The sequence below is a fragment of the Centropristis striata genome, chromosome 1 (genome assembly GCF_030273125.1).
Source record: "Centropristis striata isolate RG_2023a ecotype Rhode Island chromosome 1, C.striata_1.0, whole genome shotgun sequence".
Classification (NCBI taxonomy): Eukaryota; Metazoa; Chordata; class Actinopteri; order Perciformes; family Serranidae; genus Centropristis; species Centropristis striata.
In genome coordinates this window covers 3,232,124-3,354,623 of record NC_081517.1, presented here as the reverse complement: position 1 = coordinate 3,354,623, position 122,500 = coordinate 3,232,124, and the positions used below count along the sequence as shown (strand labels likewise).

Here is a 122,500-nt window from a genome sequence, read left to right as displayed (position 1 = left end):
GTGCTCCTTATTGCCCCTAAGGGGATGAGCAGAAGGCTGGAGGCGCTGATTGAACTTTACATTTTCACAGCAAAATGCATACTATTCCTTTTTTTTTTAACTCCCTTCTTTATTATCTACTCTCTATAGGCACAGTGAGTGCATGTAAAATATAGAAGCCTCTTATTCTAACACTGTGCTGTGTTTTGTTTGTTTGTTTTATGCCCCTGATGTCTCTCCCTAACTGTACATGTCCCACCACTGTTACCCTCACTGTGTGGTCTGGTGATTAATGACACAATAAAGACGGACATTTCCGACACGTGCGGCAGTAACGATGCTATGTAAATTTGCGGCAATCAATCTTGGCACAGAAGTGGTTAAGTTTCAGAGGGAGGTGGAACAAAAAGCCAGCCATATTGGCGGTGCTGTGTGCCAAGTGGTAGTCATGGCCCCTGCCCAGCCCTCCTATTACGAGGCTGGCAATAAGTTGGCCTGCCCGCTGGGGAAAACAGGGAGCTGACACCAGGAACATATGCAGCAACACCTGATTGCCGTGCCACCGCCACGGACCCGGCTGCCAGAGAGCACAAACATGTAGCCTCAACACACACACACATACACACACACACAAACAATGCTGGAGGAGGGAAGCATGCATTAAAATGACAAATCCATATAATCTGCATGAATACCTGCAAAAATATAAATAAAAAAACATGTGGACCAAAAACATTTTCACTCATCATTGCTCATGCTCCACAAATATTACACCCAATAGAGCGCACGCATGCACAAACACACACACACACACACACACACGCTCTGACTTACAGAGCAAACCCACTGGGGATTAATTTCCTTATTCAGGCAGTGTGTATGCCAGGCTTGGCTGGTGTGCCAGTCGCCCGCGGTGCACCACACGCTGCCATGCTGTGCCAGCAAACAGCACTGATGCCCTCCATTTGCAGTGTCACATATATCAAATGCATGCTGCTATCACTTAGCCCTCAGTAGTCTGAACCCTGCCCCGCCTGCCTGCCCGCCTCGCTGGGCAAATGTGTGTGTGTGTTTAGCATCTGGCTTCACCCACCGCTATGCACTCTGGATGGATATTTGATTGACGACGGAGCGGTATAATGCCATGATTGATTGTGTGAAAATCAGACTGAATGAAAGAGTTTTCGGGATTATCTGTGACCAGACAGTCACCCCGCTCTGCCTCAACACAAACTGACACTTCTTGGGATTTTATTTCCCGCCGTTTTTATAGAACTTTATACCAATTCGCCAACCCGTGACCCTCTTAATAATCTCACATGCATGCAAACACACGCAAACTTGCACATAAATGGATATTTAAAATTGCATACAGATTTTTCTGCCTCTCCGGCCCGGTAAAACCGCAGTCAGTGCATCATTATAAAGCCATGTGTGGTAGAAGGAGGAAAGCTTGAGGAGGAGGAGGAGGAGGAGGAGGAGGAGGGGGAGTTGTTAGAACCAGGCCTGCATTGTCTGCTCCCTCTCAAAAGGTTTTACTGTTGTTCATGGTCACGTTCTGAACTGGATGCAACCCTACAGGTGTCCCTGCTCTCTAAATGTGTTCCCCAGACCCTTCACAAGGCCCCCTCAAGCCGCCCGTCTGTGACCCCCTGACCCCACAGACCCCGGGAAGTATGGGTAATGGCAGGCTTGTCAATAAAGTTCAGGGTCACTAATAGACTAGCTTTGTTCTGCGATGTCAGCAACCCAAAAAGGAAAAGACGACAGGGAAAGAAAAAAAAAAAACCTCCCTCTAACCCACGTCCTTATAACGTATCTGGGTCTATTCAAATTAAAAATGGGTGCTTTTGATTGTAAGCCCACAACCCACCACCTTTCTCTCCCCCACTCTCCTCTCCTGCCTGCCTGCCCGCCTCTCCTCGTCTTCTTCCATCTTCTTGCCCGGCTTGTCTCGTCTTTAACTCCAAAGAGGTGCTTGTGCGCTGGGCTAAAAGGTCTTAATGTGTCTGCATTCATGGAGCCAGACCATAGAAGGCTGTTTTTAACCCTGTTTACGGCCTTGCATCCATTTGGCCAGGAGTCCTTCACTCGGCGTCCCTCCCCCCCTCTCCATATCTCTCTCCATTTTTCAACCTCCTTCACTCTCTCTTGCTCTCTTTCTCTCTTCCACCCACATCCCAATCCTTTTGTGATAGGATATGAATGCACTTTGCTAGTTGATAATTACACTCTCCTTCTCTGCCCTTCTCTCTCTTTCTGACAGTGGGATCCACAGGCAGTCCTTATTCAGCCAGTAATTTGCCTGTCCTCCTCATTCATTGAGAAGGTACAAATTATCCCTCACACGGGCACTGGCTATTCTCCCTCTCAGCCAGTGTGATGAGGACTGAACTAAAGAGAAAATAGCCAAGAATATGCACTTTGTATCTGCTCTAAGTGTAATTTAAAAGAAGAGATTTGTGTTTCATTCAGAAAGTACAGATTTCTAGTTAATATGGTAGGCACATGGACAGAAGTAATAATGAACACCTCTAATTGTGCAGTGCTTTACAGTCAGAAATAGATTATGATGATCATGGAATGGATTTCAAACAATTAGTTGTAATGTTTTGACTGTAACAAGTACAAAATGTTTAGCTTAAGAACAATAATTACAGCACAACACTGCAATCAGTCATCTGGCAGCATAGGAAAAAAAATGTTGGCATTGTTCTGCAAACCGCAGATACGTTGATATGAAACGTTTCCGTTAGCTCCAGCACAGAGCTGGTGACATAAAATAACCAGCGTGTTGGGTTTTTTTGGACGGGTCAAACAAACACTGGACTTTCCCTCAGGAGAGCAGGGTTCAAGTCCTGCTTGTTTCCTGCTTTAAGTCAAGTACTTAAGAAACTTACCCTTTTTTTTCTCTTTTTTTTAAAGAAAAAGCTTGATTCACCTTTTACAAAGTTTATAGAATTAAAATGTGCATATAGAATACAATTTTACAGATTACATATGGGGGGAAAATACACAAGATAGTGGTTTTGGTTCCTAACCTCAAAGAAGTGGTTTTGGTGCCTAAACTTTACACATTAAAGCATTAACAATGTGTTTAAAATGGAGGGTACAGTAATGTGTTGCAGTCAGGTGCTTGTAACACACTGTAAAAAAAAAAGTAGTTTTTACGGTAAAAAACCGGCAGCTGTGGTTGCCAGAACTTTACCGTAATATATACGGTGCAACTTGTTCTAATATTACGGTAAAATTATATTAGCACTGTTGATTTCACGTTTAAGATTGCCATTTTATTCCATATTTTACCGTATAAATAAAACGTTTTTCCATTAAAAGAAACGCTATATTGCCATACAATTGACAAGAAAATACTTTATTAATGCCGCATAAATTAAAGATTTATGGCTTATATATTAGCCTACAGTATATTGCCAGTGTATTTTACAGTGGAGTAATGTATTTATTTATTTATTTTAACTGTAAAAATACTGTTTGGGCTGATATATACATTTACAATGTTTCATTGTTACTGAAACTGAATTAAACTATTTATCATTTTACGGTCTTTTACTGTCATGGTTTAGCAGTTTTTCACCGTAAAATCTACAGACATTTTTTACAGTGCATGTCACATTTCGTAGGATATTATACAAATGCTGTCACAAAGGTTTTCGAAGGAAATACAAACCCCTTCATGAGAATTAGTATTAGCATTGAATACAACACATGAAAGCTACCAAAAAAATTGTTATTTTTACTTTGTTTTTCTCCAGAACCATCTGGCCACCCCGAGAAATTATGTAATGACCCCTTTGGAGGCCCTGACCAGGTTCAGAACCACTGCTATAATGAAGAAGAAGTAGATTTGTTAATTTTTCATGAATTCACAGCCATGTGTTTAAAATGTAGGGTACAGTAATGTTTTACAGTCAGGTGTCAGGTGCTTGTAACATGTCACATTTCATAGGATATTATATAAATCGTGCCACAAAGGTTTTCGTCGGAAATAGTACAAACCCCTTTATGAATTAGTTTGCTGACTCACAAATTAAGCATTGAATACAACACATGAAAGCCAAAAAATTAAAAAATATATTTTTACTGTGTGATTTGTCTCCACAACCATCTGGCGACCCCGAGAAATTATCTAATGACGGGGTTTAGAACCACTGCTTTGTTGAAGAAGTAGTTTTGCTCATTTTTATGAATTTACAACCACGTGTTTAAAACAACCTGGTCTCACAGGAATCTGTGAAATAGCCACGGATTTGCTTAAATAAAAATCCGTGGAATAGCCACGGAATAACTCAAATTTCCGTGAAGCTGACACGGATTTCGCTACAATGCAAGTTAATGACAGTCATATCCCGTGGCTATTCCAACATACAAAGTGATTATGTACATTCACTGAGTGAATATTTAGAAAATAAAACATATATTTCTCGCTAGAAATGTGATCAAAATCCATTTTTATGCAGAAACTAAGTCAAAATATAGATTTTTTTCACTAAAAATGAGAGAACTGTCCGCCATGTTTTTTGTTCTGACCGCCGGGACCTTGAAAGTCACGTGACTTGGAACAAACCAATAGGAAAAAATATCCATCCAATACAATGCGAGTCATTAACTCGCATTGTAGCGAAATCCGTGTCAGTTTCACGCAAATTTGAGTGATTCCGTGGCTATTTCACGGATTCCTGTGAGACCAGGTTCGTTTAAAACAGCGACCCAGTGCGTCTGTATGCTTTTTTGTTTTCGTTTCTAAGTGTTACAGCAGTTCAAAAACATGGAGATTCCATGTTCCTGTGGTTCAGAAACATCAAAATTCAATGTATCTGTCGCAGAAACGTATAATGCCAACATTTATTCTGGCGACTGGGTTGCATCTTGAGATAATTCACGGAGCTTCTTCCTGGTTATTACAGTGTCCAGGCTTGGGGCACATTTGGACATTTGCTCCCTTATTGCCTTCTCATCAACACCCATAGCTGAGGTCTCACCGCCGACCCAACAGCATTTAAGCCTCGTCCAAAATAGTCCGAGCGACAAACAGATAGTTAGCAAATGAAAGGATTCCACGACAAATTACTTACAGGACTCTGGCTCCTTGTGAGCATATGTGTCTGCAGCCATTTATATCGCCTTTATGAGTGTATAGTTTTGTCAGGATTTATGGCTGGATATGAAATGCGTACAGTATAACACCCTTCAAGGCTGGAGTGTTTTGAATCCTTAGACGGGGTTGGTTTATTTCGGCATATCTGTGTGAATTTAATTACAAGTGCTTTGCTCAGTTAAGAAGTATGACAGCACCACGGGCCATTTTGGTCATTTATTTATGGGCTGCGTTGGCAGGGGAGAGGAACCTCATTGGCTGAGAGCGGGGTTCAAGCAGCCGGTGGCGATTACAGGGCAAACGTGACCACTGGACAGACAAAAAACTGGCCTGGGAAGTCAACAGGAAATGCTTTTTTAAAGACCATAATCATGTTTTGTCAAGTAATTACAGAACGAGGGAAAAAATACGACAACACATGGTGATAATGGGACAAAGCATTGATCATAACTGTACAGAAGAACGCCTGATGGTCATGGAGGGACAATGGAGTACAGAGGCACCCATTGTTCCTTGACTCAATGAACTATGTAGCTCATTAGGTGGAGCTTCCCAAGATTAAAGAGATGGATATGAGCGGAGGAGTCAAGGCCCGGGGTTAGGACTGGGGGGCGAAAATCGACACTCTGCCACAGCAGAGATGATCCAGCTCCCGAGCCCCTGACCCCACAGCGGGCTGCAGCCTTTGATTCCTCTCCTCCTTTTTTCATCCCCACATCAAGAACACACATCGTTTCATCTCTTTGCATATTATCAGACTCCACCGTTCTCCTCATCTCTAATAAGGAGGATCTGTCTCTTCTTCCTCTTTGCTTTCCTTCTCTTGCTCTCTTACAACTGTTGTCATCTGTCTCCCTGTAAGGGGTCCGTAATTGATGGATTTTCATTGAAGGGTGTAGGTGTTGTATGTATATCTGCCAAAAGCACCACGGCATTGATATTCTCCCCCAGGCAAAGGAAGAGAGAGGGAGAGAGACAGAGAGGGAGAGAGAGGTGACCCTGCTGGCTGAGTGGCAGTGGCCGTCATGCATAGCATCTCTAAAATGGAGGGAGAGGAGGGTGGGGGTGGGTGGAGGGAGGGTGAATGTCACTTTCAAGTGTCTCCTCGGCACTCTCCCTTAATGAGAGATGGGTTCTGCTCCACAGACAGCCAAGGGGACCAAGGAAGGGCCCTCCCCGCCTCCTCCTCATTCCTCCCCTCCACCCCTCAGATCTCCAATCCTCCAAGGAGCTGACAGCTCCGAAGATCCGCAAGCCTGCGTCTCCTCCACCTGCACAACCTCATTTCCCCATCATAACAACAACAACAAAGGTAGGAGGTTTTTGTTGTTTACCGGTCGCCACAACATCGTGCGTACAGTACATCACTCTTAATCAAAATGACCCCCACTTATATTTCCCCCCGTATCGGCTCACATCTCCGGCTCACTCTTTTCTTAAGTGAGGGACGCTCACTAATGCTATTTAGCTAGCCGCGGCTAGTGATTCATCCATTCCAGCTGAAGGGAAAGGTGAGAGGAGAGATCTCCCAGGACTCCTTGCAGCCCCCATCTGTCAGACGCACCCGGCCCACTGATTTACATTTACCGCAAGGATTTATGGGATGCCCGCCACAAAACGAGTCGAAGCAGCAAGAATCATGGGGCGAGAGACAGAGCGGGGAAATTATTCAAAGCAGTGATTATTTTGGGACGGCCATTACGCATGCACACCTGATCAGGGGGTGTCACCCGTGACTCCCCCCATCCACCATGATGGAGAGGGGCTTCATCCGTGCTGCGCTCTCATTTTACCTGGCTTGCATAAAGGAGAATTCTCTTAGGCACCAGGAGAGCCTACTAAGGCTAAATTAGGCCCCCGGACAGGCAGAGGAGAAGGGAGAGAAGAGCAGATGAGGCAGTTATGTATGCACAGGGGATTGAGATGAGGGATACTGGTCAAATTCACGATCAATCTTAAACCCAACGTATCGTGGCTATATATTCACAAATGAATATTCCATGCATTCTGTGTAGTTATTCTTGTATGCGGACATTTCAACATACTAGGCCACATATTCAAAATGCATTACATTTGAACTTCAAATCCGCTGCAAATCAGTGGAAACTATTTGCAGCAAATGAGCTTAAATGTGTGAATTTTCTGTATGTTTAACAGATGACATTTGATAGTCCACCTGCTCTCTGTAATTCAGAAGCCCAGAAAATGTCACAATGACAGCCCTCCTTTCAACATGGCTCTTAAAGCTCTGTTCGCCCGCCACCGTCAGCGAGGATCATCACTTATAGTCATTACTTACAGCACTTTGCCGTCGGTAGCTGAAAAAAGGTTAGCGTAGCCAAGTTTGAGCACATGCTCCTCTGCTGTGGCGTTACAACTGAGGTCAGCTCAACTGCAACTCTCTGCCCTCCTCCCCGCTCCTCCTCCTCCTCCCCGCCAAGTTCATTACCAGTGGCCCCCAGGAACGACCTGATTTCAATTCAGACGCACTTTGTTCAATTGCCCTACATGGGAGAACTTGCCGGAATGGGGCCAGTTGATTATGCTCTACCACCACTATGCTTACTTTATTTAATGCCCAAAACAGCAGATAATTTTAAAAATCTAGGGCAACTAATCATGAGCCTTTTTTTCTCCTTCTTCTTCTTCTTCTTCTTCTTCTTCTTTTTCTTCTTTCATTTGCTGCCTTATGTATCCATTTCTTCCACATGTTATTTTAAACACTCTGAGGCAACATGCTGGAAATATTTCACGGTACACTTAGCAAGTGTCTGAGTGGTGTCAAAGAGCAGTGGAGAATTGGTGATTAGCCGTTAGCAATTAGCTGACCTTAAGATGAAGGGAGCAAGGATAAGATCTTAGCTGCAGTGATGAGGTCAACACAGGTGACCTCCAGTGTATGCTTTGACCTCACAATGACAAAGAGATGACTTCAAATCTACACTGAATGATAAGCAGCGGGGCTAAACTGTAAGTGCCAAGTAAGCAGACGTGGTGTTTTAGAGCGTGGTTGTTATTGAGGCGGCCACAGGCATTTTCCTTCTGCTTTCATGTTCTCTCAGTGTAGCAACGCGGTCTCATGAAACTTTGTGAGCCTGATGTCTTTAATGACAGCTTGATTCATGTTTTTGCACAGTTTTTTTCCATCCCTTTAATGTCCCTTTAATGTACTGTAAACATTTTCAACACTTTACATTAGTTTGCTATGACATTTTTATATTTTCCACTGCTCCCAATCTCATTTACACCCATGCAAGTAAAAAAAAGACATAAAAACACACCAAAGTATTGTCAGACTTAGTTCATAAAAGGGTTTTGTGTCTACAACTGCATTTATAAATTCCACTGTCAATATTAGATTCAGTATTCTTTTAAGAATATCTATTTGTCAACATATTAAAGGTGCAGTCTTTAAGATTTTCAAAAAAATCAAATCACATTTTTAATGCTGCTCGTGGTCTGCACTTTTTCATCAAAAGCAACTCATTATATATTTACTAGTGCAGTGCCCGTAGGAAGTATGTATTTGTATATTACTTGCCACACACCGCAACTCCATAAAACACTACTTAGTACTTTACAGCACATACACATTGAACATTGATATTCGCTGGAAACTATTAGAATATTATTAGAAAATCGAACCTTGTAGCACACTTTAAAACTCTGAAAGATAGGTATGTTATCAAACAAATTTAAAGGGGAAAAAACAAAAATCTCAATTCGACAAAAGAGCATTTTCAATATGATATATTCATTTTTATCCACCCCAATAGCATTAAATAGTCAATCATAGAAAGCATAACTGCTGTTTATCATTGATATACAGTGACATCCACATAATTATTGTTTTTTTAATCATGCTCCACTTTTACCCTAACATACAGTATATCACAATTACTTTAATACCACTACTGCAGTGCCCTTAGGAAGTTTGTATTTGTCTGCAACTCCATAAAACATTTACTTTTCATGAGGTATGCGCACCATCCAGCACATACACATTAAACATTGATATTCGCTGGAATATTATCAAATATTATTGGAAAATCGAACCTTGTAGCGCACTTTAAAACTCCTAAAGATAGGTAGGCTAAATAGACTTACAGATGAGATGAGTCAGGGTGGAAATCCAGAGTGAATTGTGTCTCTGACCAGGTGTAGGCCTATCACACAATGGGGCGGAGCTCCCCTAAAAGGGGGCGGAGCTCCTCTAAAGGCGTCTGATCGGAAACAGTGCAATGCTGCAACACGTCCTACGTAAATAATGATATTTTGAAAAATGAATTGAAAAATCTTCAAAATCAAGGATGCACACCTTCGTGCCATGTGCAAGCCACATACGAAATCTGAGGTCAGTCTGACTAACGGTCAGCGAGATATGAACTACACACACACACACACACATTCTTGTACTTCTATCTTTGTGAGGTCCCTCATTGGAACAGTGAATTCCTTTGCAAGGTTATAATAGTTTTGGATTTTTCATTAGTTTTAGTTTTAATTTTGTTGTGATTTTTTGTTTTTTGAAATTCAAGTTTTAATGAGTTTTTAGAGTGAGTTTGCTAGTTTTAGGTTAGTATTTATTTTTTTGAAATGCTTACTTTTAGTTTAGTTTTTATTAGTTTTAGTTTTTTGTAATGGGGTATTTGTCGGGTGGGAGATTAAAAGAGGTCACAGTAAATTTTGCCTTTATTTCCTTTGTCTGATGCATCTTCATTATGTATGAAAAAAGTTGATAAAGATGAAAACAAAGGACATTTTCACTATAATTTTAGTTAGTTTTAGTAACCTTAACCCTCGAAACAAAGTCTGAAATCTCAAAAAAGCCTTTAAAGAAGTGAGGACCGGCCGAAATGTCCTCACTTTGCAAAAATGTCCTCACTCTGTTGGTTAAAAACCAACCTGGTCTCACAGAAATCCGTGAAATAGCCACGGATTTCGCTTAACTCAAAATCTGTGGAATAGCCACGGAATCGCTCAAATTTCCGTGAAACTGACACGGATTTCGCTACAATGCAAGTTAATGACAGTCATATCCCGTGGCTATTGGTTTGTTCCAAGTCACGTGACTTTCAAGGTCCCAGCGGTCAGAACAAAAAACATGGCGGACAGTTCTCTAATTTTTAGTGAAAAATCAATATTTTGACTTAGTTTCTGCATAAAAATGGATTTTGATCACATTTCTAGCGAGAAATATATGTTTTATTTTCTAAATATTCACTCAGTGAATGTACATAATCACTTTGTATGTTGGAATAGCCACGGGATATGACTGTCATTAACTTGCATTGTAGCGAAATCCGTGTCAGTTTCACGGAAATTTGAGCGATTCCGTGGCTATTCCACGGATTTTTATTTAAGCAAATCCGTGGCTATTTCACAGATTCCTGTGAGACCAGGTTGTTTTAAACGTGTTCCGGTCCTCACAATGTAGGAAGAACAAGAACACACACACACACACACACACATATTTATAGATAAGGCTAAAAAAAAAACACATTTTATTTTCACCTTTACCAAAATTGCCCTAGCCTTTTATTGGAAAAACACACCTCTTAGCTCTATTTCTCCACTGTATTGATGGAGCAACAGCATTTTTCTCCAACATTTTGGGTAAGAAGTGAACAGTCCTCGCTGCAGAGAGTCTGTGTGTCAGAGGAACTGGGGTGTTTTATTATGCTGCCTCTCTGGCCAAGGCTGTGATCCCCTTACCTCTGAGACACATTTACAGGCATTACAGAACTGGATAAAGTTCAACAGAGAGCAGGGCAATATCTCTGTTTTACTACGCACTCTTTTCCCTCCTCATCTACTGCCTGACTGCTATATAAGGGTCTTTATTGAGATGAAAAGCAGACCGAGAGTCACTATTTGAATCCGATTCAAATAGAGTCTTATTCGTTCTATGATAGTCTTTTTCCTGGCAGTGAATGATCGGCTCGCTGGAAATGGCCTGCTCTTTGTGCCAGCTGATCCCGAGATGATGAGTCGTTTCAGCGGGTTCAAAGGAAAGTTGATTTGCCCCCAAAACACGGAATCCTTATTTTGTCTGTTTGAAAGTAGAACACAGAGCGGGAATTGACTGTAGTCCATTTGTGCCACGCTAAGTCTCACAGAGAAAGAGGTGTGAGCAAAGCCTACTGTAGGGCTTAAAGAGGCGAGAGGGAGAGAAAAGCAGCTTGGACAGGAGAAGCGCTGGACTAGGTGGGCAGATTAGTATCACAAGGATTCCTCAGAGGGATGAAGTGATGAAGGAAAGTCTGCTTTGCATTATATCCTTAAATGTTGCTGCTGATTTAGACTGAAAATCATCACACTGACGGATTAAAGCAACATAACGAATTAACCCCTAGCACAGTGAGTTGAAGAAAGCAAGGTTAAAATCGCTAAGGACACTTTACTGGCACCATCCGACCAACGCACATATTTGATATACAAATTAGAAGGTCAAAAACTCAAAATTTCGCTTGGGAACCATTTTTTTGGTCTGACTGACGGTCAGTGAGATATGAACTAGACACACACACACATTCTTGTACTTCTATCTTTGTGAGGTCCCTCATTGGAACAGTGAATTCCTTTGCAAGGTTATAATAGTTTTGGATTTTTCATTAGTTTTAGTTTTAATTTCGTTGTGATTTTTTGTTTTTTGAAATTCAAGTTTTAATGAGTTTTTAGAGTGAGTTTGCTAGTTTTAGGTTAGTATTTCTTTTTTTGAAATGCTTAGTTTTAGTTTAGTTTTTATTAGTTTTAGTTTTTTGTAATGGGGTATTTGTTGGGTGGGAGATTAAAAGAGGTCACAGTAAATTTTGCCTTTATTTCCTTTGTCTGATGCATCTTCATTATGTATGAAAAAAGTTGATAAAGATGAAAACAAAGGACATTTTCACTATAATTTTAGTTAGTTTTAGTAACCTTAACCCTCGAAACAAAGCCTCAAAAAAGCCTTTAAAGAAGTGAGGACCGGCCGAAATGTCCTCACTTTGCAAACATGTCCTCACTCTGTTGGTTAAAAACGTGCTCCGGTCCTCACAATGTAGGAAGAACAAGAACACACACACACACACACACACACACACACACACACATATTTATAGATAAGGCCAAAAAAACCACATTTTATTTTCACCTTTACCAAAATTGCTTTAGCCTTTTATTGGAAAAACATACCTCTTAGCGGCCTACCTTGAGATCTGTAAGGTAGGCCGGTTCCTGACTTGTACCCATAAATGCTCCTCACTTCTTATAGGAGGCCTTTATTCTGAAATCCGTCTAGACTAATAGATTTACAGATGAGATGAGTCAGGGTGGAAATCCAGAGTGAATTGTGTCTCTGACCAGGTGTAGGCCTATCACACAATGGGGCGGAGCTCCCCTAAAAGGGGGCGGAGCTCCCCTAAAGGAGTCCGATCGGAAACAGTGCAACACGTCCTACGTAAATAATGATATTTTGAAAAATTAATTGAAAAATCTTCAAAATCAAGGATGCACACCTTCATGCCATGTGTAAGCCACATACGAAATCTGAGGTCAATCTGACTAACGGTCAGAGAGATATGAACTAGACACACACACACACACACACATTATTATATCCTTAAATGTTGCTGCTGATTTAGACTGAAAATCATCACACTGACGGATTAAAGCAACATAACGAATTAACCCCTAGCACAGTGAGTTGAAGAAAGCAAGGTTAAAATCGCTAAGGACACTTTACTGGCACCATCCGACCAACGCACAATAACGAATGTAATGGCTATTAATCATGATTAGCATATTCCCCAGCGCCCAGACCCCTCGTGCTATTGTCTTTGCCATGCATTCATACAAAACAGTGGACATGGTGATGGTGGAAATGTGGCATAACATATGTGGGAAATATTCTAAAGCTTTTGTGGGCCGACAGAGGAACCAACCTAATCTGTGGGATAGCTCTCCCTCAGATCGCAGGTCTGAAAGCGGGGAAAGAGAAATAGGACAAAGAGACTCTTAATTTCCAATACGGCTTCATCGGTTGCCATCCCAATTAACATATCAGGAGGGATCAGTCTGTGACAACTGTCAGAGCACAACCTCGGCACAAAACCACCATTGTGCCCTGAAGGAAACCTACATGCCCTGGTCAGAGAGGGGAATAGGTAAGAGCCCACATAAGGCTGAGGGCCCGGACTCAGTTTTTCATACCAGTCTGTTCAAAATATGTCTGCAGTCATGTAAACACATGTGTGAATGTGTCTTTTTATGTCATCATGTACAAATTCATCTCAGCAGCAAGTGAGCCAGCAGCACCATGGGCGGATTATGAGACAATGGGCCCCTGGGCACAGCCATGAAAAAAGGCCCCACCACCTCTACATAGGACTTTTTTGGTAGTTTTGCCTCTTTTTTGAGTCTTTTTTGAGTCTGTGTTGTTGTTATTATACATCTTTTTGTGTTTTTGTATCTTTTATTGGTCATTTTGTGTCTTTTTATGGTCATTTTGCGTTATTTTGTGGCTTTTTATGATCATTTTGCATCTCTTTTTGTGTCTTTTTGTTTGTTATTTTAGTCGTTTTGTATCTCTTCATAGTCATTTTATGTCTTTTGGTCATTATTTTGTTTATTTTTTATTTTTTAACATTTTGTGTATTTTTGTAGTTATTTTGTGGGTTCTTTTGGTAATTTCTGTTGTCATTTTGAATATTTTTTGGTCTTTTTGTGTCTTTTTTGGTCATTTTGTGTCTTTTTATGGTCATTTTGCATCTCTTTTTGTGTCTTTTTTGTTTATTTTAGTCATTTTGTATCTCTTCATAGTCATTTTATGTCTTTTGGTCATTATTTAGTTTTTTTTGACATTTTGAGTATTTTTGTAGTTATTTTGTGGGTTCTTTTGGTAATTTCTGTTGTAATTTGAAATCATTTTTTGGCGTTTTGTGTCTTTTATTGGTCATTTTGTGTGCTTTGGTTATTATTTTGGTCATTTTGTGTCTTTTTATTGTCATTTTACATCTCTTTTTGTGTCTTTTTTGGCCATTATTTAGTTGGGGTTTTTATTACATTTTAGTATATTTTAGTAGTTATTTTGTTGGTTCTTTTGGTATTTCTGTTGTCATTTTGAATCATTTTTTGCTCATTATTTTGGTGGTTTTGTGTCTCTTCATAGTTGTTTTGTGTCTTTTTTGGGTTATTTTGTGTCTTTTGGTCATTATTTTGGTCATTTTGTGTTTTTTTATGGTCATTTTGCATCTCTATTTGTGTCTTTTTTGGTCATTACTGTAGTCATGTTGTGTCTCTTCATAATAATGTCTTTTGGTCATTATTTAGTTTTTTAACCCTTTTGTATATATCTGTAGTTATTTTGTGGGTTCTTTTGGTCATTATTTTGGTCATTTTGTGTCTTTTGGTCATTATTTTGGTCATTTTGTCTTTTTATGGTCATTTTACATCTGTTTTTGTGTCTTTTTTGGTCATTACTGTAGTCGTTTTGTGTCCCTTCATAATCATTTTATGTCTTTTGGTCATTATTTAGGTTTTTCTTATATTTTGTATATATCTGTAGTTATTTTGTGGGTTCTTTTGGTCATTTCTGTTGTCATTTTGAATCATTTTTTGCTCGTTATTTTGGTTGTTTTCTGTCTCTTCCTAGTTGTTTGTGTCTTTTTTTGGTAATTTTGTGTCTTTTGGTCATTATTTTGGTCATTCTGTGTCTTTTGGTCCTTATTTTTGGTCATTTTGTGTCTTTTTATGGTCATTTTACATCTCTTTTTGTGTTTTTTTTGTCATTATTGGATTCACTTTATATCTCTTCATAATCATTTTATGTCTTTTGGTCATTATTTAGTTTTTTTTCACATTTTGTATATTTCTGTAGTTATTTTGTGGGTTCTTTTGGTCATTTCTGTTGTCATTTTGAATCATTTTTGCTCGTTATTTTGGTTATTTCTGTCTCTTCCTAGTTGTTTGTGTCTTTTTTTTTGGTAATTTTGCATTAATTGTGTTGCATGTGGTGGTACACATCTCTTCCAGTGACATTTTACAGGTAAGTACCAGGGGGGGCCCTTGTCCCTTTTGGCCCCTGAAGCCTGAGCCCGGTAGGCCCGTTCAGTAATCCATCCATGAGCTGCACTGACGGTATTTGCGGCGGGTTCGTGGCAGTGTTGAGGCTAAGTGCTGGTGACAAAGAGAGATGCCTGGAGGACTCTTCAAACGTCCATCCTCACACGACATGAAGCGGACAAGACCCACAGCGGCTCGGAGACGAGACGGACGCCAGTCTGAGCATATGTTACGCACGGACAAAGCACCAGGGAGACACAAACGGGCGAGAGGGGCAAAAGGGAAGCAAAGGGGTTAATGTAAGGCATGATAAGAGAGACAGACAGACAGACAGACAGACAGACAGACAGAGAAGTGTGGGTGAGAGAATAAGAAACAGAGAGGTGGAGGAGGGAGAGGACGTTGAAAGGGACAGAGTGCGTGAAAGGGAGGAGGTTATTTTAGTCGTTTTGTATCTCTTCATAGTCTTTTTATGTCTTTTGGTCATTATTTCGTTTTTTTGACATTTTGTGTATTTTTGTAGTTATTTTATGGGTTCTTTTGGTAATTTCTGTTGTCATTTTGAATCATTTTGGTCGTTTTGTGTCTTTTATTGGTCATTTTGTGTGTTTTGTGTCTTTTATTGGTCATTTTATGAGTTTTGGTTATTATTTTGGTCATTTTGTGTCTTTTTTATGGTCATTTTACATCTCTTTTTGTGTCTTTTTTGGTCATTACTGTAGTCATTTTGTGTCTCTTCATAATCATTTTATGTCTTTTGGTCATCATTTAGTTTTTTTGACATTTTGTATATATCTGTAGTTATTTTGTGGGTTCTTTTGGTCATTTCTGTTGTCATTTTGAATCATTTTTTGCTCGTTATTTTGATGGTTTTGTGTCTCTTCCTAGTTGTTTGTGTCTTTTTTTGGTAATTTTGTGTCTTTTGGTCATTATTTTTGGTCATTTTGTGTCTTTTTATGGTCATTTTACATCTCTTTTTGTGTCTTTTTTGTCATTATTGGATTCATTTTGTGTCTCTTCGTAATCATTTGATGTCTTTTGGTCATTTTTTTGTCTTTTGTAAGGCATGATAAGAGAGACAGACAGACAGACAGACAGACAGAGAAGTGTGGGTGAGAGAATAAGAAACAGAGAGGTGGAGGGGGGAGAGGACGTTGAAAGGGACAGAGTGCGTGAAAGGGAGGAGGGAACGAGGGGGGTAAAGAGGAAAGGAGGGGAGGAAGTTTGAAGTAAAACTGTTGGGACGTGTGTGACATTAGGACATTGGGGCCCTGGCAGGAGTTGTGTCATTGGTCCATATGACTTGTGTGTAGCCTTGGTGAAGTAACGCGTTGTAACAGTGGTGGAATGGTCACTGTATGTCACTGCCCTTTCCATCACAGGCCCTGTAATGGCATGTCAAAACATTTAGAGGGACGGCGCGCTAAAATGTTGCTGATGACTAAATGTCCCTCGGCTGACAGACACTGCTGTCTCCGTCAAGAATTAATCATTTAAATAGTAATACATTTATCAGGGGAAAAGTGTCCAATAGCAGTAAAAACAACAACAGCCTTGTCTCTGCGGGCCTTTGTGATGGAGGCATATGTGTTTAGTTGCTGTGGGCTGATGAGACTGAGCAGAGTCCTTCGGCCATATAAACAAAAGCCCTCAGAAGAGAAAATGCCAGGGTATCCCAGACCCCCCTACCAAGAAATCTGCCTTGACAAGAAACAGACACAGGTTCAAGCCTTGGCCTCAAGGCCTCACTGCATTCTTCACAAAACATAAAGTGGTGCGGAAATGTTGACATTTTTCCTGTATTGCGTTGAAAATTAGTCACACAAATAAAAAAAAAAAACGAGGTCATCTTCAATTAAAGTGTTCACATCATAAACCAGGAAATGGCATAAACACGGATGTTTATTCAGCTCTATCTCTGACAAATTTCTTTTCATATGCAAATGATTTGCAATAGCTATTCAGTGTTGTATAGGAGACATGCAGGTTGTTGGTTTATTATTGTTTGCAGTCTATTATAAATGTCCTTTTCAGGAGCCTGAGCTGGTTTATTCAATGCCACTATAAACACTTTGGTACCTGATAACACTTTAGTGCGTTTAAAGGGGCACTTCATACATTTCACACATGAAGTTCAGTCACTCATGGTGGAGAGTGCTACTCAGCCTGTGAAAACACATGTTTAATTTGTAATGTGGCTCTGGAAAGAGCTCTCTAAAGTCATCCTGCCAGCAGGGTTATCTCAGGTTCAGCTCTGCGATTAGAAATGTTAAACATGAAGCTTGTTTTATTAACTAAGGGTATGGAGTTTAAAATTTATATTATCCAGGTAGGTAAACAGGAGATGCTCTTAATGTGTGTCCTGGGAGTGTTTTTTGAAGCTAAATCAATACTGGGTTAAAAGTCAGAATATAATATTGCAGCAGGCGAGACTCCAGAATGATTTTAGATCCGGTTGAACGCAGGAGGGTAAGAAGCACTCGAGGGTGGCGGTAAAACGTTTGGTTCTTGTGCTGTGTCCTTTTACCAAATACAGGTGGTATTATGTGAAAAGTGGCACTGCACAGGACCTGGAAACAGGAATCTTCTTGAGGCTCTGTGGGCCTTGGCATCACCCTTTCAAGGTTTATTTCACAAAGATGATACATAATAATAATAATAATAATAATAATAATAATAACAATAATACATAATAAACTTTTGTTTTATTTTATATTATTATATTTTTGCTATTTTTCTATTTCATAGTTACTTGTTTTTCATTTAACTTGTACATTTTAATATAGGTAGAGGCCCTGTATAACAGTAATTCTCAACCTTTTTGAGTCGCGACCCCCAATTTAACATGCATGTTGTCCGCGACCCCCACTCACTGAACAGAATCTCACACGCACAGTTCAGATCACCCAAAAAGGAAACAAAATGACCAAAAGACACAAAATGACTAAAAAAGGACACAAAATGACTTTAAAAAGACACAAAATGACCAAAAAAAGACACAAAATGACTTAAAAAAGACACAAAATGACAAAAAAAATACACAAAATGACTTAAAAAAAGACGCAAATTAAAAAAAAAAGACACAAAATGACCAAAAAAACACAAAATGACAAAAAACGTTGTGTTCAAAATGATTTGGCGACCCCCAGAAATCATCTAGCGACCCCAATTGGGGTCCCGACCCCAAGGTTGAGAACAGCTGCTGTATAAGACCTTTTGGGTTTCTTGACTCTATCTTGCACCTTCCTTTTGTTGTTATTTCTTTATCCTTTTCTTTCTTATATATGTTTTCATATGTGTGTGTATGTGTGTGTGTGTGTGTGTGTGTGTGTGTGTGTGTGTTTATTCTGTTTATTGTTATTTTCAAAATAATGTACAACACATTCTTAATACAATCAATGACAACCAGTGCAAACAACAAAGGCATGAGTCATAGCGGCGGTCAGCTATTCATAAATAATAAACTGGAGACTGCAATAACTGACCAATCAGAATTGAGTATTCACAAAGCTGTGTCATAAGCAATGATGCCAGAGTGGAAGAAATATTCAGATCTCTTATCTAAATAAAAGTACTACTCCACTACAAATAAAGCTCCTGCATTCAAAACTTACTTGATAAAAGTACAAAAGCATCAACATCAAAATGTACTTAAAGTAAAAGTACTCATCACCTGAAAAGTAACTAAAGCTGTTGGCTAATTATAGTAAAAAGTAGAGTAAAAAGTACAATATTTGCCTCAAAATGAAGTAGAAGTATAAAGTTACATAAAATGGAAATACTCAAGTAATGTATATTGTACAAGTACCTCAAAATTGTACTTAAGTACAGTACTTGAGTAAATGTACTTAGTTACATTCCACCACTGCATTTATACAATATGTACCTCTTTAACCAAGTGTTTCTTATTGCCTAATCTAACCATAATGTAGTTGCTACTCACAGATAATAAAATAATAATTATGTCATTAATATGAAGTATGAAGTGGAATAATTTGTAGTTGTGAGCATGTTGTGTCTATTACAGAGCTGACAGGAAACGAGGGAGACAGATATGAAGCAAAGGTCCCTGGCTGGACTCACACTGGGGAACCCATATGAATATTTTAAAGATGAATAATCTTTCTAATCCTTTGAAATATCAACAGTAATCAGTCAGTGAAATGTAAAAAGGTGTTACTTTAATCTGCTGTAATAGTTTTACACCAAAATGACCACATTGATAAATTAATCACAGACATACAGTCAGTTTCCTGCTGAAAGCTTCTTCTACTACACTGCAAAAAAAAAGAAAAGTTGGGTGAATTCAAAATTTCAAGGCAACAAACTTCGATAAAATTGGACAATTAAACTAAATATTTTAAGTTTTGTTTTTGAGTTTGCTCAACTCTGAATTTCTCTGGCACGATGTAAAGCCGATATGAATGTCAGCTAATGTTGCGACCACAATTTTGAGTTAGCATTGATACGCTAATGGCTACTCTTGTAGCTGTAACTAGCAGCGCCGCTAGCATCAGTTAGCCGCTAGCTTTAGTTAGCCGCTAGCTTTCGCTAATGACCGAATTTCACAACAAAGAGATAAGAGTTATCAGAACTATTGTCCCTTGTTGTGAACCCCAACTTAAAGATATAAGTAACAACAACTCACCAACTTGTTTTTGAGCAGACGACTGGCTTCCTTTGTTGTGCTAACTTACATTATTGCCCTAAATGTCAGTAATTTATATTTCCAAGTTTTACCAAATTAAATCACTGTTTCAGGCCAAAAAATACAAGTTGGCTTTTTTGCAGTGTAATGCTTTTGTCATTTATCTTTTTATATCTGCTGTAATGGATGGGAATATTGAAAAATGTTCTGGGAAATGTAGGAAACTACCCACTCCTGTAGACAGGACAGGTTGGGGTAAAGGAACATAGAAAATGTACATTTGGATAAAATAAAATAAAAATGTTATTTTTTGTTGATTTTGTTGATTTTAGTGATTTTATTGGTTTTATGAATACTTTTAGGACACACAGAGTGTGGAGAGCACAGGGTTTTGAAGTTCACTTCTCTTGCTGTTATTTGTAGAATATCTATGGAAGAAATATCCTATATTTTTTCAATAGCGTACATTTTCAGTTTGAGAGCATGATTTTACAAACAGACGATATACTACCCGCCCCTACAGAGCGCTAAAAATGGGCAAAGGAACGCACCCAAGACGTGGTATCCGTCATTTGATTGGTCCACACTCTAGCTGTCTCCCTATTGGCCGGTGAAACACACTATTATAAGGTCAGGGACGTCTTCAGTCTGAGCAGTTACCTCAACCTGAGAGGACGAGCTTGTTCTGAGTGTGAGCAGAAAAGTTTTGAGAGCGCAGACTTTAGATTTGAGCGCATGGATTTTAGATATTTTAGACATGTTTCAGTGCGAGCGAAATGTTCGTGTCCAAGAAGAAGCAATGTGAGCACAAGCATGTCATTTTTTATATCAAGCAAACATTTTGAAAGAAAAATCTGAGTGCAAGAACAAAATGTGAGCATGAGGAGAATAAATCTGAGCATGAGAAGGAGCTGTTTCACTGAAAAGGAATAAAATCATGCTCTCAAACTGAAAATCTACGCTCTTGAATAAAGATAGGATATGTCTTCCATAGATATTCTGTTGCTTATTGTTTGAGCGATTCTGTTCATGTTAAAAAAAGACCCCTGGATTGTTTGTCCTTCTATATTCATAAATGTCACCACAGATCAACCAAAGCATATTTTACATGTTACATCTTTTCCATAGTTGAAGTGAAAGTAATTTTATCATGAATTTTTTTAAACATATTCCATTGAAACTTCAAGGAAAACGGAGCAAAAATAAAAAGAGGATAAGTTGACTGTAACACTGCGGGGTTGTGAAAAGCAGTAATGGAAAAATAACTGAATTTCCTAAGAAATCTACTTGCTGGTGGACGTTGCAGTTGTAGAAAAGAAAAAGAAAAAAAGACAGGATTAAATGCTTTCTTGAATAGATTTCCCTGAAAAATCCTTCCTGCCAGTATCAAAGCCCGAGCGTCCTTCGCCGTGCTCCAACCAATAGTAGCTAATAATAGAGAGTGACCATCCCAATGTCAGATAAACAGGACTCCGCTTGTGAATTGCAAATCGGCCTTGGGTCACACAGTCAGCTAAACTGGGTATTCATCCTCCAGGGTTAAATATGAAGAGAAAAATGAGCTGAGAGTTAGTGAGGGAAACACACATAAAAGAAGACATTTCAAACTTTAATAACTTAAGAGAGCACTCAATGCGGGCCTTCATGAGGATTAACTCTTTGTTCCCAAATACTCGCTGATCAATAACCAACAGGCCCAGACATCTTTATTCGCAGAATGCTGCTCAAAAGGAGGGAAAAGAAGCGAGCCCCCTATTCTGCTCTCTCTGCGTGTTTCAAGGCGCAGAGATATTCCTGTCTTCCTTTCCCTTAATCTGGCCTTCATTCAAGCTGGCCTTCTTTATGTGCACCACTTGTGTTTGTGTTTTTATGAACATATGCCGCATCCAGTGACCACAGATCATGACACAGAATGGATTAAAAGCAATAACAATTGTAATGTCTGTTAAAGGAAGCAAAATATATGCATGCAAACTGAATATATATTCAGAGAAATGACTCTTTTTATTAGGAATGAGACAAAATAATTAAATCAGGAGCATTTGGAAATTGCTGATAAGGGATGAGAATAACAATAGCGGTGTGCACTAAACATGTGTTTGCCTGCATAATCCCAGGGCCTCACTCCCACATCCTTCAGGCTAATCCAACTGTAAACAAACAACAATCTTAGCAACACATCTAATTATTAGAAATATGACAGAATAAGAGAAACGGTACGAGAGGAGGGAGGGGGGAATTTAAAAAAAACAAAACAGTTTTCCTCTTAAAATGTGTGCCCTCATTCCTCCCTCCCCGGTGGTGGACTCCCACAGTCCTTGGGCCTTTGTGTCTGTCTCCTCTTTATGAATAGAGGCTTAACCATGGCCTGAAGCAATGCGTCTTCTGCTCCCTCATTGATAGCCAATGCATTATTCATTTATTTTCATCATATCATCAGATGTGCATAAGCTTCACCCAGTTATTTTTGGGGAGCGGCGTTTATTATTATTTTTCGCCTCCGTTACTTCTCAGGATCTCACCAAACACATTCACGCTATTCAATCATTCATGGCCTCTCAACTTTATCAAGACCCCAGCTGAGATGAAAGCTAGTCTATGTTATTGATTATCAGAGGGATTAGCTCCCAGTGAAAGTTTAGGTTAGCCCCCTGATGCTGGTGGTCAATGGAAGGCAGCCAGGCCTTTTTGTCAGGAGAGTGTCACTGCACGCTACCCTCTTATGTGCGGACTAGACGCTTTGGGCCAATCCCAATGCTGTCGTTGTCCCGACCACTTAGTCCGACCCCTCCGTTTTGCATGTTCATGCGTACGGGTAGGCTGTCCCAATCCTTGTTGGGATAGAGGGCTAGAGCCATGTGGTACGGCTTTGTGACCCTCCAAACTAAGGTTTCAGAGAGGTTTATGAGAAATCATCCATAAGTCCAAACCACAAGACCCACAGGAGAATTTCCAAAATAAGAGCCCTCAGCGTTGGCAAGTAATCAACACGTCCTCATACTTAGACGTGGTCGTTTTTTTTAACAAGGCATTAATGTTGTGATGTGGTTGCAGGTTGGTTAAATGGGGAAAATTGGTAAATAGACTGCACTTTTTATCCAAAGCACTTTACACTACAGACTGTGTTTATTCACCCATTCATACACACATTTATAGTACTTGGAATTCATTCATAAACTGGTGAACGCAGCATTAGAAGCCATTAGGGTTCAGTATCTTGCCTAAGGACACTTCGACATGTAGGCTGCCATGGTCAGGGATTGAACCACCAACCTTCCAATCAATGGTCGACCACTCTACCAACTGAGCCACAGCAACCCCATCCTGGTTAGGCAACAAAACTATTTCCCTATGGTTAGGGGGGAAAGTGGTTAGGTGTTAGAAAAGATAGTTAAAAGCACAAAATACATCCATTTAACTACTGGAAGTGAGGTAGTTATGGAGGCCTGTTTGCATCCAGTTGTTGGAAGTTTTTCTGGAAGTTCAAATTAAACCCTATTCTTTTGATCTAACCTTATCCATGTGCTTTTGGTGCCTAACCTTACCCATTAAAGTGTTTTTAAACTGTTTAAAACAGAGCTCTTCATGCATGTTTTGCTTATGTTTAAAGGAGCATTTATCACATATCACAATGAGAATGAGTCGCAGTGGTTCAGAAATGTTCACATTTAACAGAACAGAACAAAAAAACCTTTATTTTGGTGACTGGGTTGCCGAGTCAGACAAGCTTTCAGTCATGTGATACCACTGCTGATACCCAGCAACAAACTAATCGCGTCTGTTTACCTTAATGACATCAATGACTTTTAATGACATGTCAGGAAGGGTTCTCCAATTTCATTAAGGAAGATTTCAACCACCACTCCTTTTAACTCTGAAAGTCAAAAGAAGCGTGGGTCATTTGAATATGACAGGTTAAAAAAATTAAAATAGGATCTTAGTGTTTATGCAAAAACAGGAGAAATGTTGAAATGATACATGCAATATTAATGGTCTTGTTTTTTCCTGGAGTGAATTTGAACTTCATGCAGCAAAGGCAAGCGATGAAAAAGCTTTTTTCCATCTTCAGCAGACAAAACACGAGCGGGCCAATAGGTAAGATGAGGAACAAAGAGTTTGAAACTCTATATCCTTCGTCCACAGCCCTGTGTGTAAGTCAGCGCCCTGGACCAATTATCCATAGCTCTTTCCCCTACCTTTCTTTACTTAGAATGAAAGACAAACAAAAACCCAATAGCAGCTGGTTTGCTTGGTGCTTCTGTATGAAAGCACTGCTTCTCTCTCGACCCTCTCTTCATCCAGTGCCCGCAAGTCTCTAGCCTTGACCATACATTATCTTCCAGGCTCAATGCTCCTCTTCCTCCTCTCCTTTTCTCCTCTTCTCTTCTTTTCTCTACCTCTACAAGAATAAAGCGCTCCTAATGACCGTGGGCTCTCAAGGGCCTGCTGGTGCCCGGGCACTCGAAAGTGCGTGTGCAGTGGAAAAGGGGGGGGGACGGACCTCCTCCTTCTCTTCCTCCTCTTTTATCACAGGTGAGAATAGAGGGTCAAGAGGGGTTAATGTGCTGCTGTTGCACAGAGGTTTGGGCTATCACCATGGCAGCGAGCATGTCGAATACCAAGGTGAATTTCTTTCTTCCTAAAAGAGAGGTTTGTTTGTGACTTGTTTTTTTGCCCTTTGGGTTCAACTTCATTTTCAAATTGTAGGTTGAAAAGGCTCAGCTTTGACACTTTCAAGTAAGTTGAAGGTGAAAAGATGATGTTTTACTTCTGTTGAGCCAGTATTAAGGAAATCTTGTCAAATAGACCAGCAGAGAGCACTAAATTACAACAAAGATCAGAAAGCTCCAGAAAATTTGTTTGGCCTAGTTGTATGAGGCCTGCAGGAAATGAACCAAAGGTCACGGGGTCAAGGGCTGAGGTCACCGGATGGGTTCAAAGGAAGATAACTGGCTGGTTGTCATCATGTGCAGCAGTTTGCATACACTGTACAGGAAGAAAAACTACTTTTACCTTGACACATGAGGCACAAAGACACTTGGCTTTAATTGTAGGAAGCAGAGAAATTGTTTTGCATGGTGCAGACCTGAGAAAATTAATCATTAAAGCCCTGCAAGGCTCTATGTGCTAATTTAAATTCTACTTCTACAATAAATTAGCGTGCTCCTTTATTCTTTTCCCCTCAAACTTGAAACAAATGCAGGCAAATCTAAAATAATTAATTTCAAAGGGTGTGAATTAAAGAACATTTCCATCTAACCATTCCGATGCAATTTGCATTTTGATTTCTGCGATTTCTGCACTTTTTTTTATTATTTTGCTCCCTCATACACTCTCTCAAGGTTCTCGCTTTAATATCAGCATGGATCAAAAGCCTTTCATTAAGGTTTTCTGCACTCCTTCCAGCATTGTTTGGCTCCTAGGATAACAACAAAGTGCTTTCCCCTACTCCAGGGCCAGGTTAGCGAGAGAAGAAAGGAACGGTTATTCCTGGGCTAAGTTCACATCAAACACAAGGGACTCCAAGTGAGAGAAGATGAAAGCGCCAGGCCTGACCCGGAAGATTAGACCAACACTGCTGCCAGCTCTGTAGCACCCAGGGGCCATTCTCACTCTGGGATCCTACCCCTCCTCTTCATACTGCACAATGGACTTTAGCACAGAACAAGCCTAGAAGAAGAAGAGAGTAAAATATGAGGAGAGAAGGAGATGAGGAAGAAGCAGACGGAGGAAGAACAAAGATACAAAGGAGCAGAGCGAGGCAGACAAAGAAAGAGAGGGGAAAAAAAGAAGAAAGAAAAATGTAATATAATTTCAAGAGTGTAGAACTGCAGACTATCCCAACCTACTTTTCTCGCCTCTGCTGCCGCCTCCTCTGACAGATAGTGGTGAGGCAAGGAATAATGCCAATTATCATAATTGCTTAAAGTGTGTGTGAATATTCATGATTTCTCCAGCCTTATTATAGCAACAAATCCACACCACAATGAATGTAAATGCATTGTGATTATTTTACATAGCGCAATGCCCCCAATCCTTCTCCCCCTCCGTGTGTGTGTGTGTGTGTGTGTGAGTGTGTGTGTGTGTGTGTGTGTGTGTGTGGACTGCAGCTGCGGGTGTCAAGGTTGGGTGCTATCTCTAACTGGCCCTCATCAGCTGGCCGAGCTGTTGCCATGCATCACATAAAGAGAAAGGAAAAAGTGTGTTGTGAAAGAAAGGCGGTAAGAAATGAGGAGAGTATACATGGACAACAAGAACAATGTGATCAGTTAGCGAGAGAAATTAAAGACGGTGGGGAAAAGAGAGACCGTCCTCCAGCCCCGCAGCTTTAAACGCTCCATATGTAGATTTGTAGTTAGCTGCACCCTCTCATGGCTGGAGTAACTACGTAGGGCATCAAGGAGGAAGCGACGTTATTAAGGCCTCGTTCAGACTGCCAGCCAAAATCTGATTTTTAGCCCATCCAGACTGGAACTGGATGGCTCTTTTGAAGTCTGAACAGTCACAAATCACATGAAATCCGATCGAAATCCGGATCGAAACCACCTTCGGGAGGTAGTTTCAGATCGCATTTGGACAGATGCGTCTCAGTCTGAACCTCCAAACACTCGGTTGTAACTGTCTGTGACGTGTAGCGCTTATTTATAGCAACATTTTAGATTTATACACTATTTTGTTTTGTTTTCCTGTAAAATTCTCTCCTTTTTTATGTTTATAGATGTCCTCTTTTACAACATACTTAACTTATATTGTCTTAGATTGAGTCATCTATTGATCATTATTATTATTGTTGTTTATTTATCTATATATTTGTTTTCGCTTTCTGGGGTGGGGATTCTGTTCTGAGTGTTCCTGTATGTCTGTGTTTTATTGTGAAAAAACTTAATAAACAAAGTTAAAAAAAAAAAAAAAAAGATTTATACACTCATTATCTATTGCTGATTGTTATATGGAAATGTTTGTTTTATTGATGATTCTATGTACAGCACTTTGGAGACGTTTTTGTTGTTTTAATGTACAAATAAAGTGTATGTGCTGCACCTCTACTGGACAGTGATAAGGCCAATATACTGAGGTGACCTGCCGCCATCATGTTTGTTGTTGTTGTTCTTGTCGCTGTAACAATTATATGACGTCAGACGCTCTGACGCCGTTACTATAGCAACCTGTCAGATCAGTCGATAATGTGGCCCAGTCTGAACAGAGCCATATCCGATTTGGACACTTGCTAAAAACAGTGTGGACAGTCAGCCCTAAAAATCGGATTTGAGTAGGAATCTGATTTGAATCAGATGTAAAGAGCGACAAGGTCCACTCAGGGTAATAAATGGGTAAAAAAAACAACCCACAGGACTTTGACCCAGGAGCTGTATCTACCTTGACACAAAACTGGTGGTCAAATGCAAAACTCACAGGCAGTAGAAGGTATAATGAAAGTCTCTAATTGGTGAAAATGCAAACAAACAAAAACTCACTTGGAGGATCAATAAACTAACACAAAACTGAAATCAAGACCTGATAACATGAAATAACCTGGCTGGGACGTTGACAAGACAAAGTGAACATGAAGAAGACAAACTGGCAACAAGACAAAGGGAGACAAGGACGATTTATACATGAGGTAGAGGAAGACAGGTGAAACCAATCAGGGGCGGGGTAGACAATCACAATGGCGGGAAATTCACACAAAGGGAGGAAGTTAGGGTCTGAAACGAGAGGGAGAAGGTAAATACAAAATAAAACAGGAAGTGCATGACGAGACTAGGTATGCGTGACTTAAACTAAACATAAAGTGCTCATGACAACAAAGGACTAAATATGAAGCTAAACTAAGGCATGACAAAACATGAAACACTAAACATGAACATGAACAAAATGAACATACTTGACGAGACACAACAGGAGCCTGGTGTTTGTTTCCTGGGTGAAAATGTTAACTTGGTTAATTGAAGTAAGTTGATGGAGCCAATCCTAGCTGACATTGGGCGAGAAGCGGGGTTCACCCCGGACAGGTCGCCAGACTATCACAAGACAGACAACCATGCACGCTCTCATTCACTCCTACGCACAATTTAGAGTCCCCAAATAAACCGAAGCATCTTTTTGGACTGTGGGGGGGAAACCGCAGTCCAAACTACCATCATTTTAGATTTAGTCTTCATTTTTAGAGGAAAATGCCTTTTAGTTTTAGTCACATTTTAGTCATTGTTATGCTTTGTAGGTTTAGTCGACAAGAATTTGCATTGTTTTAGTCCAGTTTTAGTTGATTACCTTTCAGTCAACTTTTAAAACGCTTTCTTTCTTTCAACCAGCGTTCATTTTTCTAATTTAACAGTTTAGTCTTGATCTCAGTCCTGTGTCATATGTCCTTGGTCTTTTTTTATTGTTTATGTATTTGTTAATTTGAAAAAAAAACAACATTTTTAACCCTAATTAGAGGAATTGTTATAATTGCCCTCAGTCTCCCTGAGGTAACCTCCTCTGAGATTTATAGTTTATACTGATGATTTCAGTCAATCAAGTTGAGCCCAAACCAGTAATTTGGAAATTTAAGTCAAACTTATTTCACATATATTTTTATTTTATCATTATACAGGGATTGAATGCAGCGTTGCAGTAACTCAGAGTCCTTCTGGCTCATCATTAGTGATGCAGCTGGCCCTTGATGAGAGCCAATCCACACTGACCAACATGCAATGTAATTATAAACCACCCTAACCCGAGCTGCAACTTTAAGCACAATTGTTCGGCCTGAGAGTGCATGCACTGTGAGGACACAGAGACAGACTGAGAGTAGTGGTGCCAGCTGTGTGTGACTTCCATGCATAGCCTGTGTAGAGCTTCATGTTATGCTTTAGATAACTACTTCACTTCTGATAGTTAGTCCATTAATCTAACTTATTTAACATCTTTTATCACGCCTTATCATTTAATTTTTCCCCCTCATGTTAAGCAAGTTTTGTTGCCTAAACCAAATTGTTGTTACCACATATTTTAAATGACAACTGTGACTGTACATTCAGGACACTGATCTCCTGCCAACAGTAGGGGCAAAAATGTAAAACACTCCACTGGAGTAGGAACAAACAACATATGTGGTCGTTGTATGGTTTGGAGGTCTTGTTGGGAAAAGAATATGTGAGAAAGTCATTGGAAAGAATAAAAAAGCAGGAAAGGAGAGCAGGGGTTGTCCACGCCCAAAAGTATAATTTTAACATCATGGAGAGGAGTTTGCAGAAAGAAGAGAAGAGAGGGGGCGAGGAAAGAAGACAAAGAAGAAAAAGAAGGTGAATGAAAAACAACACGAGTATGAGATGTTAAGGTGTGGAAATTAGGGGTGCGAAGGAGTGCGGTTGGGGCACATGGGACATACAAGGCACATTGCGTTGTAATATAAAGCCCCCCCCCCCCGCGCAACCACACACACACACACACACAGGCCCCCTCCTGCTCTGTGCCCATGCCTCTGAGCTGCCAGATGGCACAGGACAAACCCTCCTTAGGGGAAACAGCGTGCTGACCCCTCCCTCTCTCACCCATACTTTCTCACACATTGAAGACACATGGAAACAAAGATGGGGGGGGGGGGGGGGGGGGGGGGGGTGAGGTTATCAGTGATGCCCATCAAAGCATACACACACATAAGCTATGCACGGACTAACTCCCGAGATGCAGCGATATCAAGGCATGCCATGACAGGCACACACTGCATAGCCCCTCAAATATGTAGCTAGCCTGTGGGTCCGCCTCACGGACAGTGCCCTACATCAAACATTAGCTGCCTTCACTTTGTCTGCCATCCATGCCCTGCTACCTGGAGATGCTATCTCACCTCCGCCTGCATAGTATGCAATGACATGCCCTCAGACCTCTGCAGCAACAGGACCTGTGAATCAGGTCCAAAAGCTTTCAGAAGGAGAGGCAGTGTGGTGATTATGGGTGAACGGTCCAGAGACAGAGAGAGAGATAAAGGAGATAGGAAGTTCAGGAATGAATGCGGGTGAAATTAGAAGCGGATATTGTTGTTGCTGCTGGTGGTCATATTAATCAAAGCACCTCCATGGCTTGTGTCATATAAGTGGTGGCTGGGAAACAGTTTCAAAATTTCCGAAATGTTGAACCATAGAAGTGGATGTTGTCACCATGAGGTCATCCACTGGTGTGTGGACTATGATTTTTAAGTCTTGAGTTTGGCATTTTGGCCATCTAACCCCCAATACACGGACATTATAGTCAATGTATCAACCTCCACCAGCTCCGTAGTGCTCTGTTTCACACGTCTTGACGCTCGGCCACGCGAGCATTACACGTCTGTTCTATTTTTGACGCTCGACGCGAGTAGCACGCATCCAGCTGGACAGAGAGCAGATCATTCTGACAGGAAGTCAGACAGATCAAATCCAGTCGTTTTTCAAATTAAAACACCATGAGCAGACTCCGGGTCGGATTTCACGTCACTAGATCAACAATTCATTCACGTAGCTTATAACTGTAATTTAGCCAGTAATAGAAGTATACAGGCTATAGCATAAAAGGTATGAAACAACAATAAACACAAGTTAAATCACACAAAAAACATAAATGACATTTACCTACGAAGTCTACTTACCCATGGCAAGGTAGAAGAGCAAATATAGAGGAAAACGATCGAATCAGCAAGTAAACTCTGTCAAACAAAACGTAAAAACCATCGTGTGAAAGATAAACACTGGCGCACGAAAGACGGCTGCTTTTTAAACGCTCCTGGTGGGTGTTAACGGCGTGTAGAGGACGGACCAAATACACAACGCTCACCCAACCTGCAGCGGACGGGCCCAGTGAATTTTCGATGTTAGTGTATTGGAACCAGAAATTACCATATTTGGCTGAGAGTATGGAGCTGGGGGTTAGGGTTAGGTTAGGTTACCAGCTAGCAGTAGTGCAAGCTAGCTTGCACTACAGAGTGTCTTTTTAATACAACTGAATGCTGAACAAGACATTTTTGGGTGACAAAAATTGTACAATTACGTAAACCAAAAGAACACAGTGTGCCACCAGTCAATTATAAGTTATGCATGCCCTAAAGTATACCCTGCTCTATTGTCTATTTTACTTTAAAAGGGACCGTAACTTACAAAATTACAGAACACCATGCTGTATTTAAGAAGACTTGTGATTGAGACCATAAATTCAATGGAAAAATGTTTACTCAGATAATTAATCAAGTGAAATTCGGGCCTTTTTCTCATACACTTATATACAATAAGATTCCTTTTTGCAGCTGGTGGAGTCGCCCTCTGCTGGCCATTAGAAAGAATACAGGTTTAAAGCGCTTCAGCATTTGTGGCTACAAGGTCAAAGCTGAATTAAAAGGCTGTATTATAAACATATTTAAAAATGATGAATGTTATTTGTATGATAGTTTTACTCTTTGTTTTCTTTTCCCGATAACTTGGCTGACCTGCAGGGTCTAAATTAAATCAGATTTTCTGGCTTCTTAGCAATGTCCCTGCATTCCCAGAGCTCAGCAATTTAACTTGGATGGAAAAATCTTATTATGAACATTCGAATCCTCAACCACAGTGTATTCATTAATTTATTCATTCATTACTGTGGGGTAGTTACACTTGAGGTCAGCAAACAGCCTTACCTTCTTCACCAAATTTTTCATGTTTAGGTGTAGTATGCTTCCACACAGTACTAGTGTGGTGTAGTTCAGCATAGCATGCTACATTTATAACAGCAGCCTAGTTTAATGAGGGCAACAGGACATGTACTGGGTCAGGTGAGATGGAGAGTGCATTTTACACACACCTCCTGCTAGAGTCTTGGACTTTTTTTGCTTCTATAGTTAGGATTTTCAGTTTGAATACATGATTACAGATTGAATATTTTATTTCTTCCACATTTAAAAGGTAGTTTAAATTGTGATTCTTGGATTAGAATCTCCTGCGAGCCTCTTCAGTGACATTTGGCCACAGATACATCCAAAATACCTCCATCTTTCCACGGCTGAAGAGTGACCTATTTGATTTCGTCTCACTCCTCTCTGTGCGCGCCGGCTTGGAAGGAAAGACTGCACTGGGAGGACAGGCCAAGCCGTCCCAACGGGCTCCACCACTTATCACCAGCCTTCTGAGATTCCACCAAGATTCACCCCCTTATGAATAATCTCACCCACAGGCACAATGGAGCGTTGGATGGGGGGAGAAAAAAAAGCGACAGATTATTTAGAAAGACACAGGGAGGGTGAGGGATAGTTTGGGGGGGAATGAGGAAGAAAAAAGAGAGAGAGAAGGGGGGAGACAAGAGAGAGAGAGAGATGCGAGATGGAGAGAATGAAAGGAGAGGGAAAGAGAAGGGTGGGAGGGGATGAAGGGCAGAGAGAAAGCGAGGCGAGAGGAAGTCTTTTGATGTGTTTCCCTCTCCAGAGTGGGCATCAGGGCGGATGGTGGATCCGAAGCTGGCCCTGCTGCTCGAAGGGACTGACTGGTTTATTAAACGCTCCCACCGCCCCCATGCCTCCGAGCATGATGGGATTAATGCTGGCATAACCCTTTACTTAATTCATTACAGGGGGACGCTGGCTAATTTGATTTGATATTATTTTAATAAAGTTCTGTGATGATTTGGAAGATTGTTTCAGGCTATCAGAAATAATTTTCCAGTTATTACCGCCGTTCAGGCAAGTCCTTTGATAGCGGCAGTCAGTCTTGGTGTGTGCAGAATACATTAGCCGTAAGTGCAAGTACTTTAGCTACAAAGCTACTGAAGAAATACTAATAATGAGACCACTCTGAATTGCTGAGTGTTGTGAAATGATGTTCAGATGTGCTGTGGGCAGACGACACGGAAGACAAACATGACAGAAGAAGAAGAAGAAGAAGAAAGGGAGAAAGAGAAAGAGACAGAGCAGAGGAGAGATATTCGGTATGCATTGAGCTTACACATGTCACCATTGTTAAATCTCCGAGGGATACATGGTTGCCTTTCAGAGAAGCACCAGAGCTTTGTGTTATTCATGTGGTTATTGAAGAGTCCACTGCTAGCGTGGGTGTCTCAGAACAAAAAGACAGAGCGTTTTCTTTTTTCATTGCTGGGGATTTTGTTTGTCAGTGCACAAATGATCAGATGGAGAACATGAGAAATGACATGAAACAGTGTAATGCTTCAAAAACATGTTATAGTTTCCTTCCACTGTTCGTAGGTAAACCTACAAAAATCCCTCAACCCTCCCCCCCAAAAAAGGCCCCATGTGTCGTTTGCAGCAGTTACAGCAGTTAAAAGGCCAGACATTTACGTTTGCTGTAGTAATCATAAAGCATACCAAGGTGGAAGTAACAAAAACAAAAACAAAATGGAGTAACTAAGCAAAGAAACAAAACAAAACTGAGTAACACAACAAAGTAACGAAACAAAACAGAGTAACAAAACAGAGTAACAAAACGGAGTAACAAAACGGAGTAACAAAATAAAATGGAGTAACTAAACAAAGTAACAAAACAAAATGGAGTAACTAAACGAAGTAATAAAACTAAATGAAGTAATAAAACAACAGAGTAACAAAACAAAATAGAGTAACAAAACAAAATGGAGTAACAAAACAAAACGGAGTAACTAAATGAAGTAACAAAACAAAACGGAGTAACTAAATGAAGTAACAAAACAAAACAGAGTGACAAAAGAAAACGGAGTAACAAAACGGAGTAACAAACAAAACAGAGTGACAAAACAAAACGGTGTAACAAAACGGAGTAACAAACAAAACAGAGTAACAAAACAAAGAAACAAAACAAAACGGAGTAACAAAACAAGGTAACAAATAAAACAGAGTAACAAAACGGACTAACAAAACGGAGTAACAAAACAAAACAGAGTAACAAAACAAAGTAACAAAACAAAACAGAGTCACATCAGAAACAGGTCCGTACGTGTTCTGACAAAGTCGATGATCACTTTTTTAAACACGTCTGTAAAATTGTGATATGGAATTACTTAAGTTTAGGCAACCAAAACCACCTGTTTATGGTTAGGAAAAAATAACAATGTTAAAATCACTAAAGTACTGGACACCGTTGCGACGATAACCTAAAAACATGAGCAAAGAAAGTTCTAATGGGACATGAAGGCCAGTCTCCTGGGGTTTACCTCCCCTCTCTCCCAACCTTAATTCATCTGTATGCTGAATAAATGGATACAATTTCTTGGGATGCCAATGAAACCCAGTGCATTACTTTTCACATGTTTAAAAACCGCAGCCCTGTGACCTTTTCTTGTTTTCGGTCATATTTCAAACAATATAACATGAACCGTTGTACATATATGTGATATAAGATGTCATACAAACCTGTTCCCATTTTACTCCAACCTAACGCGTAAGTTTGTACAGTAGTTTTATAGAATAATTAGGTTCCGAATGTGTCTCAGTAATATATTGGCCCCTCTGTGTTAGAATAATCCTGTTTTCCACCGAGCCTTTTGTCCACCTCATGTCATGAGCCGTTGCCAGTTGCATATAATCCCGCCACTGTCTCTTCACCTATTTACATATTCCTCAAGATAATTGGAGACACTGTAGATGTCTCACACTATTTCCTTAAGCCTGCGTCCAGACCCTGCAAACTTTGGAAGAGAAGGGAAAGAAGTGAAGGACCCGGGGTTTCGGGGAGGGGGTTGAACTGTATGGTAGTGACAATGTTTTTGTTTTTGTTTTTCCTTAAACCCCAAATGACACACATTTCCCTCTGAAAAGATAAGCCCTCAGTCAAAGGCCGCGGGAGATGTCTGGGACCCTGTGAAAGAAGTGGGAGAATTACCTACCAGGGGTCTGGCATGAAGAGCGAGGGGGGGAGGAGAGGTGGAGGGGGGCGGGGTTACCCTTATTCATTAGTCCGTCTGGGGTCCAAGGCGGGGTCACACAATGTGACGGTTGTTCTCCAGACCCCCAGACCCCAGCAGACACGTTTAATGGCCACCGTTTCCTCTCCAGACAGAGAGAGAAAGCGAGGGGGGGGGGTGGAGGTTGGAGAAGGTGATGGAGGGGGACGGACTTTAAGAGACTAATGAAGAAAAAGGTAAAGAGAACAAGTGAAAACTAACTAAAGAGAAACAGGAACCAAACAAGATATAGAAGAAGAAGAGGTGGCATTCAGGTGGATCAGCTCTCGGAGAGAAGAGACAAGTTTTTTGGGTCACTGAGGTTCTCGCTGGGAGAACGTTAGTACCTGCCGTGGGAGAGAGACGGCACAGCATTCCACCTCTGGATGCCTCCTTCTCTGTTTTTTCACGAGCTCAAAGGGTCACAGGTCACAATTTCAAACAATTATTGGGGTCAGAGTTCATGGTTATCTTGGGTAAGTGGAATCACACAAATGTGGAATTTCATGGTCCACAACAACTGTTAAAGTGGATGGTTTCCACTTTACATAAATACTTCAGCAGCACTTGACATAGCCGTCTATAAAATCCAATTAAAACTTTTATGTAATGATCGAGATCAACACCTGCAAACCCAAAAGGGATCAGCTTCTCATCGCTTATGGAAATGGCATGCAAATCATATGTATATCACGTTGTATTTTTGTTCCATATGTGCGTTTTAACCAAGGCATTTGATAATGTCAAAATGTCAGAGGTTCCGGTAATAGCTAGCTTTCTTTAAGTTCATTATATCCGCGGAGATAGGCTGCTCCAGGTTCAGTAGCGTGGCCCCAGGCAGAAATCAATGTCCGCAAAAAGGTTTTTTGATACCACAGCAAGTAATCAAGGTTACAGCAAAGGGCACGCATTAACACAATTTCGCTGAAATATGCAGAGTTCATGTGCATATGTTCCGAGATTAAATCAAAAACTCAAATGTCAAGTGTAAATGCATGCAGATCCAAGCAAATAGGGCAGAGATGCTGATATTGATACTATGACTGCAAGGCTCAGTGAGGTGTGTGCATTCAGTTAATGATCAGTCAGTGAATGCAAATCAAAAAATAAGCAATGCATGTATTTAGCTTCTAACACAAATCAATTATTGAATAATCGTCTGTTATAGATGTTAGAAAGATCATTTGCTTGTACTTTTAGTCTAAAACCACAGATAGAACAAGACTATCGAAATTATGGAAATATTTATCTATTGTACATGTATATCATATGCCATCAACATTAACATATGCTCTTAACAAAGCATAATGGATAGTGGTAAATGATTTTAATCTAATGGACTGTTCTGAACCATTTACAAAAGGCTTTAAGATGGAATTAAAAGATATAACATTAACTACCTGGGTATCCTTTCCTACATCCATCTCCAGAGGTTCCCTCTTAGTCCCCAGTGTGAAAGGTAGTAATTTGTCACTTTACGCCGGCTCCAATTAGATTAATTGCATTAGACAGGCTAGTTTAGTGAAACCCCCTCCTCTGGAGCTGAGAGACATGGGTTTTCTGTCTTCTTTTCTTCTCTCCGTCCTTTATACGCCGTTTCTATCCCCAAAGGTTTTAGCCGTGATCTTAAAAGATTTTGTGAACCACTGTTAAATCATATATGGCAAATAGAGAGGGAGCATGTTGAATTATTTTAAGAAAATACATATATTTCTGCATAAAATATGTTTTTTCCGTGTGTAGTTAAACATCCATGACACTAATTATTTCCTTGAAAATAAATAAATATTTAGTTGTTTTTTTATTATTTATTTATTTAATAATTTAAAAAAACAGCAATAAAACAGCACAGATACCTGCACTACCCAGCAGCATGTTTCAACCCTGCTGAAGACAAATAAGAACTTGTTCGGCCCTATAAAATCCTCCGTGACTGCACCTTCCTCTTAAAAGTCTGGTGGCCAAAACACATGTTGGTGCTGCCAAAGCCTTAGTTAGCGCCGCTCGCCCCCGCTGACTAGAGCAAGAAGATTAGGGGTCATGTCAGCTCCAGATTATTGGAGGATTTTACATTTATAAACCTGTGCTGGCTCTAATTTAACTGCACCTTCAGGGACCTTAAAGCGCGGCTGGAATGAGAGAAACAGATGTGGGGCCCTGTTAATGGGGAAATAGCAGCGCTGGGATGGCCCCAGCAGTCACTTGAAAAGAGCTCCAAAAAAAAAAAAAAAAAAAAGAGCTGCGGACACAAAGACAAGGCCAGACAGGCTCGCTCAGGCCCTCATCTTCTGCCTCTTTGTGTCTTTTTCCCTGCTCTCAATTTCTCTTTTCCTCTCCACCACTTCCTCTGTGTTTCTCCCTCCTTCTTGCCCTTTATCCCCCGTCTCCTCTTCTCAGGTGGAGCTTTGCTGGACCAGGCTGGGTTTCATGCCATGTCCTGCTGAGTGTGTTCCCTGCCAAGCGCTCAGCGTCCAGGGATACTCTCCTGGCACTGGAGCACTGGCTGCAGCCCAGGCCTCTGTAGCTGGTGCTCTGGTCAGCTGGCAGAGCAGTTGAAAGTTAAACACCTTGGACTGTGAAATCAAAGGCATTGCAGTGATTTGACTTGTACGATCTTTGCAGAATATTATGTCACCCAGTCCTGAGGCGGAAAAGGATGAAACGGGGAAAAGATTACGGGTTGTCAGATACCGTGTCGTGCTGCTGTTGTGTGTTTCTGAGGGAGAGACGGTTTAAGCCACAGTTGGATCGCTGCGGGGCAAATAATACTGACCGGAAAGAAAGTGAGAGCTGAGATAAGGCACAATACTCTGGCTAACTTGCTGCTTGATCTTGTTTTCTCGTCTTCTCAACCTCTGTCCATCTGAATCTCTGTCTGTCTCCCTCCTTTGGGGTTTTCAGCCTGAAGTGGGTCAGAGTTTAAAGGGATCTGCTTCCCATTTGAGGGCCTTCAGCCGTCACCATGCCTAATGACAGAGGGCACTGGATTCCTATCCCTTTCTAAGTCTGAGAAATCTCACCATAGTAGGACCAGTTACCGCAAACAGGCTGTACAACTGCAGATTGCTGGGTTACACAGCTGCCTGTACATCCACACAAACTAATGAGCAGCATGTTTTGATATGCTGGAAAAGAGACCCTGTGCAGTTTTATTGTAAAAAAAAAAAAAGTTTTGTTAACAATCAGTTTCCTTCCAAAACGTATAATGTGTATTCTTTAGGCATAACAAAGATTTATTTCCTTCCACATGTTACACTTATAGTAATGAAATATAATAAAATAGTTTTTGAATATTTTTGAAATGTGCATTGTTTACCAGGCCATCAGGGGGGAAAGAGGCTCCAGATTCAAGGACTTGGGGCTGGGGTGCGTGTGGATTGGGGCCCTCTGCTCATAATTCCTAATAGTGGACCTGTTAATTACATCCATATTAACAGTGAGGGCACACTGCTAGATTTTTTGTTGTTGTGTTGCTGCCACTAACTATCAATTAGTGGAATAGCAAAAAATCATGCATTGTCACATCTTGCACATACTACACATTTGCATTACTACAAATAAGTAGGCAATTATTCTACACTGTAAAAATGTTTGTAGAAATTACAGTAAAAAAACTGTCAAATTACATCAGAAATGAGGTGTAAAATTAAAAAATTGTGTATCACCGTAGTAGACACTTTTAATTACCGTAGATCAAAAAATAGCACAAAACTTTTACTTTTACTCTCATATACTGTAGGAAACACAGTTTAGCTGTAAAATATAAAGTTTTCATGTAAAGTTAATGGAGAAATTACAATTACACAATTACTTATTAAAAATAATGGGACTATTCAGTCTAAATGACAGTTTTTGCTGATATTTACATTTAAATTTACAGTCGAAAATCCACTCACTGTCTTTTTTACGGTGAAGTTCTGGCAACCACAGCTGCCGGTATTTTACCGTAAATTAAACAGATTCTTTTTTACAGTGTAAGTAATGAGACTCAAACCTGATTTAATTGTGAGGAAGTATTGGTGTTATCAGCATAATGGTTAAACAAGATGTTGGTTTTCTTGGATGAGGTCACCTAATCGGAGCCTATAAATTGAGAAAACAATGGGTCCAAGTATAGTACCCTGGAGAACCCCACATGAGATGGAAGCTACAGATTAATAAAATAAAGCTACACCTTATTATCAGCTGATATTAGCTTATTACAGATATATCATTATCAACCTCAGACTCCATTAGCTTTCAGTCCGACAACAATTTAGCCTCTGGAGGAAAGGGCTGATATCTCGGGGGTTTCGGATATCCAGATAACTGGTAATGGATATCTGGACGATTTCCAAGATTGCATTTTGACCGATGCGTTCTGCCAAACCCCACTCATGATACATGATTGGTCAAAATTACTCAGTCCACAGACATCTACAAACAGAAACCACAACACTTTAAATATGGTCCAGTTTCCTACATATTTTGCATTGTTATGCAGATATATGTTTATAGAGATGATTTTCAACTTAAGTCACAAGAATTTGCAGAACAGAAATACCAAAGATGTTTGATGCAAAAATTGCGTAGAAACATTTAGAAGCATGTCACTGTTGAAGACTTTGTCCAACAGAGACAGCTAAAGGGATGAGTATTTAGTATATTATTATATCTGGCATGGCAGATAACACTTCTTTTTAATAATCAAATTTAAGAGATTCTTTACAAAAAAATGCCAAGTGTGACCCTGAAATATGGTTTAAATACAAACACCTTCAGGAAGGGAACAATCAACTTACTGAAGCTGTGCTAAAGGATCGAGCCATTGTTGTTCCCCTTTTTGTCACAAATACAGAAAAGCTCCAAAGTGTAATTTTAACCATGGATTAATTTCTGTATCCATTTATGAATACGAATATGAAAACTTTATCATCCACTGAGTGGAAATTCCTCTTTGGTTTCACCATAGACATGTCTCAAAACAACAGAATAAATAGTAATACAAAAAATAAAAAACATTTCAAGGATAGAAAAAATATAAAATAGCCTATAGCAATTACTGTACTTCACACATCACCCATTCAACTACAAAATGTCATAAAAGCACACCTTCAAGTTTACAAATGTAGGTCTACGACCTGCCTCACAGTATGTCCATTATGTCTTATGAGTAATTACTAAGAAATCCTTTAGCAAAAAGCTCAAGAAATGGTGTAAATGTAGTTTTTGCTTGTGTTTTATGGTGTCGCTGGGAGCATCAGGCTGAGTGTGTGACAGACTGTACAAAGTTGATAATTATAAGCGGTCCCTTTAGATCAACTTACTCATAATGCCTCTGGCAAGTCCCCTCGTCCCAAAACTGCAAAAGTGAATCAGCCTCATCAACATGAAAATACTGCCACAATCACACACACACACACACACACACACACACACACGGGGGCATACACCCACCCCTTGTCATATAGTGGCTTGGTGTGAGAGGGGCAAAGCGGTGCCTCATCAGCGGCCAATCAGTGGTTCTGTTCCATATGGCACAGATCGGGAGGCATCACATGCTCGCCGGCTTCCCAGTCCTACTGCCAGACAGGCCTGTTAATTGGGCGACAAGATCAGAGGCAATATTACAAGCCAATTAAAGCGATCGGGACAGATTGCCAAGTGATGAGCTCCACTGCGTAATTGAGAGTGTGAAGTGCTTGTCGCCTCTCTCTCTCGCTCTCTCTATATCTGTCTCTTTCTCTCTCTGGGTTCATCTGAATAAGTGATGAGACTGCGGAGGACTGAAACTAGTTAGCGCATTAGTGATGTCATTTGAGACCCCTTCATCATTACTCTTAGAGCAGGACGCAGTGGGTTTGGGTTAGAGGGTTTGCTGCACCGCCTCACTTTAGCCGTCGCTGTAGTGAGTGGGCCCATGGTGCTGATGTACCAACATCAGAGCAGACAGCACACATTATACAGTGAAACTAAGGCTCTCTCTAGACCCATCCATTCAAGTTTGAGAGATTTGTTGTTTCATGAATCTCTGTTTGTTTGATTTCTGCCGTTCTCCTGTGGTTTGAGATCGGCTGTGTCATTAGTTTGTTTTTGGATTGTGTGTGTGTGTGTGTGTGTGCGTGTGTGTGTGTGTGTGTGCGTGCGTGTGTGTGTGTGTGTGTGTGTGTGTGTGTGTGTGTGTGTGTGTGTGTGTGTGAAAGAGAGAGAGAGATGGAGAGAGAAACAGAGAGAGACTGATCCATACGACAGCTACTTTAATTTGTTCTGGGAATATTGTTGTACTGGTGCAGTCCACTGGGTAGCACCTGCATGCCAAGTTTGCTTAATCATGCAAAAAGAACAGAAAAATGCATTACAGATGTCAGACTGCGTCCCGATAGAGACAGAGATTTGACAAACACCTTGAACCCTGAGAGAAAAGTGGTGCAAAATTCATTTTTATGGCGTTCAGGTAGATCTGCTTGTCACAAGAATATGAGTTCTGCTTGTGATGTTTAGTACATTAGCCGAGCATATCGCAATTAATCATTATCACTGTCTCACTGAGGTAAGTCTACATTTATAGAAAATATAACATCCTAAAAATTAAAATAATAAAAAACAATATTAAAAACATGTTATATTGTTAACATGGGATGTGAAACGGATTATTAATCACATTTAGACTATGAATTATATTACGTTTAATATTTAAATGAAGAACAATTTTAAATATTTATTTATTATTGTCCTTTAATCATTAAAAAAACGAATGGAGTACATTTTATTTCATCCATTTTTATTGTATATATACTATTAGACAGATTTCAGGAAGTAATTAATTAAGTTAATTTAATTTATGAGAAGCTGTTGCATCATGATCCTCATGCAAGATACCCAGTATTTTTTTTTTTTTTTGATGCAATCTGATTTTTCTAATTTACAGTTTACACGCATAGCATTTATAATTTGGCCGGTAAAATCACAGCATTAGTTAGACTTAATTACACTTTTATGCAAAAGACTTTCATAATACCCTTGCAACACTGTAAATCACATTCTGACAGCGCCGTATTATGTTTCATCAGTGTAACAATAAAACAGTGTGAAACAGCATTGTGGAGAAATGTCTGCTGCTTTTTTCCACTAGTATAAATACTGACAGTCACTCATGATAAAACCATGTTTATTTAAACTGCTGCTGTTGGTTAAAAACTGCAATAGAAGCTGTCTGGATCTGGTCCAAACCTCCCTGCCACAACAGATCAATAGACCTGCAGACAAATGACGACAGGACACTGTTCAAAATATTATCGGGAGCCATCTGGAAACCCCGAGCTGCTCGCAATAATTAAAACAAAACATATTGCTGGTAACAGGCCCGGGAGATGTTGGGTGTAACATGTAAAAAAAAAAACATTACATATAACATACCTTAGCACCTGAGGGTGGGGGGCTGCTGCAGCACCCTCAGCAGCCTCTCTTCCTGCAGCTGTCTGATGTGACATGTCTGTGTGGAATCTATCAGGACCAGCTGTGTGTGACGTGCATGCTGCATCAATCAACAGTGGTCCTCAATATTCACAATTAATTTTCACACATTGCAGTGGATCCGGTATTTGTTCATCAGTCTCATTTTTGTCTTGCTACATTTACATTTAGTCATTTAGCAGAGGCTTTTATCCAAAGCGACTTACAGGAAGAATAAAAACAAACAATCAAGGTATAGTGTAATAAGAGCTATTAGTGCATCAATAAGTGCTAGTGACAATTCTTTGAGGAGTAGAATTACACTGTAAAAAATATTTGTAGAAATTACAGTAAAACACTGTCAAATTGCATGAGAAATAGGGCGTAAAATAAAAAATTGCACATCACTGTAACAGACACTTTAAATTCCCGTAAATCAAGGAATAGTACAAAACCTTTGAAAACACAGTTTTACTGTAAAAATATAAAACAATTCATGTAAAATTAATGGAGACATACCATAATGTCACAAGGACACAATTACCCTAAAAACAACAGGAATATTCAGTCTAAATTACAGTTTTTGATCGTATTTACATTTAAATTTACAGTAGAAACACCACTCACTTTTTTTTTTACTGTAAAATTCTGGCAACCACAGCTGCCGGTATTTTACCGTAAATTAAACAAAACATTTTTTTACAGTGTATCTCGTCTTCTTTTGCTATTTGGAAAGTAATTTTGGGACTGGGTAACACTTTACAATAACCAACTAAGTGATGTTTATAGATGGTTTATAGACCAATTATGTGTGAGTAAGTAAGTGTGTATGTGGTGACTATGGCATAGCTTGTCTACCTGCACTCTTCAATTAATTCATAATTTATTTATTTTTTAATTGTTTGTTTGTTTTTCTTTTGTTTTGTTTTTTAACTGTAATTATGTATATCCATTGTGAAGCACATTGAGTCTATACACAAAATGACCAAAAAAGACACAAAATGACCAAAAAAATACACAAAATGACCAAACAAGACACAAAATGACAAAAAACACACACAAAATGATCAAAAAAAAGACATTAAATGACCAAAAAGACTAAAACACAGTGGAGACAGAGCTGACTTCCAAGATGATTTGCCGATCCCCAGAAATCATCTCGCGACCCCAATTGGGCTCCCGACCCCAAGGTTGAGAATAGCTGGTGTACATAACCTAACTTTCTCCTTTGTTCCCATTATAACTAGGTCAACACCTTACAACATAGGTCAATATTGGTTGTAATAAGCTGCCCTCGTGGGTTATACAGCAATTATTGTGCATTACTTTTTGTACTGTAAATATCTTATTTGGGGAGATAAATAAATATGAACACTTCCCAATGACACTTTTCCTCAGTTGGTTGTTAATGTCTAGTTCGTTAAGAGATTCAGCTGCTGAACATTCAATTTTTGGTAACTTTTATTGTATAAATATTCAGAAAAAGATCTGCAGAAGCAGGAACAATAGTGCAATAACCACATATGGAACAAGAAGAGATTCCACAGAACCCAAGACAAATTACAAACCTCAGCTTGGATGGAGACCAAGTGTAAAATCTCACCAACTTAAAGAAAATCCCTGCTTTTTTAATGCTAATGTATTGCGCTAGTAGACCTCCTGAGAAAACAGCTGATGAAACACAGTAGCTGTTCAGATATGTTTTCTCAAACTGACGGCAACAGAGCTCATTTACTGTAAGCTTTTCAGTGATTATGTTATTACAGTTATGACACTGAAGACTTATCTTTGGCGATAGCTCCATGTCGTGTGCGGTTTGGAGGTAGCTGCTATTTAGCGTTGCTCAAAACCAAAGTCTGTGCCCTTTGCTATCTGTCTCTCTCTCTTTCTGCCTCTCTATCTCTCTCTACCACTATCTGTGTCTCCCACAGCCTCTCCCACATCCCTCCATAATACCACGGTAGCCCTTTAATAACCCACGGCTGTGATTATCCAGTCAAGTCAGAGATTTTCTCTGATATTTTCCATCTGATTTTTCAAAACTAATGGGGTGTTGGTGCGTATTTAGCGTATGATACACTTTTTAAAGGATTGTAAGGGCTCCTTCTGAGGGCTCGGAGCCATTTCAAACAGCAGCTAATGCTAGACTCAACTGGCTTTGTTTGTTTTAAAGAGGGGAGAGTGACATTTAGTGGCTAACCGAGGGGCGAGGGAGAGAACATGAAAGTGAAAGTTTCGTTTTTAAAAAGAAAATGCCAGCCTAAGGTTTCGGTTACAGGCAGGTTGTCGTACCACACACACCCTCCCAAACCACATGCATGCACACACACACACACACACACACACACATGGCTAAAGCTCCAAACGACCATTTTCAGTCGTCGCCATCAATCTTAAATGTCCTGCAAGGTGCATCCTCGTCACGTTAAAGCACACTTCTCTTTAAATGGGCCATAACTTTAAAGGGAGTTGACACCAACTTCCCATTACAAAACAGTTACAACTTTCACAACCTTTTTTATGAGCTTTATTGACAACCCTCCCTGCAACGCAGCAGCAGCAGCAGTTCAATAGTTGAATTGTCCCTCTTTTCCCCCCCTGCTCGTTCTGCTCATGTTGTTCTAGCGCTACTCTGGGAATAAGAGACCTCACACTATGGGGACTTGTAAAACCACTGTCATGTTGATGGGGAGAGTCGGCAGCGTGGATGTTTGCGTGCATGTGTGTGTGTGTGTGTGTGTTCCAGACTGCGTGTGTGTGTGTGTCGTTGGATGTGGTGTATGAGCACACTGCAGAGACCAGTAAAATGCTGTCTGAATGAAGTCCCAGTGCAGCAGTGGTGAGTAGTGTTTGATGGCCATGTGATTTGTTTGTTCAGCCCCAATGGCCTTTTCTCCTGGCTGAGGGAGGGGGGGAGAGAGGGAGGGAGGGAGAGAGAAAGAGAAACCAGGAGAGAGGGAGGAGGGCTGACCGCTTCACACCTTCTCCCCTCCTAGCCCCGCCAATGAGCCATTTAATCCTCCTTCCTACAGCTAAATCAACACCTCTCACACACTCGGAGCTGGTTCGGACCACCGCTGCCGACTGTCTGCTGCTCTGTCTGACTGTCCACACAGAGCTGTCTTGGTGGGATTTTTGGTTGACGACAGTGTGCATGCAAAAACTTTTTATTTTTATTTTTGTGTTGGTATTGAGATAATATATGACATAATATGTCACCCTGATAAAATAATCGCCTAACTAATTTTTTCAAGTTTTGCAGGAAACAAAAAACTTCAGCAAAAGTGTAACATATGACATTTATTGATCATTTCACTCAAAAAGGATGTAACAAAGGATGGCTATTGGCATAGTAATAACACTGTGTGTAAATTATGGAACTTAAGAGAAATAAATGACTTTGGCAATTTTTTGAACATACCTTTGTGACTTAAGCAAGATATGATAACACTTTATTTTGAAGGTGTCAACATAAGAGTCACACAAGCCTGTCAGAAACATGACATGACAAGTAGATATATGCTCAAACTGAATATGTATATATTCTAAAAAAGTTGGAGAAAAAAAATGAATAAATATATATATATATATATATATATATATATATATATGTGTGTGTGTGTGTGTGTGTGTGTATTTGTACACTTATTCTGAATTATTTAAATTTTTTATTTTACAACTTTTTTAGAATTTTATTAGGTAAATAAGTAGACCCTGACAAATATGCTCAGAAAGACCATTTTGAAGTATTCCAAAAGTAATCCATAGTATTTATAATACATCACTGGATTTTTTTGTTGATGACAGTGTGCATGCAAAAACTTTTTTACATTTCTGTGTTGGTATTGAGATAATATATGACATAATAGGTCATATCGTCACCCTGTTAAAATAATCGCTTAAGTCATTTTTTCAAGTTTTGCAGGAAACACAAAAGACGTCACCAAAAGTGTAACATATGACATTTATTGATCACACTGTTAAAAATCTTTGTAGAAATAACAGTAAAACACTGTCAAATACATCAGAAATAGGGCGTAAAATAAAATGGTTTATCACCATATTAGACACTTTTAATTAATCAAAATCAAATCAAAGAATAGCACAAAACTTTTACTTTTTTCTGCCATAAAGTGGAAGAAACACACAGTTTTGCTGTAAAAACATAACATTTTCATGCAAAATTTATGGAGAAATACCATGATGTGTGAATGAATGACACAATTACCCTAAAAATAACAGGAATACTCAGTCTAAATTACAGTTTTTGCTGATATTTACATTTAAATTTAGAAAAGAAAATCCACTCACTGTCATTTTTACGGTGAAGTTCTGGCAACCATAGCTGCCGGTATTTTACCGTAAATTAAACAGATTTTTTTTACAGTGCATTTCACTCAAAAAGGATGTAACAAAGGATGGCTATTGGCATAGTAATAACACTGTGTGTAAATTATGTAACTTAAGAGAAATAAATGACTTAGGTAACTTTTTCAACATGCCTTTGTGACTTAAGCAAGATATGGTAACACTTTATTTTGAAGGTGTCTACATATGAGTCACACAAGCAGAAACATGACATGACAAGTATCATGAGCATTAATGGGTAACGCTTTATATTAAGGTCCTTGTAATAACCATTAATTAACAAGTAATAAGGCATTGTTCTCACTTTAGATCCCTTTAGCTGCAAATAGCATAGTTAACTGTTAACAAGTGCATAGTAAACTTATAATAGATGAGCAGTAAAGTATATTTTAATATCAATAAGCAAACAAAAGATGAATAAAGGCATGGCAAAGACATAATGGGTGGCTTATGGGTGTTTGTAATGCTATTATGAAGAATTATAAGATACTCATGAGGCTTTTATTAATGTTCTTATTATAAATCTCTTATAGCCTGCTATTAGCTGTATTATAATGCCTTTATTAACACTTATATAAGCTTATAAACACACAGTAATGTTAATAAGCATTTTGTAAGGACTTACAAGGGCCTTATTACGTGTTAATTAATGGTTATTACAAGGACCTTAATATAAAGCGTTACCCATTAATGTTACTTCAAAGTGTCATTAATGTAGACCTAGATTGACTTAAATACAAAACAATGACAAGATATATGCTCAAACTGAATATATATATATATATATATATATATGTATATGTACACTTATTCTGAATTATTTCTATTTTTTATTTTACAACTTTTTTAGAATTGTATTAGGTAAATAAGTAGACCCTGACAAATATGCTCAGAAAGACCATTTTGAAGTATTCCAAAAGTAATCCATAGTATTTATAATACATCACTGGATTTGAGAAATCTAATAGAATGAAATGGTGTAATTAATTACCTTTTATTTCCATTTTATTTCTGTGTTAAAAACACAATCCTGACAGTGTTCTGGCTGTGGCCTCTGTCATTTTTGTGCAGGTGCACTGTGCACACACAAAATGTTGCACGTTTTTAAAAAAAAATCTGTTTATTTAAAATGAATGCTTCATATGAATTTTAGATTAAATAAAACAAAACAAAAAAACAAGGTATTCAGAGTTGGACTTTGAGAGCGCAGACCTCTGCCAAGACCTTGACCTTGACCTGTGAACAAAAGTGAAAAATAATTTGGGTATCTGCCCTTTGATTTGGATCTGCGCCAAAATAGATTGGGTTCTTTCTTGCCCACGCTGCATCCTTTCACCGAGTTTCATAGAAATATGACCAGTCATTTTTCTATAATCCTGCTAACAAACAAAGAAACAAACCAAAGCAAACATTATCTCCTTAAGAGAGGTAATGAAGTTATTCCCTTCATTTTATCTATTTTTTAAAGATAATTGGGTAACACTTTACAATAACCATCATTTATAAATGGTAAACAGATTATTATTGATGTTTAATCATCATTTATAAACCGTATATAGGCTATTTAGAATGGTAAATACATACTTTTATTAATGTTAAACTAACTAAATAATTTATAAATGGCAAATAGATGGTATATTAATGTAAGTTTATAGTTAATTTACCATTAACAAACCAATAAATTATAATTAATAGTTTATCAATAGTTTTAGTTGCACTCATTTGAACATTTTTAACACCATGTTAAGTATGTTAATGATTTTGAAATGATTCATATACCTTTAAGAAATCAGTTGAAAATATTTAAAGATTAAATATGTATATAGCACTTTGTAAATGGCTAATAATTGGTCTATAAACCATCTATAAACATCACTTAGTTGGTTATTGCAAAGTGTTACCGATAATTATATTCAGAATGCCACCAATTGAACTGTAACAGAATACATTTACTGATATTTTCTATTCTAATGATATAATCTTGATATTTGAAGCTTCCTGATGGAGAAAGAGTGTGAGAGAAATGGAAGAAGAAGAAGCAGGCGCAGTGTGTGAATGAGATGTAGTGATAATGGAGAGAGAAAGAGCGAGAGCTTCAGAGGAAACGAGGGTTGGAGAGAGTACGGACGGAGGGCCTTTGATGGGCACGCTAGCTTGTGGGCGGCACATTTAGCCCGGTGTGGTAATTGTGTCTCTAGGGTGAGATCCTTGGACCTGATCCTGGGCGAGATCAGAGAGCGAAGCATATCACTACAAAGCAGAAGAAGAAAGAGAAAGAATTAAACAGACAGCAAGAGAGAGAGAGAAAAAGACAGAGAGCAAAGGAATGCTTTGTGCTTGTACTCTGCAACAAGTCCTGTACGACCACATGGGCTGTTAGTTCCTGCTTTATAACACGACCCACAGGAGCATTTCCTAAATTAGCTCCTGCTCATAAAGGTGCACAAGATCAACATATTCCCATCAATTTTTTTTTAAACAATTTATTTATTTATTAACATTTTTTCATACAGTTTACAGCATCAGTAATGGCAGTAGAACTTCAAATTCCACCCAAACTTTTTGGAGCATCGATACTTTTGACAACCCTACAATGTACGCTGTCACATGATTGCAACACCTTGTTGACACGTGATGAGTGCTCAGTTACAGAGCGTCACTGTTGCACCGCCACTTCGTTCAAATGATGAAGTGGTGGCCCAATGAACTTTTAAAAAGGGATCTTTCAAAAAGCCAGAAAGAAAACAGGATAAATGCAAAAATATATATATTTATTTACAAAATAAAACTCATTCAGACAAAAATCACAAAATGAAACCTGGGATTCACCGTCCAAATAATTTAAACTGAGGCAAATTAAAATAAAACAACAGAAAACTGCAACCTCAAAGCAAACCGCCACTTCCTAGCCTATAGCCCCTCATATGGAGTATGGAGCCACTTATACCTTTCAGCCTTACCTAAGTACAACCTACCACCTGGGCAGGTAAGGCAAGCACAATTTAATACTGTGAAGGCAGCCTTTTCACAGTCACTTTCTGAAGTTAAGGTACCAAAAATGATTTTTAAGGCTAGGTGAAAAGACCAAAGTTAGGCTTAAAAAATGATACTTCCGGACTTAAATTCCAGCAACGGTCAACAGTTTTTCATCCACCAGCCCTTACGGTTGTAGTTTTTAACACATTGTTAATATTGTCAAGGGATCACACAGTTGCTTGGGTTAACCCTTTATCAGGCAAAGAACCATATTTGGTAACTTGAGTCTTTAGACATCTATAACAGGTCTCCTCATAGAACCATATGGATTTCTCCATCACAGATAGTGACGCTGTGTCATCTGACCAATCAGTAAATCATACAAGATTCAAGCTTTCCCTTATTGTCAGTGTATTAAAAAAGTATACAACTAAATTTACGTGTGCTTCTCATATATAAGGTGCTTTAAAAAAGACATTCAGACATTACGCGTTTGTAATAAGTAGTCTAAAAAGATAGTAAATAGTTTAAAGGTAAAAGATAAAGTGGAGATATATGCAGATGATGTGTTATTGTCTATTTAGGTTTGCTGTGGGAAAGAGACTATAATACATATAATAATAATAAAAATAATGACTCAGTTGACCTCAGTTTGCAATATAAAAATGAAACATTTGCAAAAACTCTTGTAATATCTTCCAATAACACTTAAGGGTTGACATTTTCAATTTCCAGGAGTGCCCTATAAAGCAGTGATCATCAACTGGCGGCCCGCGGGCCGAATCCGGCGCGCCGAACTGTCCAATCCGGCCCGTGACTGGATTCCAAAAACATGGTTGGTTTTTATTTCAAAGTCTCAACAACAAGCTTCACACTTCTCAGAACAGAAAAAAAGGAAAACCAACTGAATATAACTTAAAATAGCATGGTATCAGAACAGAACAGGTCACAAATAATGATTGCACATCAAATAAAACGTGACTCATAAAGGCTAAAAATGCCTTCAGTTTTGTAATGACATGAAAAAATATGAACAATAAATAAACATTAAATAATAATGTTATGCCAAAATTTGTTTTTTATTTCATTTTATTTGAGGGTCCGGCCCCCAAGGTGACTGTCTAGTTGGTGACCCCTGCTATAAAGGGTTAAGGTTTAGGAACAGATCATGGTTTGGGTTGAAATAAGTCACATGTTTACGTTACTTCACCTCCATATGTTAGTTTTGCATGTTAGCTATAATGTGGCATAGTTACGTTAGTTATGTAGTTACGTTATGTTAAGTTAAATTAAATCAAAGTGGACTTTTGGCTTCATGGGCACTAAACAACAACCTCCCGGTTTAAAGTCGTGTGTTTGTTAAATCCATCCACCTGGCCCTCCTCCCTCTGTGGACTTTGTTGTTCTTTATACTCACCAGACTTCCTCCTTTGCTCATGTCACCTTGATTACCATTGTTCATAGTTTTACAGTAGGTGTTGCAGTAACAATGAGTCAGTCTAATTAAATATGCTGGCTAGACAGATGAGATCAGATAGCACCTCAAACACCGACTGAACCACAGGAGCAAATGATAGGCCTTTTTTCCTGGAACATATTTGGACTTGTTACTGCAGGAAAAGCTCAGGTGTAAATAAGAAAAACGAATCATTCTATTTATCTGCTTCAGGGTCCTGGTATTGTGTGTGCTTGCTCTCTGTCACACAGCCACGGCTTACCAGGACCCTTGAATACAGCGGGCCATGGTTAATGTCATTAGAAACACCTGCGCTTTTCCTACTATGACAAGTCAGAATGTCTGCTGTGAAAAAGGTCTATTAAGTGCCTATGACCTTAAAGGATAAATAATTACAATTTATTACACGTTTGGTCTTTTCAGTTCAGGTCAGGCCATCATTCGTTTTTAGTTATGGTGACATTGTACTCAAGGGCGTAATTTATGGTGGGGACAGTGGGGATATGTCCCCACTATTCATCCAACACACCAGCACCCTGGATTGAACTCACAAACTGAACTGAAAAAGAATGAGTTTAGAACAGATCAGCTTTGTCTCCACACATGCAGAATCAACAGATTAATTACCTGTGATCATAACATGTAAAATAAACAATAGTAAGTCCATTTTGGTGCACTTCCACATACTTAGCACACATGGCCCGCTCAGCTAATGTGTGAAAAGCTGTTCTGAGCTATTTTGTTGCGAGCGAGTGTACAGAGGGGCCACTACTTTGCTCCCTGCTGAAAGACCAACATACTCTCGTGTGAAACACCTCCTTATCTCCCTCTCCCAGAATGACCAGGTTTGTTTCCCTGCAGGCCCACACACACACACACACACACACACACACACACACACACACACCACCCAGGGAGTGAGCAGGACCGTTCACAGACACAAATGCTGATGCACACATAAAAACGTGTATGCAGTCGGACAAATTCAAACACACAAACGTACATATGCTCTCCTCTCCCCCTCTCTCTCCTCCTCCTCTCTCTCCTCCTCCTCTCTCTCTCCACGTCTCTCTCTATCTGGTGACAGCAAAGGAGCGAGGGGGAAACGTGAGCGTTGGCGGTCCAAGTGCTTGGTGTCGACTGACAGATATAATTACAGGAGCGGTCTCTAAAACCTCCCCCCTCCCTCACCTCTCCCTCCTTCCTCCCCCCACCCCTTTTTTTCCCTCTTGCTACCCCTCTACCCCTCTACCCCCCACCCTCCAACGCCACTCTTACCCCCTCGGCCCTAACCATTATTTATTTTAGCAGCTCCAGCCCGCTTCAGAGGGCTCAGCAGCACTCACAGGGCCCCTGCCAAAAAGTGGCTTTCTGACTGAAAGCTTTCCAAACAAGCTCCGCTGGTCCATTTGGCCGAGTTCCAACGCTGTGCGGTCTCCCTACTACCGCTCCCTCTCTCCCTCGCTCGCTAAGAAAAGAGGGAGAGAGGGAGTCTGGTTTGCATTAGCATGAATATGTGTGTGCGTAGCCACATGTGCGCCCATACTTCTACAAGTCTTGTGTGTGTGTGTGTGTGTGTGTGTTTGTGTGTGTGTGTTTCTGGCGATCTGACCCAGACCCAGAGTGATGGTCCCTGGAACCTGAAGCCACACCGCGCTGTATAAACAATGAGCGGTGTATTTACACAGAGCTAAGAGAGCAGGAGACTGCGGCTCCTCCAGTGCATCACAGCAAAGCCACGTCTCTGATACTACGCAGACAACCTGTTTATGGCCGTGTGTGTGTGTGTGTGTGTGTGTGTGTGTGTGTGTGAGACAGACCCTGCCAGGACCCTTCTCTGGTCTACCTCCCTCCCAGGTATCTTATCACTGTCGGTGGAGATAGGAGTATATGGAGAAGCTGCTATAATGGCCCCTCAGATAAGTCTGTGTACAGGAGAGTGAGGTGGGAAGATAACACACGATTAGATTAAAAAAGGTGGTCAGACACTGGGATATTATATGTTCCATACTGCTGCCAGTCAGCACATACATATGGAGAAGTGCCTGGATATTTAGTTTTTAAAGTTGTACCAATAGGTTTAGGAATTTAATTCAAGAAATGAAGCCAAAGTACTCTGATGTTAGATCTTAACCCATAAGAACCCACGGTGACACCCATGTAACAAACACTTTAAATATTCTAGATCAGGGGTTCTCAAAACTCAAATTACCTGGGGGCCGCTGGAGGCAGTATCAAAATGACCCCAAAAATCGAAATTACGTAAAAGAGACACAAAAAAGACAGACAAAATGACTTAAAAAGACACAAAATGACCAAAAAAGACACAAAATTACAAAAAAAAAGGACACAAAATGACAGAAAAAAATAAATTACTTAAAAAAGACACTAAAAAGACACAAAATTACTAAAAAAGAGACACAAAATGACCAGAAAAGACACAAAATGACTGAAAAAACACTAAATTACTTAAAAAAGACACAAAATGACCAAAAAAAGACACAAAATGACCAAAAAAGACACAAAATGACAGAAAAAAACTGAATTACTTAAAAAAGACACAAAAAACCCCACAAAATTACTAAAAAAAAGACACAGAATGACCAAAAAAACCCCACATCATAAATATGTTCTGCGTGGTTCACTTGGTCCGGGTTCTTATGGGTTAAAGGGGTAAACCAAATGAGCTAAACTTTCATTTTAATCTGGAATTACCTGATCAAAGAATAACTAGGATTACTACCAGGCAATTGATCCCAATTTACATCACTTGACAGTTGTGGATACTGGCATGGGCGCCAATAGGGAATCTGGGCCCCATAAAAAGATACCACATAGGACGACCACAGACCAGGACAACCCGCTTAATGGCTTAATAGCTGTAACCTCCAGAACCAACTCGACTCATTCAAAGATTAGTTTACCTTTGCAGGCTTACAACTCTCTTACACTATAGTCCAGTACTTTCTATATAATACTGACTGACCCTGAGATGTGAATACTGTGCAAACATCCATACAGCAATCTGTACACATAAAGATTCACTACTATATAATAAAGATCCACCTCTATATAAAATGTGCTTCAGTTTATTTTCAATGTTTAAATTGTTGAAAGAAAAGTTGTCTTCACATTAAAGCAACCTGGTCTCACAGAAATCCGTGAAATAGCCACGGATTTCGCTTAACTCTAAATCTGTGGAATAGCCACGGAATCGCTCAAATTTCCGTGAAACTGACACGGATTTCGCTACAGTGCAAGTTAATGACAGTCATATCCCGTGGCTATTGGTTTGTTCCAAGTCACGTGACTTTCAAGGTCCCAGCGGTCAGAACAAAAAACATGGCGGACAGTTCTCTCATTTTTAGTGAAAAATCAATATTTTGACTTAGTTTCTGCATAAAAATGGCTTTTGATCTCATTTCTAGTGAGAAATATATGTTTTATTTTCTAAATATTCACTCAGTGAATGTACATAATCACTTTGTATGTTGGAATACCTATGGGATATGACTATGTCATTAACTTGCATTGTAGCGAAATCCGTGTCAGTTTCACGGAAATTTGAGCGATTCCGTGGCTATTCCACGGATTTTGAGTTAAGCGAAATCCGTGGCTATTTCACGGATTCCTGTGAGACCATGTTGCATTAAAGGCATACTGTGCAGGAACTTTTACTTACTGTTTGTAACCACAACATCCCCCACGTCCCTGCTCATAAAAAGTGAAAGTCAACGTTAAATTCACTCTCATTTTAGAACGAGCTTTGTCCTCTTGGAGTTTCGTCTTGCTGTATTTGCTATTTTTGTAGTTTCATTCCCTAAGGGTGATGGCGGGAAAAGTCCCCAACACAGAAACATTAAAGGAACGAGAACAGACAGGCAGAGATACAGACACCACCACACTCTTCTTGTGTGTGCAAAGTGATAATTGAGAGGGATTGTTTTTGGAAAATCTTGCATAGTGTACCTTTAAAGGAACACTCCACCGTTTTTTCATATTAAAACATGTTATTCGGGTAAGTAAGACGAGTTGATACAGACCTCTTGCGTCTCAATGCGTGCACTCAATCGCCCTGGCGTGCGGAGCCACTTGGCTAGCACTTAGCTTAGCCCAGTTCATTCATTAGGATCCAAACAGATGGACAGTTAGAAGCGACCAAACTCCTCCACGTTTTCCCTATTTAAATACAGCTACACGAGTAGTTAAACGACCAAGTATGGCGACACAAAATAAAACGTGGCGCTTTTCGAAGCGGATAAAAAGGAGAACTACAATGTATGGCAGAATAGCACTTGGGAGCACTTCGACTCGGCGCAGTAATATCATCACTCCTGACGGAAGTGAGAGGGAGCGGAAGTGATGATATTACTGCGCCGAGTCGAAGTGCTTTTTTTTTTTTATAGTGCTTTTTATATTTAAATAGGGAAAACGTGGAGGAGTTTGGTCGCTTCTAACTGTCCATCTGTTTGGATCCTAATGAATGAACTGGGCTAAGCTAAGTGCTAGCCAAGTGGCTCCGCACGCCAGGGCGATTGAGTGCACGCATTGAGACGCAAGAGGTCTGTATCAACTCGTCTTACTTACCCGAATAACATGTTTTAATATGAAAAAACGGTGGAGTGTTCCTTTAAGGAATGCATTGAAATGCAGAACTCTCAACACCCACACAGGATAAATTAAGTAAAAGGTGCAATACAATTGATATGTGCAAAACACTCAATTTACCTCATGTATAAATTATAGCATTTTAAGTAGCCATTTATTTATTTTTATACTTATTTATTACATCACATGTCCTTGTTCTTGTTTTTGTCCTTGTTTAGCTCGGAATTTTTTCAATGTTTTTACTCATGTTGTTTTGTGTTATGATTGTCATAACTATGCACCTTATGCAGCGGCACTTTCAATTTCGTTGTATAGTGAACTATATAATGACAATAAAGACTATTTGATTTGATTTGATTTTGATTTGAAATAGATGAAACTTAAATATACTTTAAAATCTTCATTTAAATTAACCGATTTAGTATGAATAACTTTCCACTGAATAAATGTCTGCTTAAACAGGAGCAAAATGTCTTTCTTATTCTTCATTCTTTCTTTCTTTCTCTTATCACACAGAGCCTCTCTGGATGTCTAAGTTTTGCAAACGAAAGTAGAGGAAAATAAACTGTTTTATTCATACATTTTAAATAAATTATCCTATTAAGGATGATCATTTTTTATCATCTTCAAATATTTTAAATATTTTTATAGAAACTAACTATTCAATACACTTCTTTTCTGTGTATTTGTTGCACCGCGTGTACACTTTTCAAAAGGCATTATTTGACAATAACTATACAATTTCTCAAGACTTTTGTGATTTTGTGTGTTCTTTCTTTCTTTCTTTCTCTTATCACACAGAGCCTCTCTGGATGTTAAAGTTTTGCAAACAAAAGCAGAGGAAATTAAACTGTTTTATTCATACATTTTAAATAAATTATCCTATTGAGGATGATCATTTTTTTATCATCTTCAAATATTTTAAATATTTTTATAGGGCTCTCTCTCATTTACAGGCCCTTAGAATCATCCTAAACATGCCGACCCCGTATGGCGATACTGGGTGACACACACCAGTTTGTACCATGAAAATATTGAGGTCCGACACTCCACTCCAGCGACGGGTGGAGTCTTACAAAAGCGAAAGAGACAGAGGGGAAAGAAGATAATGAGGATGTGTTTGTGTGTCTTGTGTCACGGCATTTGTGTGAGATGTTGCAGCTGTCCACTCTTCCAGGAATCAGGAACCAGACCCAATCTCACCTGACCTCCTGTGAGTGGCGGAGTGTGACCGAAAAAAAACCTGCACGTATACACATGTATACACACACACACACACACACACACACACAGAGTGAAGTATACACACACACATGCATGCATGCACAAGCCCCAGAGGAACAGAGCAACAGGACACACTCTTCCCCAGGCCAGCAGAGAGGAAGGAAGTAAGGGCTGGTGGTCACACAGCACGCTAACGGTAAACCTGTCTATCAACAAGTTGCTGTCTCCTTTCACCAGCATAACCTCCAAAATGAATAGACGTCGTAATGAAAAACGTGGAGTTATTCATTTTTAGTTCTTTCTTTAATCAAACATGAACTAGTTCTATTCATGGTGATGAAAGACATTCACATCAACAATGCAGCTTGGCTTTGTAACTTTGACACTTGATGTGGAAACGTCAAATCTCTTAGAAACTAACTATTCAATACACTTCTTTTCTGTGTATTTGTTGCACCGCGTGTACACTTTTCAAAAGGCATTATTTGACAATAACTATACAATTTCTCAAGACTTTTGTGATTTTGTGTGTGAGTTCTGAAAGTGGATAGAACAAACTTTTTAGTGTTTCTGGGTTTTGGGTAAAAGGTGACAAGGTGACAAGGTTATATTTCTTATTCCAGGCCTTGATAAACACTGTCCATTATTAAGAAGCAAGTGTGCTTAAAGCAAACAGTCTAAACATTATCACAGAAAATGTTCCCCATAAAAAAATATTAATAAAAAATATGACCATTGACTGCTATTGTAAGGAGTATTCAAACTCAAAAGAAGTCAGCAACAAAAGTAAATAACTATTTTATATTCATCCGTGTGAGAAATATCAACCTGAAATGCATAAAAGCCTGCAGACACTAATTTCTGAGATTCAACAGTCAGAGCTGCACTTTCAAATACTGAACATAATATTAATATAAAATTGAAGTGGCTAGAAATGAGAACTCTGATATAAAAGTGAGATGACCCAGTGAATGAATTGAAATAGTCGCTCACTAAAAACATCTTTGACAGGGACATGTTGCATGGACATCTCTTGATAAGAAATGTAAAATCTTTATTTTTATGAGATGAATTTAGGGCAAGTTATTCCTTATTTAACCCTAAATCTCCATTTTTCTAATTACCAGCAGGGGGCGACTCCACTGGTTGCCCCGACTTCTCACTTGCTTTTATTACCTCAGTAAACATTTCCCTAATGTGTTTATGATCTCAATCGCTAGTTTCAAGTCTTCTTCAATACTGCAGGATGTTCATTTTGTAAACGATGGTGTGATTTAGAGAGAAATAGATGATCGAGCAGGGTTATTCTGACAAAAAGTAATGCTCTGTATTTCATAGCTGTCTCACTTAATTTTGTCTGATTAAATATTATGAGCCCCTTATGTCCACAATGTCTTTACCAATCATCAACATTATGTTTAAAACAGCAATTCTTAAGATGTTGTGATCGTTATGTTTCGAAAGCGCTGATCCTCATGTGCTGTATTTTGTAGGCAAATGTAAGGTTCAGAAGTTAATATAATTTATATTTGAGTTAATTTACTAAAAGATGCTTTTACAATGTTATAATTTTCATCAATTGGCTGTTTGTGTATTTATGTTGCACATTTATTATTTACATATTTACATGTTGAATGTTTGCAGCTGCGTCTTTAAGAGAGTTTAGGACTGGCTTCTGATTGGTTGATTCAGTCTGGTGGGATGTGAGAAACCAGGAAGTGAAGTTGTATTGAAGTTTGGTGACTGAGTAAAAAGGCTGTTTGAGAAAGTCATCTGTCTCCATCTTGCTGTCTCTCCTTATAAAGTGAGATCCAACCACCACACATCCAACCCTCATGTTACACTAACATATCAATTGTGCTGCAAAAGTTTTCGGAAGAAATCATGCATGGGAGTATTAACTTCTCCACTGTTTTTATTGGTATAAATTCTATTAAAAATTCTATTAAAAAAATGATGCAAACCCATTCATGAGTTTTGCACAGCATTGAAGAAGCCGTTAACTTGTTTTTCGGTGCTGTCAGTGTTTTCATCTTAGATCTTTGACCCTTTCAGAATAGGGCTGTTCTTTGCAATTTTGACAACACAAAACACTCAAACTTTAATTATCAGCAACTGCTTTGCTACTTACGTTTATTTTTGGATGAAATCCACCGAGGATGTAAGCGATGTCCACGATGTCAAGAGTGTGCTCTGACTGTGCAGTGCTCAGTGCTTTTAACTCAAAGTAAAAATATTACCTGCAGGTCATGAAGAAGAACAAAAAAAACTTGAGATAAATCAAAAACTTTGCTTGGTTCCTTAGGACGTATATTTAGTTCAGTATAAATCAAACTTGATGTCTCTAAATGCAAAAAGAATGAGTTTTACAATCAAATCAATAATTTTATCCTCTTTTAAATGGCAGTTATTAGTTTGAATGGACAACTGCATGTTACACTTTTTTCAGTGCAGCGTTTCAAGCTAATGGTAACTTTTTGTCTTGTTCAGACACTGTACACTGTAAGACACTGTAAAGCCTAATTTTCACCAGTTTTTTCACCATCAATCCGTAGCATTTCTATTTTTACGCAGCCGTTGCTAAACCGCGTCAAGCTCAACAGAGCAAATTGCACCAGATAGGAATTCCAATACATAATCAATGTAATACACTTCTCCCCCCTTTCAAAATAAAACACAATACGCAGTTCATGCAGCCTAAAACAACTTCACATCAACATTACGTCTTATTATTTCGTGAATACGGCTGGCTCGCTACGCTACCCGTTACACGCCTGTTTTTAAGGCTTTAAACCGGTAGGCCACAAACCACTGGGGGACATCATGGTGGCTATGTCCACTTCTTTTATACCAGGGGGTCTCAAACTCAAATTACCTGGGGGCCGCTGGAGGCAGTATCAAAATGACTAAAAAAAGACAAAAAATGACCAAAAAAAGACACTAAATTACTGAAAAAGACACAAAATGACCAAAAAATACACCGAATTACCAAAAAAGACACAAAACTATTTAAAAAAGACACAAAATTATTAAAAAAGACAAAAATATTTTTAAAAAACACACTTTTTTTTTTTTAAATACAAAATTACCAAAAAAAGACACAAAATTACCCCCCAAAAAAGTAATTAAAGGGACCTGCCACACACAACACGGTGAAGTGTCATTCATATAAAACTCACATTAAACTTTCATATCAAGGTGGGGGCCACAAAATATCATCACGAGGGCCTCAATTGGCCCATGGGCCGCCAGTTTGAGACCCATGTTTTATACAGTCTATAATTTGGCACTCATATATAAAATAACAATTATGAAAAAACAATGTTGACAATGTGTAGTTAAACAAAATATTTATCTATTTATATTTAGTTATTTATCAGGACAACTGCATGTGTTATGCTCGGCTGTTGTGTTAACCTGTTTATGCATTCTACAGTTCAAGCTGTTTTTCCTCCTTTTTTTTCTTTTTACATTTTTTCCCAAGTTCTTCCATGAAACACTAAAATTGCACAGCTGGATGAAATATGGTGAACGTGTCTGTTTACTCAGCTGAATGACAGCAAACAATAACAGCCATTTGAATGACTTACTGGTTTTATGACACCAACAACAATGTTAGAGAACTGGGACAGCTGGTTTTATGTGTGCGAACACAATGTCCATGTTAACGACCGGCGTTTACAGGAGCACTGACTGACTGAGCCGTGTGGCAGAACAGAGAAGTGATTGTTCAGCTAGTTAGTTTGCAGTGGCTGTTTATCAGAAGGGTCAAGGCTGGCAGTTATTGTGTGAGTGCAGCCACTGGTTCCTCCGCCGCACGTACAAGACTGTAATGAGCAAAAGGTTGGCCGTGCTGATAACTGTCAGCGAACCCAAGTGTCACCGCTTACATCAATCATTTCTCTGGCTGATCAATTCACCCCTTTGTGTCCATTCTTTCTTCCTCTCTTCCTCCGTTTTCTTTCTCTTTTTTTTCTCCAATCTTTTTATTACCCTGCAATTACAGCTTATCTTCAGTGGTAAACTTGGCCCCTCCACTTCCTTATCTCTCCGGCTGGGCAGAGCAAGGGTCTCTTGAGTAAGAAGACAGGGAGGACAGAAAAAAAGGAGGAAGAGAGAGAGAGAGTTGAAATAAGAAGAGAAAAAAAATGTGCAGAGAAGGAGACCTCAAGCAAATGAATGGGCAGGTCGCTGAAAGGAAGCAGGCTTTACTTATGACTTCCTACCCTCCCTTCTCCTCTATAACAGCCGGCACCATACATTTTCTTTTTATTTTCACCCTTTCACACTGTCAGGCTGATAAAAGAAAATAGCTGGATTATATGGATTAATTCACATTTACTGAACACTGATAGTTCAAGGTTGAGGAGCTCCTTTTGCTCTAAAATGATAGAAAAGTTGCTCTTTATTAACTAATCTGTCAAGTTAATACACATTTGCATATTCAAATATTAACCCCTGTTTTACTATCAATGCTTGTATTCAACGCATTCCTTTTTTTCCTTGAACCATCCCCCATCATTCTCTTCTTTCAGCCCGCCTCAGTGTCCCCCCTCTCTGTTGTCCCGGCTGGTCAGTGTGTGTGTGTGTGTGTGTGTGTGTGTGTGTGTGTCTGAAGGGCCATTGGGGTTAGGGAGTAGACCTTGGCCTTGTGGTCTGACCCCAGAGAAGAGACTGGTGTCTGGGTCTGAATGCCCTGTCTGACCTCGCTGTCACAGCCTATGTGTGTGCATGTGTGTGTGCATGTGTGTGTGTGTGTGTGTGTGTGTGTGTGTCTGGTGTGTGCGCTCGTCCATCTGACAAGACGCTTTGTGTTTACGCCTGTGAGTTCTGTATGTTTGCACATATGTCTTCCTGTGCATGTTTGCATGCACTCTTACACCCATGTGTGCATGCGTGTGAGGCACCTATTTATATTTAAGTATTTGCATGTGTGCATGAGCATATCAGAGCATGTGTGTGTGTCTTCGTGTGTGTGTATGTGTGTGTGTGCATCATCAAGCTCTCCCACTGTGTGTTGGGGGGGTGCAGGGGAGCAGGGCTCAGGCCAGACGAGACAGAAGTGACAGGTATTGATCATCGTTGTTCCAGTCAAGCAAAGACCCTCTCAAGCCTGTGTGCTTTGGGGAGAGTCCTGTCTGCATCCAGGGGGAGAGAGGGAGAGAGGGAGAGAGGGAGAGAGGGAGAGAGGGACAACCACAATCAATGTCTGATCCTCCTCTCAGAGCGCCGGGGTCAGCCTGGATTCACCTCTCCTTTTTGTTCCTGACTGACAGCGGTAAAATAAGATATGTCAGGAAGGGAACATCCAAATAAAAACATAAAAACATCAATATTCATGTTTTTTTCCCTCGTGTCTTAAGCATAAAAACAGAAACAGAAGAAGGGATGGAGGGAAGAATGTTTACAAAATGCAGTGAGGTCTGGAAAAACATATTCCACTATTTCTTATTTTGACTTTTGTCATACATGTCATATAAAGTAAATCTTTGTCCTGAAATTGAAATTGAATTTGTTCTGAAATAAAAAAAGAACCAAGAAATGCCAACACTCTGTATGATGCTGATGTCTATGATGCATTATGAATAAAATGCTAGTAAGTAAATATTCAAAATGCTGATTTTATAACATATTTGTATACATTTTATAGTGACTTACTTTTTTACTTTTATTTTAGCATTTTAATCATTTTACAAACAGGAACATTTTTAAACATTTAAACGTTTCCTGACATAGGACTTGTAATAAGGGACATCATAATAAACATCGACACATAAAACATAAGGGGAAAATAGATAGATAATTAAATAAATCAGAAAAATAAGGGGGGAAAAAATTATACATACATACATACATACATACATACATAATAAAAAGTGAAAACATAAAAAGGTACAAGAAGTAATTTAAATTAAGGAATAGGTAATTATGAAATAAAATAGTTTTATAATGACTTATAAGGTGAATGATCATAATACTTCATACCAGCTGGTCACTCAGAATCTTTTTGCTAATAGTTCTAAATATTTTTATAATGCCTTATAATCACTGTTATAATACATTATAATGTGATAGTCTATTTAGAGTAGGGCTATGATGCATTATAAGTATGTTTATAATGCATTATAGACAAAAGTGTTATGATACTTAACCTTGTAAGTAATTATAGAATGCCTTATAATTGTTATATGGTATTATGAATATTAATGAGTGCTTATAACTATGACTTTCCAGTGCTGTAAGCAGATTATAATGCATTATAAGTGTGTTTATAATGCATTATGTGCTTCATAGAATGTGTTACCTGAGAACATTCTGAGAAAAGTGTATTTACGTGTTCTTCCATGAAACGCTAAAGGTTATTTACACATTAATAATATTCAATACAGCATATATATAGAAGGAAAAAATGCACATTTTCTGAGAAAAAGCTTTATAAAAAGGATTCTAAAATGATCTGAAAATGTCAGTTGCTGCTGCAGATATGATGACTGTGCAGTTAACGCGGTTGTGCTTTTAATGCTGCTTATTTTCATTTTGTTGACTCTGTACGAATCCACACTGTAGACTTTTGATGCACAGCTTTACAGTTTCTGTTCCCAACCTGCCGTAATTATCTACTCAGACATCATACACCATCTAGGTCAGGGGTCTCAAAGTCGCGGCCCGCGGGCCAATTGTGGCCCTCGTGACGATATTTTGTGGCCCTTACCTTGATATGAAAGTTTAATGTGAGTTTTATATGAATGGCACTTTACCGTGTTGTGTGTGGAAGGTCCGTTTATTATCTGCTGTATTGTTTTTACTGGAAAAAGTGGAAATGTTATGTAATGTAATTTTGTGTCTTTTTTTTTTTGTTGTAATTTTGTGTCTTTTCTTAGTAATTTAGTGTATTTTTGGGGTAATTTTGTGTCTTTTTTGACATTTTGTGTCTTTTTAAAGTAATTTAGTGTTTTTTCAGTCATTTTGTGTCTTTTGAGGGGGTCATTTTGTGTCTTTTTAAAGTAATTTAGTGTTTTTTCAGTCATTTTGTGTCTTTTGAGGGGGTCATTTTGTGTCTTTTTAAGTAATTTCGTTTTTTTCTGTCATTTTGTGTCTTTTTTTTGTGTAATTTTGTCTTTTTTTTGGTCATTTTGATACTGCCTCCAGCGGCCCCCACATAATTTGAGTTTGAGACCCCTGATCTAGATGGTTTTTAGATTATGTATGTATGTTTTCTGTTTTTAGCTGTTTTTTTTCCTTTTTTATCCTTTTTATAATTAGACCGTTATGCTTTTAACCTGTAGCACTTTGAGATTTCCTTTAATGTAAAGTGCATTACAAATAAAATGTATTATTATATTATTATTATTCATACTGACCACCCCATTACATTACCTAAAATTACAAAAGTTGAAGACTGCTTAATAAAAAAAAGTTTTTTCCATCTCTGTCTGCAGCACTTTTCAACAAAAAGTGATACTTATGACTTTGGTGGTGCCCACACTATGATAACACAATCTCTCTGGGCTAATTGGCCTTATTGAAACCCTCCTTTGCAACAAACAATGCAAAGGAGTGGAGACTATGACATTGTTTTCTGGAGGGAGAGTTGCATACCTCAGGCTTTTCACCAAGTCGTCCTCGGTGCTCCACAATCCCCCCACCCACCTCCTCTGCCCTCACCCCTTCCACAGACAAATTGATTTGCAAGGGTCCGGAGCTGGCGAGCCCTCAGAGCACCACCTTTTTTGCATACAGAGCGCTGCGGGGATAGCACAATGACTTGGTCCAACAAAAGACGAGAGGAGAGAGGGATGAGGGGAGAGAGAGAGAGAGAGAGAGGGTGGAGGAGTGGTGGGTGTTTGCTGGTGGGGGTTGGTTGCAGGTTCCAGGCCAAACTCAGCAGGACGGGGAGAACTGGCTGGTTCAGAGGTCCACCATATCAACTAACACACACACACACACACACACATGGATGCAGCCACAGACTCACTCACACACACGCAAATAAGCACGCAGACACACAGACACACACACACACACACTCCAGTGCCCTCATGCCCTCAGCCCTCCCTCCTTGTCCCTTTATCCCTGTCTGGTTGGAAAGGTCAGTGCATGTCTGGGAAAGGGGGTCCCAGGATCCCCAAACCCCTCCATTCCACACACACACACACACACACACATACATACACACACACAGCCCAGTCCTTTCATTTCTATGAGAATTTGCCATAATTCACAAATACTGTACACACTTACAGATAAAATACACACACCAAAGTGCTTTTGGTCGTGGTGTGAGGGGGCCTGAGAGAAATTTATGTGAGCTGGTCAGCTGAGGGCCCCCCTCTGCCCAGACAGTGCACCTCCCTATTACCCCAGCCCACTCCTCCTTCCCCCCCGACCTCAGTGAAAGAAGAGAGTGAACACATTCAAATGGAAAACATAGTCCATTGTGACCAGTGTTTTGTCTCCTCACGATGTAAATAGCTACACTGGCCGGCAAACAGAAATTGTAGCGACGGCTGATAACGCCGCAGCCACCGTCAGTGATGTCATATCCACTGTCATGTGACAACTGGTGGTTTACTTGCAGAACAAAATGTGTGTATGTGTTTCTGCAACTGTCCACTTAATACATAATAAAGAAGTATATGCACGACACATGTCTGCATGTTTGGATGTGCAGTGAGATGATCTGCTGTCTGGTTCTCTTCCTTTTCCCCTGATGCCCCTGAGACACTGCCCCATGCACACACACACACACACACATGCATGCACACACACACACATGCATGCACACACACTCACAGGATCATAGACACACACAGTCTACGATAGAGAGGGAAACCCTCCTTCATGAACCTACCGACCTGGAGCCCTATACGGACAGGGAGGGAGAGAGGGGGAGATGGGGGAAGGAAGGTTGTGAGTAGGGGAGAGACCGCGGGCCCAGCTGGGGTGGGGGAGGTGAATGAAGAACCTCCCCTTCCTCCCTTTTCTCCCTCACCTCACCCTCTGCTCTCTGACCTGCCGCGAGGAGGAGGACTTGCCATGTCTGGTCCACTACATGGAGGAGCATCCAGTAGCTCACACGGGCAGAAACGTCTATTCTGTTACACTTAAAGTACACAAGTAGCAAAGTTTATTGCAAGAGTGACACATGTTTATGTTTATGTTTTATGTTTTATTAAAGGATCCCCATTAGCTTGTGCCGTGGCAGTTCGCTAGTCTACTCAATAGTCCTACAACAACTTTAACAGTAAAAATACATTCCAAAATACATTAGAAAAGTGCAGCACAAAAGTTCATTACAAAATGCAGCACAAAATTAAAAGACAGTTTGTAGAATCAAACCATTGAATTATAGCCATTTGGATTAAATGTTTAGGAATAATTGGTCAAATGCATTTGATCAGAAAACAAATAAAATACAAAAAAAAAACAAAAAAAAGATACAGCTTTAACCAGTATCATTGATTGTAATCCTGGACATCATGAATCCAGGCAAACATCGCTTCTATAAATAGTAGCGTCCTTTCAACCAAAATAAACGAAAAACATTTAAATAAACCCCCCCAAAAAATATAATAAGCCCATGCATGCTCTGCACATTAGAGCCCTTTGAAACCAACAGAAAAATCAAAAGTGGTGCATCTTAACAGCACAACTGTGGAAGAATGTTTGAGGTTTTTGAAACCTCAGGTCAACATCTCCATCAGACAGAATATCTGCCAGTAGTTAATACCACACTTTAGATGTTAGTGTGATCATTTTGTCATGTGAACTCCAGATAATCAGGTCCCGACCTGATTCTCTGTCCCTCTGGTTCAGGCAGGACGTGACACAGATTACACTGCGGTCACATAGCCGGTTCATATTTTGCTCATAAATAACAGAGTCTCTTGCTGTTCCTAGAATTTGTCTGATGATTTCGCCATCAGCCATGACTGAAAAAAGTTCCCATTTCATGTCATCTCTTTAGACTTTTACTCATCGGCCTTGTCATGTAAATAAACCTTCGTCTTCAGCCCTTGGATGTTTGTTTTCTTCTGCTCTGGAAGCAGTTGCATGAAAGAAACCTCATCAGCATGTGCATGTGTGAAAGGGGCTTAACATTTTTGCTCAAACGTACAAACGAGGGATGTCCTTGACTAAACAAGTTCTTAGCTGAGTAATGTTATTTGTTGATTTAATTGACAGATCTGAGAAAAATGAGATGTCTTGGTGTACTGGGTTGCAGTTTTCAACACATGGTTAATGCTGTGGATTGAAACAAAACTACTTGGTTTGGTTTAGGACAGCGGTTCCCAAACTTTTTTAGCTGCGCACCCCCTTCTATGTCCAAACCGGGTTGATGCACCCCCACACCTTCAAAAAAACCCAAAATGCAATAAGCTTTTTTATCGCCATATTAAAGGTAGCATGTTTATTCATGTTCAAATGACCAGAACACACATATAATAAAATAATCACAATCACAACAATGCGATCTCACATTTGAATTAATCTGAAACACCGTTTCAAAATAATGCAACAAAGGCAGAAAGCAGATGCATTCGGGTAAATGTTATATATTGAGCCGCATTGAACAAAAATTGCAGCAAGTTTAAATGAGCGTGGACCTAACACAACCCCGCCATCATAACATGAGTTGGAAAAATTGAATTATTTACACGTCTTTATTGTGTGGGGAAAAAATGTAATTGTGTAATTATCAGACCGGCATTACATTTTTCATCTCGCGCACCCCCTAGCAGCAGCCCGTGCACCCCTGGGGGTCCACGCACCACACTTTGGGAATCCCTGGTTTAGGAAAAGCCTTTTATTTGTATCAAAATTTGTACATTTGTTAAGTAATTCAAGTTCCAGTTAAACTGACAAACTGTGTTCTCCTGAGCATCCTTCCACAGTGTCTGTTAGTTAAAATCCTGGTCCACCTTATCCAGATGTTAAAGGCTGCAAAATACATTTTATATCAATGTATCTGTAGTTTGCAGAAATATACAATGCCACTTTTATTCTGGTGACTGGGCTGTTACACTTTTTGATGCAATGCAATATGTTTACAGTATGTCTACAATAGACCGAGGCACACGGCCCTCACCTTTTGAGTGCAGATAACATTGCTGTAGAAGTTTTTGTGTGCAGAGGCAAAGCTTCTCGTTGTTGGCTTGAGCTTGTGAAGTCTCTTCTTCTTCTTCAGTGTGATCTCGGCTCGGAGAGCAGCTGCCTGGAGGGGAGAGACGCTCAGACAAAACAGTCACATGGAGCCACGTCGAGGACAGATAAGTTTCAGAGAGAGAAAACGAAAGCGAGAGGGAGAGAAGGTGAAGGCTATATTGTGTCTGGATAAGTTGTTTGTCAGTGACACTGATGTCACTGAGTGCCATCGCTTTGTTTGGGTGTTTGTGTGTGTGTGTTTACATATTTACACATCAGTGGTTTCAGGGAGTGGGACACAGGGTCACCTGGTCCTCTGTCCACTAGGTGGTTCACACAAACACCATTAGGGTTTCTGCTGGTCTAGCTCCTGATCTGGGTCAGGGGAGACCCCATTCAGGTCCATTCCATCCCCCAGAACCCCCTGCTGTTTCTGCGCTCCATCCTCATCCCAGCAGCCTCTCACTGCTCCATGCCAGGGATTGTTTCCAAAGATTAGACTTAATATGAATATCCATAAACAGAATGGGACTCCCAGACTGTGAAAGCTATCAAAGACATATTTGCATCTAATCCTCAAAGAACCCCCCTCCCACCCCTTACAGAGAGCCCGCTACCCCCTTTCGGCCCCCCAAAAAAATCCTACTAAACCTCCCCCAAAAAAACCCCAAACCTGCCATCCCCCAGCCCCAGAAACCCTCCCCTCTTGCCCCCCGGACCATCCCATCCATTCCCCAACCGTTGGGCCAGACAAGACCAGACCAATTCTGTTGGGGATTATTTGGCTTAGTGATGAATAATGGATGACCATCTCCCCTCTGGCTCTCCACCACAGCAGCACCTCTCAATTGGCCTTGGCATGGAGCCATTCACTGGCCTGTCTGGATGGCTGGATGGCTGCTTGGCCGGCTGGCTGGCTACCCAACCCAAGAGATCTACACGATGATTGCAATATTGGGAAAGTATGGACAGAATATTAGATCTGGATATTGAGGGAAAATGATGACGTAGTGGCTGATATTCATTTAGTTGGTGGTGGGAAATATGTAACATGGGGATTGAGGCAATAAATAAATGAATATAGCTAACTAAATTGTCATTCAATATATCATATATTTTAGGACTTTTATTTTGATGGCTGATTTTTTCAACAATAGAGCATTTTGAGAGTGCATCCTTCTCCTTGAAATATTTATGAGAAAGCTGCTCAATGAACATGAAATTTCTGAATGCTTCTCAATAAATTAAAATATAAACCGATGGTCTTGGACACTAAGTAGACCATGGGGGCAGAGCGAGTGTTGTACAGAGCGTGGGAGAAAGGCCCGAACATTGTCCTTGCCCTGAAAAGCAAGGAAGCCACTCTTCTTTTATTCCTCCTCTCATCCTTGTTTTGCACTTTATCTCTTTTCATTCGCTCCGCTCTCCGTCTTATTTTCAATGGAGCACTTGGGGCCAAAGAGATGTCAGTGCTGTGGATACACACACACACGCACACACACACAAGGACACACCTGGGCATAAGAGCGCCAGCTGAAAGGAGACAAGTTCATCCAAAGGGCCTGGCTAACAGTAACACAGGAGGGGCCAAGTCCCATTGTGCCCCAGGTCCGCTCAGAAGCTTCTTACCCCTCACTCTTCCTGAAGACAGGCTCCCAAGGTGCAATTGGACAAGATGGTTTTTGTACACTCATTATTTGTGACCCTTTTTTGTCTTTCATTTTCTTGTTTTACGGCTTTGTTTGTTTGTTTCTTTCAGCCGAGGGGTAGAGTAGCCTTGGGTCTTTTGACGACAGCTGTGCTGCCGAGCGCTGCATAGAAACAACACAAGTTCAGCACAATGACTGACAAGCGCTTTGTAGGACAGGAGGCCCACAATGAATGTGTCCCCACTAAAGACCACCGGTTGGCCCCATAAAGACCAGAATATTAGAGGCTGCCTGGTCCAAGAGAGCCGGCCGCACTCCTGCGACCCCCTGGAGGAGTTTGGACAAGTGCGACCTCCGTCCTGCAGGGATATGTGGGCAAAACCTCTTAAACTGTACATGTGAAGTGTTAGCTGAACAGCTCAGACAAGGAGAGAAACAATGTGGATTAAAAAAAAAGTGTATTTTGAAGATTGATAAGAGAGTTTAAGAAACTGAGTTTTAAAAGAAGTAGAGAAAGAGGACAGAGAGAGGCTCTAAATACCAAATATGGATGTGACACAAACTCTGTGACACTCTTAGATCCTGCTAAGTAAATCAACTTCCAAAACACACAAGCCCATACACATAAACTGTAAATACTGCAGGCAGAAGGAAGTATGTGCAGGGTGTAATAAGGTCAGTCTGGCAGGTCAAGCATGTGACCGTGGCCCTGCAGCCCCTCTTCCCTTCCCCCTCGTCCTGCTCTCTCTGACCCCCGGGCCTCAGGAATGAACCAGGAGTGAACTAGGAGTGGCGCGGCAATTCTCAGAAACTTCCAGAAACTTCCAAAGCCCTCTCACCCCTCAGCCTCGGCTGGTCTTAGCCTCTTTCACCCCTGCAGCAGCTGTAGCGGCTCAAAGAGATCTGCCGGCCCCAGTAGGGAGGGTCAGTACGGACATATACACCTTTACACACACACACACATACAGGGACCCACACACACACACACAAGGGTATTAAATGCTGAGGTCTGTCATCACACAAGGTATCAATATTGGATGATTCTGCAAAACCATAGAATATACACAATGCATTTGGGTTTCAAAGTGTCACTGTCTACAACAGAGGTGTCAAACTCTGCCCCGCAGGCCAAATTTGGCCCGCAGTATAATTATATTTGGCCCGCAAGGCTATACCAAATTATTATTATACAGCACAAATAATACTACAAATCCCAGAATGCTCTGCTGGTGTTTTGGCTTGAACACAGTAGATCAGTGTGGAGCAAACTGAGCAACAATTAAAGTTGTCTTTATGCACTTTTTCTTGCTAGTCCAAGGCTTGAATGGTTGCACATTCATTGAAGGATATTATTATTAGTCATTTGGGTTATTATTGTTATTTTATTCTCACATTTATTTTTAGCCTGTGGAAAAAGATTACTGTTAAATCTAAATTTAAAGAAGGCCGCATATAAAATAAAGGGACATACGATTTTTATTTACATTTTATTTAAGAAATGAATGCCATTGATGTGGTTGTTTGTTTTATTTGATATTCGATTTTGCATGTTTGCAATATTAAGTTATATCAAGCTTTGCTTGTTCCATTTCGTTTGAACTTGTTTAGGTCAATTTTTTCAATAAATACCAATGTTGGCCCGCGACTTTGTCCAAGTTTTAAATTTTGGCCCACTGTGTATTTGAGTTTGACACCCCTGGTCTACAACATCTGAGCATGGCAACATTGGTATAGGTACAGATATAGAATGATGGAAAGGTGTTAGACAACTATAACGCTAGGTAAATATTAGACCACCTTTTTCCTTCAATTTCTTGTTCATTTTAATGCCTGGTAAAACTAAAGGTTCTGAGTTAAATTTATGAGCTGATATCTTGATATTTTCCAGTGTTTTCTTGATGATGGTATTTGTTTATTATGAAGAAAACCATGGAAAATGGCTTCATATCAGCTCTAAAATAACAAGAAATTGAAGAAAACAAGTTTGTTCTAATATTTTTTTCCATGACTGTATCTCCTTAAGGCATATTGGCTCAAAGTGGGCTAATGACAGCATTTTATACGCCCCCTGACTCTCCTGTGACATGAAATTCTTGCTTAATATTTTAATTCTCTGCTGTCCATTTTGATTCTTTCACTTTCAATAGCTTACATTTAATACAACACTTAGCTACTGTGTCACGCCCCCCTAACAAGCATCTGACAAGTTAGGAATGGCTACTTGTAAAAAGCTACCGGTTGCATGGCAACGCTGTCATCACAGCTAATGCTGTTAGGTAAACTAAGCTTTTTCAATTATATGCTAGCTTGCTAAATTGGCACTCTGTCAGAGAAACTTTGAGCACCTGTGAAGGCTGTCTCAAAGCCATGTAGCTTGAAATATAGAGTTCAAATAATGATGGAATGGGGATATTTTCTAGATTTCTACATTTCTACATTTTCTAGATATGTGTTTCTTGCTTTCTTGCTTCATATTTACCATACAAAGGAGGATTAAGACCTTCTTTTTATGGTAAATATGAAGCTTCAGCCAGCAGTTGGTTAGCTTAGCTTAGCATAAAGGTGAAATAGTTAGTGTGGCTCTCTCAATAGCTTACAAAATCCACCTATGCTAGCATCTCTAAAGCTCACTTATTAGTTGGTTATATCTCATTTGTTTAATTCTTACAAAAACTGAATTATGAAACTTGTTTCTTTGCCAGGAGCAGTGAAGTGGACTTCTGGTGGCTAAAAGGCTGCAGGCTGTAGTCATTTTTCACCAGATAGATATGACAGTGTTATTAATCTTATCAAGATATTAAAACAGTGAGTCAAGTCAAAGTTTATTTATAGAGCACATTTAAAAACAACCTCAGTTGACCAAAGTGCTGTACAGTTAAATTAAAATACAATAAAAACCATACACAAATATAATAATAAATAAAAACAACGTCTATAAAATAATACTAAAACAATAAAATAGTAATAAAAACTCAAATTGAAAACAGAGTTAGAGTTAAAAAAAAGGAAATAAAAGAATAAAAAGTTAAAAAAAGCCAAGGATTCTTGCCTAGCTGGGACTGAACGCCAAGGAGAATAAAAAGGTTTCAGAATATAAGAATCTTTTTTTTTTTTTTTTTTTTTTTTTTTTACACTGTTTCTCTATACAAGGCCAATATCGTAAAGTAGTTTCTTGTACCTGACAAGTTTCGGCTACCTTGCCTCTGTAGTCTTCATCAGAGGTGTATAGAGAAACAGTGTAAAAAAGTATATCAGTAGGCCTAATGAACCTCTTCAAGATAATATAAGAATCAGCCTTTAAAACAATCACCGTATACAGGTGACATGCACGAGTGGCCACAGTGGCTGTTACAGCACTGGACACAAAAGTCAGGAGAATTATAGCATTACCTCCAGAAAAAGACAAATCCTACATACTTTAGTAAACATCAGCTAAAATCAATCACTCAGAAAATCCCCACTGTCCTGGTTGACATAGTTTACAAGCTTCATATGATGTATTTGCTGAGTTCATGTCATGTCCAGCCTAAACTGACACTGAAATATAGTGGCATAAAGAGGCCAGAGGATGAACTTTGCCTCTTTATTCACAGGACTGTAAACAGGCGCCCTACTGTCTCACACTGCACACACAGAACACAGCTCACACACACACATAGACACGTATGCAGGTGCGCTGAAAAGCACACACAAGTCAGAGGGTACTGATAATATGACCCTGTTTAACTGGTCATATAAATTCTGCCAGAGGCTTTGCACCTGGAGAACACACACACACACACACAACACGACGCAAAGATATGACCATACACAAACCTCTCCATATGCAGGCACATGCATGTGCACACCCACATGTGTACGTCTGTCTTTGCAGCATGTCCACATGTAATAAGGCATGACACACACACGTAAACATGCAGTTTTTGGCAGCAGTGGCAGGGCAACACAGAGTCGGTGGCACTCATGGCGCTCCACGCCCCGCGGTTCAAGGTCAGATCAGTCGGTCTCTGGAATCCACTGCCCCCCCCACCCCGCCCCGCCCCACCTCCCTCACCCCCTGACCCCCCCCCCCCCCCTCTCCTCCAACCACCCATGCTCTGGAATGAGCCACCCCTGCAGTGTGCCAAAGGAAACCCCTTCAGCGATAGACCAACCACGTACTGATACCGTACAGTGCAGCTTTCACTGAAATAGTGCTGATCTGCAAAAGACTGGCCCTTATGTGTTAGTACACACACACACACACACACACACACACACACACACACAAAGCAGCACATACACACAAAGCAGCACATACACTTGTGGCACTGGAAAATAATATGCAACAAAGTTTTAAGGAATGCCAAACGTCCCAAAGGTCAGCAATAAAGGCAATACCTTCAGGCTCATATCTGATTGCGCACCATGAAACCAAAAGAGTCCACTCAATTATGGTCAGCGCAGAACTCAAGACATTCTTTCCCCCCTCACCCCATGTCCTTTTTTTTCACTCCAGGGTCAAAGTTTTCACCTTATCTGGAAGCCATCAGCAGTACCAGTCCCACCTCTGTGACTCATTTAGTTGAAACTGTTGCACGTCGTTAAAATCCCTCTCTCTAGGTTTGAGAAGTAGGAAAAAGAAAAAAAAAATCACACACACACACACACGGACATTTAAAGCAATACTTCACAAGCGAGGTAATCCGGGTCTCTGCCAAGATTTTCACTGCCAGTTACAGCACATATTGTCTAGCGGGCAGACTACGACTCAGATGTTGTGGAAGGCGAAGGAGGAGGAGGAGGAGGAGGAGGAGGAGGAGGAAGGGGGATTCTGCTGTGATCCAGTTTACTATTTTGGCTGGGGCTTTCTTCTCGCTGTGTGGTCATGGGGGAGATCGGCGCAGCCAGCAGGCACTGAGGACACTGGCTGGCCACAGCCCGACACAGAAGCCACATGGCCAGAGGAAGAAAGAGAAGGAGTTAAGAGAGGGAGAGGTGTAAGGAGAAAGCCAAGCGGTGCTATAGGGTGAGGAATGTGTGTGAGGTTATTCTGGTTTTCTCTTTTATGTTCTCACATTTTCTCACTCTCCGTCCCCCGTCTCTTCTTCCTCTCCCTCGTGCTTCCCCAACACTTCCTCCTGCTCGCTCTTGCACTTCAACTTCAGCCTGACCAAACTTAAACCTCGACCCTGCATCCATCCCTCTGTCCCTTTTTTCTTCCCTTCCCCCCATCTCTCTCTCTCTCTCTCTTTCCTCAGACAGACACAGCTACCCTCCTGGACGTTTCCTTTCTGCCGGCCTGCCCCAACAAAGGTGCTCAGTCATGTGAAACCTAATCTCCAGCCCCCCAAAACCTGACCCTTGACCCCTTCAGTCTTCACACAGCCAGAGGGGGAGGGGAGCCGGGGCAGGAAAGGGAGGCTTTTGGGAAAAGGTCACATTCCCGAAGACACTTTTGTGTATGCACGTGTGTGTGTGTGTCTATGTATGTGTGTGTGTGTGTGTGTGTGTGTGTGCATGCACCCAAACCATTATGTGGTTTGTGTCCCAGCATCAGCATGTGTGTTTGATTCAGTGTGCATGAGGGGAAGTTTGCCTGTATACTCCTATGCACTTAACTGCCTTTTAAGTTTTCATGTGTGTGCATGCATGCGTGTCTATTGTACAGTAGGTATGAGTGTGTGCGTGCATAGGCACACTCTATGGGCGTATGTGCATGTTTGTGAGAAAGCACTTTCAGCCCCCAAGCGTGGCTGCCCATAGACAAAACACAGACTTTGTTTTCTAGCCGAGCCAGACCTGCAAGTCTTGTCTGGGCAGAGCTCCTCTCCTTCCACCCTGTACTGGCAATCCTCAGAACTTTGTGTGTGTGAGAGTGTGTGTGTGAAGCATAGTGTGTGTATGTGTGAGGCACTGGGTGTCAGCTGTCCTGGGTGATTAGTGCTTTTATATTGTTCCAAGGAGCCCGGACGAGGCCCCCTCTTCACTGCAGCACAGCACAGCTGCAGTCTCCCTCTCCATCTCTGCTCTTCAGCCTTCCTCTACTCACTGACACTCGTGAGATGGGCCCGGGCCCAAGAAAAAATGAGCCCGAAACAGACGCGAGAAGTAAAGGAAGAGGAATGGGCAAAAATACAGAGCATGACAGAGTGCATATACTATAGGGAATGAAGGAAAGGAGGGATAGGAGAGATAAAGAGGGAGGATCCACCGACAGTTGACGCAAGGAGGAGACAGAAGCGACACACAGATGGAGGACAGCAGAGGAATTGAGGGAGTGCAGAGGACAGGGAGAAGTGGCATATTAGCAGGATTAGGGAGTCGGTTCAACGCGGCAACTCTCTCCTGGACAGGATTTCCCCAGCTATGCCTGGGAGGCCTCCCTCGCTTTAAACACACAGGCAAGTCAGGACAGAGAGAGAGGTGAAGTAGGGGAAGAAGAGCGAAAAGAGGGAAGGGGGGGTTATCTTTTCAAGAGTGTTTGTGAACTAGTTTTGATTAGCATAATGAACTAATAAATCCTTGCCCTTCAGCAGACAGACAGTGTATCCCCCTAAGACTTGCTAGAAATTAGAGTAACAGAAATAACACTTTTCAAATTCCTCCAACATCTTGTTTTATAAATGAAACACAAGTTAGTCAAAATATTCAAGGATTGTGGGCATTTTTCCCTGCATGACAAACGTTTTTCCCCCCTTTCAGTTAAAGAGCTGCGACTGTTGCCTTAATGAGTTAAGGACATATGTCTACACAAGGAGGAAGAGGAGGGGGGGCAGGGGATGGTAGGCAAGGGCCAAGAGTCTGCTATGGGAAAAGTATGTCTGCTATGCATGGGTTGTTTGGTGGCGGGATTTGTGGGCCGGAGCATTGTTGCTCTCTTGACATTGAACTTGGGAGATCGCAAGCGAGGGGGAGGGGGGTAACCACCCTCCTGAACATTATAAATGTGTATATGTGCAAGAACACACACAGGCTAACAATTCCTCGCTCCCAACAGCCACCCAACCACCCCCCCTACTTCCTCGCGACTCTGCTTTATCTTAACTGTCAACACCTGGCCCAAGCAGGAACCTCTCTCTATCTGTGAACTTTAATCTGGCCCTGCTAGGCAAACAGCGCCGGGCTCGGACAAGGAGAGCGATTAATCTGTCACGTTGCCCTCCAGTGCTTCAGCGGAGGAGAGGAGGAAACAGGGAAGGGAGAGGTCGGAAGAAAAGAGAGAGATTGGGACAGAGGAGGATATATAAAGTTAGATACAGTATGATGAAAAAAACATGAAGGAGGGGAAAAAAATAGAGTGGTGTGGTAGGAAAAAAATAGATGGTGGTGAGTGGGTGAGTGGGGGTGCAGGGAGAGACAGGAGGAGGTGGGAGGAGGTGGGAGGGTTGCTGGAGATATAACACAGACGCTTCACTGACCCGACAAGGCCACAGACCAGAGATATGGAGGTGAACTTCCACCTCGTATGACGGCTGATTCAAGCTGAGCAACACGCAAACACACCTGGGAGCAATACATCCACACACATTCACTGACAATGAACTTAAGCACTATGTAGCATGTATTAAAGTGCTTTTTCTTATTTTCTGTCTTATATACAAGGCCGCCCATGAAGTTAGAACTCCACCACTTACTCATAATTCATAAAAAATACCCTTTTTGTATGATTAAACAGATAACCATCAACAATAGACTGAAGGTGGAATGTAACTAAGTCCATTTACTCAAATCATGCACTTTGGTATAATTTTGGAACCTGGTCTCACAGGAATCCGTGAAATAGCCACGGATTCATTTAACTCAAAATCCGTGGAATAGCCACGGAATCGCTCAAATTTCCGTGAAACTGACACGGATTTCGATACAATGCAAGTTAATGACAGTCATATCCCGTGGCTATTCCATGGATATTTGTTCCAATTGGACAGTTCTCTCATTTTTTGTGAAAAAATCAATATTTTGACTTAGTTTCTGCATAAAAATGGATTTTGATCACATTTCTAGTGAGAAATATATGTTTTATTTTCTAAATATTCACTCAGTGAATGAAAATAATCACTTTGTATGTTGGAATAGCCACAGGATATGACTGTCAATAACTTGCATTGTAGTGAAATCCGTGTCAGTTTTTAACGGAAATTTGAGTGATTCCGTGGCTATTCCACGGATTTTGAGTTTAGCGAATCCGTGGCTATTTCACGGATTTCTGTGAGACCAGGTTGAATTTTGAGGTACTTGAACTTTACTTTAGTAATTCCATTTCATGCTTTTTTATACTTCTACTCCTTTACATTTCAGAGGGAATTACCATACTTTTAACTCCACTATACACAGATTCAGATTATTAACATACAATAAAATCAACTAACTATTATATATTGTTATATATACACACTTGCCCATAAAGTTGTAACATTTTGTTGTTTTCAGACACAATCCTCTGTTAATTGTGGTTTCATCTTCATTGTGATATGTTTGAAAGTGATATAATAAAGTTTTGAGAAGATAATACACTTTATCTGTCAAGAATGAATCACATTTTCACAATCATTCCATGGAAAGAGATAAAAAAATATTTTATCCCAACTTGGGCGACTGTGTATGTCACGTTGTTGGATGTTCATACTGTCACCTTCTCAAATTATTTCATTTCTTGACAATTATTTTTGATATTTTTGCCTAAATCATCTCCTCATGATGCTTGCTACCATTTTTTTGTGTTTTCTGAAAAACCTAAAAAAAATGACTAAGGCCATTAATTAAAGAGGGCGTTGATATTGCACATAATAATCAAATAATCTAAATAATCAAATGATGACATAAATGGATCTAAGAGTATCCCCGTGAGGGGAAAAAACTTTTTTGGACCTTTCCGAACTCAGTCAAATGTCATCAGCCTGGGGTGTCATTGGTATTGGTTTATATGCTCAGGGCATGCAGTATTGGCATTAAATACACTGCTACATGTAGCTACAGTCTAACATCAGGAAAAACTGTGATCTTGGATGCCAATGATGCTAATTTCTCCTCAGTGGAACATTTGTGTGGAAGAAAGAGCTATAACATGTGCTATTACAGTCATTCCCTTGCTACATGTAGCTAAGTGCTAACATCGGGGAAACCTGTATCGATGTGGTTAATATTTCCCTGATTTCACATCATATTCCTGCTTGAACATGCTCATTTATGTTCTCCTTGGTTTGGAAGCTTTTATTCATGGTTTTTCAAGTCAGAAAGTGCAGCTGCTATACTCCATTACAGTCATTCCTTTGCTACATGTGGCCACATGCTAACGTCAGGAAAAAACTGTAGTTTTGGATGCGGATGTTTCTAATTTCTCCTTACTTACTCCGTTACAGTGGCTAAATATATGCAATATACATCAGGGAAACCAGTAATCTTGGTTACCAATGTCAATATTAATAATATAATATTACTGCTGGAACATGTTTGTTTGTGTACTTTTCCATTTGGAAGCTTTTATTTGGCTTTTCAGTATTTTTTTTTGAGAGTGGGACTTAAAGATGTAGCTAAATAGATGTGTAGAAGCCATGGGCAATATGTAAAGAGTAATAAATTGTTTTTTTTAACACTAAAGCATTTAAAAATATTCTAGCAGAAACCCAAAATACAAGTATGAACCTGAAAGTGACAAAAGTAGGTAGATTTAAAATGTTTGTGTGTGTTTTAGTGGCAGACCAGAATAAAAAACAAGAGCAGCAAATTCAGATATGTATGTAATACTTTTTATTTTTTTCAAGACAAAATGGCTGAGTGAAGAGAATAATGCAGACAACAGCTGAAAATAGAGTGGCATCTCCGTAACTGAAAAATAACAACAACAAAAATCTGTAAGTCGAGCAAGAACTCATGAATGTTGGTCAATGACCTTTGGTCATCAAACAGAGAAATTAAGCCATCACAATTCACCAGAAGGGAGAAAAATGAACTGATTTGTTTTGCGGTGACTCTGTTCTGAACAGAGCATGTGTGTGTATAGTCATAATAAATAATGTCGACCAATGCCGTCGGTCAACTTCAAGTTCAGTTCAGAACAAATAGCTTGAGAGTAAATACAGAACACAGGATGAAATCAGGCTGAAAACTCAAATGTACCTCAATACCATCAGCAATGATAACATGTACCAAACTTTTTTCTTTCTATGATTTCCGTTATATTTAGAATATGCCTTGCATATGAGATGTACCATATTTAAATTATAAAGCACCATGGTTCTTTTGGCAATGAAAAAACAAAATTCAAAACAAAACAAAAAAACTGTAGCAAAAACAACAAAAAAATGCTTTTCAGATTGATGTTGGATTGATTGCATATGACAAAAGGTCTTTTTCAAAAACGGCTGGAATGTTATCAGGTGGTACATGTTCAAGGACAGTAAAAAGTTGGCTACCGAGAAAACCCAACAATAGCTTGTATTACTGCATATAAAATGGCAGGAGAGAAAAATATATAAAACAAACTAAAAAGATATGTACAACCACCTGTTTTTACCTCATTGTGGTCACTCCAGCGGGACTGCCTGAAAAGGCCATTACATGACCTCTCACCCTTGGGGAAATCCACAACATTTTATTTTTCAAAAACATACTTATTTTCAAGCATACAAATTATTCACACTATATTATCCTGCCAAATTAAGAAAATATACGGTGGCAGCTTGTTGGGATTTTTTTCACTACCGAAAAAAAAAAAAGGGTACATTGAAACCTTTAAAGAGTACAGGCAAAACAGTTAAAAATACAGGCTCCAACATAAATACTATAAGTGCCTACACTAAGTGAACATTAATTTCAAATACCATTCTAAATACAGGAAAAAAGTAGACCATAAATGTGTTTTGAACATAGGAACTTACATGAGTGTGCATTTTCCTATGTGTTTTAAGTTCTCTCTATATATTTATATATCATAAATCTCTCCCCAATGCAAATTTTTGTTCAACCTGAAGACTTGTGTATAGTAAAGGCAAAAAAGATGAGAGACATTACAATTCATTACATAGTGATCAAGTCCCGGATGTCACCAAGACAGAAAAGAGAAAAAAAAAAAAAAATTAAAACAAAATTTAAATAAGGTTCTCCCCTAAAGATATTGAAGTGTTACTTTAAAAACTCAACAACACAATTTACTTATCTTTTTAAATCAAATTTGTAGATCTTTTTTCTTTCTGTTCTGAGCAGTATATTTCTATAGTCGGTATGAAGCAGGATATTTCTATGGCGGTTCCTGCATTGATACCACCAAGAGCCAAACTGATGTTTAGTTCTCGGGAGGAGACATGGCTGGCAACAGTTTCTAGTTCAACTCTCTTTTTTTATTTTTTATTTTTTTGTTTTTAATGCAAAGCAATGACACCACACTAATCTGTCAGCATAAGAGCAAGTTTTCCCTTGAGTGTCCGACTGTAAACTGGGAAAATTGAACAGTGCACGTAGGTAGTCCCAGATCTGAAATCCGGTCCTTGTTTTATACTCAACCGACTGTATCTCCGATTAGAGAGACAGATACAGAATCCAAGGCAGAGTGACAAGTGCTATATCATCAACAATGACGGGATGGAGATAAAGAAAAATACAACTACCACAATGAGGTCTAGAGCATGTTAACTGAAAAGAACACAAATCATGAAAATCTGACTCTTAAAAACTTGTGTGGGAGGGGAAATCTTTCTTTTTTTTTCACTAAATTCGGATTTTGACTTTTGATTTTAAGATCGTTGCCAATGTGAGTTCATAAAAAAATGTTTCAGATTACTTAAGGGTTCCTAAATCTAATGCGGTAAAGAGAATAAGCGCTATAAGGACATAAACATTTGAATTGTAGAGACACCTGGTCAACCCACATCCCAAACCCCGCTACCCTCCGACACCCACCCTAACCCCCACCCTAACCCACACCCCAAATCTGTCTGGCTTAGAACAACTAAAAACCCACTCTGTGGTCTTCAAGTGGCTGCTGGCTACACTGCTGCCTGGCTGACACTGAAGAAACATAATTCTGTGCTACTTACAAAAAAAACCCTGCAAACTTTTAATTTTCAAAGAAAATAAACACTCTGGAAAATTAAGAGCTTTACGTTGGTTAAAACAACTCGTCACACTACCCTCTCAGTATGGTACACATGTACCGGAAAACATAAAACACCTAAAACCAAAAAACTCTACACACCTACTCCTTTTTTAGCATGTAACATGCCAGTAAACAGAATCATAATCTGGAGAATAACAATATACATGAGTCAGGCAGATAAATGATTTACCAGAGGTACACATAATCTTTTTTTTTTTCTTTTTTCATGTCAGCTGGTTCCTTATGCTCTGCTAAGTCACAAAACGACAGGGTTGTACAGGTGCTTGATGCAAGGACCTGCTTATTCCATATGTGCACAAAAATGTCCTGTAATCTTCTATAGCTGAAACTCCGAGCTTATAGCAAAAAGGAGGATTAACTAATGCAGGTAAAATATCCAAGGCACTCTTTGTTGTCATTTCACACCATATTGTTAATTTCATTGCTGTTTTTCAAAGAAATATTTTCATGGCGATCGTGCCTAGCATTTCATAGGCAGCCCAATTTATTTTATATCTCTATATATATCTCTTATCTCAATCTTGCATGGAAAATCTTTCACAAAGATCAGTTTTAAGTGTGACCCTGCTTGTCTTGATGTTTTTGATAATATGACACTGTCCACTAACACAAAACTGTACATGATATGTAAAACAGTATGTACTGTATGCAGCATGGGTTCTCATAACTAACGTTTTTTTTTTTTATGTTGAAGAAATCAAAACAGCAACACATGTACAACCAAAACCCACCAGCCGAGGACAATTTTCTCTCTAAGTAGCCAAAACACACTGAGCATGCTGTCCAGTTACAAAAAATACAAAACGTGTAAATTATTGCACAATAGAAAGGCTCAAAAAGTTTTGATGCAATAGTATTGCCCCACTGATGGATCATGCATTCAGCTTTTTCCAGTCGGGGATGATAACAGGGCTGTACCGTGTACTGGTGTCTAACCCTGTAGTCCTTTCCCCTCACTTATTGGCTACTTAGCCAGGGTCGCTTTTTAGCCAGGGGAGCTGAGAGAGAGCTGCCAGCATGCTGCTCTTTGCCTACTCAGTCTTAATGTCATTAGCCAGAGGGCGGTCACTGTGCCACTTCTTCATGTGTTTCTCCAGAGTGCTGTATACACTGAAAGGCATGTGGCAGATTTCACATTTGTACACGTCCTTGCCCATCTGTCCGTGGGTCTTCATGTGGCGGGTGAGCTTTGAGCTCTGGGCGCACGCATAGCTGCACAGCTCACACTTGTAGGGCCGCTCTCCAGTGTGACTGCGTCGGTGCACTGTCAAGTTGCTGCAGTTCTTGAACACCTTGCCGCAAAACTCGCAGGTGTCGCTGCGGCGGCCGTCCTTGGAGCTCGGCCTGCCGTTCCCGTGGGGGGTGCTGGCCCCGCTGCCGGTGCCGCTGCGTCCCGAGGCCGCCCGCTCCCCGTCCAGCTCGCCGGGCGGAGTGGAGAAGCGCAAGCTGCCGTTTTCCGACGAGTGCTCCGATGAGGAGGCGAAGGGCGATTGTCTGGAGTCCCCACCTGTGAAGTTGATGAATGGGTCCTTGAGTTGTCGTGAGGCAGCGTAGCCAGCTAGCCACTGGGAGTACACGTTCTCCGTGTTGGGGATCGTTGGCGTGGGGGGGTCGAGATCCTTCTCCACCTTGATGCGCTTGGACAGCGGGCTGAGGGAGCCGGGGCTGACCCCTCCGCTCAGCAGCTTCCTGGACAGGCTGTCGTTGGATAGAGGTCCCAGGCCGTTCATGGTGGTGGTGGTCCCGTCATCTGCTCGGTCCGACTCCAAGGCGGAGTCCTCGTCGACAGGCTCCCGGGACGAGCTCCGGCGGTGCGGGTGGAGGGCGTCGCTGTTCTGGTGGTGGCGGGCCCCTTCTAACCGCAGACTGAAACGATAGTCATTCCTTTCCTCTTCTTCTTCAACTCCAGGCTTAGTCTCGATTTCCTCCTCCTCCCCGTCCTCCTCTTCTTCTTCCTCTTCTTCCTCCTCCTCTTCTTCCTCCTCTTCCTCCTCCTCCTCTTCTTCCTCCTCCTCCTCTCCATTTTCAGGCATGAGGCCATTGTTCTCGCTCTTGAACTTGGCCACCACTGACTTGAGAGCGTCCGTGGCGCTGCCTATCAGATCGCTGGTGCCAGGTTCTGGGGAGCTCGCCGTCGAGAGGCCGTCGTCTGACTTGGCGTTGAGCGCCGAAGACTTGCTCTGACAGTGCGTCTTCATGTGTCGTTTGAGTTTGCTGGCCTGGGTGCAGGCGTGGTTACAGAGGTGACACTTGAATGGCTTTTCCCCCGTGTGGCTACGCCGGTGAACGATTAAGTTGCTCTGGAACTTGAAGGTCTTCCCGCAGAATTCACAAGACTTTGCCTTGAGAGGTGTGCCCGGTTGGGCTGTGTTAGAAATGGGATTGGGGGTGGAGCGTGAACCAGAAGGTGACTGAGAGGTGGAGAGAGGAGGCGTCGCTGAAAATGGAGGCTTTGAAGCTGGCTGGAATGGCTGCAGCAGCCGTTGCATAGGGCTGGGCCTGTTGGGGGAGAGCGGCGGGGAAGCCCCGGTGGCGTTCCCAGCCAGCTCACGTAGGCGTCTAGAGAAGTCCATTGGAGGGGTTTCTAGTGGCACCGAGTTGAGCCTCATCACCCGGTCGAAGGCGCTGGGATGGTGGGTCGCCAGGGCCAGGTCATCGGGGCTGAGGTGGTGGCGCGGCGGCGGGCTGAACAGCGGTGGGGTTCGGGGGTAACGGCCCTCGCGAGGCGTGGACGCCGACTCCCGGCCGGACCCGGAGCCCGGCATCCTCAGGAGGCTGTAAGGACTGCCGTCGGCCAAGTGGACGGCGTGGAGGGGAGGTTGGGAGGAGGCACAGTCACCCCCCATCCCAGGAGCTGCAGCCACGCGGGGGGTGAGGGGGCTGCCAGGTTCGCTCTCCAGATAAATGCGGAAGCCGTGGGTGTTCTGGGCATGCTGGAGCAGGAACCAGGCACTGGTGAAGGGCTGCTTACAGGTGGTGCATGTGTAACTGCTTGGCTCTTCTTTATCTAGAGACACAGACAGAAACAGCGTTTTAAATTAACTTGTTCAAACAATTACACTCACTTACTGTTAAAGAAAATTTTGATATCGCACCGTTATTGTAAAAAAAGATGTATAATTTACCCTTCAATAATAAATGTGAAGTTTTATGATAAAAAAAAAACCAAAATGTCCAATATGGTCATTAAAACAAAATAGCAGTGAACACTAAATTTGGCCTCATTCTCTCAGTTTTGATCTTCAAGCACTGTCAAAATAAATCACCAATTATTCCTGACTGTGATTTGACAGAGGCTTTTTAAATTTCATAGATCTTTGAAAGACATATTTAACAGAACATATGATGCATGCAAGACAATGATTGGGGTCATTTAGAAATGTTGTTAGCTATTTGTTTTATTTTTATTTAATTTTTACTTGAATGTTCAGCAATTGACTGAAATTTATCATACAACTGTGGTGATAATTTAGATATTCATTGAAATTTTATTTTGTATCTTCTCAGTTTTAATTACTAGAATTGGTTGACAATGTAGTAGATTGTATGTAAAATTAATTATAATGTTCGATATTTTTTATTACAGTTATTTCATTAAGAAAGCAGCCTCCTGGGTACCATTGCACAATCATATCAGCACAAATTCTGTTAATTCACAAATCACTCGGGGTCTACTTTTTTGTGTGATGATTGGACATGACTGAATCTTGACACACAATTCATTTAAACAGAGAAAAATACTGAGATCCGTCACTTTAACATATTGATTAAATATGTATTTTATCCTTTTTTTTCAAACCAGCGTTGATTTCCAGTGGGTGTACGCTACACAAGAGAATGAATTAAACAATAATGAGAGATATCTCAGGCAGCAAATATACAATTTACACAGTTGAGAAGGCATAGGAATATTTCAAACAATAATTGACTTTCAATAGCACTTGCACACTGACCGGAGATTTGCTTGACAATGCACGCCTAATCTCGTTAAACACACTCATCTCCCCTCCATTGCCATGTTTACAGAATTAGCAAGGCTAAAGTGGGACATGTATCTGATGCTGCATATTAATGCTGAATACAAATAAGAGGTCACATGTTAATAAATTGTACCAGCGTTTATCACAAAAAACACACATTGACAGCGAATAGAAGAGAAGGGGGAAATTGTGTATGAGTGTTTGTGTGTGGGTGGGGAGGCTCCTATGAAAATGCATTTCATGCAATACTTTTCTATTTCTGATATTTCATGCTTTATGGATTTATTTAAATCCTCTCAGGTGAATAGAAAAGGAGAAGAAGGGGAAAGCAGAAGTGAGAGATATGCAAAATAAGAAGCATCCGCCACTTGCAAATGTGCTCCCTCTTTCATCTTTTGGCTTTCTTATCCTTTCTTCTCTTTTTTCTTTTTTCACTGGAGGGCATTTTTCTGAAGTCATTTGCAGACACTGAACCCGAAACCATGGCCATACTGTGCGAGAGAAGCAGAACAAGGGAGAGGGAGAGACGGAGATAGGCCGTTTGTGTGTGTGTGATTGCGACTATGAACGATCCCTAAGATGGTGGATGGACGGTCCTTGCATGTTTTAAGCCTGCTGTGGCTAAGAGACAAAGGGTTGAAGAAGGGGCAGGAAGAGAAGACGGCTGCTGAGAGAAAAGAGGGATGTTGTGGATGGGCAAAAGACAGATTGGCGTTCTGTAGTTCTCGTTTACATCTCATGTGTCCACGGACGCCGTGGCCCCCTCTGAACAATCTCACTTAAAGACCAGAACACGGCGTAAAATGTGCACCCAATCAAACCTCCACGCAAACCTTTTTCTCTTGACTGAAAAGAGTTGGAAGGGGGGGGTATACTGGTAAATTATGGATCATTACAATCTGCAAAAATTACAGTTAATTGCTGCCACCTGCAAGGGGCTTTGACCCACTATGGAATTTTTCCATCATAAAAAAGCCATTTGCCCATACACGTTTTTGCTCCCTCTCTCATAAGCACAACTAAAATGTGCCCATTACATTGGCTTTGGCTATATGTATGTTTCCTGATTATGTGTGTGTTTTTTATGGCTTTAAATAGAAAGCCCCGTATCACTCGTAAAACGGTTGCAATAACCTGGCCTCTCCTGTTCACTTTGCTTTGATTTGCAGCTTATACACACTTCCTCAACCCGGTCTTAATGTGTGAGCAGAGAGTGCATATGCACGCGGGGGAAAATAGATGATTTTTCTGTTATTGTGAAGGACAAGAGAGGGAGATGAGGGGGCTGGCTAGAATGTCGTCTTCTCCTCCATCTGAGGGAAAGAAAGCACTGAGGGATCGTGGAAGTGAAGGAAGGAGGCAGGAAAAAGGGAAGGGAGCGAAGTAGGGAGAAGTGTGGCGTGAAGGGGACATTCCTAATGACAACCCAGCACACTTCTGAAGGACACCAGAGCCACAACACAGCACTTCAAAGCCGGTAGTCAATTCATTTTCTTATGTATCAAAAAACAGCATGTCTTGCGCTATGCAATCACAGGCCCATCTATGGACGTTTGACAAACTGTGCTCATGTCACAAGCAGCGACAATAATTGTTATTCCCATGCAGGCAGTGGACACATTGATGGGCATCAACAGGCCAGGCCAAAGCATGCCCAGATTCACAACAACGGCAGAGAGGATATCTAAATAAGCCCACAACTGTCCTTGATAGCTGTCCTCAAAGGGATGGAAGGACAGTTATTCAAAAGGAGAAAAGACATTCTGACAAGGCATTTGACGGCCTTGAAGGTTTTTTTTTTTCTCGTAAGAAGAGCGGAGAACTGTGTGAGGGTGGAAGGATGATCTTATAAACGAGTCTGTCCTCTAATGGAATAAAGGAGAGCTCCCTCTCACTCTCTCCGTCTGTTTCTCTCCTTCCATTAGCTCTAAGTCTGTGGAGAGTTAGGGCTGGAGAGCAGGAGAGCTGGGGCTAAGGCTGGATCTCCAGGTCCCTTTGAAATAGGATCAGCAGAGAGGAGAAACCACACTGACAACCCCTTAGCTGCCATTTCATGGCAGGGGCTGAAAGAGGGGACTTTGGGGGGGAGAGAAGACAGAAAGCATATAGGAGAAGTGAGAGAGGGCAGGGGGATCAGGAGCAGAAAAAGTGGAAGAACGATAATCACGGAAAAGAGAAATATAAAGAGGCAGAGGAAAAAAGACGTAGAACAGTTAAAGGAAGGGAAAGGGGGGTTAACAACTCCTTCAAAGCCATTTCAGCACATTGCAACACAAAGCAGGGGAAGGCTATTATGGTGTCCCACGGACACAGTGCACTGCTATCTGGGAGAGAATATGATCCAGGGATCATGCACAAGGTCGACTGACGCAAGGGCAGGAGAAGGGTCTGACTGCAGAGCTCCGGGCTCAGGCCCACCTCCTCCACTGGGCCTTTTGCTGTCTCGTAACATAAAGAAGCAAATAACTTACACTAATCCTTTGGTTTTATCATAATGTCGTTAGCAAACCAATGTTAATGTTAGCTGAAATGCCTACAATAAGCTTTTTGCATATTTTTTTTCTGTTCATTTTTGTTATTAGCTAGAATTTGTGAATCATCGTGTCAAACAGCTAACGTTAGCAGCAGCAAAGCAACGTTCAGGTGAAATGATTAGGCCGACATTTAGCTTTTTTCCTGCTGTTTTTTGTGTAATATTAATGTAAATGTTTGTACCGTTAGCTAGAATCCGTGAATCATCGTGTAGCGCAGCTAACATTAGCATAGCAGCACTGCCACTCACAGAAAATATGTTGCAAACGTTGCAAAACCCTAATGTAATCATTTCAGCCTGTGTAACATTACTTTGCTAACTATATTAGCATAAAATCATAGTGTTAGTTTAAATTATTTGGTGCTTAACAATACGTTACCTAACTTTATAAATTACAGTTATATCTGAATATTAAAGATGCATTGTTTACTGTGGTGTTATTGAAGTTGCATTAAAACTACTGATTGTATCCTGCTGATCATCTCTGTAACCTATAATACAAAGGCTTATAAACATATAATACACTTAAACATATGAAGCCTAAACGTGATAAACACATTTTCCAACATGGGTCCTGTTGATGCAGGTGGGCCTGAGCCCGGAGCTCTGCAGTGGGACGCTATGGAATGTCAGAGGGGAATAAAGGTGCCATAAACAGCAGATATGGTTGCCTGTAGTGGCTGACACCATATCTGCACCTCAGACAGCAATGTTGACCAGACAATACACACACGAGGCTGAGGACTCATGTACACTTTGCTCATGCAGATTGCTCTATTGTTCCTGAACAAACCCCCAAACCCAGTCTCACGCACTCTTTCAATCAGCACACACACGCACATAGAATAACCATACCATGCCCTTCCCCCTTTATCCCTTCAGCCAAAACACAAACAAACAAAACAACAACGCCAAGACAACCATGACCTTGACCCAGTGTTGGCAGGTCAACGATGCGTTAAGGAGAAAAACTCCAACTGTCTTCTCCTCCCTTCATCTCTCCATCAAACCCAACTTCCATCTCAAACTTTCTAGCCATACATCCAAAAGCTGGCAGACTTTGTCTTGACCTCCATTTTTTTTTTTTTTTGTCCTTGACCAATCCTGATTGTGGGCTCAGGCCATCCTGGTGTGACCACGCAGCTCTCACTGATATTGGTCATTTAGCTAATGGAGGAACGAGCTAACAGGATTAGCTCGCAGGCCCTTCCAAAAGGAGAAGGAGGAAAAGGAAGGCACAGAGACGGGAGACACGGGGGACACAGCATGTCACCGCCATTTCCCAAAGCTATCAGTCGCCCCAGGGCTCAGGAGCACTCACACACACCTGAAAAGTGATTATGCTAATAGCGGGTCTTTGCCAATATTCATAAGTGTTTATAGGTGTTGGAGTGAGTGCCTTGGGAAGACGGAGGGTTGTCAATACAGTGCCTCTTAAGAGTGCCTCAGCCGTAACTGGCGTTAATGTGATTACTACTCTGTTTATGTCATTAGGGTATTCACAGTCAGGGATTGGACAGAGGTGAAGGGGGAAGCAGAAGAGGACAGGTTGAAGAAGAAGGTGGGGAATTGGAAGAGGCTCCAATGCACCCATTAGAGGTGCTACTTTAGTGTCCTGCCTTTTCTTAATTCAGTCTCTTATACATGACTTTCACCATGACTTGAAGGTCTGAATGGAAAAAAAAGATTGAACTAAAATTCGTCAGTTGCTTTAGAATGTAACAGCAGCTTTATATTTCTGCATTCATTGGTGTCTCCTACACGGCATTAGCCGAAGATGTTTTATCAGTCCGTTTGTGAATACCTGATAGGCAGCTGGCTGGCCTTGACCTTACTTCTCTACCTCTCTCTGTTTGTCTGCCACACACACACACACACACACACACACACACACCAGTGCTCACACACTCACTCCTTTGTCCCGGGCCAGACTCGTTGTGGTGCGCTCAGCCACTGGCCACAGACAAAAGGCTTGTTTGACCAACACTTGTTCCTGAAACAAAGCCGGATGCAGGAAATACGGTTTACTAAACAGAAAGCCAGCCAGGGAATAGAACAGGCCCAAATCCCAGTCTTTTTATAAGTCTGATGTGGACCGGGGGCCTGTGACGCTGGCTGGTGTTGGAGTCACACATTACACAATTGGGAGAAGCAGACCGCTAGCCACTAAACACATGGAGAAAAGTGGAAAAAAAAAAAGAAGGAGATGTAGAAAGAGGCAGTAAGAAAAAGAAGGTAGAGCTTAGAAAGAGGAGGAAAAAAAGCCTAGCTGGCATGAACAAGCAAAGAGAAGGGGGGGACAGATCCCCAGATAAAGATGCATGGTGGTCTCTGAGGGCCTGTGCCCGGTATAAAGTAATCTGCTGGCTGTGGCTTTGTCTCCAATCAGACTTTCACACTTCTTACCTTTCCTCTCCCCTTCTCCTTCTCCTGAAAGTTGATAAGAGCAACAGTGGAACTGAGGCGTCTCTCTGAGCCACTAAGAAACCATTATGGACAGATGGCACCCACACAGGGGCCAATGAATGCATGCTCCATGCACAATGGACAAATGCATGTGTGATTGTGTGTGTGTGTGTGTGTGTGTGTGTGTGCGCGCAGGGGAAGTCAGTGTGTTTCTAATATGCATGTGCCTTTGCATGCGTGTGAATCTTTAATGAGCATGCATGCTCATTGTTAGCGAGTATGACCACATGAGTGTGTCCATGTATTTGTGTGTGTGTGTGTGTGTGTGTGGACATTAGTATGTAATACACTTGCTACAATAATTTCAAAATTAGCATCGCTCTATGCTGTCTGTTTCCCCGCGTAACCCTACTCCCTTTCATCTTTTCTCGGTTGAACTGCGTTTGAACTGACCATCCACCCACCCATCCACTCGTCCATCCATCCGTCTGTCCATCCGTCCATCCGTCTCTCTATCCCTCCATCTATCCATCCATCCATCCCGACTAAGCCCAGCTGGACAGCTTCGTGCTTGGGTGCGGCTCGGTCCGGCAGACCTTATAATAGCCTGGGCCAGTCGTGTCTCTGATGCAGATCATTATTTGCTCTCTGCTTACCAGCGACGGTGGGAGGCCGCACGCTGTTGTTTCTCATCCTAGCTCTAATGGTACAGTGAAAAGACCTCTGGGCTTCTAAGCTTAACCAGTCTAATTAAATGGACCATCGCTTATGTAAGCATCCGCAGAGATTATTTATTGAGTTGGGATCCGCTTCACAGGATCAAAACCGCCGTCAACAAAAGCCAACGCTCAACGGAGTAGGTATTAAATAAAGGAATGGAATCAAAGAAACTGCAAACTGCCAAGTGTCAGTTTAAGCACACATATCCAGGTACATAAGAAGACTTAATCAAGCAGGAGTATTTTTGGACTCGGGCAATATCCCAGATGGGCGAGGAGTCTCTGAGCACTTCAGAGGGGAAATGTGAAAAGTGTTCTGTCAAAGAAAAGATATGTCTCAATAAACTACAGCTGAAGGGGAGGAGGGTGGAGTAAAATAGGCTAATGAAGAATATAACAGAATAAAATAGAATACAATAGACTACAATGGAAAACACATTTTTGCCTTCTTTAATTTTCAAAATGCAGGCTGCAACATCATCCGCTGTCTTTCCTTACAAGCATCATCCCTGTTTGAAGTGTACAGACAAGAAAGCCTCCATAAGACATGAGGCCAGCAGCCCGAGCTTCACTATCTCTGCATAGCTCAGCTTATGACAGGCTGGCGTCCCTGCAGAAAGGATGGAAGAGGACCAGGGAGGTCGACTAGCTGCACATTTCTGCATAAATCTCCAGATAGATAGCATCAGGAGAAGAGAAACAGGGGAGGGAGGCAGGCAAGCAGCAGAGGATGATAAGGCCCCCGGGGCAGGGCATTCGACACTGTCAAAACTGTTCCTTCTCCGGCTATTGGACGAGTGGAGCGCGTTATGAGCCTGCATACCATTTGCCAGGACGCGATTCGGCTTCACCGGAGCATACAGGGCCCTGTATCTGACCTCTCCTGCCCCCCCCCCCTCTTCAGTCTTCACAGACATGCAAGGAGCTGGACGGCTCAGCACAGCGCGTGGAAAAAAGACGATGAAGATTTGAAGTAAACACATTACTATACAGCTCTGATCATCAACAGCTTTACTGGTGAATATTCTGTGCAACATGAGGCACTAACAGAAGTCACGAGAAGCCAGCATGTCAGTTACATTGTCACAAAAAACAAACAACTACAACATACTGGATGTCAAAGCAAACTGCTCTGGCAATAGATGATTCAATCAAAGCTGTCAGGCTGTAATGGGACTAACGGGACAACCATTAAATATCACAAAGCTGTGATGGCCATAGAACTGAAATGTCACATGAATACAATGTAAAGCTTCATAAGAGTGACATATCAGGGCAGCCAACAATGCTGTATAGTAGAATCGTTTTGTTTTGTCTTTGTAGTCGCTACACACCTTTCTGTTCTCTATTTCTGTTGCTTTTGTGTCGCTTCCTAATTGTTTTCATCCCCTTTTTAGTTAGTTTGTCATCATGCATCTCATTTTAGTCATTTTGTGTGTCTTTGCAGCCTTTTTGCACCTCTTAGTAGTTGTTTTGGTGTCTTTGTAAACTTTTTAAGTTTCTTTGTGGTCATTTTGTGTCTCTTTGTGTCTCTTTCATTGACATTTTGTAGGAGAAGGCCAGTTGGGGCCCCTGGGCCTGTGCCCGGTAGGCCCGTTCAGTAATCCATCCATATGGGAACCCACATTTGTTTTTATGTACTTGACTCCCCCACGCATCAGCCAGGTCGCAGCACCCTTGGATCCAGTATGAATGAACTATCTTGCTTATCGACACTTCAGCAGGAACGCCTCCCCTGTCTCTTATTCTAAACACGATTTTGGTGAGTGAAGTGCAATAGAGATTTTCACACCCTCTAAAGAACAAGAGGCTTTGCTCCCTGAGAAACTGATCTGTCACCACCTGCATAAGCTCTCCTACAAAAACCACATTTTCTTTTAAAGAAAAGCAACCAAAGGAAAACTATAGCATAAATGTGTTGCCATAGATCATACGTCGAAGAGTAGGGGTGAAACAAAGAGGATACACAAAAATGAAGTTAGGAGGCACTCGTGAGCCCACTGTGTTGACTGACTGAGACAGTGTTGAAAGAGAGAGGGAGTGTGAGAGTGAGCGAGCAAGATAGAGAGAGCGAGAGAGAGAGAGAAAGCAAATTAGAAGAAAAGAAAAGTTGAAGAGGAAGAGTGGGCAGCGAGGGTTACAGACTTTGCCTGATCTACAGGCACAGACCTGCAGTCCGGGTATCTCTGAGCTCATGGAAGTCCGGACACACACACACACACACACACACACACACACAAAGTATGTCTGGACCGAGTAAACACTTCAGCCTGTCTGGAGGATAGAGTCATTCCCTCTCCGTCCCTCATGCAGCCTGCATGCTCCCTTGTTACTCCTCCTTCCATCACGCTATTTCCTTAACACGCTCTGATGACAGCACTGAGAGAGGTTAAAGTGGGTCTGTCTTTCACACACACACACACACACACTCACACACACACTGACCCCCATACATATGAACACATTTTCGCCCTCACTCTTTCTTTTACCTCTAAAATACTCACAAACAGTTTCCCTAAATCTTTCTTTTCCTGAAGCTGAGAGGCACTAACTTAACACCTGTGCCACGGTACACCTCTCTTCTTCTCCACCCACTCATTTAGTGCCGGGCAGATCTCAAAATCCATCAGGCCAGTGTGTACAAGTCTTTTTTTTTCTTCTCCTACCTTTGCCTGGGGTGCTCTGCCACTGTAAATAATATTTCCAGAGAAAGTGAGGCACAGGCAAAGGAAAAGGAGAGAGGGAAACAGGGAAATATACTCATGGTTATTTTAATTTCTGTGCGATGTGGCTGAAGGAGTGGATTGAGGGTCTGTGTGTTTGGGGTTCCAAATACACCTGAATCACCGGTAAAATACCACATTATCATGACCTGTTTTTCAAGCACAAGTAGTACTAATGTTGACCTCGGTTGTTTGTTCCTTAACTCGCTTCCAGAAACCCCAGAAGCTCTAAAGCATGGACCATCATTTAGATATCCACGAACAAGGGCTGTTTTAAACATGCAGTTATTTTTCTCTCTGCCCTACCACCCCAGGGTGAGAGGACCAGGGCATGTGAGCTCGGGCCAACCATAGCAGTTCGTTATGCATACGAGCCTCAAGGCATTGTGGAGGGACATGGCACTTTAAAAACAAGAGGGCCAGTGTGTTGGAGTGTCCCGTGGCCTGGAGCTGTGGAGGCTGAGGGTTTAACACGCGTCCCATCTGCTGTGTATGACTGTGCACACGGTGGTCGAGTGGTTAAGGGAGCATCAATAGCCGGACTCTTTAGATCGAGGGGTATCTCAGGGTCAGATGTAGCTTGGAAATCCAATTTCCTTCGAAACAGGAAAGTGGGAAGTCAAGAGAGATGTGTCTGTAACCGCAGAACTGATGTCCGGACTTTGGATGAAAACTGATCGTATCACAAGTTCAGTGTATTTTTAAATGTTTGTACAGTAGCACAAGTTAAATTCACTGTCATAACAAGAACATGAAGTTCCCTGATCCTATAATAAGGACACAGCCACTAAACAGTGAGACCTCAATGCCCCCAACCACCATCCAGTCATCCAACCCTCTATTCCCTGTCCCATTATTAATTCATCAAGGAGAAAACAGTGCTGGGCCACTTCTCCACCCAGACGCTTTCCAAATCCTGATTAAAATTGCAAAATGGCCTCCTGTTCAGCCCTAATTCAGCCCCTTCAAGACATTGTGACAGAAGCAGGAAGAGACATGGCAGACCGCGGCGGTCAGATATCCAAAGTGACCTACAAATGTTCGCTTCAGTGCTCTTCTGCTCGATGCAAGGACTTCACACTGTTAGGACCATAGACTGTATGAAAGAGGTGGACACAGCCACCATGACACTCAGTCACTCATTGATTTGTGGACGACAATTTTGAAGCCTGGATTTATCAGCTAATGTTAGCTAGCTTGGCTAGCAAGGTGCAAACCATAAAGAACACCTGACTCCTGAGAGTTCCTATTATTAAGACATACAATTTACTTTCAGGAACGGAAAACACGCTGTGAAAGGGCCAAAGTAGATGAAGTGTACCTTGGTAGCCAACTGTCAATCACAAGGTAGCCCCACCCTAAAGAAAGTACCCTGTTTTACCGTTGATTTTACTCTACATGAACAAAATTGACATTGTGTTGTTTTAAAAAAGACGAGGAAGAGGTAATAAATCAAGTGAGAAGTACGGATATTTTCTCATAGACTACTATACAACCAGAATTATTTTGCAATCAGCAGGTTAAAGGCACTGGCTTCACCTTTTAGACCCAGAGGTTGCCGCTTGGTCAGGTTTATCCTCGAGGCCTAATACCAACCAGGGCCAGAACTTTTTGGAATGTTGTTTCGGAAAAAAATGCCCCAAACAAATGGTTTCCAAATCAAATGAGTCAAGGTTGGATTGCACATTACAGGACACAATATTCTTTCCCGAAGACACAAGAACACACTGTACACACCAGAGAAAAGACTGTCGGGTTACAACGGGGTGAATGCAGCCAGTTAATACCTACATGTAACGTTTACCATCAATAACAGTTCGTAAGATGGATGGGCCATATGCTTGGCAATGGCAGGCCACGCTCCACACAATTCTTCATCTCCGCGGCTCCCCGTACCAGATTCCTGCCTACTAATTGAAGACATGTGGTCTGATCAGCCGCCATAGCAACACAAGACAGGCGGGTAAAATGGTGGACAATAGGACCTAGTGCCGCTCAGAAAGTTAACACCCAGAGCTGTACTCCTCTGTGTTCCAACAGAAGGCAAAATCTGCACTTATATCAGTGATAGGTTTAACTCTGTGGCACTGTAAGAATCATTCGGGAAAAAAAACATGTTTAACACAGTTACCTGTGTCTTTTCAGTTACATTGTGTGCACAGCCACACCGTCACCGGCCTGTTAAAAATACAGCATGTGGACCCTTCCGCTTTTTCTCCCCAGAGGTGTGTCAGGAACATGCATAGGTCCAAGCAGTAGCGAGCGTGATATTAATTAAGGTATCCAACCTGTAGGTTCCTTTGTGCCCAGCTGTAGAGCATAAATCAGGCTTTTAACGAGGCTAGGGCCCTAAGATCTCAAACCGTGCTGGAATGCTACCTGCACAGCCATGCCAAAAATCTGTCTGGGTCTAGGACTCCTATAGATCACTATGTTTATAAGGGGGGCTATAGCGACCTACCCTGGGGAGGGAAAGAGGGAGGGCGGAGCAGACGAGCAGAAAAAGGAGGGTGGCAAAAAGCGAGGGGGGGGGGGGGGGTTCAAGAGCTATTTCTATTGGGTCATCAGGTTTAAGTAAACATGTGTGGTGTTGCTGTGTCAGTGTTCATGTGTGTTGCGTGGACACATGTGTCCTGCACCACAACAAGTTGTTTTAATGAGGACTTTTTATAACAAGCAAAGGAAAAAATAATAAGACAGACGGAGCTAATAAGAGAGAGAGAGAGAGAGAGAGAGAGAGAGAGATAAAGACTTAAGACAGAGGAGGGGGTGCAGTAACAGGTACACAAGCAACAGTCAAGGTGCGATCAGCAAAAACAATAAATTCCCTTTTCTCTCCCTCTAGACACACATGTCGAAGAGAAAATTAGCTTTTGGACCTCGGAAAGAGTTGATGAACAGGATACGTGAAGAAAAGCCTGTGTGCCTTTGGTGACAGAAGGATTTATTCACAGACAGCTGCAGGACAGGACACACATATGTCAAGACCGACTGACTCGCTGACTCGTTGAATGGCAGACTGAGTCCACCTTCAAGCCATTGTTTCTGCACAGAAAGGGTCCATGAACTCAGACATTCCACAACAGGCAGTGGCAAGACGTACTTACACACAGCCAATACACAGGCATGATGCAACACACACACACATTTGCAATCTCACAAAGGGGTCCGAACTCTGCTCAAGCAATGCGTTAAACCGTACTGTAGTTTATTGTCATGTACTGTGCATTAATTAGAACAGCAGCACTTTCCAATGCTACGCCTGCACTCCTGGAAAGCTTACCAGCTAACCAAGCGTATATAAATAAGTCAGTGTGGAAGTGTGGAAATTTGGATTAATGGCTGATCAGGGGATGGGTAGAGCTGGTTTCTCTGGCTTTCTGCGCTCTGCAGCACCACCTGAGATTTATGGGCCAGATGTTTGTGCCATTGCTTCTCTAACAGACTATAAAACTTCATTTAGAGAAGGCAACAGCGGAGTCTCGATGTAAGGCGTCACCAACATGCAAAAATTTTGCTGCGCTGTTGCAAATGTCAACTCCTAAATGATTAAAAAATGTAATTAACAAACGGCTTTCATTATTGGGAATACTCTCAGTTTCTCCCTCTCTCCTTCTCTATTTTTCTTTCTGTCTCTCTCTCTCTCGTGTCACTTATACAATGACAGCCCTGACAGGAATGTAACTGCACTCCCTGCCAACATGAACTCAGGTTCTCAAGATCCACCCTGTCATTTTGAGAGGGGCTGACAACCCCAGAGTGACACAGAGGTCGCGGGGGCATCGACCCCAGTGGACTGCTTGTGTTGCATTCCGAGAAATGAACTTTGCAGGTTTGCACGGGGTCAAACTGTAAAGATCCTACATGCTCATACCATACATGTCCAGCTGATATGGTGCAGGCCTGCAGACAATCCCAGGAGGACGCTTTACAGACGACCCCATCGCTATCTAGTGTACCTTTGACACGACTATATAGATATATAAAGACATAAAAAGATATGTTTGCTCTTAAAACACATGGCCTTTATTGCTCTCGTCCGGTTTCATCACCTTTGCAGTGCACAGAGGGCTAGCTGATGAAAAGAGGAATTAAGGGCAGTGAAAGAACAAGGATATTATCTGAAGAGGAAGGGGTGTAGTTGAAGGGTGTCAAGACCGGCGTAAAAAGCTGTGTAGAGGAGAAGAAGGGGAAAAACAAAAGAGTGGTGGACAGCTTTACACTGCAGCACCCCATTCTAGATTACATTAGTGGCAGCTGCTTCCTTTGTGTGGTTTTATGGCCTGGCCCCAAGAAAAAGCTGCTAAAATTTCATTTAATCTGCTGCAGAAACTCAAGTGTCTGTCAGCCACTCAAACAAGGGGGCCTAAAAGCACCATGCTCTCAGATAACTGAGGCAAAATAACGCTAATAATATCTCTCTCCGTGGCCATACAGGCAGACATTTTGTGTAACCAAAGAGGGCTCGCCTGTGCCGCCGGTGCATGGGAAACTGGCCCGCTCTCCCAGTCCAGGGGCAGGCCCTTAATGGCGTGTGAGGGAGCCAGACAACGTCCCCCTTCTTCCCTCCTTCTCTCCCCTCTTTATCTCCACCTCCTGTTCATCCTTCCAAGTCATTAGCTTATGTTAATCGCTAAAACTACCAAGAGTGACCCCCAATTTCATTTAGTATGCCACTATACTTAACAGCAGATGAAGACGCAGCTGCTACAACTGATTTATTAAGGTAAACTAATTGTATGACTGAGCCTATATTTTGGGCTCATTTGTATCAGTTGCCCACACTTTCTGACTTTGACGCATACAGTGTATGATGAATTAAAACAATTTCTCATGCAATTTATTTAGATTTCAAAGGGAACGTAATATGCTTTTACAGTAAACAGATAAACAGTAGGGAAATGTGCACCCGAAAGTACAGTGACACACTCATCCTTCAGTTTCAACAGAAGTGCTGTTTCGGTTGTAATAGAAAATGAAATTAGTTTGCCTTCACTAAAGTAAAAAACACCAGACAAGAATGGATTCAGTTCCTCTTTTTGGGCCATCAATGGCCATATGCACACATTTTTTTATTTATTCACGTCACTTCTCAGTCAACACAGCCCAGTATGTAGGCCGAATTTTGGCTAAGCTAACGCTAACAGGCAGAGCTTCTCTGTCTGTGAAGGACTGTGATGTGAAGTAAGAAGCACATACTGTAAGTAACATTATATCATTAAAATGTTTGTGTTGTGTTGATAATAGAAACGAAATGGCTTGTAAATGTAGTTTTAATGAACGGGTGAATACATCACGCCAAAGTTATTTAGGAAGCTAACGGTGACTTGTACATACGTAGTGGTTACTTACTGAAACAATCATCTCACATCCCATTCATTATTCAATCAAATTCAGGCTTCAGCCAACAGTAAACATGGCATTCATTCGTGAAAATCTTGACATTAATTTAGGAACAATGACATGGCTCAATAACTAGCTAGTCTTTTTAAACAGATGCCTTTATTTCATCCATATGCGCTTAAAATTGTGACGCTATTTTCACTTTCATCATCCTCCAAGCACATTAGGTGATGTGTAATATATCTTGGTTCAAAATCATAATCTATTTTTGCATAACTGCTTTTAACTCATTTGTTTCTTTCCTCATGGAAAATAACTGTCTTTCTACATTCAGATTGGCTTTGTAAGAAAAATGTTTTTATCCTACAAACTCCAAAAAACCGAAGGCTATACCGTGGCCCAAAATCTAATATGATCGAAACCATAATTAAACAAAGCCACAAACAAAATTAGCCAAAAAGTAGAAATGCCAGCATTATCCTTTTAAAGAAAATGCTATATCTAATTTGCCTGCTCAAAACCCTGCTCTTAAAGACCCAGATACCCAAAAGTAAACATAAAAAAAAAGCCCCCCCAACATTCTGCTGGCCGTGTTAGCCTGACACAGGGATGGAGCTTTGACAGCAGTGGTAACTGACAGAAAGCAGCCGTACAGGCAGCGGTTAGGGGCAGCTTCCTTCCTGGGCTTTGGGTTCACAAAGCGACATGTCCACGAACGTCCACATACATTTTATTCAGATAAACTGAAGGAAGGAGAAGGGGAGAGGGGGGCTGGAAGAGAAGGGGTTATACTGCCATGTGATGCCACTGCTGTAGCTTTAGGCAAGAAGAAGAGGAGGAGATGCAAGGGGCCCCTTTCCTTCGACCTCTCTGATAATAAGATGGCAGGAGTGAGGAGAACTAGGGGGATGGGAGAGGGAAGGGGGAACTGAGAGGAAGCCAGGAAAAGGCCAAAGCAGGGAGAGAGATAGCGAGGCAGGGAGGTGTCTGTCCAAACCAGATCTCTGCTCCCTGGGTCTGAATGGGGGCAGATCACAGATGAGGAAAGTAAGCTTGTGATTCTTTATCCCACAGGAGCAGGTCTCACTTGCATGCTGCTCATCCTCTCAGGTTTGGCTTAGGCTTAAGGGACTGACACCAGTGTGTGAGGATAATGACAATGAAGTATAGCTGCCACATAAACCACTCATCTCCTCGTCTTGCAAGACAGGCCTGTTTGTCTCTTCACTGTCAAATTAGCACAATTCTCAGAATAGGGCTAATGCCTGATGCACGTTTTGCTACTTGTTGAGCATGCTGAGTTCTTTGTAAAGCGAAAAATGTTTGAAATTGTTTGAGCCTTGAGTTTCAGAACATATTTTAGTACTTTGATGCACAACATGGGTCAAAAATGACCCGCATTCATTTCCCATGTTATTTAATGCTTGCTGTGTGTTTCTGTGCTCTATCTTTTGATATCAACTTATTTTATGATTGAACATTCTAAATATTCTTTAAATATCTTGTTTTGATAACAACAGATCATTGTTTTCATTTTGCTTGTCATAATTTATGAAGAAAAAAAGTTTTTGTATTATTACATAGCTAACTACTTGGCTAAGTAGCTTGCTAAGCTAACTACTTTGCCAAGAAGTTAGCTAAGTAGTTAGCTTAGCAAGCTACTTAGCTAAAAAATGGATATGGGTCATTTTTCAACCAGGTTGTGTTTTAGAAGAGTAGTGACAGAAAAAGGGATTTTATTCAAAAATGAATAAAGGAAAACATAAAAATTAGGATGTATGATGATCAAAAACAAACCAATTGTGGAAAACCTGGAATACTGAACGATGAATTATTGCAAAGATATAGAACATAAAAACTGTCGGGTCACTTTAGACCCATGTTGTGCATCAAAGGGTTAAAGCTAAGAGCTACGATTGAGTGATTTCGACTAAACCTTGCGCAAAGTTATTTCGACGAATTTTATTGTTGAAATCTGGAATAATTAGATGGAAAGATTCATAAAGGTGTATTTACTGTACAGTTAATATAAAACTACAGCAAGCAACTGTTAGCTTAGCTTAGCATAAAGACGGAAAACAGTTAGCTGATCTCTGCAGGAGTTACGCAGGAATCCACGCTAGCTGTTCCCCACTTTAAAGGGGGAGTTTGTATGTGTTTGTTGTTGTATGAGGTATGTAATATATGTTTTGCTGCTGCCCCCCATCCTCAGTGGTACTTAGCTTAGCTTCCATGCCAGTACTCTTGCCTGCTTCTCTGCTGACTGCCATCTACTGTAGCTAACACACTGACTATAGATAACTACTTCATAGAACCTCACTTCAAAAAATCTGAAGTGTCCCTTTAAGTTGTGATGCTAAGCTAGTTGGCTACGGCTGCAGCTTCATATTTAAAGTACAGACATTAGAGTGGTATTGATCTTCTCACCTAACTCTCAGAACGATAGAAAATTTGTATATTTTGCACAATGTCAGAGTATTTCTTTAATCTTCTGCTTCCTCTGCTGAGACTGGTCAGTTCAAAGTGCTCAAAGTTCAAAGTGAAATGAAATAGGCTGTGGCATGCAAAGAAATTGAGCTGATTTTAACTTGTATTGCTCGGAGGAGGCTTTAAAAAAAAAAAGCACTTTTCAACCAGTGAAAACAATTTAATAAAAATGCTGGCTCGGAAAAAAATTGCTAATAGGCATCCACCCTTACCTTATCCATGAAAAATAGTGTTTACGAAAGGCAACTAACAGAAGAAAGACGGGGAAATTGAAAGGAAAAGCAACACTTAAGCACAAATGAGTGCTAATGAAGACGTAGCAAGCTGTAGAGGGAGGGGAGGCGGAAGAGATGGGCGAGGGCAAATTAACCTTTTTAATTGGAGAGTGGTAGTCCTCTTTGGACCCTGCAGTTGGATCCAGAGTGCTGACAGATGATGAGAGGGAAATGGCAGGCCTATTACAGGCAATCTGGCCCTGCGACTTGGCAGACCACAGCAGTACCAGAGCCTGGGGAGAACAGGGCATGTCCAGCATGGAAAGCACTCCCTGCCAGACCGCTCGCTGGCAGAGAAGGGCTTGCCTCAATAAAAGGTATAAATAGAGAACGATTATCTTGGCACTTTGAACCAGGGGGTAAAGGGTTGTCATAAGGGAGTCTGGTTTCTTGTCTGATAACACAATACTACCTGGTCAAGAAAAAGGAGAAGGGCTTTGCTTTAATGAAAGAGAGAGAAAACCAGTCTGACAGGTATGAAGAGAGGAGAAGGGCCGGGGCGGAGGAGGTGCGGGGGTTAAGAAATCCACACTGAAAAATTCACACACCATTTGGGTTCACATGCACGCACACATTTTCAAACCCAATACATCTGCCCGGCGTTCACCGAGGAGCCAGATGCAAGAGAAAGACATCAGAGAGGATAACTTCCTGTCTGTCTGTGTGTCTGGATGCGAGAGCCATGTTTATGTCTGGGGATACAAGGAAAACAAACATCAAGGTCAGAGAGGCTGGAGTCTGTCCAAGCGATAGATAGCCCCCTTCTTAACAGGGCTGCAGGCCTGTTTTAACATATGGCCCCAGAGGGACACCAGGATTTAGACACAACCCTTAGGCAGGATTTCATATTGAATATGTTGACCTGTACACTCTTAGAGCTATTTCTCAAGCTGAAGGCTATTCACCTGAAATCTAAAAGACACTTATGCACAAATTATGTCACAAAAATATATTGTGTGCTGTGTTTTTAACCATTTCATAACAGGTCATATCAACACATTCTCATTCCCAACATGACAAATGCCAAAGCCCGGTCCCCACGTAGTTAGTTCTGGGCATGGGATGGTGTTTCAGTTTCCGCTCGTTCCAATGTAGGTTTTGGCACCAAAACTTAGATTAAGGTAACAAGACAACCTGGTTAGGTTTAGCAAAAGATCACGGTATGTCTTAAGATAACGCCTCAACCAAATAAAGTAGTTACATAGTTAACATAGAATGTGACATAGCTATGCAAGGAAGTTAATAAACAACCCAAATCTCAAAAAAGTTTGGACGAATGTTAGAATTTGCTAATCCTTTTGGACATATTCAATTGAAAAGTGGAGAAAGACATATATTTAATGTTCTAACTGATACACTAACACAGCGTCCCAATTTAAAACAAAAAAATCTGTTTTCTACATATGTTTACAAACTTAAAAAAAACCATAGTGACTTTTGTTTTCAGCCTCCTAGGTCAAAGTCCTGTCTTTGCTTGATCCATCTACAGATAGACACTAGAGGCTTTCTTGAGTGTCCGTATCTGATGTCTGACCAAACTTTGCTGTTTGACAAGTTGGCATTAGAGAACACATTTGGCTCCTTCTTTCTTTTCTCTCAATTTGATCTGAATGAAAAAATTCTGCGAATCAATCAAAGGCACTTTATGTCATGTTCTCTCCAATAAACAGCCAACTCATTCACTGTCTCGCTGTCCAGCAGACAGTTGATGTAAACATAATCCTGACGCCTGCTCTTTAATGCTGACCCCGTTACCATGACGTCCATGGAGGTCATCACCACTAAGACAAAGAATCATCAATCCTAACCTCTGTTCTCCTTCTGCCTCCCTGCTTTCTTTCCTGTCTATCACTTCATCTCTCACGGCACACCTTCTCTTTTGTGTCTGTCTCTCTTTTGTCCCTTCGTCTTGCATTATGTATTCTAATGCATTTTGAACAAGGCACCAACAACATAGCAGACCACACCGGGTTGCTTTTAGTCACATCATGCAAAGGATGCTACATGGAGTCCATTAAGTCTCACATACTATGCCCATGTGCACACACACACACACACACACACACACACACACACACACTCTGTCCCATCATCAGCATCCTCTGTCTGCACCTCACGCACACAAAGTCTCGCTTGCAAATTTCTCACTCACTCTCTCCGTCTTTGTATCTGTCCATAAACACACACACACACACACACACACACACACACACACACATACACACACACACACACACACACACCAGACACATGGCCGAAGAGAGCAGACTACCATCTGGGAGTAGTGGCCGGCTTTGTCTGGGGGGGTGAAAGCGCCAACACGACCCCCTTTTAACAAACACACACACACACACACACACACACACACACACACACACACATACACACAACCCTTGCAACGGCCCCCATCGCCCTCCCCATCCAACTGCTCCAAGTGTGAGAGCTCTTCTCATACAATCTGCACATATACATATGCAAATTTGCAGGGGGGCATTATAAAAACAGCCATCATCACACACACACACACACACACACGCACACACACACACACACACACACACACAGAAGCGAGATATTTAGTTGGCTTCAGCACCAAAGTAGCCACGCAAGAGTTTTGGAAAAGAAAAACGTGTTTCTGAGAAATAGAGCAAGGGCTGGAGGGCTGGGAGAAAAGAGCACAGAAAAAAGGGAAGATGAAAAGAAGAACCTTCTTTATAAATAACAAATTAATGTGAGCATGTGTGAAATACATGCAAATGGGATTGCATGCATTTACACGGAGACGCACATCAACACATGCACACACAGACACGCAAACATACATTATCCATGTTTGCCCCGAAGCATGCATGTGATGAATTTATACATAAAACTCATTCAATCAAGATGACACAAGATGCATCACAACTGTTCTTTGATTTAACATCACATGTGGGTAGGAGGGACACGATGCACCAGACATCAGCTGGTTATTTGATTTTGGCAGGTGTGCACGGCTGGGTGAAGTGCTTTTTTATACAAGAGCTTAGTTTGAGAAGTATAAGCTAAATTGATGCTCAATATTAAACAAATTTGCTTTAAAGGGAAAGCCGTTTTATGATCTCTTCAAAACTACAAGACTGCTTTGACAGAAACAATTTGACATAAATTTTACCTTGCAGAACTGTTGCTGGTCTACTGCTGCCTCGATGGGTTAAATTGTTTGTGTTAATGTGTAACTTTAGTGTTTTAAAAGCTTAGTTTAGATTCACCAAATGTAAAATTACTGTTTTTGTCAATGGAGTCTGGTAGCTTTAACGAGAGCATAGAACGGCTTCAGTTCCTCCTGACATCTAATATAATACACTGACTAATGATAACTGCCTCATACAACCACACATCCAAATCCAAACTGTCCCTTTAAGTTTCCTGATTTGCATCATGAATTATCTAATGTAATAATAAGTAAAGAAGCCTTGAAATCTGACCAAGAATTTGATGCCAACTTTTATTATTTGACACCTTTTTTGAAGCCCAGCCCTAGTTTATACAGTGCATTCATCACATGTTTGCATTCATAAATGTATACCAAACCTTAAAGAATCAGAAGGAAATTAATAATGTGAAGATATTTGATACAAGATGAATCTTGTTCTATGGCTTTTGTCTAGTGTCCATTTGTCATAATGAAAGTGCTCAAGGCTCTGAGCGAGGACAGAAAAAGACAGAGCGAGGGAGAGAAAGAAAATAAAAAGGAAAGAGAGACACCTGTGTGGCTGGCTCGAAAGTCGACACCTAATCCACCCTTTTTTTTTTTACATGAACCTCATCATCGCTTCACACACAACCTTTCACACAACTTTCACACTTTTCAACTAATCACTTTTCTTCCCTTCGGCAGTTTTCTTCTGCTTTAGTTAGTACATTTTCTCACTTTTACTTGCTATTGCAAACATGTGTCCAAAGCCGTAAACATTCAAATCAATCACAGAGACAACTTAATCAACATGATGGACAAATGATAGTTTTGTCCAGAACGAGAGGGGCTGAAATTAAGTGTTTCTACAGTCCTGCAGAGATAAACTCTCAGTTCCTCAAATTCCTTAGATGTTCATGATGTGACAGAGCTTTCAGATCTGCCATCTCGAGGCACGGTTTGTGCTCGAGCTGAAAGCATTTGAAGTGGAACGGTGAACAGCCTGCTCTCAAAACTCAAGGGACACATCCGAGTCGTAATTAGGAGAGGATCCGCGTTAATATTTTATGGTGTACACACACACACACACAATCACAGACACGATTTCCATTACTGCCACATGCGTACATGTATGATATATGGATCCACACTTATATTCATGCATGTAAAGCTGACACAAGTAGAAGGTTTCTCGCCCACACGGACACAACAGTCCATTATGTACATCTTCCATATCAAATTCTCTCCCCCAGTTTTCACCACTCTCATGTTTGCTGTAATGTTTTCAGTACACAATAGCGGCGGCGGTGTTAAGCTCATGTTGCCCCATCAAGAGGAGAGCACCAACAACAACCAAACACTTTTCCCTCCTCTTCCCACCCTGTTTACGAGCAGATCCCTTCGTCTCTCACTTTGTTCCCACGCTCTCTCGCTTCTTTTTTCTCTCCTCTGCATTGTCCTGTGCCCTCAGGTTAGAGGTTCTCTCTGTTTCCTCCTCTAAAGCCTGGAAAACAGAGGAGGAGGACGAGAGGAGGCGAGCTGGGGAGAGAAGAGAGAGAGAGAGAGAGAGAGAGAGCAGGGCCGGGCAGCGAGGCCTGTCCGTCTGCCTCCTTCGGCCTGGCTGGCTAACCGGTCTGAACTGGTTTTGACATAGGTGAACCAGAGACGTGTCCTCTTTCGCCTCTGGACAAAAAAGAAACCATGGTGGCATTCCATCCCCAGTCAGCAGGTACCAGGGAAGTGTGCATCCATGTGTGTGTCTGTATGTGCATGTGCCTGTCTCCCAAGACCTTTGAGGCCTGGACCATTGCCAAGTTCATCTGTTAATGGACAGCTACGAGGAGAGCTGCCCCCATCCCCCCGTCTTTCCCTCCTCTCCGTCTCTCCAGCAGCCATGCCTGCTCACGACCCCCCCTTAACCTCCCCAACCCCCAGCCAGGCCTGCCCAGATACAGGCCCTCACTCTCCCTCTCCCTCTCCCTCTCCCTCTCCCGCCTCCTCCACTCCCTTTCTCTCCCTTCCCCTGAAAGCTATATCATTCCCTTTCTCCCTCTCCTCCGCCTCCTCACTGCCCCCCAACACTCTGGGCTTCTCCTATTCAAGATAAACAGAGTGCTTCAAGTTCAGGGGACACCCTGGGACCCTTTAACAAAGCCATCTATCATGCTGTCTGCCTGAGACTCCTTTGGCCATAGTGGGCTCTGCTGCTGCTGCTGCTGCTGCTGCTGCTGCTGCGACGTCTCTCTCTCAATCTGTGTGTGTGAACATACACAGGCTGGACATAGACCAGCCTGCAAACGCTGACTAGCTACTTGCTCTAGCTGATCCCAAGCTGGACAATTTCCCCATTGTGTTTGTGGCCCCTCCAAGGCCGGAGCAAAGACAGCCCCCCCCTCAGCCTCCTTCTCTGCCAACGCACCCCCCCCCCTCCTTTCTGTCCTGTTAAAACGAGACAAACTCATGACACCGAGGCACGCCACGGAGCGGAGAACAGCACGCATGTGGGCCACTTTCTCTCCACACCTCGGAGACGGACTCCGCTGACCCCTCTCCGGTTCCCCTGAAGTCAAACTGCGGGACGATTAACCAAACTGTCAACGGCTTAATAGTCTGGGAATAAGAGACTGACAGTAGGCCTAGGAGCTGTGTGTAAACACTATGGAGATTATGAATGGTACACAAGAGAGAGAGGCAGAAGGAGAGAGAGACAGAGGAAGAGAGAAGCCTCTTTCAAACATGGATCCTGCAACATTTATGGGTTCAATTATCGAGGTAGCCCTTTTCGGCATTCACGCACAGGTCTGCTGTATGGAAATATTCTGTGGCAGGTCTTTTCCCAAGTGGTGTGGTATTCCATGCATTATTTTCTGCTCATTACGGGCCGCAGCAACGTTTAAACAGCAGCCAGTGGGAAAATAAGGACACCACAAGAGCACGGTGAACTGTCACAATAAACTGACTTAAGGATAGAGTTTACAGTCAGTTGCCGTTTTTTTATGCACACCTAGCCAAAAGTTATGCATCCTAATAAAAAGCCCTGCTATTAATCCTACCTTCATGAAGAATGTAATGTTTTAGAGAGGTGTTGATTCAACTTTGTGGCCATTTAGGAGGCTGTAGTTTTAGTGTGAGGTGTTATTAATAGTCTGTCTACCCACTTTATATCGCCAAAGGACTAGATGCAGAGTCTATTATGCAATTAAAGGTCCCATGTTGTAAAAACTTAGCTTTTTGCTATATAAATACTTTGAAAGCATTAAAACACTCAATCCACTGAAATTGCACCTTTAAACAAGCCGTCAGGACTTCAGTAAAGTTATGATGCAACAACTAGTGTAATTCCCTGGCTGCAATGATGGTGCAGAGACACTGAGAGCACGAATTCAGAAAACTTTTTGGGCTTTTTTGGGAGGGGCCTTAAAGAGACAGGTACTTAAACAAAGTGTTTCAGACAGACATTATGTGAAAATAATGTGTTATGTTTTTTAACAAAAAAGAATGTAAACATGTTCTAATGGAAACCCAAAATACAAGTATGAACCTGAAAAAGAGCATAATATGTCTCCTTTAAATGATGAAAAAAAGATCATAACACAACCAGTATGTGGAGATGTTCAGTGCAACTCTGTTCTTGTGGTGACTAGGAATGTTTTACCATTTGACATTTATTTTAGATATCTTAAATTCTTAAATACAATTAAATGTTATTGTTGTTGTTTATAGCTGCAAATTCGAGACTTCGTAGGAAAAAAATTGAACTATCAAAGTCATTTTTCATTCAAACATGGCAGAAAATGCTCTTTTCATGTTAGTTTGAATGTAGCTTTTCATCATATCTATCATTTATAATAAAAGAGAATATCATTGGTTTTAGACTGGCGAAAGAAGACATTTAAAGGCATCAACTTAGACTTTCAGAAACTGGGACATCTTCCATTATTTTCTAATTTTATAATATTTTATAGACCAGACGATTAATAGAGAAAATAATGAGCACATTAATCGATGATGACAATAATCGTAAGTTGCAACCCTATTGTTGTTGCTTTGGTTCCAGGAATATTTACAGAAATCCTGCTCGGCCCTGAGCTGGCCAGCTGCTTTTCCCACTCAACGCAGACGACGACTATTTCAGGAGTATTTACAAGTTAAGGTGCATGTAGTTAAGGGGCCAGAGAGTTTCCTGGCTAACAGTCGTGATACCGCAAGCTCACTCCAGGCATGGGAGAGAGACTCACGTCACGGTCACACAAACATTCATTTTCTATCCCACTTTCTCTCCCTTTCTTCCTCTTTTTCCTGCTTGTCCTCGTGTCTCTCTCCGACACACAGCAGCCCCGAAAGCCCAGCAGCTGCTGTCCTCTCCAGCCTTGCTCAAGAGGGGGACCAGCCTGCCGGTTTTAGAGCGTTAAATTATCCATTAGATGTTATCAAGTTGTAGCAGGGCGATGCCATTCTGCTAGGAGCCATCAATCTTTCATAAGTCCCAGGCACGGCGTGCATTGGGATGCACTACCAGAACCTCCCAGCGCACCTCCCACCCCATCCGACTCACCAACTGCACGCAAACTTGGACATGTACACACAGTCATGCGGACGTCCACGTACATAGTCAACAAATACTCATGCTGACATAAATGCAGCCAGGTACACGCTCTTGCACTCAAGCTCTGCAGAAACAAACAGGACAGAGCTTGTTTAGGGAACATCCAGTTCTACATTTCTCGCATTGTGTCTTTCTCCCCCCCCCCCCCCCCCCCTCAAGCTCAACCCGCTTTCCCCCCTAAACAAAACTAACATTTTGAGCCGAGCATCCAAATTTACGCTGCCTCCACCGTGTTCCACTACCCCTCACACTACCTTCCCTTGCAGGCTCTCCCTGTTTTCTCTTCTCCCTCATCTCTCCCTCCCTTCCTCCCTCCGCTTCTTGCCGTGGCCTGGCAGGCAGGCAGGGCAGACATGTTCAGAATGCGCTCCGGTAATGGGCTAATCAAAAATGCAAAACAATTGGCAATTACCGCGCGGGGCCCTAATGGTCATTAGAATTTACAACAAGGTAATGAACTGAGAGTCAGCTCAGTCCATGCATATTCATAAAGCAATCAGGCCTTTGAAGATTAAAGAAGCGCTTCAAATTTAAATGAGGGCGCCAGCATGTTATCAGTGAGATTCAGCCTGCAAAAGTAAAGGGTGCCTGGGACAGGAGTGTGCATTTATGAATGTGTGCATATGTGTGTGTCTGTGTGCAATGAGGGGTTGGGGGTCAGTTTGGTGCGGGGGATGGATGGAGTGGAGGTGTGTGTGTGTGTGCATCTGCGCATAAGTGTGTGTCGATCTCATTGGTGTGCCAACTCGTGCCTGCATGCCTTTGTGCAAAGAACACTACAGTACAACAAGAGCACCATATAGCCTAAAGTGATTCTAATATCCAAATTAACACTCTCTTAAAAATGAATGAGGCTCCTATCTTGTGATCATCGTTTAAATTTAAAAGACGTGGGATTTGAATCTAAGATCAAATGTACAGTTAACTTGAGCTATTAGGAGGCAATGAGCTTTTGAACACAAAGCCCCCCAGGAATACAGCAAACCTATTAGTATACATTTATGAAAAAGTGCAGCGGTAGACATGGTTTGCATGCACATGGACACGCTAAAGCACTCTGAGAGTTTCACACACACACACACACACACACACACAGAGGGCTGTGACTTTTCACAAGTGTAGCGTCAGACACAGGGGCCCTCTCGGTCCTGTATCTCTCAGGTTGAGATAAGGCCGGCCAGACACAGCTGTAGACGACCACCCAACCACATACAAAAGGTACAAATAGTTGCGCACATTGTGACAGGCCGAGCCCAGCGCTGGGACCTGCAGCGGGACAGATAGTAGAGGAAGAAACATTATAGAGATAGATAGTGACCAGGATCAGTGGGTTCAGACTATGACGCCTCTCCCATGGCCTCAGCATTATCACCATGGGTGTGAGAAAGACAAAGCAATATTCCTCCAGCACCACAGCTTTAAACACTACAGTCACAATAAAACAGCAGAGGTTGAGCTGACATAAGGGCTGTCAAAACTGGCCCAAAATGACTTAAAATACAGGTTTGAACTATTCAAACTATAAATAATAGCTATTTAACTATTCAAATCATATTTTTGCACATTATGTCCTTAAGAGGGTAAAGCAAATAATCAATACAATGACAGGCACACTGGTATAGTTACATTTATTTTAACATAAACTTGTATTTTAAAAACTCCTTATACCTACACATGACAAAATAAACAAGAAAAATTAAGTATCTACTCCATCACAACCATCTTCTGTGCAATTGCAATACTTGAACATTTCAAGGTTTGCATCTGAATTTTTGATTGAAAACTGTCTTTGTAATTTATCAAAACTATGGACCACTGTAACAGCAATATGCAAATATCAACATTTCAATGTTGTTTTTTTTCTGTACAGCAAAAATGTGCTGAGAAACAGATGTTACTAGCATTGTTTGATACTTCAAGACCATAGATTTCTCTCTCTGCGCTGTGGTTGATGCTATGAGAAGTGAGCCACTTAGCATGCTATCTAGCTAACAAGCCAGCTGCTAATTGAATGAAATTTAACAACCAGCTTCTAACTACACACTTGTCATAGCGTAAGAGAGCACATAAGCATAGCAAATGAGTGATGGCTCATTTTCTGTAACCAGTATCATGAAAGCAAGGCCTGATTAGCATGAGGTAATTCCCCCATGTTGTCATGCTATACAGCTAGGAGAGAGCAGACTGTAGCTCAATAGCTGGATAAGCTAGGTAGCTAACTAGCCAACCATCTCCCGTCTACTCTCTAAGAAAGCTTATTCTTGTCAAAGTTATGTTCTGATAAATGCCAAATTAATCAATGCAGCAATTCACAGGTGAAGCAGACAGCCACGGTAGTGCTGCTTTTCTTCCAAAATTGAATGTTAATTAACACATTTCCATACATATTTTATTTTTTTATATTTTGTTGACAGCCCTGCATACTAAATACAGGAGGTGATACAATACACACTCTTCAAAACACAGAATAATAAAAACCTCAGTTTCAATCAGTACTTGAGTAACAATAGGGGATTTTTTTTTTCTAAATGAAAATTACCTTGTTAAAACCTGTTCCCATTCTCACCCTAAACTAACCTGCCTACTTCCTAAAATACCACTTCTGTCCTTTTTGCTCTCATCCACCACTTCCTGAGCTACAGCTGTATCAAAGACACTTTTTCTTCTCTGTTTCTGTTCTGTCTAAAAATAAAGTCATTAACCTGCAGGTGGTGAAGCCGGCGGCTGGCGTGACAGGCCCTGACGCTGTCAGGTGACCCCTGACCCTGTGATGTGACTGCCTGCCACGCTATTGACAGGACAGCGGCAGGACACGCTTATTTCTGAGGATACTTTTTCATCCCGTGTGACGCGGCCGTGGACAAACAAGGCTGTTTCTGTCGTATAGCTACGTTTGACAGTAGGTAAAGGGGATAGAAAGAGGCAGCAAGTGTGTGTGTGTGTGTGTGTGTGTGTGTGTGTGTGTGTGTGTGTATTTGTGTGTCTTCTGGCTTGCTCTGCAGCCAAATCTGCGAGAGTGAGAATGAGCACTAGAGTGGATGTTGGAAGCCTTTAAGAGGTGCAGACACGCTAATGTAGCCAAAACTTAGAGTTTCCATTCCCTCGAGACAAACTACTGGAGCGATGGGTGGAGAGAGACTGAGAGAGAGAGAGGGAGGAGAAGAGACAGAGAGACAGAGAGAAAAGGAAAGGGGAGAGAGAGGGAGAGGGGGAAACAGAGGGGAGGGGGCTGAAATAAGTATCATATGTTTCTGACAGATCTCATCAACTCACAACACATCATGGGGCCTCTGCCACAACACATTTATTACAGACAAAACACAAGTTCACAGGAGGGGGTTTACACTGTACATGTGTGTTTGTGTGTGTGTGTGTGTGTGTGTGTGTGTGTGTGTGTGTGTGTGTGCATCTGTAAAAGGGGAGGGGGGGTGCATTGTGTTCATAAAACAGGTGTGTGTCTGTGTACATTTGTGGGTGGGTGCATGCATTTGTGCAAGCCTCTTTTTGTGTGCATGTTTGTGTGTGTCCATGTGTGCGTAACTGTGTGTGTGTGTGTGTGTGTGTGTGTGTATGTGTGCATACTTGAACTAGCCTCCACCTGAATGGCCCGAGGCTGTGGTACCGGGGTTGTTAGAAGACAAACAGAGACACAGGAAGCCCAAGCCAGGAGCCCTGAGGACAGTGCACAAACACACACACATACACACACACATACCTACTCTACACACACACACACACACACACACTCCCGCTGTCAGTCACACACATAGCAGCCACCTCACCATAAGTCCTGCTTCCTAAACCCACAAAACATTGCTTTAACACACAGATACACCTCCTTTACCTCCCTCTCGCTCTCTCACACACACACACACACACACACACACACATATTTAGGCCCAGCCCGTCCCTCAGGCCCAGCGCTCTGTGCCAAGTCTGGCCTGGCATGGTCCACAGAGGGGTGTCCTCAGGCGAGGCTTGCCAAGTCAAAGACCCTTTCATGTTCAGCCTGCACGCCCAGAGTAGTAAAGCTTTAACAAACAGCCCGACACACACTCTTTCCCCCTCACACACACACACACACACACACACACACACACACACACACACACACACACACATACATGGAAAGCTATAAACAGTTTAAGTGGTCAAAACCACACTCATATACACACACACGTGCACACATATGCACATACATTAGTTTAACACCGCATCCACACTCGAGATGTAAACATCCACTAGACTTCAGCACTTGAATGCAGCCAGAGCCGCTAACACTCAATCCAACAACAAAGGCTCCGCCGACAACATTTGTGGGTGTTTAGAGCTTGGCTTCGGAATACAAAAATGTCCTCTATGAAAAATTCATCCTAAAAACCATTCCTGTTCACCTTCATTAAAACTTAGTGGAGCCCACAGCCAAAAATAGGAGCGATTTTTATCAGAGCCCAGAGCGACTGTAGGATCAAATTAGAGTCAGTTTTTACAGACAATGGAGTGCTTATGTTCATAATATTAGCTGGTGACCAATAATTACAACAGCATGCATCTGTGCCTTTTCAGTATCAATTAAAGTGATCACCGAAACAAAGGCGCGCACCACATGTGGACTTGCAAAGCGACCCATATGCACGCACATACACACTGGAAAAAGATATCACTACTAAGAAGCCCCCCGCCACTCACACACACACACACACTCCACGCTCTGCCCAGCCCCCCAGTCCTGCCTGACAGATACCGAGTGTGTATATGTGTGCTTATGAGGGAGTGGGGGGGGGGGGCTGGTGGTTTGGAGAAAGGTGGCACGGTGCCAATACGGAGCCTGCTAAATACCTTTGTCTCCACAACACACAGGGACAAGCAGGACAGGCAAGCTGCTGCATGAAGACACACTACAGCCACACAGAGGTGTTACAAGAAATACCACTCTGTTGTTAGAATGCTTTCCTCCTCATAGGGAAAAAAATAAAAAAAACGGGGGGAAGGTGGCTGCCATAATTAACTCAGTATTGATTCAGAGTCCAGGTTACAATAGAGGCAGTGCGCTGGAAAGAGGCAGAAGTGTGAGATAGTGGTCGATTTGAGCGGCTACAATGGCCTCATTAACACACATGGCTACACTGGTGAGAATGCAAGAGGTGCTAATGCAGAGACAGATAAGTACAGGCTACAGTAATGTAGCAATACGAGCACAAGAATGTGGAGCCACGCGCGCAAGACAAACAATTTTGCAAAAATATTAATTATGGTATATTGGACATAGGAAGCCTATATAGACAGTAGTGCATCCTGGATCATAACAATGAAAAGCATCTTGGGTAACACTTTCTAGGAATCCCATGTCAACAATGCATTGTAAACACTTATAATGCATTATAACCTAAACATAAAGCACTTCATAATAATAGCTACAAGCATTCATAAAATATTCATAATGCCTTTTAGCAATAATCAAAACACATTATAAAGCATTTGATCATAACTTTTGGTTAGACTGTTTTTGCGAGCACATTTCTACAATGCATGTTAAACATTGTTATGATGCTTTATTGGGCTAGGACTAACTCTGTTATCACATTATAATGCAATATAACACTGGTTATAATACATCATAAAAATATGTTTAATGCATAACAGCTATGAGAATATAATAGACAATGATCCTTGCAAAAGATGTTTGTTAGAGTGCTTGTAACTATAATTTTTCAGTGTTAGAAGTATATGATAATGCATTATAAGTATGTTTGTGATGCATTACAGACATGCAAGTCACAGAGAGTGTTGCATTAATTACTCAATGCAGGAAGACGCCACAACGCTTATGGGACCGATAACAATGTAGTGGTCCATGGAATAATGAATGTGAATGTAAATTAATAACTATGAATCCACTTCACCACTGTGCCTGCCTAATAGTGATTATATCCTGTGACATAAATCCAGTTTTACACTACGCCGCAATCACATAGTTTGTGTGAGAAACCGTCATCTGCTCTTTTTCTGGGCCATCCATAATCTGGAGACAAGCGACGGTGTCCCTATGCATATCTTAAATTGTTTATCATGCAAATGATGCTACGCAGGCTGCTCTGCCCTCCTCTAACGGCCCAGAGCTCCAGACTGCAGACCCCAGCCCCAGCTGCAGCCATGAGACTCCCAGACGGCCTCAGCTGTCCCAAAGACGGAGACCGAGAGGCACTGCCCCCCTCCCTCACTCCTCCTCCACCCGCCCCTCCACCCCAACATCTCCATGTTCAACCATCCTGGGTGTCGGCTCCTTTAGTCCAGCAGCTTCCCTTCGCCTGTCGTCTGTACAGAAATCCATCTGCGTCACATGGCATTTCAGGAGGAGGGTGTGGAGTGGAAGGGTCACATTCATTTAAGTGTATGTAGCGGGTGTAACATATAATACACTCCCCCGGAATAAACTGGACATGAAGCCAGGCTGGCAGAGAGACAGTGTGTAGGGACAGTATGTATAGAGATGCCTCATCTCGGTGTCAGCGTCTGACTGAGCGGGGTGAGGGAACATGGCAGCGAGCATATGGAGCACGGGGTGGCGCGCTGGCACTGCCAGGCTGGATCCATCAATCTTGGACACAGAGGTGGGAGGAAGTCTTGGTTCTAATGCATATGTGACTGATGTCACAGTCACATAAAAAACTCCTGAAGACCCAGCTCTTCAGAGAGCATCTTCTCTCCTAGACCACATGATAAGTCTACTCCTAAAAGAATTGTCACTAGCACTAATAGCTCTTATTGCACTATACCTTGGTTGTTTACTTTTACTTTTCCTGTAAGTCGCTTTGGATAAAAGTGTCTGCTAAATGACTAAATGTAAATGTAAATGATGTGCGGTTTATCCTGCACAGTGGCTGCATCTAAATCCTTTTTTCCTTTATCTAAGAAATGTTATAACACGATCAGGTAAGGTGTCACGACAGGGCCCGAACTCACTCCACGTCCAATCATATTGATCTATTCACGACAGCATTAGGCGAAGCCTGATAGTTACACAATGCCAAGAGACATACAGCCTATAAATAAAGCTCTGCTCACAATGCTCATGACCTTATGATATCATGTGAACTCCACTGCATGATGATCTAAATGAGCAAAGAAAAGCATGTTCAAACAGCTGACAGGGCCAAGAGGCATGCTGGATGTGTGTGAGGATGTGTGTGTGTGCTCATACACGGGGCAGATGTTTAACAAACTGCACACTAATGAACAGTGGTCATTCTGTATGACAGTGGGCTGACTAGCCAACAGCAGATAACAGTGGTCCCTTTACAATGTGAAGCCACAGCACTGACTAACACAGTACAGTAGTGCACATTATTGAGCAGCACTCTCCTCGCGTTTAGCCTGAATTGGCTTCAAATTAAATCTGCCCAGACAATCATCCCAATCTGGCACACAATATCGGATCTGTTAAAGGAAATGAATAAACATTCAAACAGGCTGGTCAAAATCAAACCCCACTCTGTAAAAACCAGTCATAAGGGACCCACGCTTGTTTGCACAGCGACTCATGTTTTCACTCCAGCCTCATTTAGCCCCGGTGGACAAACAACAAACCGACCAGCCGCCCTTAAGAAGTCCTTAATTACTCAAATCAAGAAAAACACTGACAATTAGTGGCGGTAGGGTTCCTCAAATAAACGCTTCTTCCTTGACAGTTCAGCATAATTACATTCTTTGCTATCTCTTTTTAATTTTAGCATCAGAGTGAGCCTTCACAGGCGCATATTTGAGGGAGATATGGCGGTGTAATAAGCCAGGGAGGGATAGAGATACATCTCTCACCACCACATGAGAGAGACTGTGGAGGCCACAGGATCTGAGCACATCTGTGATGCAGCGACAAACCAAAAGAAATCCATCTTTTTTTTCCTCTCTCTCTTTCTCTCTCACTGTCTTTCATAATCTTTCTTTGTCTGTGTCTGTGTGTGTCTTTTTTCACTATCTGCAAATGTTTCTCACAATCATTTTCAGCTTCAGCTCAGGCTTCATGTGGGTTCAGGGCAGCAGATGAGGGAGAACCGCGGCTCCTAAATGCAGCGGCAGATATTTCACACTCTGATTATGCCGATTGGATACATCCCTACTACCAGGCGCAAAAAAAACAAAACAGAGGAGAAAGCATTTGTTGCCTTTTGAAATAAACTCTCAACACTGTCTGAAATAATGTGCGAGATTTGTACCTCTAGCTTGTCACGGGGGCAGGTCCCTCTAAGGTAGGGGTGTCAAACTGATCCATGAAAGGACCGCTGTGGCACATAGTTAGTTAAGGTCCAATAATTAGCCCTTGAGCATCTATTAATGTAGATTATACCTTGGTGGACAGAAATGGACTCCTACTGTAGCCCTATTTATAATTGCTGGACATCAATTATTGGACCTTTTTGAGGTCCAAAAGGCACATTTATGTTCTCAAGCAGTGTCAAGGTTACAAAGCTGCACCATAGTGACAACTGTTGCACCCCTAAAGCTACATTAAAGTACCATTAGTTTTGAAAGTGTGGCCCACTCCGCACCTTTAGACCTTAAAGACTTCCTGCTCATGTGTTTACTCTTGTGTTCAGCCGTTGTTAAGCTGTCCACATGTGTTTACCTGTGATATTCTCCTGCTTGGGGATTATTCCTTGCAAGGGCGTAGATAAACAATCCTCATCCCGCGGCGACACCTGAACGGCCACCTCCACGGGGTGACACGCCCTCCGCGGGTGCTGATGGTGGCTCCGCGAGTGCGAGGAGGACGTGGAGAGGGGGGAGGCTAGCGGGGAGGACGGCGGCCTGTCCAGAGGTTTGTCCATACACAGGCTCCCGTTGCACTGCCTCCGCTTGTGTTCGATGAACAGCAAGATGTCAGCCAGGGGGAAGCGGGAGTGGCACTGGCCGCAGGTCAGTAGGTCCTGGTCCCCTTTAAGGGGCTCACGCTGAGCCACGCCCAGCCTGGGGGAGTCCTGAGAGTCTTCTTCTGGTAAAACACCTGACAGCGGCTCAGCTGGACGGGGGAAACAAGAAACAAGATTGTGAGACTCAGTAAGAGGAAGTAAATAAGTGTATCAGGAGAGAGGATATAAAAGCACATTACTGAGTCTTTCTTTGCTACAATGTATAAAGACATCTAGGTCAGGCTTTAAAATGTGTATAAAAATATTTTTAGGAAGGAAAGAAAGACAGAAAGAGCACACAGACTACTTCGATAAGGACTGACATGTTCAGCTTGCAGGCAGCAGCCAAACGATTAAGTTGCTTGACCCTCTTTATTGTGCTGCCAATCTCGCTTTTTTAATGAACCTAACACCTCTGAGAATCAAAAAATAGATTCTAATTTGAGTTCAAGATGATTGGACCCCATTTCGTTAAAAGTGCTGGGATCTCGTGAACCAAGGTTAGACATTGAGGGGTTGGATGTGGAGTAGGTCCCTGAAGTACCGGCAGAGAGAGAGAGAGAAGAGAGAAGAGAGAGACGAGAGAGCATTTTAAAAGAAGTAATCTAGCCACACGGTAAACGACATTGGGCGCCCCGACTGGGATGTTGAGATAAGATGTGATGAATTCTTGCCGCTGGTTCAACCTTTAATTCCGTGTCGGGTCAGACGAGAAGGTGGTGAGGGACTATGCAAGATAGGCCCTGTTACCTGTATGTTCGACTGCATTAAAGATGAGGGAATTTGCCCCTATTTTACTGGAGCTTATCTTAACCAGCTTATGCCACGGACATAGGCGGGGTGTGTGAGGCTGGGTTAGGTGGAAAGATTTTCTTCAAACCAAATAATCTCATTTTGATGCCACGCAAGAGTGATGTGAATAACTTTGAAAACTAAAATATAATCCTTTTCTCAGACATCTGACTGCGGCAGAATTTAAAGTAGTTTAGGCCAGTGTTTCCCACTGGGCGGCTATCAGGAAAATCATTAGGGCCTCTTCGTTTGCCATGTTAGATTTGGTTTTATAGCTCTCGGTTAGAACAGTGGATCAATAATTCCATTTTTTCATGTTCAGATGGAGTAAAATAAATAAATAGATCTATAAAGTGCACAGGTCATTTTCCTCTGCGTGCATAAATATGCAATTAAGTGTTTTTATTTGCAAAATGACAGCTCAATTTAACCCCAAAACATGATTATGCAAAGTGTGATTATGCACTCTCTAATTTTTTGCTGTTGTAATAAATGACATGAATACAAAAACATAATTATTGCTCCAAACAAAATGTAACTGAACTCAAGATCTGGGTCAGAGCTGAAAATAGAAATTATATAGGCTAAATGAAACCTCTGCAAATGCAAATACAGCTTTATTTAATGTGTATATTATTGTAAATGAGTCCATGCAAACACGCCTACAACTTCTTCACTTTAAACACTTTATATCTGCTTTCTCTTTGAATATTTTCAATATTTCACTTTGTGTTTCCTCTTTTTTAGAAACCACACGTGAGCAGCACAGGGAGCATAAAATATACAATCCCTTGTTTCTGCTAAAACGATCCTCTGCATGCGCTTGGTCAAGCAGCAGCACAGGGATAAAGTGGATCAAGTTCAAGTTCATAAGTGGCCCACAGGACTACAATCATAGTGCGCCCCCCACTGGCAAACCTTTCTACAATTACCCCTCAAATGAAGGCATACATGTTGCGAGAGCATAATTGGTTTCAACTGAAATGGGAACAGCATGCAGAGAGACACATTTGAGGTAAAAATAAAAGGACATAATGAATATAAAAGCTGCTGATCTCCACTTTGAACTTAAACCACAACAATACGTGTCTTTGGAGACGTCTCTGCATTCACTGACGCACGCGAGAATGTATCGATAAAGCAGTTGCTGCTGTTATCTATCAGACGGGTGATGGGGAATAATGCTCCTGCACACAAACGTGTATCAACAGCGCGGAAATCCCGTCATGCAATCAAATCAATGCAGTGAAATGTTATCACACACGCCGCGCGTAAAAACCACTTTCCTGGTTTCCTTCTCTCGTAGTTGCAAAACAGTATCACGCGGGGACATTCACGTGGATTTAAACAACATATATGTGTTAATGGCACTCAGTAACATTGCATCGCATTATAAGGGTTGTGTTAAAGCAGCAGCTGGGAGGAATTTGCGACACAGAAACTATATTCCGTCTCGGTAACGCACACGAGGTCTCTGCGCTGTGGACAAGTGGGCATGTAAACACCACTTCCCTGTGTCCAAACCAGCTCAAATCTCTTTAAATACATGTAGAAAAGCAATAAGACTGATATGCTGTGGTGGTGGAACAGCTTTACGCGCTGCACCTGGAAACTTGAGAGCGGAGCAGCAGTGTTCAGCTCCGGCTGCGTCCATATAGGCAAAGGTCTCTGGCCATAAAGCCCATGCATGCCCTTTAATGGCGAAAGAAACCTTGAAGGCTGCGTTATACAACACGGTTAACCAACACAAGTTGAAGCTCTCTTGTCACACTGTTTGAAAACTTCCACCACAGGATCCATGTAATGCATTTAAATGGACCTGTGGGTTTGGATTTGTTTGCGTTTTTTAGGAAGGGGGGCTCCACTCAGGACAGCGGTGTGTGTGTGTCCGTACGTGGTCGTCTCCTACCTATTCAGATCCCCCCCGGAGGAAGTAAAGAAAAACAAGAAGCTGGGCTCACACAGAGCGACAAATGAAGTCAAAATGGGATTAATGTCCACTTACGCGAAAACTCCCGTTTGCTCAAGTGCTGGGGTTTGCCTTGCTTGCGGCGAGACATGTTGGTTTAGTGGCGGCTTTTCAGCTGAGTTCACATTGGGAAATCCGTTCCTACAAGGTAGACTCCAAATGAAATATCTTCATTGATGCGTCTGACATCCAAATAGGAAAAAGGGGGGGAAAAAAAGATGAACTGCAGATCATACAGAAGGTGAGGCGTCGCGCGCTACGGGCTGTGCGGACCTCTTCATGACTTTTTTCGCAAAGAGAGAGTGATGGGGGTACGGAGATACCCCCCTGAGCTGCAAGTTCAAGTGCGGACGTGACGTTCCTGCGAACTTGAACGTCAGGAGATGGACGGACTGAGACATAGAAAACATGGGCAGGGCGAAGCCGGCCAGTGGGAGGGGGACCAGGCGTAATAAAAACCAATGGACAGTCATTATGGACTACCTATGGAAGGAGGAGGGGGGAGAGAAGGGAAGAGAGACCCCGAAGACACCAATGGACAGAGGGGGGATCAAGGGGGCCGGGCTAACAGAGAGAGAGAGAGAGAGAGAGAGAGAGAGAGAGAGAGAGAGAGAGAGAGAGAGAGAGAGAGAGTTGAGTTGTCCAAGGAAGTAGAGGAGCAGCAGAGAGCGTCATGAAGCAGGGATGTGGTGGAGGATAAACCCAGCTTTACTGCTCCATTCATATTTATAAGAGTTTATTCTCAGGATGATATGAATATTAAGTGATTTAAGTGATTATGTAAATTTACAGTGTAGACTGGGGAGGGTTTTTTTTATATGAAGGTGGGATAAAGTGGCTTTATTTCAATATAATTATAATTTAAATCACGTTTTTTGTATTGCCATGGCAGGAATTGATTATGTGTTTTCTATGTTTATTTATTTTATTTTATTTAGTCAATGTTATTTTTTTATTTTGTTGAATTTGTTTCGTGTGTGAGAATGCAGCTTTCT

The 122,500-nt window shown here is 41.4% G+C and overlaps 1 protein-coding gene across 1 annotated transcript; it reads right to left on the bottom strand.

The window, feature by feature from the left end:
• Positions 1-79,466: 79,466 nt before the first annotated feature.
• bcl11ab (BCL11 transcription factor A b) lies at positions 79,467-121,850 on the bottom strand. Its single transcript, XM_059353692.1, has 3 exons — positions 121,542-121,850; positions 118,462-118,854; positions 79,467-84,598 (listed from the first exon to the last, which is right to left on the bottom strand). Exons 1-3 carry the CDS (start codon positions 121,594-121,596, stop codon positions 82,623-82,625), a joined length of 2,424 nt encoding a protein of 807 aa, XP_059209675.1. The 5' UTR covers positions 121,597-121,850; the 3' UTR covers positions 79,467-82,622.
• Between the last annotated feature and the right edge of the window lie 650 nt (positions 121,851-122,500).

Excerpts from the sequence above, each read along its gene's own strand:
- bcl11ab (XM_059353692.1), bottom strand. The coding sequence starts at position 121,596 with ATGTCTCGCCGCAAGCAAGGCAAACCCCAGCACTTGAGCAAACGGGAG. Across the intron at positions 118,855-121,541 it reads GAGCAAACGGGAGTTTTCGC|CTGAGCCGCTGTCAGGTGTT; the intron begins GTAAGTGGACAT and ends TCCCCCGTCCAG. Across the intron at positions 84,599-118,461 it reads CAAGCAGGAGAATATCACAG|ATAAAGAAGAGCCAAGCAGT; the intron begins GTAAACACATGT and ends CTGTGTCTCTAG.